This window comes from Oncorhynchus tshawytscha, linkage group LG11 (genome assembly GCF_018296145.1).
Source record: "Oncorhynchus tshawytscha isolate Ot180627B linkage group LG11, Otsh_v2.0, whole genome shotgun sequence".
NCBI lineage: Eukaryota > Metazoa > Chordata > Actinopteri > Salmoniformes > Salmonidae > Oncorhynchus > Oncorhynchus tshawytscha.
The window spans coordinates 23,663,280-23,807,458 of NC_056439.1; the positions used below are offsets into that span (position 1 = coordinate 23,663,280).

General features: G+C 42.8%; 7 protein-coding genes and 2 pseudogenes across 10 annotated transcripts; 3 read left to right on the forward strand and 6 right to left on the reverse strand.

The window, feature by feature from the left end:
- Positions 1-866: 866 nt before the first annotated feature.
- On the reverse strand, positions 867-18,048 carry traf3 (TNF receptor-associated factor 3). Of its 2 annotated transcripts, XM_024412834.2 has the most exons (12): positions 17,881-18,048; positions 17,658-17,703; positions 14,732-15,006; positions 14,424-14,475; positions 13,682-13,786; positions 13,258-13,422; positions 9,651-9,731; positions 9,383-9,457; positions 9,043-9,135; positions 8,601-8,741; positions 2,369-2,543; positions 867-2,059 (listed from the first exon to the last, which is right to left on the reverse strand). In XM_024412834.2, the coding sequence occupies exons 3-12, from the start codon at positions 15,001-15,003 to the stop codon at positions 1,497-1,499; spliced, it is 1,722 nt and encodes a 573-aa protein (XP_024268602.1). In that variant the 5' UTR covers positions 15,004-15,006; positions 17,658-17,703; positions 17,881-18,048; the 3' UTR covers positions 867-1,496. The 2 variants fall into 2 exon arrangements, with proteins under 2 accessions (XP_024268602.1, XP_024268600.1); XM_024412832.2 differs by having other exon boundaries at positions 17,658-18,048.
- Positions 18,049-18,753: 705 nt separating this feature from the next.
- rcor1 (REST corepressor 1) lies at positions 18,754-29,433 on the reverse strand. Its single transcript, XM_024412890.2, has 12 exons — positions 28,574-29,433; positions 28,413-28,472; positions 27,611-27,691; positions 24,266-24,480; positions 23,948-24,066; positions 23,685-23,763; positions 23,550-23,603; positions 23,221-23,427; positions 22,945-23,022; positions 21,904-21,961; positions 21,463-21,710; positions 18,754-20,875 (listed from the first exon to the last, which is right to left on the reverse strand). The coding sequence occupies exons 1-12, from the start codon at positions 28,719-28,721 to the stop codon at positions 20,834-20,836; spliced, it is 1,389 nt and encodes a 462-aa protein (XP_024268658.1). The 5' UTR covers positions 28,722-29,433; the 3' UTR covers positions 18,754-20,833.
- Positions 29,434-33,527: 4,094 nt separating this feature from the next.
- On the forward strand, positions 33,528-35,060 carry ankrd9 (ankyrin repeat domain 9). Its single transcript, XM_024412837.1, has one exon. It carries the CDS (start codon positions 33,904-33,906, stop codon positions 34,774-34,776), a length of 873 nt encoding a protein of 290 aa, XP_024268605.1. The 5' UTR covers positions 33,528-33,903; the 3' UTR covers positions 34,777-35,060.
- A 474-nt stretch (positions 35,061-35,534) lies between these two features.
- On the reverse strand, positions 35,535-69,261 carry tecpr2 (tectonin beta-propeller repeat containing 2). Of its 2 annotated transcripts, none has more exons than XM_024412836.2 (20): positions 69,016-69,261; positions 65,760-66,005; positions 65,462-65,590; positions 65,033-65,164; positions 64,726-64,883; positions 64,176-64,482; positions 63,529-63,661; positions 62,845-63,321; positions 61,856-62,592; positions 61,427-61,610; positions 61,007-61,180; positions 58,280-58,460; positions 57,773-57,914; positions 54,040-54,280; positions 52,833-52,922; positions 52,396-52,629; positions 41,336-41,484; positions 38,489-38,630; positions 38,107-38,256; positions 35,535-37,586 (listed from the first exon to the last, which is right to left on the reverse strand). In XM_024412836.2, the coding sequence occupies exons 2-20, from the start codon at positions 65,979-65,981 to the stop codon at positions 37,435-37,437; spliced, it is 4,134 nt and encodes a 1,377-aa protein (XP_024268604.1). In that variant the 5' UTR covers positions 65,982-66,005; positions 69,016-69,261; the 3' UTR covers positions 35,535-37,434. The 2 variants fall into 2 exon arrangements, with proteins under 2 accessions (XP_024268604.1, XP_024268603.1); XM_024412835.2 differs by lacking the exon at positions 69,016-69,261 and adding an exon at positions 67,144-67,322.
- A 6,416-nt stretch (positions 69,262-75,677) lies between these two features.
- LOC112244919 lies at positions 75,678-81,126 on the forward strand. 2 transcript variants are annotated; one of them, XM_024412806.2, is made up of 8 exons: positions 75,678-76,803; positions 76,982-77,911; positions 78,193-78,435; positions 78,646-78,738; positions 78,927-79,076; positions 79,317-79,427; positions 79,579-79,672; positions 79,790-81,126. In XM_024412806.2, the coding sequence occupies exons 1-8, from the start codon at positions 75,964-75,966 to the stop codon at positions 80,671-80,673; spliced, it is 3,345 nt and encodes a 1,114-aa protein (XP_024268574.1). In that variant the 5' UTR covers positions 75,678-75,963; the 3' UTR covers positions 80,674-81,126. The 2 variants fall into 2 exon arrangements, with proteins under 2 accessions (XP_024268574.1, XP_024268573.1); XM_024412805.2 differs by having other exon boundaries at positions 75,679-76,803; positions 76,979-77,911.
- A 177-nt stretch (positions 81,127-81,303) lies between these two features.
- Positions 81,304-82,630, reverse strand: LOC112244935 (annotated as a pseudogene).
- A 7,322-nt stretch (positions 82,631-89,952) lies between these two features.
- Positions 89,953-94,907, reverse strand: LOC112244934 (annotated as a pseudogene).
- A 12,977-nt stretch (positions 94,908-107,884) lies between these two features.
- LOC112244975 (zinc finger MYM-type protein 4) lies at positions 107,885-124,989 on the forward strand. The gene is made up of 26 exons (XM_024412889.2): positions 107,885-108,186; positions 109,601-110,087; positions 110,396-110,479; positions 110,631-110,680; positions 110,865-111,029; positions 111,176-111,543; positions 111,716-111,893; positions 112,026-112,238; positions 112,523-112,670; positions 112,983-113,098; positions 115,020-115,382; positions 115,554-115,704; positions 115,840-116,000; positions 116,293-116,455; positions 116,599-116,715; positions 116,835-117,026; positions 117,369-117,514; positions 117,793-117,922; positions 118,181-118,357; positions 119,313-119,407; positions 119,652-119,808; positions 120,125-120,276; positions 120,566-120,680; positions 122,151-122,384; positions 122,550-122,682; positions 122,864-124,989. The coding sequence occupies exons 1-26, from the start codon at positions 108,151-108,153 to the stop codon at positions 123,093-123,095; spliced, it is 4,563 nt and encodes a 1,520-aa protein (XP_024268657.1). The 5' UTR covers positions 107,885-108,150; the 3' UTR covers positions 123,096-124,989.
- A 10,803-nt stretch (positions 124,990-135,792) lies between these two features.
- Positions 135,793-138,690, reverse strand: LOC112244966 (gap junction beta-4 protein). The gene is given in 3 exon segments (XM_024412872.2): positions 135,793-136,560; positions 136,562-137,203; positions 138,535-138,690. Coding segments are annotated over 2 exon segments (810 nt in total). The 5' UTR covers positions 137,195-137,203; positions 138,535-138,690; the 3' UTR covers positions 135,793-136,383.
- Between the last annotated feature and the right edge of the window lie 5,489 nt (positions 138,691-144,179).

Here is a 144,179-nt window from a genome sequence, read left to right on the forward strand (position 1 = left end):
ACTTGAATAAACGCTTGGAAGTAAGGATGACAGCAGTGATGCTTACTGATGTAAATCACACTGCTTCACTCTCTCATTTTGCTATTTGCGACTTACGGATTGTGGATGGCTGTTCACAAATATAAATGGGTATTTCACCCCAATAATAGTAGAATTCAATAAGTTTAAGCTGCATATCAATCATTGCTTTTGAAACCAGTGGACAGCCAGTGAAAACAGCTGCTTAGTGCGGATCCCAGCCTATGGAATAAAAGTGGGGCTTTTATTGCTCAATCTAATTCATGCTGATAAAAAAATATCCATTGCTTCTTGAGGAATTGAACTTATAAATGCCTCATAAATGTAAACATACACTGTATAGCCTCATAACATGGTTAAAACAATTTTCATATCATGGATGGTCAGTCCTTGCATCCATAGCGGTGTCTTAATCTGAGAGTGGTTACATTTCACCAGGCCCACCCCTCAGCTTTTTACCAAAAACAGAGGCGGGTTGGCCATTTTGTTATCGTTTCATCTGTGGATTTGCCCTTTAAACAGCTGCATATTATCGAGATATTAAAGTGTCACCAACAAAAAGGTGAAAACAATTGGCCTACAGCAAATGGCATTCATTTTTCACATGTAAATAGCACTTTTCAGTAGTGCTCAAAGCAATCCATTCCATGAGTGCAGCATTTATTTTTTAACTTGAATCAATGAGCCCAATAACAAAAATCAAACAACAGAGTAGGGCTGGCTAATAAGTCCTTAGTTTTGGGGTTGTGCTCAGGTAAAACAATTTGGCGAATCTATACTTCCATATTTCCACATCCTATTCTTGAAGATCAAGGGGTATAACATTTATTGGAATGACTGCAAATCTGACAGAGTTAGGTTTTTAATGTAAAGATATAATTTAAATCGTATTATTGTATGTAGTAGAAAGCGATGGGTTGGAAGAAGCCTACATAACCAACCCATAATGTAAAATGTAGCATCCATATAAGGCCAGCTATGTAAACTAACATTGATTTATCCTGCAATAGATGTAGTTCAATTGGTAACATACATTTCTGTCTTCTTCTAATGCCTCTTAAGGGGAAAATAATCTAAAAGTAACAAAGCGCTTGGGTAATCCAAAAGTTACGTTATTGATTACAATTTTGGAAAGGCAACTAGTAACTGTAACGGATGATATTTAGAAAGTAACCTACCCAACCCTGCTTGTGACATATCTCCCTTGTTGAAAAATAATCCTCTCACCTCTCTGGTGAGCAACAAAGGGACCAAAGGCTACTGCTCGGAGGTCCACTCAGCTCTTTCTACAGGCTTAGGCTACACACTGAGATCTGCAAAGAAACCTTATTCTGCTAACTTTTTTGTTCTGTTCTTTTCTCCTTCTGCTTCCTTTTTTTACTCCATTTCATCTTGCAATCTCTCTCACATAAGGGCACCTCTCCCTCTGACAGATAAAACTGATCCGGATACATCTGCTGTTCTCTACAGACCATAGGTCAGGGGTCAGGGAGGTCAGACGTATCTACTGTGACCTTAATGAAGATGGTATCGTCCTTGATGTAAGTACCGTTCTCCAGCACAGTCTGGGCCACGAACAGCGGGCAGCCTGAGGCTATGTTCATCTCTGCTGTGGGCCGTCTGAAGCTGCTGCTATTGGGGTCTGGTTTAAAGGCATCCCCTAAGTGCTTTCTGGCTGGGCCCTGATCCATCAGCATCAAGGTCACCTTCTGCTTAAAGGGCCAGAGCAGAAGGGCATCGTACTCGCCACGCATCACCACGAAGAACAGCGACAAGTGGGTTCCTTTCCCCATGCCGTCTCCGTTCAGGTAGACCCGGGCACACATCTTGTAGCCAAAGTAGCCAGTGTAGAAAGGCTGGCTGTAGAGAGACAGGGTCTTTGACGCCACGGCTTCTTGTTTCCGCCGCTTGTAGTCACGGATCTTCCAGATGAGCATCCCATTGAAGGAGGCCGTCTCTAGGACCTGGAAGCGCAGGTCCATGTCTGCTAGTCGGATCTCATGGACGCTCAGCATGTCGTCGTGACGGGAGAGCTGTGTCTCTAAAGAACATGCAGAGAAACAAAAGCAAGCCAATGGAATAAGAGCCCTGTATTGTCTGCACCACTCTCGACTGCTCTCTACTCTTGACTAAAAAGCTATTTCAGTTTTTTAAATTTAAATATTCAATCATTTCTTTGCTCATAATGTCGTTTCAGACTTTGAGCATAACAGATTGGACCAATGTCACATTAAACTTTGAGAAACTCCTAAAAGCGAGTTACACATGATTACAGGTTTTAGTGGCAGTGAAGTGCTAAAGAGCATTCACAAGACAAGTGTTGAGAACGAGAGAATTCAAGGCAACTCACCTAGTGTGTGTGTGGCTGGGTTGGCCCCGCCCCGCCCTCCTTCTAGAGTGGCGACTCTGGAGCGGATGCTCTCCACGGTTCCTCGGAGGGTCTCCACCTCCTCTCGGACAGACCTCAGAGACCTCAGCTCCAGCTCCATCTCCAGAAGCTTCTCAGAGTGGGAACTCATCAACTCCTACATGGAGGAACAATCACACACACAGTTACACACACTTCCATATAGGGCTGCTCGATCAAGCAAATTTTAAATCAAAATTGCGATATTGACGTGCAATATCGCATGAGGCTTCGATATTTAGAAAGCGCCACATAGCCATCCGTAAAGACAATTTTTTAAACAGATTTCTCTCGCAGCCTCTCCTCTTTTGTCCGCTTCCCAATCACACGCCAAGCCCCACCCCCTGTCACTCAAGCAGGCAGAGTTCCTCACACTCGAGATGCACTCTGCTAGAGATATTAGAAAAGGAGATAAGAATCACTGCGGGAAATGAATGGAGAAACGTATAACGCGCCACCCAGCAGACTGTTGACCAATAACGTTCACGTTGCCATGCTGTGTCTCGTAGTTGCTAAACTAATCTTCACGCAATCCCTTAAAAGTCAGGGTAAATTATGTAATGTCACGATTTCAAGACCTGTTCTAACACTGCCATAAATCTACAGAGTAAGGATAATAGAGATGTAGACGTGGCTCTGATTGGGCAATTATGACCCTGTAATAACCAATTAGATCAACTTAAGGATATATTTCAACCTAGGTCCACAACGTCTTGACCCTCCAACAATGAATTCTATACTAAAAATGTATACAGCAATACATTATTTCAGAGAATAAAGGAGCTTGAACTCTTGCTAGAACAAGAGAGAGGGAAGAGGAGGCTAATTAAGTTTCTAATGAGGAAGAGGATAAACACGATGGAAGACAAATATGTCGCTTAATATACACTGTGTAAAAAACATTAGGAACACCTTCCTAATATTAAGTTACACCCTCTGAACAGCATGGACTCTACAAGGTGTCAAAAGCGTTCCACGGGGATTCTGGCCCATGTTGACTCCAATGCTTCCCACAGTTGTGTCAAGTTGACTGGATGTCCTTTGGGTGGTGGACCATTCTTGATACACACGGGAAACTGTTGAGCGTGAAAAACCCAGCAGGGTTGCAGTTCTTGACACAAACCGTTACGCCTGGCACCTACTACCATACTCCGTTCAAAACACACTTCAAATATTTTGCCTTGCCCGTTCACCCTCTGAACGGCACACATACACAACCCATGTGTCAATTGTCTCAAGGCTTCAAAAAATCCCCTCCCCTTCATCTACACTGACTGAAGTGTATTTAACAAGTGATGTCAATAAGGGATCATAGCTTTCACCTGGTCAGTTGGTCATGGAAAGAGCAGGTGTCCTTAATGTTTTGTACGCTCAGTACTATTAGGCGTAGCCTATAGCCCTACTTTCAGAAACTGAACTGAGTGATATATTATTTGATATATTACTTCTTTGAAGGATGCAGAAGTTGAAGGAGTCTATTAAAGAGGCAGAAATGCAGGACTCCTTCGAACAGTTGAGCCCTGAGGCAAAGGCGTTCTGCAGGACTCAAGTGAAACATGCATTGCTCAAAAACAAGAGGGAGAAGATTCACAAAAGAGATTAAAGGAGTTTTCCCTCCAAATCCCTACACCACAGCCCAAAGTGCTACAAAGAGCTGAGGAAGACATTCGCCCTAGCAACCTTGTGTTTGTGTCCTCAGCCAAATGAAGAGGAGCACAGCGCATGACCACTGAAGAAAGAAGCTGCATACTTGTCCTTGATGAGATAACAGTTAAAGATCATCTTGATTACAACAAGAGTTGATGGTGTCTGTTAAGACAACAACAAACAAGCCTGCCAGACAGGATCTATGAACACTAGCCTAACGGAAAGATGGAAACAGGTAGGACTATATCATGTCTTCTTTACTTACCCATCATCAAGACAACAACAAAAGAGGACAACCACCTAAACTAACCAAAGGGACAACCACTTATACTAATGCACTCCTACTTTTACAGCCAATAGGTTATTTAGTTTCCAAATCTACCATGCCCAGTGACCGTATGTATAGTCTCCCTATAGGAGGGTGCAGTTCATCTCCTTGATGATGTTGGACTGAGTGGAAGGAACACTCTCTCTATAGCCTAGAGCTCTTGCTTGACCCGCTGTTTTTGACACCTGCTAATCACAAATGACTAATTATACTAATCGCTTATTGGAGGTTCAATAGGTTCATCACTATGCTTCTGTCCAGATAGGAGTCTGGTCATCAGTTTTTGTGGCGGCACATCAAAATGTTTTACAACATTGATAAAACAAACAGCTTGAAGCTTTGCTCCTGAGCTAACAGACCGACACATCCACCTGCCAACATGAGGGTTCGGGCTGGCAACTCAAATCTTCAGCCATTCTGTTACTGCAGGTAGGCCTTCACATATCTCACTTATCAAACAATGCCAATGCACACTGTCAATGTAATGCATAATGTTGCTGACTGGATCAACTGCATTACCTACCAATCTACACTGAACTAAAAATAGAAATGCAACAATTTCAAACATTTTACTGAGTTTCAGTCACATATATCATTAAGCCTTAATCTATGGATTTCATATGACTGGGAATACGGATATGGATCTATTGGTCTCATAACTTTAAAAAAAGGGGGCGTGGATCAGAAAACCAGTCAGTATCTGGTGTGACCACCATTTGCATCATGCAGCGCGACACATCTCCTTCACAGACTTGATCAGGCTGTTTGATTGTGGCCTGTGGAATGTTGTCCCACTCCTCTTCAATGGCTGTGTGAAGTTGCTGGATTTTATTTGGGGGGGGACTGGAACACGCTGTTGTACACGTCGATCCAGAGCATCCCAAAACGTGCTCAATGGGTGACATGTCTGGTAAGTATGCAGGCCATGGAAGAACTGGGACATTTTCAGCTTCCATGAATTATGTACAGACCCTTGTGACATGGGGCTGTGGATTATCATGCTGAAACATGAGGTGATGACGGCGAATGAATAACATGACAATGGGCATCAGGATCACGTCATCTCTGTGCATTCAAATGGCCATCGATAAAATGCAATTGTGTTGGTTGTCTATAGCTTATGCTTTCCCATATCATAACCCCACCGCGACCATGGGGCACTCCGTTCACATCAGCAAAACACTCTCCCACACGATGACATACACGTTGTCTGCCATCTGCCCGGATCAGTTGAAACCGGGATTAATCCATGAAGAGCACACTTCTCCAGCGTGCTAGTTGCCATTGAAGGTGAGCATTTGCCCAATGAAGTCGGTTACGATGCCGATCTGCAGTCAGGTCAAGACCCTGGTGAGGACGAGCATGCAGATGAGCTTCACAGACAGTTTGTGCAGAAATTCTTCGGTTGTGCAAATCCACAGATTCCTCAGCTGCCCGGGTGGCTGGTCTCAGATAATCTCGCAAGTGAAGAAGCCGGACGTGGAGGTCCTGGGCTGGCGTGGTTACACGTGGTCTGCGGTTGTGAGGCCGGTTGGACGTACTGCCAAATTCTCTAAAACAACATTGGAAAGGGGGATACCTACTCAGTTGTACAACTGAATGCATTCAACTGTAATGTGTCTTCCGCATTTAACCCAACCCCTCTGAACGAGAGAGGAGCGGGGAGCTGCCTTAAATCGACAGGAGGCGGCTTATGGTAGTGAAATTAAAGTGATATTCTCTGGCAACAGCTCTGGTGGACATTCTTGCAGTCAGCATGCCAATTCCACACTCCCTCAAAACTTGAGACATCTGTGACCTACATCCCATACGGTCTCCCATCGACACCACTTGAACAGGTGTGTAAGAGTAGTTTATAGTGCAGGAGATACACAATTAATTTCACTCTGTGAAATTTAGTGACATAATTGATAACGAGAAACACAATGATTGACCAAATTTTGGTGTGTAGCGTTGTACTCATATGACTACAAATAATTCTATATGAATAACTACATAAATCTAAGTCCAATTGTAAAAAAGTTATTAATTTAGAGAATATGATCCATTATCCCAACAATATACCAAAGCAATTGAGAAAAAGGAATGTTACTAATATGGTTGATGTCACTCCTCTAAAAGGAAGAGATCAGTGACAGCGTCGAGGCAGAGGTGCAAGCGTATGTGGCTGGTTGGGTGGCCCGGAAGCTGTCCCTGGATGGAGACCTAGGGAATTGGGACAGGCGTGGTGACCTAGTCGACCAGAGGAGAGGACCACTCCTATGCAGCCCAGCAAGGAGCACATTCATACAGCACAAAAGATTCACAGACACAGCAAATCTAAATCAGGCCTTCAGATGTGTTAATGGGCACTAGAGAAAAATAGAAAATCCAATCACACATATTTGGCAGAGAAAAACATAAAATAATAAAAAGCACACTTACAAAATCACAAAGACATATTCACTGCACAACACACAGACCAGCCAAAGCATGCCACCCTGCTTTCAGAGCAGTAGTACGCCATGTGTCGAATCAGTGCAGAGCTGCGCAGACAGCGCAAAACAATTCCTAGGACAAGAGGCAGCCAAGAAAAACTCAAACTGAAATGTTGAACAGTGTAGCTTAAAAACTAGAAAAATTGATGAACCTCCGAACCTTGCTGCCTAGTACGGATCTGGATTTAGACAGGGACATCGTACCATATCAGCTGCATCGCTCATATTGTATTACACTTATATTGTATGTTCTCTTGATAAGCATTGTTATTACATAGACTATCCTTTATATTTTGGTGGTGATGTATTTCTCGTGCTCCTGCCTTGTTTGTTGTAGCTAGAATCACGGGTTCCTCGTCATGCACGGTACTTTGTATCAGCAGCAGCACTATTGCTGATGTCATTGGTCTCAAAAAGACGTCGGTCTCAACATATTACAGGTTACATATTATAAGAACAACGTAATGTCTCCTCACCCACTCCCACCTACCACCCGGTCTCCTATCATAGTATCAGAGTTCTGCAGTTCTCTTTAAAATTGCAGTACCACATTGGTACTTACTATGTTTAGATCGTTGTGTCCACTGAGAAAGTATGTGATGATTTTGCTGGCTACTGCTAAGCAGGTGCGGTTCCTTAATCCTTCCACTACCTCATCCTTCTAATATTACCCAACCATGTTGGCTTTGCTAGACCAAGAACAATGACACCTGAATATCAAAAAAATAATGTTACATGATCTTCCTCAGGTCTGTTTTATTTACATTTCCAGCTAGCTAACTCATTTCGATACGAACACACAACTAACACAATTGACTGCTTTTGCAAAATAGCAGATGTCATTTAATTTGATAAAAAAGGAGAGTTGTTGAAGTTTGACGACTCAGAAACTCATCAATGTTCAATTTAACAACATATTTCTACAATTTGATTGCTATGTTTCTGTTGATCAGATGGTCTCTATGTCAGTCACCACTCAACCGAAAAACAAATCTTTGCGATTGCGCGAATATAGCACTGATGACTGGTCGTGAGCCTGCTGGGCGGAGCGTTATACATTTCTCTTCATTTTCCACTGGGATTCTTATCTCCTCCTTTCTCTAAAATCTCTGGCTAAATCCACTGACAGGGCAAACATTGCTAGCAAACTTTGGCTAATATACAGGCCGGTACCAGTGGTGGAGTATATCAGCATTGTTTGTGCAATAGCTTGTTCTTAAAATCAGAGAAGAAAATGCAAAGAATATTCTAAAATCTTTGTCTGAATGTACCCATCTATTTTAATCGAATTAGGGTCCCCTGGGAAACACTGACCAACACTTTGGTTCCTACTCTGTCACAACTATCTCCTCCCTTACTTCCGTTGTCATACCAAACAAAACTGCATTCCATGTTCCCACTGTATTCCAACCATAGCAATAGAATGATCATTCTAATTTTACATTTCTAACAGTTCACCCAAGTCTTTTGATCTATAATCGCAAGTAAAATCGCAATTGCAATAATTGGTACAAAAATCGCAATTAATGTTTTGCATATATCGTGCAGCCCCACTTCCATACATGACAGGACTTTACCTGCAACTGAGAAATAAGTAAATGGGACTGAAGGACAGTGCATTATGTCATGATGCATGTCAAAGACAAGTATTATTATGTATGCCAAAGACGAGTATTACGTCTTTATTACAAGGTTAGATAATGACACAGAATTGGATCTTTACCTGCATGGCATTGAGCTTCTGGTCCAGCTGTCTATTCTTCTCCCTCATCTCCTCGTAGTGAGATAATGTTTCAGACAGACGGCTGCTCAGGCCCGGCAGAACCTTGTACCGCTCTAGAAGCTCTCCTTTAACATCCTCCACCTAGACGATAAACAATATCTGTTGTTGTTATTACTGCTTCGTTGCCCTGAACTACAGTAACTATTCAGCCCTAGGGTTAGTTGTTGTTAGGAAGTTAGCTGTGTGGTTCATTAAGTTTCAATTCTCCCAATTGATTTATTTCGGGTACTTCCCAAAATATATTTTGTTGTTAGTGTGTTACATATAAATGCACATACAAAAACGTGCGAATCAACAATTTCATTATGCTGATTCTATAAAATGTTTCCTCTAATTGTACACAAGGCAAATTGTTGTAAAAAATTCAAGGTAATTGCAGTACCTTGGCCTCCAGTGTAGTGTTTCTGGTTGCCATCAACCGCAGGTGTTCAGAGGCAAAGCTAGATTCATGGTCCCTCATGTCTTGGTTGAGACCCTACAGCGGAGCAACAGGGAACATCAGATCAGTAACATACCAGCTTAAAACTACTGTATGATCTCCTAAATGTGGCCGAGTTGGTATTCAGTGGGACAGTAGCACCACTTTCTTATGATCACAATAGCAAGACAAAGGAGTAGGAGAGCCATCACTGGGAGTTCATAGTGGCCATGTTATTAGAACTTCTATTAAGCATGTTATTATTAATAACATTTCTAACAGTCATAGTAACATGAAGGCTGACCTTGAAATTGCATCCAAAGCGGATAAAGGAGCAGGTGACATGAGCCTTGGGACACTCATGTTGATGACTCGTCAGCTGAGAGTAGAAACACACATTCAGGTTCAATCATTTCCTTCTGTGTCAAGCATTTTTCAGTACACCGTGGTCTCAATGAAATGAGCAACACAAAAACTAAAACGATGTTTATCCATCTGATAAGTGGAAAGATGACCCTTCTTGTTTTGCATGAATACAATTTATATTACGAAAATTTAAATAAACTCCTTACTTTGCTCCGTAAGATGGAGGGGAAAGTACAATGATTGGGGCAGGCCACCGGAAATGAAGGACAAACGGTGTCTTTGTGTTTCTGAAAAAGTTATCAAGTAAAGAGAAATTGGCACTATAGAAAGAAAATACACCTAGTGAATATTCACACAAAAAATATTGAACACAAATACTGAACTGGCTCTACAACATCAATCAATGATATTGTTTAGGGAAGTAACAGTGTTGTTATAGTCCGTGATTAAGGTGGACTTAAATACATGCCAGTACCAGACAGACAGTGAGAAGGTCAATTCTGGTGACTTTTTAAAAATACATTCTACTCCAAAATTCATGAAAATGTAATGATGTTAACATCTGAAATATAACTGATGTGCGCCACTGCACTGTAGGGAGATGATGAGGAGCAAGTAGTGGCTGTGCGCTCATGGCTCTCATTCACACCACTGTTTCCTTCAAATATACCTTGTAACGTGTCACTGATCTTAAAGGGATAGTGCAACATTTGGCAATTAAGCCCCTTTTCTACTTACCCAGAGTCAGATGAACTCATGGATACCATGTGTATGTCTCTGCGTGCAGTTTGAACGGAGCTAGTTTCACTAGCATGCTAGCTGTTCCCATAGACTTCCAGTCATTGCGCTAATACTAGTTAGTAATTGTGCAAACGCTAGTCAGCAACTTCTTTCAAACTGCAGTCATATTTTTGGGATGCCTCTGCTAAATGAATGTATGGGAAACGCTGCAGTACTTATTTTGGGTGCCGGTCCTCTTTATATCCTTTTATACAGTATGTTGTTGTCTTAGGTCTCTCTTGGCGTGATGTGTGTTTTGTCCTATATTTATATGTTATTTATCTTTTAATCCCAGCCCCCGTCCCGCCAGGAGGTCTTTTGCCTTTTGGTAGGCCGTCATTGTAAATAAGAATTTGTTCTTAACTGACTTGGTGCCAGTACTAATTCTATTTAAAGAGTGAAAGAAAAATATTGATTTATGCAGTACTGCCACTCAGGTAAAAAAATAAATAAAAAAGAATCATGTTCATGTTGTAAATGACAATGCGTTGTAAATGTTCATATGTGCGCAGTGCTCAGCTGTTGGCTACAAATTTATGCTGGTGCTGTTATGTGCATCCCATCCTGCTGGGGTCTGTCCTCATCCTTCAGCCTTAGTCGATACGTACAGTGCCTTGCGAAAGTATTCGGCCCCCTTGAACTTTGCGACCTTTTGCCACATTTCAGGCTTCAAACATAAAGATATAAAACTGTATTTTTTTGTGAAGAATCAACAACAAGTGGGACACAATCATGAAGTGGAACGACATTTATTGGATATTTCAAACTTTTTTAACAAATCAAAAACTGAAAAATTGGGCGTGCAAAATTATTCAGCCCCCTTAAGTTAATACTTTGTAGCGCCACCTTTTGCTGCAATTAAAGCTGTAAGTCGCTTGGGGTATGTCTCTATCAGTTTTGCACATCGAGAGACTGACATTTTTTCCCATTCCTCCTTGCAAAACAGCTCGAGCTCAGTGATGGAGAGCATTTGTGAACAGCAGTTTTCAGTTCTTTCCACAGATTCTCGATTGGATTCAGGTCTGGACTTTGACTTGGCCATTCTAACACCTGGATATGTTTATTTTTGAACCATTCCATTGTAGATTTTGCTTTATGTTTTGGATCATTGTCTTGTTGGAAGACAAATCTCCGTCCCAGTCTCAGGTCTTTTGCAGACTCCATCAGGTTTTCTTCCAGAATGGTCCTGTATTTGGCTCCATCCATCTTCCCATCAATTTTAACCATCTTCCCTGTCCCTGCTGAAGAAAAGCAGGCCCAAACCATGATGCTGCCACCACCATGTTTGACAGTGGGGATGGTGTGTTCAGGGTGATGAGCTGTGTTGCTTTTACGCCAAACATAACGTTTTGCATTGTTGCCAAAAAGTTCAATTTTGGTTTCATCTGACCAGAGCACCTTCTTCCACATGTTTGGTGTGTCTCCCAGGTGGCTTGTGGCAAACTTTAAACGACACTTTTTATGGATATCTTTAAGAAATGGCTTTCTTCTTGCCACTCTTCCATAAAGGCCAGATTTGTGCAATATACGACTGATTGTTGTCCTATGGACAGAGTCTCCCACCTCAGCTGTAGATCTCTGCAGTTCATCCAGAGTGGTCATGGGCCTCTTGGCTGCATCTCTGATCAGTCTTCTCCTTGTATGAGCTGAAAGTTTAGAGGGACGGCCAGGTCTTGGTAGATTTGCAGTGGTCTGATACTCCTTCCATGTCAATATTATCGCTTGCACAGTGCTCCTTGGGATGTTTAAAGCTTGGGAAATGTTTTTGTATCCAAATCCGTCTTTAAACTTCTTCACAACAGTATCTCGGACCTGCCTGGTGTGTTCCTTGTTCTTCACGATGCTCTCTGCGCTTTTAACGGACCTCTGAGACTATCACAGTGCAGGTGCATTTATACAGAGACTTGATTACACACAGGTGGATTGTATTTATCATCATTAGTCATTTAGGTCAACATTGGATCATTCAGAGATCCTCACTGAACTTCTGGAGAGGGCTGAATAATTTTGCACGCCCAATTTTTTAGTTTTTGAAATGTTAAAAAAGTTTGAAATATCCAATAAATGTCGTTCCACTTCATGATTGTGTCCCACTTGTTGATTCTTCACAAAAAAATACAGTTTTATATCTTTATGTTTGAAGCCTGAAATGTGGCAAAAGGTCGCAAAGTTCAAGGGGGCCGAATACTTTCGCAAGGCACTGTAACATAGAATATGCTTATCCAGAGCGACTTAGGCCAACAATAGGTAAGACAACCACATATCAGTCGCATATTGCTGAAATTATTTTCAATACTTCCTAAACAAACACAATAGCCTATATTTCTGTGCACAAAAATTTGCACGGACTGGACAGTGATTTTTATTGGGAAGGGACAAGAAAGTTCCCGGGGTGATATAACTGTTGCGAGATCAGGACAATTCAGGGAAAAAAATGACAGGACAAGGGACATGAATTAATTTTCACTCCGGTGTCAACCTCTAGTCTGTGGTAAACACAGGCTTAGGAGATCTTATATGTTTTCTTCTATGAGATAAACTTCAGCAAACAACACTTTTTGTGAATTTTGAATAATTTATGTAATCACATAAAGGCTTCATAATTGATAAAGGTCATGTTAACGGACTGCTATTATCTCACATAACAAAACGTATAAGATCTCCAAAGCCTGTGTTGACCTCATTTTCAGCGATTATTCAAAAACCCTATTCTTTCGCCATTCATATTTCCCATAGGGATGGCTGAACAAACCAGAGGGAACTCATTTCCGGGTTTTAGGACTACAATCTGATGAGCTCTATTATAATCAGATCACATTATGACGTCATGATGTGGACCAAAAGTTCCATACCACCTGAACTGGCTTAAATTCCAGGTATTTTTTTTCTTTTTTTACACAGAAAGGGTATAGACCTCGTTTTTTTTTTTAAGCAGGAAACTCACGTTTAAACTTCCCCCTTAAAATCAAAATATTCTATAGGAGGTGCAGGTTTGGTGAGCACCGGCCTAACTCCAGTAGTGGTTCTAGTTACCTGTAACTCAGTCATGGCCATCTTCTGCATGCAGAATTCACAGGTGGTCTCCCTGTGTTTACATTTCCAACTCAAATGTTCAGGAATGTCTTTGCGCATCATCTTCTCTTTGCACTTTCCCAAAGGGCATGGCACCTCAAAATACGGACACACATTTAAATGATCCTGGTAAAAAAAAAAAAAAACATTTAAGGAAAAGGAATCATGAGTGTAAAGAAAATGTTACGTATTATTATAGTAATTCATAACAGTTGATGGGAAAAGTCCAACCAATGTGACGAGCATCAAGGAGAATTGTAGATAAACATTTTTCTAATACGGTCATTCAAAAATGGGTGGATCTTTTTGCAGTTCAGAGTTTGAATACCGACAGCGTGCACTGTGCAACAATGGGACGTTTTATTTCCCCCAGTCAGACACTTACCATGACCTGCTGTAAACTGATCTGCTCCTTACAGCCGTTCTTTTCACTCCTGCAGTACACTCTCAGAGCCATGATCTCTCTATGGCAGCATACGTCACGGAAGACCTGACAAAACACACACACACACAACACGATTGTCACTGATTATGTTCAAGGCCATTTAGAATGGGTATACAGCAGGGATGGGCAACTTTGATGGGAATGGGGGCCACCAAAAATCTGAACTCATCATGAGGGGCCTCAGTGGCTCGTGGGTCTGCGTACCCACATCCATACCCATACACGCAGTCAGATGACGTTTTAAATGTTATTTAGTGCAATTCTACACCTTCTGCCATGGGGCGTAGAGAAAATGTTGCTGTTTTTAAAGCAACTTTACCATGGGTGTAGAGAAGATCTTGCCACTTTTATAACTAATTTCCTGCAATTCTACTCATTTTGCCATAGGGTGGAGAGAAATGGTTGCAGATTTGAATTGATATCTGAATGAATAACTAATAAACTGAATGGGTTTAGATCGCTCGCTAAACTAACTTATCAATTTAAAAAACGGTAGCTGATATGGGCTAATTGAGTGCACAACCAAATTTCGAAATGTACCTTGTGTATTCTACTATTTTAACTCTCAACAGTTAGTCGAGACCCTGACTGAGTTAAAAATTAAAAATAACTTTCATTTTTTCCCCCCTTGTGGCTGGTATATAGGGGTGATGATAGTGATGCAAATCATTTTCAGTCTTACCTTGTCTTTGAACAGAGGTTCCTTATCTTCTGGACATACTGGATTCGGTTTGCTGTAAAGTAGATTTAACTAATAATTTATGTCCAATCAAGCATCCTATTAACAACTAGTGGCCAATGACTTCATTATTCCTCCATCATCATCACATGATCATTGAATGACAAACCAATCTTACCAGAAAGACAGCTGACATATCAAACACACTGACAAGAAGACATTTCTGTAATTTCTCAACTGTAATTTCCTAAAATATAAACATACCCATTCATTCTCACACTCAGCATGAATATCAAATCTCTTCTCCTCACCTTAGCTGATCAGAGATACAGGTTTCACAGAACCTGTGTCCGCATTCTGTCTGCCTGGGGTTGCAGAGCACCAGCTTGCAGGACTCACAGCAGTACTTGGGTTCCGGGGTGGCTACGAAGTGGTCCCTGAAGCCCCCGTGCTGGGGTAGGAAGCCTGCCACGTGGTCGCTGGGCCAGGGGCGCTGGGCCAGGGAGAGAGCGGCCAGGGAGAGAGCGCATTGCTGGAGGGGGATCTGCAGCTCCCGCCCGTCCGCATTCCGCCCTGCTGACATGACCTGGGGAGGGCACACACGTACACACACACAGACAGACATGAGCTGAGAGATGTTTCATAAAATGTACAGTTGCAACATACAGGACAAACACAACATGGTGTTTCAGCTGAGGCTGTGTGTGTTAATGCTGAGCATTCATTGCCACATCAACAGCTCACGACTGTCAGGCCAAGCCTTGGGAAACCCCTTTATAACAGGCATAGCTAACTGGGTCTAATTTTATCCCCGCTCTGACTCGGAGCAGAGTGGAGTGCACAAGCAGGAAGGCCTGGGACTGGAATAAAACATACCCAAAATTAGATAGAGAGGACAGAACTTAATCTAGACTGAACCAAGCCTTTATTATTGACTTGCCAAAACATTATTCACTTTAGGAGTGCAAGCAGTCTAGGCTAGAACATCCTTCAATTGACTCAAATCCCATGTAAATACAGCATACACCATCACCCCCCCCCCCAAAAAAAACTTCTACTAGTAGGTTCTAGTTAAAATGGAGAACTGAGAAAGGTTCCCGAGAAGCTAGAAATCAACTCTGAACTAATGACTGAACCATCAGGTCTACATCCTGTTACACGTTGTTCAAATGACTCATTCATATAGTACAACTGAACCCATTCAGACTGACACTGGTTAGGATATCAAGACTGGCCACTTCTACAACTCTGCCCTCAACGTTGAAAGTCCATCCAACCATCATCACTGGATGAGCAAATGGACTAGGCCTAGACTATTCACTGACCAGTTCATGTGGTTCGCAAGGGACTTCCTGGGATATTCAAGGGGCTTTTCCACATGCCTGTCCCTGTCCATCACCACTGACTGACTACACACACACACACACACACACACGTGTAAGCCTACACAAACTCCAGACACAGCTAGATAAAAGCTGTCAGCAAAAGTTTGAAATTTAGATTGGTTAGGCTAGATAGATAGATATCTTCGTTATCTCCTACCTAGAGTAACGCATATAGTACATTTGAGATTGTTTCGGGTACATTTGGTCCAGGGACGAGATTAGTCAGGTCTATCTTCCTTGACAGGAAATCTGTTTCTGATGAAACGCTGAGCATTATGTAAAATTGGGTATTTCCCCTGTTAATTACACTCACTGATAGGTTTACATGGAGAATGTCCGACATCTTTTGAGAAACAGGCTCATTATTCTACCGTATTTAAACCTGGTCATAATGCTTGATGCTGAAAGGACGCATTGTGTCTAACAGTGAGTGGAGGAAGAAAAAAGACGAGGGAAATCAGTTACATGTCATAGTTTCTCAGGCGAGATCCTCTCATATGGCCATGAAATGCACGAGCTATCTATTCTACTCAGACAATATCGGTACAGAGGGCAGTCTCTCCACTCCCATTATACAGATGTAGCCAAGTCTTGTTATGCTGGTTGAGTAACATGACATCACAAAACAAAAACGAAACAAGTAGGGGAATTCTCTGAGTGACCTTTCATTGCACTTAGGTTTGGCACAATTACCATAACCATGTAACTACTGGTATGGATAAAGATCATCATGACCATATATATATATATATATATATATATATTCATTTTTTTAATTGTGTGGAATGAACAGCTAACTGAAGACGGGATGGCCGGGCATTCAGGCAGTTGAGTCGGTTTCTGCTGTAACATGGACTATGCAACATGATTAAACATTGTTGCTCTTTGCTGAAACAAGCAAAATGTTGTAGCAAATGAGTCTTCAGTTGTCTAAGCAATACCCCCCTACCAGCAGAAACACATGCAGTCAGGAGAGAAAATGTGCGTCTGTTATAACAGTAACCGCGATCATTTGGCCGACCAATTACCGTCATCCAAAATTCCTATGACCGTCACAGCCCTAATTGCTCTAAATCAGATCAGAGTGTGTTGGTCGCATAGACAGATTTGCAGATGTTATCGCAGGTGCAGCGAAATGCTCGTGTTTCTAGCTACATGGAACACTATAACCTGAAAGCAAGAGAACTTGGAAACAGGTGACTCTTCCCAGAACAGATGAATGTTTTTCTGATCAGTGATCTTAGACCTGGCCAATCAAAAATGTGATTCTGTTAAAGAATGTTTTCAATGTTTCATATGCATATAGGCATACCGTTTGGCATGTCTCAAAGGCAATATTGACATATGATAAGCATATATTTCAATACAAATGTATTTTTGCACCCAATATTTACTATTACCAGACTGTTCACCGTGTCTGATAATAGAAACCACCCTCCAAGATAGAAAATCATGCAAATGACTTGAGGTACATTTTTGGACAACCAATTTGTCATAACTGCAATTAATGTATTGCACATGCATTGGTGTAAAATTGAAGATCTTATAATATGTCATGTCAACGTAAAATGACATGACAAGGTGATCATGTGGAATAATACATATTTAGAATATGCCATTATTGGTAAATCTTCACCATGGTTTAGATGGCTGAGTGTAGGCAATTCAGTGCACCACAATGGATGTTTTAAATTACATCATACCCCAATTTGAAGCCTCCCTAGCTCCACACACGTTTTGGCTCACAACTGCATGGCTACTCAACATGTTGCAATCTACAGACAGACATAGCTACATAAAAGTCAAATTCACTATAATATCATTAGCTTTCCCGTCTAGCAACAATACTTACATGAATCAGATATAACGTGGGCCAACGCAACGCCGTTTTCCAGGAGCTACAATGTTACAAATGGAGCTTCGATGAATGGCACGTTCATGAACACCACAATGTAACCGCTTACAATGAAAACGACCAAACACTGCCGGTTTTAAAACAGGCAGCTAGAGGCTTTTGATCGGTAGCTGACATTTTAAAAACAGAATGTTAAAAGGAAATGTACTAAAATCCATACGGGAATATAGCAGAAAAAGCAGCCGCTGCTGACTTGCTCTTGTCTTGATGTCTAGTGGTTGGAAAGCCCCCTTTGCTTTGGTCTTACTTCCTCAGGAAATCCCCGTCAAGAAAAAAATGGTAGTCAGCCAGTGGTAGAGGCCATGATGTGTTGTATGGTATTTCCGCTAGATGGCAGTGTCATCATCAAGTGTACTACGGGAATTGCTGTCAGATATACAAACGTGGGACATTTTACTGTTTGTAATGGTCTGTACCCATCACTTATAGCACATGAGTCATTTCCTTCTATTCAGTAAAACATTTATTTTCTCCTCCTGTCCTGAAACAATACTTGATCCTTCTTCAGCAAAGGCATTTATTTAAAAATAACCTTTATTTAACCAAGTCAGTTAAGCACAAATTCTTATTTACGATGACGGCCTACACCGGCCAAACCCTAACGATGCTGGGCCAATTGTGTGCCGCCCTATGGGACTCCCAATCACAGCCTGTTGTGATACAGCCTGGAATCGAACCAGGGTCTGTAGTTACACCTCTAACACAGTTGCAGTGCCTTACACCGCTGCACCACTGGGGAGCCCCATTCCTTGAACTGTTCATCACAAAATCAACAAGGTTTTCACTGTTGGTCTTTTATAGTATGGTGCATAACCCCACATCAGGCACAATATTGAAACAGCTTAAAACACACAATTGAAATATTTATGACAAAATGTGTGCTGAAAGACAGAACAAGAGTGCCTGTCTGTTTGTGCTATTATGCCAAACTTAATGTTGGACTTGACAATGAGCAATAGAGTTGGCAAAAGCACAAAACAGTTCTGGGAACAGGCTAAATACAAATAGTAGGAAAAGACAAATGAGCATCCAGTGAATGTCCCTATAAATCCTTCAAATTTATTGTCTAGTTAATTGATGCGCAAATTGAATACACAATGGTAAATGACAGCAATACACACAACCTCATTAAAACCCCACCTCAGGCATTCACAATTTCTTCATAAATATATAAAAAGATTTCAAAACAGTATGCTAAATCATGGTACCAGTACAGTAAAAACGGTAGAATAGCATAGGCCAGTTGTTGTGAAAGGGACAGGGTTTGAAATGACAAATAAAAACACTTCAGAACTCAAAAAAGGTTTAAATTAAAATGTAAAAATTGTTCCCCAAGATGAAAATCGGAGGGGACTGTGGATCTCTCTCGGTCTGTCCGTTAGTCACACGCAATATCTCGGACAGCACTGGTCCGATTTTGACGAAACTTGGGCGAACGATGAGTCTTGCCATAGATACCCGGCATTTACAAAATTACACTGATCGGCCCAAGGCGGGTGCTATAGTAATTAACTGAAATATGTTAGTCACAGCAATCTCATTTGGCCCGGGGGAGACATGTTTACTGTAGCCTTGCTCCCTAATCATCAACTTAAGGAACTTCTCACTCAACTCTCCTTCCAACTGAAAAGCATTCTTTAACATGATTGTGTGTCCTGAGGTTACTAGTCAACTGAAAATGGACATCCCTCAAATGATGAACAGCTCCTATTTAAAGTTTTACATTATTTGTATGTCTCTTTAACCTGTCATCCAAACAATTAATGCATTATTTATAAATATGCACCAGAACATGTTAACTTTAGTTTAAATAGAGTAATATTGAACACTGAACACCAAAAGTGCACTACCGTTTAAAATTCAACACCTACTTTATTTCTTCAATGGAAGCGCCTGTTGGGATTCTAAGTTCTACACTTACTATATGTAATGTCAGTTTTCAATAAGTCTGTACAGTCTTTTCAGTACGGTGGGGGGGGGGGACAACATTCATCATGCCAAGGATATGGCAATTTCAAGATCCCAGAATCCTACTTGCATTATGCTGGAGGCACATCCATTCCGTAAGAGCAACCTTTTATGACAAACATTGCGTGTATATCAGTAGGGGAGGGCTGAGGTTCAGGTGTAAGTAACGTATAGAAGCAGAGGGAAGGGAGATTGTAGTGTTTACTTTGTACCAAATGGTGATTGGAGTTTGTAGAATACTGCAAGGCAATTTCTGCATTCCGATTTCCTATCTCACTCCCACACTGTGCACCCGTCTCGCTAACTCCCCCTCCTGGATTTAAAGCCTTCATACACCAGTCTGTTCCTTGTAAATCCATGGGGGGACAAGTACCCATTAGGGGGTAAAGTTAGTTAGGGGGTGAAGGAAACAGCTGCAGACAAGAGTTTTGGAAGGAAGAATATAAATAGATTTGGTTGTGTGGTATTAACTTGCATTGGGTCTCAGTATGAAATGGCCCTGTGGAAATGCCATCATCTTGTTCTGCACTGTGTGTATCAGGGGGCAAATCACCTGACTCACATTTTCTCCATCTCCAACACTGTAATGGTATTTCCTTGGGTTGTTTTTCTTTATGGCTGTCTGGTGTACAAAGACAGCTTCCTCACATTGGGCACAATACAAAATAATTGTAGTCGACAGGGTCAGTTCATACCGAGACCTACTGTGATTAAATACTACACAACAAAAACCAGTCTTTACAAAGTAAAGAGGGTTGCAGAAGGATAAGATGACAAAGGGATATTGTGGGCTGGATAACAGGGATCATCTGTAATGTTGAGTGACCGAGGCAGGGTAAAAGGCGCCAGATGCATAAACAAGTTACATTTGATACAGAAGATTTTTCTGGGATGAGATAAAGTGCAGTCAGATAATTCTGGTTACTTTGACTGTCAGTCCGGCTGAAGACTGGTGCTGTAAGTTAATTGGTGGGCAGCTGCAAAACATCCTTGAATCGGGGATGAGGTAACAGGAATGACCTTCTTGAACAGGCCCGCAAAGACAGGGAGTAACCTGTGCAGATTCATCATCGCCTCTTCAGAACAGACGTAAAATCTCAGAGGGAGGAGTTCTGCCAACAGAATTATCCAAAATGGCTGGCCACTCAGGATGCTAGAGGTTGTTGTGCTTCCACTAGTGAGGATTCCTGTAAAGAGACAAAATTGGGGAGTATTTGCACTTAATACATCTGCAAAAAAACTCAAGACTGGAATCCTTAATTGCTTATAGACATAATGATATAGAACCATTGATTCATAAAGATTATAAATTGGTGGTTCGAGCCCTGAAAGCTGATTGGCTGACAGCCGTGGCATATCAGGCCGTAAACCACAGGTATGACAAAACCTAAAACATTTTTACTGCTCTAATTACATTGGTAACCAGTTTATAATAGCAATAAGGCACCTTGGGGGTTTGTTGTATATGGCCAATATACTGTACCACAGCTAAGGGCTGTACCAGGCACTCCGCGTTGTGTTGCTAAGAACAGCCCTTAGCCGTGGTATATTGGCAATATATCACACCCCCTCAGGCCTAATTGCTTAAATATAACTTTTAAATGCCTCATGAGCTAATAAGTTCAACTGTCATACTCCATCAGGACCCACAATAGAAGATTGTTAGAAGATTGGGTTTCGAGTTATTAGAATACATCTGTAATTACACACTCTTTCTTCTTAATATGGGTCGTTGGAGGACAATTTGCAATACAAAGAGTGGACAGTCACATACCTCTTTTTGGTCCTCTGGCAGCACAGGGTTGGTGGCTCCATCCTCAGTGGGAGATGGTGATGTGTCCATTTTCTCCTCTCCTCCCTTGGCTGCTCCCTCCATCCCATGCTCGGCCTCCCACTCCTGCAGCACCTCATCCAAGTTGAAGCGTCGGCGGTAGTTTACAAAGAAGTTCTTCACCTGCACCACAGACTTGTTGCCAATCACATCCGAGATAGCCTGGAAGTCTCGCCCATATTTTCTGATGGCTGGAAGAGGTTACAAAGGAGGGAAAATACATTTTGAACAAATTGAGATTGTTATGTGCCAGGCCCCCCCAGTGAAACAGAATTCAAGATATTTTTTTATCATCTGACTTTTCACATGGGCCCCACTTCAGTTGGTTCCACTTTCTACCCTTTCTCGAATCCCAACCCATCTGTTGCACTTGCAATCTATTACCTTGTACAGCAAGCAGTTGCTCCTCTGTTGTCCAGCGAGTGTTAAACTTCTGGTTCACCTGAGACATAAAATGGTCAAATATACAAGCAACAAGACAGGTCAAAATGTATTACAAGACTAGTGATGTTACATTTACCGTAACAATGGATACCGGAGCAGGCATTGAAACCACAAAGCAGTTTGCTTCAAAGCAGTGTGCCGATACCCATATCACTTTATCCGAAGCATGTCATCAACGACATCCGTAACATTGTTTTGTCGCAAACCACCTGATTGGTTTGGCACTGGTTGAAGACAAAAAGGAAGCGAAACGCCTTTCATTTCGAGGGCTGGTTGCCGAAAGTTGTGTGTAGGTGGATTTTGAGAGCCGCTAGCGTCTATTGAAATGGGACCCAATTTCAAACATAATGAAGAATGTAGACGTAAAATACATAGTATTTGAAAACATTACAACTGCTAGACATCTCAGCGCTGTCTCTGCGCTACGGCATGTGTGACGTAATCTATAATCATTTGGCAGCTCTAAATTCTTTTGACCAGCAGACACCACTAGGGTGATCAACCTATTTTTCGACATTTGGCTGGAAAGCGTCCATGCTTCAGAAAGCTTTGTTTTCCCATCACTTTGCAAAACAATAGTAACATTTAAGCTGCAATATGTCCATTTTTGGGCGATCTGACCAAATGTATGTTATAGATCTGTCACTCATTGAAAGCAAGTCTAAGCAGTAGTAGATATATTCTATGCGCATGCACTATTCCTATGCTTCCCGTTATGTTTCGTTATTGCATCTTTTACCTTTTTTTTTGCACACCAGCTTCAAAAAAAGCTAAAAGCTAAAAAATACAATATTTTTGGTTCTGAAAAATATATTTCACAGCAGTTTAGATGGTACAATGGTTCTCCACAGTATACTTGCTTGTTTTGTCACAAACTGAAATTAGGCTAACTGTTACGAGCCATTTCCGCATAATCCACCTTTAATTCTACGGAGATAGTAAAATGAGATGGTCAGAACTTTAGGTCAGCAATAGCATTACCTCAGGTACTCTGAAGTTGTCTACTCCCACATCAAGCTTCTCTTTCAGGGCACTGTTATTCTGTTTGATGCTCTGGATCTAGAAGGGGATAAAACTCATTAAGGAAAAATGGTCGGGTTAACTCGTCACCCTAAAGACACTCTTAGGCTTAGTTCTTCATTTCCACACAAATCTCCCATTGACATGAATACATGATCAACACAAAATGGACTCATCAATGGACAGGAAAAGCGGTCACAGAAGATGAATGTATTAATGTTAAGACAGTGCACTAACCTGGCGTTTGATGCCAACCAGCTCCATGTCCATTTGCCGCAGCACACCGACTGCAGCGGGGGTGCTGGTGGACATTGCAGCTACGTCTCCCTGGCTCAGATGCATTCCTTTAGGAGGCTTCTTCTTAGCACGGTGCAGGTTCTTCCCTGGAGGACCCTGTGGTTCTTTTTTGACGTGGGTCAGTTTCTCTGCCACGCCAGTAGTCGGCTAGACGTGAAGGAATAGATTTAGGTTAAAAAGCCAAACCATCAAAAGTAGTGTCAATTTAATATGAATGTTGTAGGTTTCTATTGAAATGGTAATGAAAATATTTGCAATTCGAAAGCTACCTTCTGTACCACTGCTAGTGGTTTTGGCTCCTGTTTCTCAGGTGCTGCGCCCAGCTAAAACACAAAATTACCATGTTAGTTGGCTTCAATGAACAACATTTATTAAAACTGATAAGAGCCTCTGAACAGATCCACCTCTTTCTTCTCCTCCTTATTTGGGTCGTACTCTACATCGCTTGGAGCATTTCCATTGGTCTCCTCAGCCTCATCCTCACTGAAACATAAAGCAAAAACTTAACACATAGAAAACAAATTATGGTATTCTTGGCCTAACTTTCCAATACATTTTATTTGTCTAATTTGGAATGGTTGAAACCACCCAGGACTAGTTTTTCCAAAAGGGAGTGGAAGTTAAGAGAATGCGGTTCATGCTTTTTAAACAAAAGAATACTTCATACCTCTGCTCTCGTTCCCTCTTCTGCTTGCGTGCGTGGCGATCCATGACACTGGTTTTGCTCCGTGTCTTCTTCCATGAATAGTAGAATCTAACCAAGCTAGCAATGGACTTGTCTGGTAGCTAGCACATGAACAAGAAGAACTTTTAAATAACAAACGAAAGCACCGTTTTGTGCATTATTTGTGTTTTAGAGACTTCACACAATGAACACCCCAAATTAGAATTCAATGTCTCATGTCATCGTGTGTTCCATGTTAGCCAATGGAGTAGTCTGCTGTTAACCAACAAAAATGATACAATTCGGAGGCGTTAGTCTCACCATCTGCTGTATACGGTGGAACGTTTTTCCGTGGAAGCTGAAGCCCTGTTCAAACAGGACCTTGTCCTCCACTGTCCACTCATCTGGGAAAGGTGTGAAGTTGGGCAAATCTGCCAGGGACTTCTCAATGTTGTGCTTGTGCCAGAAGAGCATCCCCAGTGCCTGTTCCATGTTGTACCCATGCTTCTCTTTGGCAATTGCAATGTATTCATCCACTGTACAAAAAAAATATTTACACACACACACAGTGCATTCGAAAAGTATACAGACCAGTCGACTTTTTCCACATTTTGCTACAGCCTTATTCTAAAATGTATTAAATAAAATGTTTTTCATCAATCTACACACAATACCCCATAATGACAAAAGACAAATTTGGTGAAGACATTTGACAAATATATGAAAAATAAAAACAAATACCTTATTTTACATACAGTACCAGTCAAATGTGTGGACACACCTACTCATTCAATGGTTTTTCTTTATTTCTACATTGTAGAATAATAGGGAAGACATCAACACTATGAAATGACACATATGGAATCATGTAGTAACAAAAATGCATTTCAATGAACAGGTGTGCCTTGTTAAAGGTGAATGTGTAATTTCTTTCCTTCTTAATTCGTTTGAGTCAATCAGTTGTGTTGTGACAAGGTAGGGGTGGTATACAGAAGATAGCCCTATTTGGTAAAAGACCAAGTCTATATTATGGCAAGAACAGCTCAAATAAGCAAAGAGAAACGACAGTCCATCATTACTTTAAAACATGAAGGTCAGACAATACGGAACATTAAGAACTTTGAAAGTTTCTTCCAAGTGCAATCACAAAAACCATCAAGCGCTATGATGAAGCTGGCTCTCATGACCGCCACAGGAAAGACCCAGAGTTACTTCTGCTGCAGAGGATAAGTTCACTCGAGTTACCATCCCCAGAAATTGCAGCACAAATAAATGCATCACAGAGTTCAAGTAACAGACACATCAACTGTTCAGAGGAGACTGCGTGAATCAGGCCTTCATGGTCGAATTGCTGCAAAGAACCAACCACTAAAGGACACCAATAAGAAGAAGCCACTTGCTTGGGCCAAGAAACACGAGCAATGGATATTAGACTGGTGGAAATCTGTCCTTTGGTCGGATGAGTCCAAATTTGAGGTTTTTGGTTCCAACCGCCGTGTCTTTGTGAGTCACAGAGTATGTGAACGGATGATCTCTGCATGTGTGGTTCCCATGGTGAAGCATGGAGGTGCTGGTGTAATGGTGCTTTGCTGGTGACACCGTCTGATTTATTTAGAATTCAAGGTACACTTAACCAGCATGGCTACCACAGCATTCTGCAGCAATACGCCATCCCATCTGGTTTGCGCTTAGTGGGACAATCATATGCTTTTCAACAGGACAACATACACTTCCAGGCTGTGTAAGGGCTATTTGACCAAGGAGGGAAGGAGTGCTGCATCAGATGACCTGGCCTCGACAATCACCCGATCTCAACGCAATTGACATGGTTTGGGATGAGATGGACCGCAGAGTGAAGGAAAAGCAGCCAACAGCTCAACATATGTGGGAAGTCCTTCAAGACTGTTGGAAAAGCATTCCTAATGTAGCTGGTCGAGAGAATGCAAGGCTGTCAATCTATTTTAGAATAACGCGTTAACGTAACAATGTGGAAAAAGTCAAGGGGTCTGAATACTTTCAGAATGCATTGTATCTAAGTATACAGTACCAGTCTCAAGTTTGGACAAGGGTTTCTTTATTTTTACATTGTAGAATAATAGTTAAGACGTCAAATATGAAACACATATGAAATCAAGTAGTAACCAAAAGTGTAAATCAAAATATATTTTATATTTGAGAAATATATCCACCCTTTGCCAAGCGTGTGCAAAGCTGTCAAGGCATTCTCTCAACCAGCTTCACCTGGCATGCTTTTCCAACCGTCTTGAAGGAGTTCCCACATATGCTGAGCACTTGTTGGCTGCTTTTCCGTCACTCTGCGTTCCAACTCATCTCAATTGGGTTGAGGTGGGGGGATTGTGGAGGCCAGGTCATCTGATGCAGCACTCCATCACTCTCCTTCTTGGTCAAATAGCCCTTACACAGCCTGGAGGTGTGTTGGGTCATGGTCCTGTTCTAAAACAAATAATAGTCCCACTAAGCGCAAACCAGATCGGATGGCATATTGCTGCAGAATGCTGTGGTAGCCATGCTGGTTAAGTGTGCCTTGAACTCTAAATAAATCACTGACAGTGTCACCAGCAAAGCACCACCACACCTCCACGGTGGGAACCACACATGCAGAGATCATCCGTTCACCTTATCTGCGTCTCAAAGACACTGCGGTTGGAACCAAAAATCTCGAATTTGGACTCATCCAACCAAAGGACAGATTTCCACCAGTCTAATGCCATTACTCATGTTTCTTGGCCCAAGCAAGTATTTTCTTATTGTGTCCTTTAGTAGGGGTTTCTTTGTGCGAATCAGGTCGAATTCATGGTCAAATTGCTGAAGTCTCCTCTAAACAGTTGATGTTGAGATGTGTCTGTTACTTGAACTGAAGCATTTATTTGGGCTGCAATTTACGAGGCTGGTAACTCTTAATGAACTTACCTTCTGCAGAGGTATATCTGTGTCTTCCTTTCATGTGGCAGTCGTCATGAAATTTTCTGGATTGACTGACCTTCATGTCTTAATTAAAGTAATGATTGACTGTCGTTTCTCTTTGTTTATTTGAACTGTTCTTGCCATAATATGGACTTGTTATTTTCTGTATACCAACCCTACCTTGTCACAACACAACTGATAGGTTCAAACGCATTAGGAAGGAAAGAAATTCCACAAATGAACTTTTAACAAGACACACCTGTTAATTGAAATGCATTCCAGGTGACTACCTCATGAAGATGGTTGAGATAATGCCAAGAGTGTGCCAATCTGTAATCAAAGCAAAGGGTGGCTACTTTGATGAATCTCAATGTAAAATATATTTAGATTTGTTTAACACTTTTTTGGCTACTACATGATTCCATATGAGCCATTTCATAGTTTTGATGTCTTCACTATTATTTTACAATGTAGAAAATAGTAAAAATAAAGAAAAACCCTTGAATGAGTAGGTGTGTCCAAACTTTTGACTGGTTCTCTGTGTGTGTGTAAATATATAGATCCGAAAGACTATGGCATAACACTCACTTGCACAACACTCAGCTACCCATTTCTGTTATTGCATAGCTATTACAATAACTAAATATTTTGCTTCAGATAAACATAAGATTTGTGAAAGTAAAATGGGCAAGTAGTTTATATTTGGTACATAATGAGGAAAATGGCTTGAATGGCTCTCACATTTAGCTTCAGCCAGGTTCGGGCTGGGGAGCCACACCAGCATGCCCAGGTTGTCCCTCTCCTCGGCCGCCTTGGCAATTTCTGTCAGGGGGGGATAAAGGATCGAATGAGGACCAGTGACTTAATTACTCAAAACTACTCATTGCCTTCATCCTAAATGCTTTTATGTTGAAAGTGAAACTCTGGTGAAAGTGAAACCAATTTCCAACAATACAAGTTTAGCGAGAATGAAATGTTATGTTCCATTGGAAAATACAAGATGTATTATTAGCAGCACAAGCCTATCAATTCTCGCATGGAGACCAAATTGAAAAGGAAAATAATATGGACCATTAGAAGTCAGGGCTTAATCAAATAGGCTAGTGAAAGCAACTACAATTTATTCAGTTCATGTTACAAATAATACATTTCATAATGATTAATTGCTTAAAGGGAAGCAATCAACACCATTCTCACTCCAGATAGTTTAATTAAACGTTTATAACCATGGTCGTTCGACCAACAATTAGGGCCTAGCTATAACAGATGTAAATCTGTTACAAACTTTTTAATTAGCTCATCTCAGATTTGTTATATGCTGAAATATATTGGATACATTGACAATAGTTCCGCAGTTAAATCGGTTCAAACATGAAACAATGTAGCCGTGGACAGGAGTCGGAATGTCAAAATAATAAAGATGTAGTTAGCAGTAGCCCGCTTAGTCAAGGCTCGTGGAATAGACGACCAAGAATTGTTCGAGGCTATCATGTCTGGTAACCTGTTCCATCTTCTTGACTGTCTGAACAGTAAAATGACTCACCTGGATCATAGTCTGGCACGAGTGCTTGATACTGAGTCCCAACTCTCATACCACCACTACCTAAACATATAACAAAACACAGGATTAACATTTTTAAATCACTGTACAAGTGTATGAACTAGTTTAGAGTGACCGAGGCTACCACCGTCGTGTTGACCTACCATGCTCATCATCACTGGAGGAGCCCGAACTTCCTTCCTCCCATGAATTGTTGCTATTTCCATTCGTAGCTAAACTTTTGTTAGGATTATTAACTGTATTCCTACCCCTTCTTTTCCCTGACATTTCCGAACCACTCTTTTCCATCATTGCGGGGATTTTTTAACGGAGAAAGAGCAACAAAAGTACTCGGATTTTGGCTAGCTAGCTACTGTAACGTTACTGTCTGTCTCTAGTCAGCAGCACCTTGCTAGATGCCTGGCGCTAGTTTGCTAGCTAGCGAACAAAGTAACGTTAGCAGGTTGGCTAGCAAAGCTATTGTGGCTAGCTAGACGAAGCGATGACCAACTGATTAAACTGTTCAACTAGCCAGCAATCTCAATTAAGACGGCTATGTTATAAAAGTTGTTAAGATAGCTGGCTCCAAAAATATAACGGGTGGCCAAATAACTGTGTTGTATGGGTCTTTCAATATTAACCAGCCACCCCAGTTAGCGAGCAAAAATACCCCAAGTTCGCGAGGATGCTTGACTGCTAGCTCGCTGCTACTTGGATAAAAGTTGCGGTAGCAACTAGCTAGCTAGCTTGATTTATGAAATCAATTAGCATAGCTAGAGCTACGTGGCTTTAACACACGCATTTGTCGACGATATTCTACAGATTTTTGACTAGTTAGCTGGCTACTTTTGTCCATTACAATCGTTACTAGCTAGGTGTCGAGAATCTTGCCAGGTGGGTCGGTTGCTAGTTGACACTCCACGGGGTCTTGATAAAGTGCCTGGCTGCATCAGATGGAACTGAATTTTTCAAGGCTTGCCCTGAAGAGGCCTCCCTCAAGCTAATAATGATGAGTGGACCAACTCTCTTCTTGCCTGGAAACTAGAGGCTACAATTAATTAATTAATTTGGTAGATAGGAACTTATGCAATTAAACAAAATAAGTTTTCCTACGTTCTACAGCCAATTCATGGAATTAATTTACATTCAAAAAGGTGAATTAAAATAATCTAATTCAACAATGGACACATTCCTCAAATCATATGGACTGCATTTAATTTATATTTTCTTTATATGTCAGGGACCATGTACAAATTATACATAGGCCTATCAGAATATCCCAAATATGTGCCCCCATGGCCTAACCTCAGGGTCGTGTTCTCCAACCTTAGAAGCCCCCAACCTTAGAAGCCGTATAAGGGAGCAGTGCCTTGCATTCGCACTGTCACAATCAAGCTACTTCTGGGCTCCTTGAAAATGAGGAGGCTAGAGGCTATATAAACTCCTCCCTGTATTTATTTGGAGTGAAGCTAAAACATTTGAATTTGTCTCCACTGCAGCAGTTAGATTTTGAAATGTTTCATATGAGACGACAGTACAGAATGTCCCCTTTTATTTGAATGTATTTTCATACATACCTGTTTTAGAACTAAAGGAACTTTATGTATCTAGTCCCCAGTGGTGTAAAGTACTTAAGTAAAACTACTTTAAAGTTCTACTTAAGTAGTTTTTTTTGGGTATCTGTACTTTACTTTACTATTTATATTTTTGGCAACTTTTACTTTACTACATTTCTAAAGAAAATAATGTACTTTTTACTCCATACATTTTCCCTGACACCCAAAAGTACTCATTACATGTTGACAGGAAAATGGTTCAATTCACACACTTATCAAGAGAACATCCCTCATCAAGAGAACATCTGACAGACTCACTAAACACAAATGCTTTGTTTGTAAATTATGTCTGTGTTGGAGTGTGCCCCTGGCTATCCATCAATAAAAAAGAAAAAAAGAAAATTGTGCCATCTTTATTTTTTATTTTATTTTACCTTTATTTAACCAGGTAGGCAAGTTGAGAACAAGTTCTCATTTACAATTGCGACCTGGCCAAGATAAAGCAAAGCAGTTCGACAGATACAACGACACAGAGTTACACATGGAGTAAAACAAACATACAGTCAATAATACAGTATAAACAAGTCTATATACAATGTGAGCAAATGAGGTGAGAAGGGAGGTAAAGGCAAAAAAGGCCATGGTGGCAAAGTAAATACAATATAGCAAGTAAAACACTGGAATGGTAAAACACTGGTTTGCTTAATATAATGAACTTGAAATTATTTATACTTCTAATTTTTAATACTTAAGTACATTTTAGCAATTCCATTTACTTTTGACACTTAAGTATATTTAAAACCAAATACTTTTAGACTTACTCAAGTAGTATTTTACTGGGTGACTTTCACTTTTATTTAAGTCATTTTCTATTAAGGTATCTTTACTTTTACTCAAGTATGACGATTGAATACTTTTTCCACCACTGCTAGTCCCCCCTATTTGGACAAATTCACTTATAAATCAAAACCAATTTTATCAGTCAAATACACATGGTTAGCAGATGTTATTGCGGGTGTAGCGAAATGCTTGTGCTACTAGTTCTGACAGTGCAGTAATATCAACAAGTAATCTAACAATTCCACAACAACTACCTAATACAGACAAATCTAAGTAAAGGGATGGAATAAGAATATGTACATATAAATATATGGAAGAGCAATGACTGAGCGGCATAGGCAAGAGATGGTATAAAAGCAGTATTTACATATGGGATGAGTAATGCAAGATATGTAAACATCATCATTAAAGTGGCATTAATAAAGTGACTAGTGATCCAGTTGTTAAAGTGGCCAAAGATTTCATGTCTGTATGTATGCAGCAGCCTCTCTGTGTTAGTGATGGCAAACTGTCTGATGGCCTTGAGATAGGAGCTGTTTTTCAGTCTCTCGGTCCCAGCTTCGATCCACCTGTACTGACCTCGCCTTCTGGATGGTAGCGGGGTGAACAGGCAGCAGCTCCTGGTTGTTGTCCTTGATGGTCTTTTTGGCCTTCCTGTAACATCTGGTTCTGTAGGTGTCCTGGGGGGCAGTTAGTTTGCCCCCGGTAGACTACCCTGCAGTTGTCAGCGGTGCAGTTGCCATACCAGGTGGTGATACAGCCTGACAAGATGCTCTCAATTGTGCATCTGTAAAAGTTTGAGGGTTTCAGGTGACAAGCCACATTTATTCAGCCTCCTGAGGTTGTATTAAAGTAGTCAAAAGTATATTATTTGGTTCCATATGCCTAGCACACAATGATTAAATCAAGCTTGTGACTCTACAAACTTTCTGGATGCATTTGCAGTTTGTTTTGGTTGTGTTTCGGTTTGTTTTGGCCAATATGAACTGAATGGTGAACAATGTATTGTGTCTTTTGAGGTACTTTTATTGTAAATAGGAATAGAAGATGTTTCTGAACACCTCTACATTAAATGTGGATGCTACCATGATTAAGGATAATCATGAATGAATGAATAACGATGAGTGCGAAGCTTACAGAGGCTCAAAGATCATACCTCCAAAAAATTGCACTTGAGCTAGACTCATTTCTTGCTAAATCGGGGGGGTCCCCCCATAGGCATTGGGAATACTTTCTATAGGCTACTATTGCCTGATGTTAATGTATCTGGTCTTTTTACTACACTGGCAAAATACATCTGGAAGGCACCGTATCTGTGCAGATACATGAATAAGATACAAGACTATTATTCCTTTTTCCAATGTCGTTCCCACAGAGATGTGGTTGTTACAGATTGTGATGGATTTCATTCTTCACTTAACATTCATTTAATCAAAAAGACTCATCCATCATGCTTCTTTTGAACTGTAAAGTGGCCTATTTTATACAGTATAGTCCCATCCTACCTATCTAGCTGCAGCAGGCATGCTCACGTCATGTTGATATACACTAAATCTAAATATTATCTTTTGTGATCATCTATTTCTCATGACATAGGCTACACAGATTACCCAGGCCATAACGCAGGGTTAGGGTTGGGGTTTATGACTGTGAAACATCACCGTGTCTGTTTGCATCATAGTCACTGGGACATGAGAGTGCCACCTGCAGCTGGATCATGCTTCTCTCAATTGCTATTACTCACAACCATGCTCAATGAGGATATGAATAAGTCCATGCAACTCCATGCCAGGATGTCACTTTCCCCAAAGTGTTTTATTGATACCAGTCTGTCTTTCCTAACTAGACATTTTTAATTAGCAGATTCCTAACCATTTTACATTGAATTCCCACTTCTATACCCATTTCACATTGCATTTCCACTTCATGGCTCATAAGAAATAATTTCAATACATCAGATTTGATCATGATGTGGGGACATACTGTTTGCTGTACATTTGAAAATGAGTGGTGAAGATAGGCTACTTTGTCAATTCAAGGTTATGCATGACATGTAATGACACGTATTCACCAAACAGATGGCGTGGTCGACTATCTAAAAGCCGATTATGGTCTGTCCTATACTGAAGCTACTAAAACCAATAGCCTAGATTTGACTTTGCATGAACTCACAAACTGTTTCATAATTTGAGGTTACATTTTAATGTTAAAGTTAGTGTTTTTGCAATGCATATGTCACCGCTTTTCAAATGCCTATAGTTGCTTGACCATTGTAATGTGGTGTAAATATACGTTTTTATTCTATCCTTAAAATAGATTTTACACTTGATAGGTTTAGCCTAATCCTGATGAGACATTACAACCCAAACGAGAAACAGTTATAACGCGTAAAACAGACATGTCTGTCAGAATTTAGCAATGGGGGGTGTTGGTAGCAGCACGTTGCACCAGACGCGCAATTATATAACTTGCACTGGCGACCCACAACCCAACATGCATCCTCTACACCGGACTGTTCTGAATGTACTGTATGCAGTGGGGACACTCGATAGGGGGGCGATAGCGCGTCTCCCAAACAAATCACTCACATGACACACAACAAATATGGAAAAATTAGGGACACTTGAACTGACGTCACATTTAATCTCACTTCGAAGTCGTCATCAGCCAATGGGGATATTTGTTGACGCAGTCAGCGGCCAACGAGGGCAGTCGTGAAGGGAGTTCCACTACGGTTCGCCACCAGCAAGGATATATAAACTGCCGATGGAGTTCGAAAAGGGGTTTGAAGCAAATCAAGAATAGCGGTGCTGAACAGACTCAGGCAGGGTCCTTGCTACTGAACACAGACTCAGAGAGCAGCGAGACCGAAGAGCTCTAAACGATTTGCTATCGGCTTTTATTTCTTATTTTGAAAACACATTTTCCAGTGTGTCATGCAACTTTTCTAAATTCAGCTATTGATTATTTTTGTCTTCTAAAAAAATCACTTCTGTTGACATCCTGTCTTGATGTAAACAAACCTGGCACAGAGGTGCTTATACCTTGCAAAAAAAGGTATATTCCGAAATTAAACGTATCTGCAGAACAAAGTGACCATGCCTTACGATCTAGCGGGTGTGTTTGACAACCGGGCGGATTATAAATCCGAGAAACAGTGCCAAAGAACCTCCTTTGCCTTCTACCAAGCAGTGCGGGACCTGCTACCAGTATGGGTACTCGAGGACATGCGGACAATGGAGGTGTTTCACTGGGAAGATGACGGGCGGGCGTGCACTTTTACTCCATCCGAGGCTTTTCTGTATGCACTTGTGCACGATCATCAACAATACGCCAGATACCTGCTCAACAGATACTCTGTCGGCGCACTGGAGATGCCCAGTCGAAGCTTCTGCTGCTGCCAAGCATCTACAACACCACATCTCACAGTAGCTGTCCGCTATAACCGTATTACTATCCTGAAAATGATTCTGGACTCTCTGAAAGACTTCTCCAATAGCGAGCGCGTGAGCTACATTAACAGTCGTGGATGTTTTCACGTGGAGGGAGGCAAAGGCGCATTGCATCTCGCGTGCGAACTGGTTCGCCCTGAGTGTTTGATTCTGTTACTAGGACACGGTGCATGTCCTTATGTCACAGATCGAGATGGGAACACCCCTTTGGACTGCCTCTTAAATCAGATACGCCGGGGTGAGCCTGACATGCGCCGGAAGCACGTCTGCCTTGGTTATCTCATTCTCTTCATGCCAAAATTCCATTTTCAAATGAAGGGAAAGTTGGAGAAGAATCCAGGGCTGTGGCAGGGTCTTATTGGAGAGCAGGCGTTCCAGTGGCTATCAGGACTATCTCCCCCATCTCTCTTTGTTCAGGCTATGCAGAAGTTGACCCAGTCCATACCTGTTGAACAGCTGGACCCTCTGCCAGACTTTCTGAAACCACTGGACTTCAGACTACACCAGTATGCCAGTTAAACATTCTCTCAGACCTCTCAGATTAAACTACTGTACTGACTTCTGGAATCAAATAGTTATTTTTGGCTATGGTGTGAACACTTTGACAACAGTGTCAATAAAAGTGAATTAAATGCAGCATGTGGCTTTGTAAATAGCAACTCAAAATGTTCTTTACATTTTGATGTTTAAAAACAATGCACTTTAGAATAAATGTTGAGTTGTCATATTTGACACTCAAGAGTGAATTTAATGGTGTTAATGTTGCAATGTGTAAATAAAATACTATTATTGTCTATAAAATATATGAACCTGTTGTTTTCTTTTATCTATAATGTGCTTCACCTATAGGGCCATTATCTGGAGGTTGTGGGCTGAAGGGGTGCAGAGAACATGTTAATACAATGTTACTACTACAGTAATTACACAGTTAGTACACAGGCAATGGAACAACAATGTAGTTACAGAATTACAGAATAAACTATAGAATAGGTCCAAAACTATATGGCAGCATGAACATATGTTTTACATCATGGTATCACCCACCCATAAAATGGCACAATGGTTTGAATGAGCTCTTTACACACATTCATGGTTTTGTTTTGTCTGACAAATGCTTGGCTCGTGGTCAGAAGGAGAACATTCTCAACTCCAGCTCCCACATTTTTGTTCCAGCTCAGCACTGTGTTAGTGCTGGGCTAGAGCAAAAAATGTGCAGTCCTATAGAGTTGAGAAACGCTGCTTTATGGTCGTCATACAGTATCATCACGTAGAGTCAATAACTGTAAACACCTTTATTAAGGAAGTCATATTGAGGAGAGGCATGGATTCATACAGTGGACTTACAGTACTGTGCATCCCATGAAAGACGCACAGAGGGGCTACAGTACTTCAACTTGTCCAGTATATTCCAAAACATTGGTCATTTGATGACCCATCAGATTTTCTTTACATCTCAAATGACACCCTATTCCCCTACAAAGTGCACTACTTCTGACCAGGGTGCGGGCTCTGGTCAAAAGTATTTACTACTTTTTTATTAAGGATCCCCCACTGTTGAAACAATAGAGTAGTGCACTACATAGGGAATAATAGGTTGCCATTTGGGATGCACTCTTTGTCAAAGTGAATTGAACTGGCAAGCCCCTAATGACTAAGTAGCACTGATGTAGAGTACAGTATTCAGAAGCAGCATTATGATACCATGTAGTATGCCTAATGTCAATGTGTAACCCTGGTTTCTATATGTTAATATTATAGCTAGATAATTCAGCATTGTAATACAGTACTAGTTAAGCCACACTTATAGCTTTTCACAAACACAACCAACTTATTCACAAAGCTATGAGATGTACTAGTCAGTGATTGAGTTATATTTCCAAAGCTGTTTAGCTGTTGTTAATATGTTTGATTAAAGTATCTGTCAACCATTAAATGCATGATTCCCATATTTATACAGTAGCTGTATAAGACTGGATAAATTAATTGGTTAGTTTCCCTTTCTGGTAGTGATACAAAATACATGTTAGAAATCTCCCAGCTCAAAATCCTGCAAAGTAATATCCCTTCTTTAGTGAGCACACACCATTCCACAGTAAAAAAGGAAGCAATCAATCAATCTGTGCACAGTAAGCACCTACAGAGATGAAATTAAGGTACCCTTGCAAGGTGACTAACGTAATCAATTTCTCCATTCAAGTACTTACATTCACATGTTACAACTGTGTTATTATATACAGTAAAAATAACAATAAATAACGGATCTCCTTCCTACTACAGTCGTAGTTCCCTTTAAAACAATATACAAACATCATTTCACAGACCATGGCCCTATCTAACTCCTGTGGCATTGAGTTGGGTGACAATGGTTAAACTGGACTAAAGGTCTAACAGTTTGAAGTCTTTAATCGAAGGTACCCTATTGGAAGGCTCTTGAGTGTGCTGTGGTAAATACAGTATTCAACGGAATTGATCAATGTGTAAAAAATAACACCAGAGCTACAGTAAGTTCCTTTGGGAGAGGGTGTTTCCTAAGAAAACAAAAATAAACTGTCTCAGGGCAGTAAGTCTAGACTAGTGCTGTGTACTTGAGTGGGGTTACCTTCTCACTTACAACTAAAGTGCAGACTAACTAAAATGAATAAATATAACAAAATCGCCTTCCTACAATGTCATCAGATAAAAATAACTAATAAAATAACTAATATATCAATACATTAATTAATTCAAATTCAATAGGGATTAGTTGGGTTAGGTTAAACGTAAACACTGGTCGGACACTTAATAATGCTTGAAAACAGCATAAGGAGGGCTGGGCGACACACCCCATTCCCTTGGTAACACAAAATCATCCCGTCCTGTCTGTCTACAGAGCCATTGTGCACTCAGTTCTGATTCATAACCATATAGCAGTTGCCATAAAATCTTAGATATTACGTACATAGGAGGTTAACATAAAAAATACACAGTAAGTAAAGTACAGACTAATAAATGAAATGCAGCCCATTTCAGTAGTGAAAGAGAATAATACTAGTGGTTGTTTCAGTTGGGAAGAGACATGGCAAATGGCACCCTATTCCCTACATTGTGCACTACTTTTGACAAGAGCCCTATGCACCCTGTGGTTCCTAGTCAAAAGTAGTACACTGTATAGGGAATATAATGCAAATTCTGTCTTCTTTAGATGACCTCCCACTCCTCCTCCAGGTCCTCTCCGCTCAGGGAGCCTGTGTTGACGTGGCACTTGACAACGGTGTGCACCATGGTCTTGGTGAGCCGGTGACTCAGACCTCCAGACAAACTCACAGCCCACAGTTCGTCCATGGGTGTCACTGTGGGACAATCAGCGGGTTGGAGGGATCAGATTGAGCAAAGCAAGGAGCAGAATCGCTAATCTTGATCACTTAATGAGGACTTATTTGGGACGCAAGGTGATTTGTAGATCAGTGATTCTGGCTGTGGAGTCGATCTCAAACATGCACAAAGGAACAGCAAGCCAAACATTTACAATGCCTGAGAGTGTATTAACTCTAAGCTACAGTAAGCCCCTGACCTGTGTACAAAACATGCTTGAATTGTGGACCAAGATATGTAGGAATGAGCGGAAGCCAACACTTTGTTGTTGCTACTGTACTAGAACACAGTTGTGTTCTTACTGTATCATGTTATTCTTATTTTTTATTTGTATATCTTGTTCTACCTTGTTATTGATTATTGTATTGTTGGGGTTAGAGCTAGCAAGAAAGGCATTTCACTGTACTTGTGCATTTTACATTAAAACTTGAAATGTGTTGTTCCACAACTGGAACACTCTCTCTCTCTCTCTGTCTCTCTCTTTGTCTCATCACTCACCTGTTAGCCAGTTGAGCAGGCCTGGTATCTTCTTCCAGTAGTCCCCTGCTGGGTTCTTGTCAGTGATACCGTAGCGCCTCGCCACCTCCCCGTTGGGGCAACGCACCCAAACTGTCTTCACACTCAGCACCAGCTGACTGGCCTGAAGGCCTGGGAACACATTGGATATAGAACACTGAAGTTGATTGTCTCGTCTTTGGACGAAGGTTTTATGAATGGGTGTCTGATCTTCCGCTTATGGAAAGGTGGTTGTCTAACTTAAACAAAGAGACAATGACGCACTGGGTAAAAATCGAAAATGGATGACAGGTGTAGGGATAGGGAACAAAAGGTGTGATATCATTGGGTGTCTGATTGACGGTCAAATCCTCAGGTCATTTACCTGGAATGTGTTCCCAGTCTGTGCCGACAGGCATCTCGTCTGTGATTCCTGTGCGGACATGTACGTTCCCTCTGTTGTCCATGGCCCACAGCATGCGGTCGTTGGGACTGGTGTGGATCCTTATCAAGTGCACTCCTACTGGCTGATGGGAGCAGGAAACCATGACGATGTGAACAACACAGCACAACTCGAAATATAATGGGCTGAACAAGGGCCCCAGGACCAGCGGAGGCAAAATAGCCCCATAACTGAGATCCACCACCATATTGTACAGTAGGTATGTTTTTTTCCCCCTCGTACATTCTCATTTTGATGCCAAACGCACCACTGGTGTGCGTGGCCAAAGAGCTTTATTTTATGTCATCCAACAAATGTGAACATCTGGAGTTTGCTAAACGGCATTGGCACTTGGATTCGAACCAGTGCTATGGTCAGATGACATATTAATAGAGCTGTTTAGTCACACACACCAGTTGTGTGTTTGGCGTCGAAATGAGAATACATAAGCAGAAAAGAGCCCCATGCCTACTGTAAAATATGGGGGTGGATCTTTGATGTTATGGGGCTATATTGCTTCCACTGGTCCTGGGGCCCTAGTTATGGTCAACGGCATCATGAACTTTACCCAGTACCAGGACATTTTAGCCAAAAACCTGTTTGCCTCTGCGAGGAGGCTAAAACTTGGCTGCAAGTGGATCTTCCAGCAAGACAATAACCCCAAGCACACATCAAAATCCACAATGAAATGGTTAAATGGCCACAAAACCAACATTTTACAATGTCCATCTCAGTCGCCGGAAATTAAACCCATTGAAAACCTGTGGATTGAATTGAAGAGGGCAGTCCATAAGTGCAGACGAAGGATATCAAGGATCTGAAAATATTCTGTATGGAGGAATGGTCTAAGATCCCTCCCAAAGTGTTCTCCAACTCATAAAACCTTTTAGAAAAGGTTCAGTGCCGTTATCCTCGCAAGGTGAGGTATTGAAAACAGGGGTGTCCAATAATTATAACCCCTACCGTTGAGAAAAAAAGTATTACTTGTCAAAAATATATACACTGCTCAAAAAAATAAAGGGAACACTAAAATAACACATCCTAGATCTGAATGAATGAAATATTCTTATTAAATACTTTTTTCTTTACATAGTTGAATGTGCTGACAACAAAATCACACAAGAATTATCAATGGAAATCAAATTTATCAACCCATGGAGGTCTGGATTTGGAGTCACACTCAAAATTAAAGTGGAAAACCACACTACAGGCTGATCCAACTTTGATGTAATGTCCTTAAAACAAGTCAAAATGAGGCTCAGTAGTGTGTGTGGCCTCCACGTGCCTGTATGACCTCCCTACAACGCCTGGGCATGCTCCTGGTGAGGTGGCGGATGGTCTCAAGAGGGATCTCCTCACAGACCTGGATTAAAGCACCCGCCAACTCCTGGACAGTCTGTGGTGCAACATGGCGTTGGTGGATGGAGCGAGACATGATGTCCCAGATGTGCTCAATTGGATTCAGGTCTGGGGAACGGGCGGGCCAGTCCATAGCATCAATGCCTTCCTCTTGCAGGAACTGCTGACTCACTCCAGCCACATGAGGTCTAGCATTGTCTTGCATTAGGAGGAACCCAGGGCCAACCGCACCAGCATATGGTCTCACAAGGGGTCTGAGGATCTCATCTCGGTACCTAATGGCAGTCAGGCTACCTCTGGTGAGCACATGGAGGGCTGTGCGGCCCCCCAAAGAAATGGCACCCCACACCATAACTGACCCTCCGCCAAACCGGTCATGCTGGAGGATGTTGCAGGCAGCAGAACGTTCTCCACGGCATCTCCAGACTGTCACGTCTGTCACGTGCTCAGTGTGAACCTGCTTTCATCTGTGAAGAGCACAGGGCGCCAGTGGCGAATTTGCCAATCTTGGTGTTCTCTGGCAAATGAAAAACGTCCTGCACGGTGTTGGGCTGTAAGCACAACCCCCACCTGTGGACGTCGGGCCCTCATTCCACCCTCATGGAGTCTGTTTCTGACCGTTTGAGCAGACACATTTGCACATTTGTAGCCTGCTGGAGGTCATTTTGCAGGGCTCTGGCACAAAGGCGGAGGTAGCGGTCCTGCTGCTGGGTTGTTGCCCTCCTACGGCCTCCTCCACGTCTCCTGATGTACTGGCCTGTCTCCTGGTAGCGCCTCCATGCTCTGGACACTACGCTGACAGACACAGCAAACCTTCTTGCCACAGCTCGCATTGATGTGCCATCCTGGATGAGCTGCACTACCTGAGCCACTTGTGTGTTGTAGACTCCGTCTCATGCTACCACTAGAGTGAAAGCACCGCCAGCATTCAAAAGTGACCAAAACATCAGCCAGGAAGCATAGGAACTGAGAAGTGGTCTGTGGTCACCACCTGCAGAACCACTCCTTTATTGGGGGTGTCTTGCTAATTGCCTATAATTTCCACCTGTTGTCTATTCCATTTGCACAACAGCATGTGAAATCTATTGTCAATCAGTGTTGCTTCCTAAGTGGACAGTTTGATTTCACAGAAGTGTGATTGACTTGGAGTTACATTGTGTTGTTTAAGTGTTCCCTTTATTTTTTTGAGCAGTGTATATATATATATATATATAGCTTTCTCTTAGCAATTGTATTTGTATAAAATAATATAATTTCCCAATTTTTTGGAGCATACAATATAGCTCAGTATTTTAATTCCTTATTTTATACAGCCATTTTGCGCATCTTTATCAAGGGTGTCAATAATTTCGGACTCCACCGTATAAGCAACTATCACTGTATCAATCAAATGGTATTCATAATCTAAGCAGATGCAGTGTGTGGATTTACCTGCTCTGGTGGTTCAATGCAGATCCAGGCAGGAAGCATCATGCTGGGGTTGAGGGGTTGCGTGCCCACGCGGAAATAGACCATCCCATAGCCATCACACGCCCACACATTCTGACTGCCACATGATATGCTGATCAGCCTTACCTGACCTGCAAGACAAAGCAAACCAAACCAATGTCAGTTCTTCAGCGTCTGTGAAGTCTTTCTTCATGACACTGAAGAAACGATTGTGCAGGAACATTGGTTCAGACATATAGGCCTAATAATAACAGAGATCTTTTACATAATATTGTAACAGACTATGATAATAGGCACATTTTAACTGGGAGTATATGTATGTACGACTTTCTCTTACTATTGTTCAGTAAGAAAAACAGAAACCACAGCCATTGATATTGCTTTGTGCGGCACAATATAACACAGCACACTAGAGGCCCATGTGACAAAACACTATTACGTCACAGTAATCTCACACATTATATAATCTGACTATTGGGCTGGCTGACCTCTAAACAAACAATGACCTCCAAATAGTGCAATCCCATTCGCCTGCAATATTCTTGACTTTATGTTAATGACTTTGTATTATTTGTATATCTGTCATCGGTTTCTTGTGCTGTTGTGTTTATTATCTAATCCAAATGACACAATAGCAAGTTCGCTCAGGGAAAAATGAAGTCAATCTATTCTATTCTAATAAAGACTGCATACATATACGTCCACTTGAAAATGTTCAGTGAGTGACGTATGCATGGTCTCGTGCGTGCGTAAAAAACTGACACTGTAGAAGCTTGGTATGTTATACCTTTCCCAAACTAAACCATAGGGCATGTGATATCAGGACAGAGAATACGGATGGACAACGACCACCGGGAGAGGATAAGTTTAAATGCCTGGATGTCCTCACAGACACATCGGGGCAAGGTGTTGATAAAGTGAATTGGTTTGTCCTGCTAACCTTGACGCTCCTCTATCCCATGATTGCATTGATGTGATGACAGTCCCTTTAATCTAAGCCAGATAAGGAAAAGCACATCGCCCAGAACAGGAGATGGCATGTTTAAATAAAAGGTTAAATGAAAATAAAATAAAAATGTTGATGATGCAAAGAGTTCTCTGAGCTTCTGTTTAACAAATGAATGAAGGCCGAGGGGTTGTAAGCCAATAAGGCAAAAAAGACAAGTTATTATTTCATGTGAAACATTACAACACTTACTGTGTTTTCAAAGGCTTCATCACTTAAAAACAAATACTTATTTCAGTCTTTAGAAGAGGTTTTCCGACTGAATGACGTGAATACTTTTATGAAATATGAGGACCGACACACCAAAACATAGCGTATTACTTAGTATTTTCTTGTCAAAGGGTTAAAGATGCAGTCTGGGATCTTAAGTACTTACAATTTCGTAACAGATTGTACAAATTGGATGTTTTTTTTGTTGCAGGGTGTAACATATTATACGAAATAGATGGCGTAGTACACAATTGTGCAACATTTTCAAGGAACTGTTTTTTGCTTGTGAGCAATACTTTTAAAACTACTGGCTGAAATGCTTGGGAGCATCCCTTTAATGGTCAACCCTTCCAAAATCATTGTTCTCTGCATTCATCACATTATCACTATTAGATTAAGCTATTGACATTCTGTAACAAACTTTGTGTGGGGAGAGACAGGGTCAGGGACAGTGAAACCACCCTACTGTTGATAAGGTGGCTGTCATTGTAGCCTGGCGGGTAGGAGCACTGGGCCAGTCACCAAAAGGTTGCTGGATTGAATTTCCAAGCTGACAAGGTAAAAATCTGGAACATATCGACTTGATGAGTTCCACCTATCCCTAAAAAATGAAAACCCAGACCTCTATATAAATAACCTATAATCTATAGGGATCGCTTAAGGGATCGGTTGCAATTCAGGATTACTCCTGGAGTTTCTGGGCAAGATACATTCTTAGAAAAGATTAGCCTAGTCCTAAATGTTGCCTGAGACTTGGGTGTGGAGCCCATAGACGCCATAGGGGTCTACAGTCATGTCTAGCCTAAACAAGTATTTGTATTTATTTTTCTGAATAGTGTATATGGTACTAGAGCCAACATGCTTTGGTGTTCAGAGACATTGGATATACTGTTTTAACCCTTTGACATCCCCCTTTCACCTCTGAACTCACTGGGAAATCCTCTGGTGGTAAAAGTAGCCACCCTTTGCCTAGAAGACAGCTTTCCACACTCTAGGCATTCGCTCAACCAGCTTCATGAGGAATGCTTTCCCAACAGTCTTGAAGGACTTCCCACATATGCTGAGCTCTTGTTGGCTGCTTTTCCTTCACTCTGCGGTCCAACTCATCCCAAACCATCTCAATTGGGTTGAGGTCGGGTGATTGCCGAGGCCAGGTCATCTGATGCAGCACCTTCTTGGTCAATTGTCCTGTTGAAAAACAAATAATAGTCCCACTAAGCACAAACAGAATGCTGTGGTAGCCATGCTGGTTAATTGTGCCTTGAATTCTAAATAAATCACAGACAGTGTCACCAGCAAAGCACCCCCCACACCATCACACCTCCTCCTTCATGGTGGTAATCACACATGTAGAGATCATCCATTCGCCTACTCTGCATCTCACAAAGACACAGCGGTTGGAACAAAAAAAAACAAATTTGGACTCATCAGACCAAAGGATAGATTTACACTGGTCTAATGTCCATTGCTCGTGTTTCAAGCAAGTCTCTTCTTCTTATTGGTATCCTTTAGTAGTGGTTTCTTTGCAGCAATTTGACCATGAAGGCCTGATTCACACAGTCTCCTCTGAACAGTTGATATGTGTCTGCATTTATTCGAGCTGCAATTTCTGAGGCTGGTAACTCTAATGAACTTATCCTCTGCAGCAGAGGTAACTCTGGGTCTTCCTTTCTTGTGGTGGTCCTCATGAGAGCCAGTTTCATCATAACGCTTGATGTTTTTTGTGACTGCACTTGAAGAAAAGTTCAAAGTTTTTGAAATGTTCTGGATTGTCTGACCTTCATGTTTTAAAGTAATGATGGACTGTCGTTTCTCTTTGTTTATTTGAGCTGTTCTTGCCATAATATGGACTTGGTCTTTCACCAAATAGGCCTATCTTCTGTATACCACCCCGACCTTGTCACAACACAACTGATTGGCTCAAACGTATTAAGAAGGAAAGAAATTCCACAACTTTCAACAAGGCACACCTGCTAATTGAAATGCATTCCAGCTGACTAGAATATGGTTGAGAGAATACCAAGAGTGTGCAAAGCTGTCATCAAGTCAAAGGGTGGCTACTAAATCTAAAATATTTAGATTTATTTAACACATTTTTGGTTACGACATGATTCCATATGTGTTATCTCATAGTTTTGATGTCTTCACTATTATTTTATGATGTAGAAAATAGTGAAAGGAAAGAAAAACCCTTAAATGAGTAGGTATGTCCAAACTTTTGACTGGTACTGTATATCAGGTGATCTATGAGCCAAACAATTTTCCTGGCAAGGTCACCAGGTCAGGACGAATACACTAAAAGCCCTATTTAGGCCTACTCTAGGACCAAATATGGTCACAGGGCAAGCAGTAAGACACAAGCACACATTACTAGTGTACTATGCCTTCAAGCAGCAACTGATGCTAACATGAAAGTGGAGAAAATATGTGTTCATACAGACAATTGACATTGGCTTACATAATCACATCAAATACTTATCATCAAAACAGAAGGCCTACCTTACTTTTAATACTCACCTCACTGTGATGATCAATTTGAAGAAAGAACTTCCAACAGCAGGTTGAAACAGTGTAGTTAGTCTTTGTTTCAAAGACTAACACAACGAAATGGACATTGCTTTCTAAGGTGATGATTAATTCAAAACTCCCATAAGCATATTAAAGCTTATGCATATGCATAAGCTTATGAGCCCAAGCCCGTAAAAAAAAAACTGAATTAAAATTATGATTGTGCCGTAATACAATACATAGCCTAAGGCATATCACGCATGGTAGAAAAACATAAAATAAAACTGATATGTCTTTGGTACATAATTGGTCTAGCCTATACTCCAAAATTAAACAAATGTGAGTAATGGCCATGAGTCTGGGAGAGAACGTATAGCCCTAGCTGATGCTGTTGGTTCATTGATTGTGCAGGGTGGCTTACAGTTAGCTTACAATCAGTGCATTTGTATTTTAATAGCCTAGTAATAGGGATTGTTTTATATTTTCACAATTAATTGGGTTACACATTACATTTAGCTATACAGAATATCTCACCACCATGCGTTTCCATCTCCTGCTCTCAACAGTTTAGTGAAATATGATTTGTTTTGCGAAAACATGTCACTATCGATGTTCCGGAACAGATTTCAAAAAAAGTTTCCCAAATTAAGCACTGGGTAGCTGGGACAGGCCATGGCATACAGAGTTTGGGCGGAATATTACCTACAGGGCAGCAAGAGCTTGCTCATCAAGCAGTGGTTGATGCTTGGAGTGAAATAAGTGTTCTTAGATTTATTTCTCAGCTGCTCATATTAAGCACATGCTCCGATATAAACCCGAAGTAGCCTACAAAACGGACACGTGGAAAAGCGTGAGGCCTCCATTCGCTATTTGAGTGCATACAGATGACATGTCTTTTCCCCCCCTGTTCCTGCCTATTCTCATATTAGTTAAGACAAGATTAAATTGAATATAGTGTGATGGGTGAAAATATGATCACTTGATGAGAGAACAACTGTGCAGCCTGAGGCAAGGAACAGAGCGCAAGCTTTTTTTGTTGCTACTTTCTCAAATCATCAATAGCCTATAGTTGCACCATGCAGCCCATATACTGTATGTCTTGATTTCTAAGACATTCTAAGGTTTGTATCATTCACAACTAAAGTTCCCAAATAACTCCAAATCTAGTGTATAGGACCTGTTTCAAAATGTTCACTTTTACACTCAACATAGCTGAGTAAAATAGAAAGGATATGAAGTGGCTAAGTCCAATTATATTATTTTTACTATAAGATCATATAAAATAATACCACAGGACTATATGGTATTATTTTGTCAGCTAAATAAACAAGCCTACAGCCTATAGCATGGCGCATAGCCAGATAACATTTGCCTACAGTAGGCCAATTCATATTCTGTTCTTCTGAAATACATTTTCTTCATATAATAATGTTTCTTTAGACCTGACTAAAAATAAATAATGGGTTTATTCTGAAGGTGTACATTAAATTGATTTATTATACTTTTTTAAATGTCGATGTTCCAAAGTGGCGCATCAGCGACTTGTATGTGTGGAGGCCTGGAGATGCTAAACATATTTATGTTAATTAGCGTTCAATTACTGTGAGCCTGGAAGTCTTGTGCATGACAACAACTGGCTGACAACATTTCATGACCGCCACAGCCCTAAGCTTACTAGTAGTTTTATCAGGGACAAGATGCCAATTGAGAAACAAATGATAAAACATTGTTAAATGTTTCTTTATGTCAAACATGGAGAACCCACACAAGGCAGACCAATGCTTTGTGATTTATTTCCCCAGTCTTGATTATTTCCCTTCCAAAAATATAATTTTATTATATAGTAAATCAATCTTTTATAACAAATTACCTAAATAATCGACACCCAATGAACGTCTTACAATGAAATAAGTTTCACTGAAAAATGTCTTTTCATTATGCGATAACTTTCAAAACTTCCTTCATGAACTATAATGAACTGTGAAAGGTGTCAAACACTCTTGTCCCTGTCCTGATTCCTGTGCAGTGTTCTAGCACGGAGACTTAGTGTCCATGACCACATGATCTAACAGAACACGGCTAAAAATGTGTGTACTCTCAGCTCCCTCCCCTCTCATGTTACATTGTGATGCACACATAGCCCAATACGGCCTGGCTACAGCTGTCTGCTGTCGTCACACGGCTGTCTATTTGCATCCAGCCACTTTCAGGCAGCAGAACATATACAACCTGAACCTCTTCAATAAACAAACACTGAAGCTTCTACCAAGACCCTGGTGCATCTATCGAAGGGTTGAAATCTATCTGCTGTTAGATAACTTACTTTCCATGAATTTTAAATGACACCAACCTCTTGGAATGGAGGGTAGGGACTCATTGCCAAATGACGGTAATACATAGGCCTAATATCTCTTTAGAATCATGTGTTTTCTACAGGCATGTCAGCTTACTGCTTGAGACGTGGTACAGTCCAAAAAAGTCTAGAAGGCAATGTAAACAGTTCACTCCAAAAAAATATAAGGATTTCTTTGGAGAACTTATCGGACACTCCTTCATGGAGTATTGAAAGGTCTTGACTTGGAGTATTGAAAGGTCTTGACTTGGAGTATTGAAAGGTCTTGACTTGTAGTAGGAGGAACTGCTCTGATAATTTCCCTGCCTGGCATGAACTTTGACACCTTGCTCAAGGAGGACCTTATTACAAAAAAAGTCTTATGTAAGTACCACCTGCCTATACATAAGTTTAAAAAACTCCCTAGTAAAACTGAGGAAGCGAGTGACGTCTGCCTGCTGAATCTGTGTCAGCAGCCAACTCAAGACAATGCCTCTAGATCCAGATCCTCTGTTTCAGGAGTGCTAGTTTATTGCTCTCCCTGTATTCCTGAGGGGCGTAACTAGGACTAGAAAGACAACCTCACATGAACTAGGTCAAAGTCAGACTTCAGTTTGGAGGTGCGAGTACCATTGCCGACCACTGGGACATGAAACGTAAGCTGGTGGGGACACTACGATGGGCGTGCGAAAGTATGCAGCTACATGGAACTGACACCAAAAGACAGGCTGACATTTGACAGACTAGACATACAGCATGTGCTAGATAAGTATGTCACACTGGGAATAAATGTTCAGCTCTAATCAGTTATGAAATGGCCATTTAATTTTTAAGAATGCTTATTGCCTATATATAAAATGTTCCTTTAACATCTGCAAACAAAATGGCTTAGTTACTACAGTATAATGAAATGTGGAAAACATTTACACTGAACAAAAATATATGCATAATGTAACAATTACATACAGTTACAGTTCATATAAGGAAATAAGTCAAAATAAGTAACTTAATTTGGCCCTAATCTATGGAGTTCACATGAATGGAATACAGATTTGCATCTGTTGGTCACCACAGATACCTTTAAAAAAAAAAAAACGGTCAAAAAAACAAGTCAGTATCTGGTGTGACCACCATTTGCATCATGCAGCGCGACACATCTCCTTTGCATAGAGTTGATCAGGCTGTTGATTGTGGCCTCTGGAATGTTGTCCCTCTCCTCTTCAATGGCTGTGTGAAGTTGATGGATATTGGTGGGAAGTGGAAAACGCTGTCATAAACGTTGATCTAGAGCATCCCAAACATGCTCAATGGGCGTGTCTGGTGTGTATACAGGCCATGCAAGAGCTGGGACATTTTTAGGCTTCCAGGAATTGTGTACAGATCCTTTGCAACGAGCGGGACGGTACATTATCATGCTGAAACATGAGGTGATGGCGGTGGATGAATGGCATGACAATAGCCACTTGATCTCTGTGCATTAACATTGCCATCGATAAAATGCAATTGTGTTGGTTGTCTGTAGCTTATGTCTGCCCATACCATAACCCCACCATGGGGCACTCTGTTCACAACGCTGACATCAGCAAACCGCGAGCCCACAAGACACCATACACAAGACACGTATTCACCGTGAATACCAAACTTTTCCAGCATGCTAGTGGCCATTGAAAGTTAACATTAACCCACTGATGTCGGTTACGATGCCGAACTGCAATCAGGTCAAGACCCTAGTGAGGACAACGAGCATGCAGATGAGCTTCTCTGCGACGGTTTCTGACGGTTTGTACAGAAATTCTTTGGTTGTGCAAACCCACAGTTTCATCACCTGTACGGGTGGCTGGTCTCAGATGATCTCGCAGGGGAAGAAGCAGGGTGTGGAGGTCCTGGCTGGCGTGGTTACACGTGATCTGCGGTTGTGAGGCCAGTTGGACATACTGCCAAATTCTCTAAAACTACGTTTGAGGTGGCTTATAGTAGACTAATTAAATCAAATCAAATTCTATTTGTCACATGCGCAGAATGTGTAAACCTTACAGTGAAATGCTTACTTACAAGCCCTAACAAAATGCAGTTAAGAAAATACCCCCCCAAAAAGTAAGAGATAAGATTAACAAATTATTAAAGAGCAGCAGTGAATAACAATAGTGGGGCTATATACAGGGGGTACCAGTACAGAGTCAATGTGCAGGGGGGACAATGCAAATAGTTTGGGTAGCCATTTGATTAGCAGTTCAGGAGTCTTATGGCTTGGGGGTAGAAGCTATTTAGGAGCCTCTTGGACCTGCGCTCCGGTACCACTTGCCATGCAGTAGCAGAGAGAACAGTCTATGACTAGGACGGCTGGAGTCCTTGACAATTTTTAGGGCCTTCCTCTGAAACCGCCTGGTATAGGGGTCCTGGATGGCAGGAAGCTTGGCCCCGGAGATGTACTTGGCCGGTACACACTACCCTCTGTAGTACCTTGCGGTTGGAGGCCGAGCAGTTGCCATACCAGGCAGTGATGCCACCTGTCAGGATACTCTCAATGGTGCAGCTGTAAAACATTTTGAGGATCTGCCATGGCAAATCTTTTCAATCTCCTGAGGGGGAATAGGTTTTGTCGTGCCCTCTTCATGACTGTCTTGGTGTGCTTGGACCATGTTAGTTTGTTGGTGATGTGGACGCCAAGGAACTTGAAGCTCTCAAACTGCTCTACTACAGTCCCATCAATGAGAATGGGGGCGTGCCCGGTCCTCCTTTTCCTGTAGTCCACAATCATCTCCTTAGTTGAGGGAGAGGTTGTTGTCCTTGCACCACACGGTCAGGTCTCTGACCTCCTCCCTATAGGCTGTCTCATCGTTGTTGGTGATCAGGCCTACCATTGTTCTGTCATCAGCAAACTTAATGATGGTGTTGGTGTCGTGCCTGGCCGTGCAGTCATGAGTGAACAGGGAGTACTGGAGGGGACTGAGCACGCACCCCTGAGGGGCCCCCGTGTTGAAGATAAGCATGGCGGATGTGTTGTTACCTACCTTACTACCTGGGGGCGGCCCTTCAGGAAGTCCAGGATCCAGTTGCAGATGGAGGTGTTTAGTCCCAGGGGCCTTAGCTTAGTGATGAGCTTTGAGGGCACTATGGTGTTGAACGCTGAGCTGTAGTCAATTAATAGCATTCTCACAAAGGTGTTCCTTTTGTCCAGGTGTGAAAGGGCAGTGTGGAGTACAATAGAGATGGAATCATCTGTGGATCTGTTCCATGTATGCAAATTGGAGTGGGTCTAGGGTTTCTGGGATAATGGTGTTGATGTGAGCCATGAAAAGCCTTTCAAAGCATTTCATGGCGACAGACGTGAGTGCAATGAGTCGGTAGTCATTTAGGCAGGTTACCTTAGTGTTCTTGGGCACAGGGACTATGGTGGTCTGCTTGAAACATGTTGGTATTACAGACTCAGACAGGGAGAGGTTGAAAATGTCAGTGAAGATACTTGCCAGCTGGTCAGCGCATGCTCGGAGTACACGTCCTGGTAATCCATCTGGGCCTGTGGCCTTGTGAATATTGACCTGTTTAAAGGTCTTACATCGGCTGCGGAGAGTGTGATCACACAGTCTTCCGGAACAGCAGATGCTCTCATGCATGTTTCAGTGTTACTTGCCTCGAAGCGAGCATAGACGTTATTTAGCACATCTGGTAGGCTTGTGTCACTGGGCAGCTCTCGGCTGCGCTTCCCTTTGTAGTCTATAATAGTTTGCAGGACATACCACATCTGACGAGCGCCGGAGCCGGTGTAGTATGATTTGATCTTAGTCCTGTATTGACGCTTTGCCCGTTTGATGGTGTGTCGGAGGGAATAGTGGGATTTCTTATAAGCTTCTGGGTTAGAGTCCCACTCCTTGAAAGTGGCAGCTCTATCCTATAGCTCAGTGCAAATATTGCCTGTAATTCATGGCTTCTGGTTGGGGTATGTATGTACAGTCACTGTGGGGACGACGTCCTCGATGCACTTATTGATAGTGACTGATGTGGTGTACTCCTCAATGCCGTCGGAAGAATCCCTGAACATAGTCCAGTCTGTGCTAGCAAAACAGTCCTGTAGGTTAGCATCTGCTTAATCTGACCACTTTTTTTATAGACCCAGGTCACTGGTGCTTCCTGCTTAAATGTTTGCTTGTAAGCAGGAATCAGGAGGGTAGAATTATGGTCAGATTTGCCAAATGGGGGGCGAGGGAGAGCTTTGTACGCGTCTCGGTGTGTGGAGTAAAGGTGGTCTCAAATTTTTCCCCCTCTGGTTGCACACATTTAACATGCTGATAGAAATTAGTTAAAACTGATTTAAGTTTCCCTGCATTAAAGTCCCCGTTCACTAGGAGCGCCACCTCTGTATGAACATTCAAATCTCTGGCAAGAGCTCTGGTGGACAGCCCTGCAGTCAGCATGCCAATTGCATGCTCCCTCAAAACTTGAGACATCTGTGGCATTGTGTTGTGTGACAAAATTGCTCATTTTAGAGTGGCCTTTTATTGTCCACAGCACAAGGTGCACCTGTGTAATGATCATGCCATTTAATCAGCTTCTTGATATGCCACACCTGTGGACGGATGGATGGATGGATGGATTATGGATGGATGGATGGATGGATTATCTTGGCAAAGGAGAAATGCTCACGAACAGGGATGTAAACAAATTTGTGCACAACATTTGAGAGAAATATGCTTTTTGTGCATATGGAAAATTTCAGGGATCTTTTATTTCAGCTCATGAAACATGGGACCAAGACTTTATACGTTGCGTTTATATTTTTGTTCAGTATAGTTTTCCTACAAAACAGAGAGGAAATACCACAAAACTACTGCAATCAATCTCCCAGTGAGGCCACTAAATCACCAATTTAGCAAACAAAATCACAGTTATTTTTGCATTTAGCATCTAGCCTAAACTTAGCTACCTAGCTTGTGATCTGTCTGATGAGGCAACCAATGTTATTTCTATGTGTGAACAGTATGGTCTCACCGAGCTGGCTGAGGTCCAGCAGATTCCAGTGCATGCCAGTGGGGCAGCTGGTGGAGAGGGTGCGGATGTGGACACGGCCGTGGTGGTCCAGTCCCCACAGGGCATCGCGGCAGGCAGTGAGCTGCACCATCTCTATGTCCTGGGGCAGCTGGACCGTGGTGGGGTGCATCTGACCATCCTGGTCCCAAACACAGAACAGGTCTTTCCTGCTCTGGCCCAGCCACAGGAAGCTCCCTGCAGAGACAGAGAGATACAAACATAGTCACATGTTGGTGATGTAATACACAGAGAGACACAGATAACATGTAATGTAAATGTAATGTCAAAGGAGTGGTCTTCTTTATTTCTGTACATTTATTTGAAATGGGTTGTTGCCATAAGGTGGAGGGATGATAGTAATAATGTTATGTGTTCACAAAGAGTGGTTATCAATCTACCTTCTTTACTGAGTAAAGCCGAGGAGTAGACGAAGGCCCACTTCGTGGCAGAGACGGTTCCCCTGGGTACGACACCCTGCCAGAAAGTGCCTGTGGTGTCACAAAACATCACTGTCACACTAAACACCCTGCAGTATTATCACAAAAGTCACTGTCCATCTCACTGCCTTAACACACGTTGACCTTTGAGAAGGTGTCAGTAAAGAAATGCAAATAGTTTTTGCCTTAAAGCCCGTTCAGACAGAACAGCCGACATAAGGACAGAAAAGATGACATTTGTGTTGTATAACAGCTGACCAAAGACGGGGAATTCAGATCAAAAATATAGGACGCACGGTTGAGACCGTATCTACGGTAAAGGTGGCTCTTTACAAGGATGTGATGAAACTTTGAGAAAAAGTTGCCGCTTGTTGTAGCAAATGAATTTGTTCTTAACTGACTTGCCTAGTTAAATAAAGGTTAAATATAAATTATATTTAAAAAACCGTGTTGAAAAAAATAGTGCTGTAGAAAACGAGTATTATGAAATATATGCACCAGAAACCAGGCACACTTTGCAACTTGTCAGAGAAATATCAGCAAGCTAGGGTATCTAACTGCAGCAAAATAGCTAGTTAGCCTGCTTGGCTAAACACAGAACATCAGCTCACTGTACATATATTTATTTTAATATTATTCATTCCTTTACACTTGTGTGTATAAGGTAGTTGTTGTGAAATTGTTCGATTACTTGTTAGATATTACTGCACAGTCGGAACTTGAAGCACAAGCATTTCGGTACACTCGCATTAACATCTGCTAACCATGTGCATGTGACCAATAAAATTTGCTTTGAATTCTTATTTAAACGGACCCGTCTCGTTTCAAGTATTTTGCTAAGATTTGACATGTTGAATATTGAAAACTCCAGCAGCTGACATGACACATTCTAAAACTACACCACTCAGAGTTCTAAAACTGCTTAAAACCATCTAGTCTCGTCTTGACTGGCTGTTGTACCTGAACTGGGCTGAAGGCTTAGCTGATGAAGTTCTGTGTTTCTATGGAATGTGGTTATGTCATCAAGGGCTCTCCATAAATGGCATTTTAATGCAGAAAACAACAATTAAAATGGCTCCTGACTGAACATCTGTGTTAACCCACCAAGCTTAAGCCTAGGCATTAGCTTGGTGAGTTAACAAAAAAGTATTGAGGTCTAATTACAAACCGCTGAGGCTGCCTTTGGCGACATGGAAGTCGTTCCTGCCAGATGCAATCCAGACGCCAGTGGTGTTGGAAGAGACCAGGCTGGGCTGGCACTGGGACTGCTGGGAGAGGAAGGCCACGCGGAGGCATTCTGCCACCCGCTCCACCGGGGCCTTGGTGGCCGTGGCCACGTTTTGAGTGGCCTGGATCAGCGTCTGGAACAGACTGCCCTGGTCAAACACCACATAGTCTGTGATGCTCACCTGAGGGAGGGAACAAAAGGCCAGAAATACATAAGCATTAGAAGGTGTGCCAGTCATCTCGGGGTGAAGTCTATAATGCAACCACTTTGACTTAAAATAAGTAAATAGACATTCTTAAAAAACGATCGAAGTGCAAAATAGAGGACTGATGGAAATTATGGGTGTGAGTAGGGCTGTTGCGGTGACTGTATTACCGCCACACCGGCGGTCACGAGTCATGAAGGCAGTCAAATTCCACATGACCATTTAGTCGCGGTAATTAGGCTTCTCCAAGCTCTGATGCTGCTGCTGGTCATTAGTAGCCTACCAAACTTGCTAACTGCCTGGTACTCAGCACTTTATTGTTCCTCTAATCACTCTGACATCAATGCAAATGCATTTGATAATCTAACCAAACACACTTCATGAGAGCCCATGAGCTCATTTCAATAGGTTATGCAACAGTGCAAGAAAAAAGGGTGATGGCCTCTACTAAAAATAGCAGAATCAGCTTTCTATAGGCTAGGCCTCCTATATTTATTTCTCAACTCTATAAAGCACATTGCTTATATTTACAACAGGTGTATAGCCTACCTGGCTGGCATGAAAATAAACCACGGGGAAAAGCATCCTCCATTCGCTATTTAAGTACATACATTTTTTTCCCGATGCCCCTGTTTCGAGACATGTACATGATAATGGTCCATTCCAAATCAAAACAAATGTCACACATACATTTGAAGTCGGATGTTTATATACACGTTGGCCAAATACATTTAAACTCAGTTTTTCACAATTTCTGACATTTAATCCTAGTAAACATTCCCTGTTTTAGGTCAGTTACGATCACCACTTTATTTTAAGAATGTGAAATGTCAGAATAATTAGTAGAGAGAATGAATTATTTCAGCTTTTATTTCTTTCATCACATTCCCAGTGGGTCAGAAGTTTACATACAACTCAATTAGTATTTGGTAGCATTGCCTTTAAATAGTTTAACTTGGGTAAAACGTTTTGGGTAGCCTTCCACAACCTTCCCACAATAAGTTGGGTGAATTTTGTCCCATTCCTCATGACAGAGCTGGTGTAACTGAGGCAGGTTTGTTAGCCTCCTTGCTAGAACACACTTTTTCAGTTCTGCCCACAAAGTTTCTATAGGATTGAGGTCAGGGCTTTGTGATGGCCACTCCAATACCTTGACTTTGTTGTCCTTAAGCCATTTTGACGCAACTTTGGAAGTATGCTTGGGGTCATTGTCCATTTGGAAGACCCATTTGCAACAAAGCTTTAACTTCCTGACTGATGTCTTCAGATGTTGCTTCAATATATCCACATAATTTTCTTTCCCCATGATGACATCTATTTTGTGAAGTGCACCAGTCCCTCCTGCAGCAAAGCACCCCCACAACATGATGCTGCCACCCCCGTGCTTCACGGTTGGGATGGTGTTCTTCAGCTTGGAAGCCTCCCCCTTTTCCCTCCAAACTTAACGACGGTCATTAAGGCCAAACTGTTCTATTTTCGTTTCATCAGACCAGAGGACATTTCTCCAAAAAGTATGATCTTTGTCCCCATGTGCAGTTGCAAACCGTAGTCTGGCTTTTTAATGTCAGTTTTGGAGCAGTGGCTTCTTCCTTGCTGAGTGGCCTTTCAGGTTATGTCGATATAGGACTCGTTTTACTGGATATAGACACTTTTGTACCCATTTCCTCCATCATCTTCACAAGGTCCTTTGCTGTTGTTCTGGGATTGATTTGCACTTTTCACACCAAAGTACGTTCATCTCTAGGAGACAGAACGCGTCTCCTTCCTGTGCAGTATGATGGCTGTCTGGTCCCATGGTGTTTATACTTGCTTATATTTGTTTGTACAGATTAAAGTGGTACCTTCAGGTGTTTAGAAATTGCTCCCAAGGATGAACCAGACATGGAGGTCTACAATTTTTTTTCTGAGGTCTTGGCTGATTTCTTTTGATTTTCCCATGATGTCAAGCAAAGGGGCACTGAGTTTGAAGGTAGGCCTTGAAATACATCCACAGGTACACCTCCAATTGACTCGAATGATGTCAATTAGCTTATCAGAAGCTTCTAAAGCCATGATATCATTTTCTGGAACTTTCCAAGCTGGCACAGTCAACTTAGTGTATATAAACGTCTGATACACTGGAATTGTGATACAGTCAATTATAAGTGAAATAATCTGTCTGTAAACAATTGTTGGAAACATTTCTTGTGTCATGCACAAAGTAGATGTCCTAACCGACTTGCCAAAACTATAGTTTGTTTACAAGAAATTTGTGGAGTGGTTGAAAAACGAGTTTTAATGACTCCAACCTAAGTGTATGTAAACTTCCAACTTCAACTGTATATTATTTAGTGTATGTAAAGACAAGATTAAACCAATAATAGTCTGATGGGTGACAATATTAGCCTACCACTTGTGAATGATATATTATCACTTGTGAATGACGCCCAGCATCATGCCTATAGAAACAAAGCTTTTTTTTGCGACTTGTTTGAAACATAGTAGCACACCTCATGTAGCCTAGCCCAAAGGCCTAGATGTTTTAAAAGGTTTGTATCACAACTAAAGTGGCCAATTAAGCACATTCATCCGCTTCACATGGGGTGTAGAACCTAACTGGCATATATAAGCAGCGTGTGAGTTTCAAGATTGGGGAAGATTATTTTCACCATAAAAATGCAGCTTTATAATAAAAGCATTATAGCCTACTACCTTGTGGGCATTGCTGCGCTTATAATGTGAAGAAATAGCCTAACATGCGTTGCAAAATAAATGTACAAATACATGTCATTCAATTATTGCGCACACACACTGCTCGCGAGTGTCTGTGTAGCCAAGCGCTAAAATAGAACTTGGATGCGTACAGCCTGTGCAAAAAACAAAGCAGAGCTCATGCCTTTCAAGCAACTCAATTCATCATTAGAGTCTCGTCACACAGCCATACAATGTATTAAAAATCAAAACATATAGCCCAACATTTGTAGATCAACTAAAGTTACATGAATAACTCTAAAGTAAGCATATTTCCGCTCAATACAGAATATCCCTCAAATCGTTTGGGGAAAATATTTATATTTGTTCAATTGAATTCTTCATACTATAAAATAATGCCACGGAATTATAAGTAAATCTTGTCTGCTACAGCCATTTGACATAGCCACATCAGTACCTAACATAAGGACAACTCAGAGTATGCTATTCTGTTCTTCTGAAATAGACTACATGTTCTTCATATCATGTTTCTATAGACCTGTCTAGAATAAATAATGGATTTATTGTGAAGCTGTAGGCTTTATGACATTAATTTATTAGACTTTAAAAAAAAATCCTTGTATGCTATGTGTGGAAGCCAGGAGATGCTAAATGTGTTTATGTTAATTAACAGTCAATTACCGTGAGACCGACAGTTATTTGCTTGACAATCACTGGCTGACAAAGTTTCGTGACCGCCACAGCCCTAGCACTGTGTGGGTAACATTGGATACCAACCTGCCACCAGTGGTCATCGTCCCCCTGGGGCTTTTTGGCAGTGACTCCAGTCCTGAACCACAGACTTCCACCGGTGTCCAGAGCCCAGGCCGTGTTGTTCTCTCCCAGGGCTATACAGATGGGCTCCAGACCTTGACTCTCACTTTGAAAGGAGGAAAAACACACACACAAATACGTGATGATTAGCAAAGAAAGCATAGCCAACATTACCTGAGTCCTGAAGACGTGCATTAGCTCCCTTTAACTCAGCAGGCTAACGCAGTCTTCTGGTGTGCAGGAGAGCTGGATTTTAACCCAGGTTGGTCATACTAACTCAACTTTCACTGTTACTAGGCCTGTATGACACACATCTTCCTTCCTCTTTTCAAAAGAGGTGAAAGAGTCATTGTTGGATTACAATTCAATAGAACAAACACATGACAACCCGTATGAGTTTCACGAGAAGCAAGCATAGCTAACTCAACTATCACTGTTACTGGGGTCTATGACACACAGAAAAGGTTCTACCTGATTTTGTCGTACTTCCACATTTCCCCCTCAGAGCAGTAGCTGCTGAGGCCTTCTCTGTAGAAGACGGCCCTGTGTTCACTGAGGGCCCATACCACCCCGCCCCGTGCTGCGATCTGGGTCATTGGGCACGGGCAGTCCACCTTCACAGCCCGCGCACATGGACGGTCCACACTCAACCCTGCAGGATAGGACCACGACCACAGTAAGGGATTAGTCTGTGAGTTAGTACATTTAGTTAGTACATACACAAAAATAAATATATATAAATATAGGACAAAACACACATAACGACAACACAACACTACATAAAGAGAGACCTAACACAACAACATATCAAGGCAGCAACACATGACAACACAGGATAGTAGCAACACAACATGGTAGCAGCACAAAACATGGTACAAACTGTATTGGGCACAGACAACATCACAAAGGGCAAGAAGGTAGAGACAACAATACATCAGTATTACTGTCAGTAAGAGTGTCCATGATTGAGTCTTTGAATGAAGAGATTGAGATAAAACTGTCCAGTTTGACTGATTGTTGCAGCTCATTCCAATCGCTAGATGCAGCAAACTGAAAAGATGAGCGACCCAGGGATGTGTGTTCTTTGGGGCCCTTTAACAGAATGTGACTGGCAAAACAGGTGTTGTATGTAGAGGATGAGGGCTGCAGTAGATCTCAGATGGGGGGGAGTGAGGCCTAAGAGGGTTTTATAAATAAGCATCAACCAGTTGGTCTTGCAACAGGTATACAGAGATGACCAGTTTACAGAGGAGTATAGAGTGCAGTGATGTGTCCTATAAGGAGCATTGGTGGCAAATCTGATGACCGAATAGTAAAGAACATAGCCATATTACCAGTATAGCAGTCTCCCATTAGTTTCTTAGTTTACCATATCTAATTGAAATTAAATGTGCCACTAGAAATTACAAGCCTGCAGCAACACTATGCCCACCAATCACTAATCTTCAATTTCTTTGATGTCGGTCTCCAAAGTGTATATTTATCTCGTTGCCACCACCCAATTTCTGTGACAAATCCTGCCCATTTCAGAGGGTTTCTCTGAGGCTAGACAGAGGCAAATCAAATCATCAAATCAAATCAAATTTTATTTGTCACATACACATGGTTAGCAGATGTTAATGCGAGTGTAGCGAAATGCTTGTGCTTCTAGTTCCGACAATGCAGTAATAACCAACAAGTAATCTAACTAACAATTCCAAAACTACTGTCTTATACACAGTGTAAGGGGATAAAGAATATGTACATAAGGATATATGAATGAGTGATGGTACAGAGCAGCATAGGCAAGATACAGTAGCTGATATCGAGTACAGTATATACATATGAGATGAGTATGTAAACAAAGTGGCATAGTTAAAGTGGCTAGTGATACATGTATTACATAAGGATGCAGTCGATGATATAGAGTACAGTATGTACGTATGCATATGAGATGAATAATGTAGGGTAAGTAACATTATATAAGGTAGCATTGTTTATATATTTACATCATTTCCCATCAATTCCCATTATTAAAGTGGCTGGAGTTGAGTCAGTGTCATTGTCAGTGTGTTGGCAGCAGCCACTCAATGTTAGTGGTGGCTGTTTAACAGTCTGATGGCCTTGAGATAGAAGCTGTTTTTCAGTCTCTCGGTCCCAGCTTTGAGTCTCTCGGAGCTGGGACCGAGAGACTGAAAAACAGCTTCTATCTCAGGCAGACATACACAGCATGTAATTTAATGAACAGGCCTCTGTGTCTGTTGGCTCTGGATGTGTCAGAACAGCTGCTAGAGTCATGCTTCATGTACTACTGACATCCTTACACAACCAGGGAAATAATATTACTCGTCTTGACCAGCAGGGTTAGCGGTGTTGTTCACAAGCCATCATAATACAAGGGACAGATATTATTTTGTAATGTTTGGGATTTATTCGTCTTCATTATTCTCATCCTAAATATGGCATCTATACAGCACTATGATTACCTCTAAACTAATTTAGCCAGTGACTGATGATACTATTTATTATGGAGCCTAAACAGCTCCATCTAATGGCAAATTGGTTAATTGCAGGAACTTATTTGCCGGCTTGAGACTGCCAATGAACAGGGTCATGATGTAATTCTTTATGCCCTGAGGCCACCTGCTGCTGAAACCCTGAAGTCTAGTTTCAAATGTAGGAAGGTGAATTGAATAGTCCATGAACAAATCTTACATTTAAAATAAAGTAAAATGGTTTGTAACAAAAACCATCTTATAGAAACTTCCTGTGAGCACCTTTTCTATGCAGCAATGAATTTGCTAAATGTAGTGGCAGATTTCTTCATCTTTACTCCATAGCGGAATGAGCAAGGGGGTGTCAGGTAGCCCAGCGGTTAGAGAGGCAAGACAGCAAGCGGAGGGTCGAATCCCGGTTTCGATTGGAAAAGTCTGTCGAGAGTTGAGCTGGCAACTGAAGGGTTTCTGGTTTCAAACCCTAGATGTCATTGCCTGCCGTTGTAACCCCCCTGGCGCCCAGCGTGGTAGCTCCCCGCACCTCTCCAAAAACATGTATGTGTGTCTTTCGGGGGGGTTGGGTTAAAAGAGGAGGTCAAATTTCAGATGAAGCCTGTAATGTGGTTTGACCAATAAAGTGATCTTATTCTTAAAGCAGATAGTAAAGAAGAACAAGACTCATGAGTATAATCACAAACTCCTTCCCTGTGGTTAACTATCTCACCTGTCTGCAGGTAGAGGTCTCCGCTGGTATGGATGATCCAGGCTGTGTCTTCACTAAGCGCCACAAAGGCAGAATCCTCCAGGGCTTTGTACCAGTGCCTCTTGCCTTTGATGGTGACTTTACCACATGCATACGCTGTCATGGTCTTCTGTTCCACCTTCCATAATAGGGACCCTGAAATGAAATCAGACTTCAATGTAACAGCCATGACAAACCACTAGTATTTACATCCAAAGGAGAAATCTTGGGTAATGAACTTACCAACTCCCAAAAGTACCAACACATTGAATGCTCATCTTAAATAGAGGCAACAACAATGTAGACCAGGTACCACAGTACCTTCTATCTATAATGCATAATACAGAGATACTGTGAATAAAAGTGTCTGGCGCTAAATTATCATATTTTAGACATCCTCACCTGAAGGTGACAGTGCCACCTGCTGCACGTTCTCCTCAAACTTCTGCCAGCTCAGCCCCCCATCTGGGAGAGCACTGCAATACAGGCCTCCTTTAAAGTCCAGGCACCAGATGTATCGGTCAGTCACCACCAGGTTCAGAATGCCACAGCCTGGCCCTGTGTAGCCCATCCAGCTCTCTGCTAACTACAGAGGAGACGAGAGGAGAGGGTTCAACCAGGGGCAGAACTGTTGGTATTGGTGATGAACAACATTCTATGGTGAAAACTATCCAACCGTTTAACAACAATCAAATGAGTCAATGCTTCTATTTTGATGTGACACTACTAGTCATATAGTGTCAGAATGAAACTGAATGCAATGTACTGTAGCAGCACACACACTGAGGAAGGAAGCAGAAACATCACACAACATGTTGTGTGTTATATTACTGTCTTGTCTTGGTCCTGCTGTCCGATGTTGGAGCCCTGGAGGTTGAGGGCGTTGAGGCCGTCTCCAAGGCTGACACTGGAGGCTGAGTACGGGACTCCCTGGGCAGCATAGATGTCCTCCTCGTCACTGGAGGGGCACTGCTCAGGCTCCCGGGAATAACACATCTGATCAACACAGCTAGGAGGCTCCAGATGGTGCGGGTCGTCCTGGTCCTCAGAGTCATCCGGTCCAATGAGGGGGCTCAGGAAGTCATCCTCCTGCTCCTCAGTGGGGTCCTGGTCCTCTGAGGTCTGCATGTAGGCAAAGGTGCACTCCAGTAGAAGGTCTACATCTGGGGTAGGGGCCTCTCCCTGTTTGTTCGTGGCCGAGGGGCCGTGGCCGTTCTCTGGGTAGGACTGACACTCCATGTCCTGGAAAGGCAGGGACGCGGGGCAGGAAGGAGGCCGAGTCCCAGGGGGTTGAGTCTGAGTGTCCTGTCCCTTGCCACCACCCTGGCTCTGAGCTCCAGAGTTATTTAGTTCTGGGGAACCTCCACTGATGGATCCCTCCTGGTCTGGGGATCCGCTGCTCCTGCTCTGTAGGTCCAGACTGCTGCACATGAGACTGGTGTGGTCGGAGGCGGATGGGGGCTCACTCATAGGGGTGCTGGCCCCCCCGTCGCTGCCCCCTCCTCCATCCTGACTGCAAATGCTCTCGGACCAGCTGTTGTGCTGCTCACAGATGCGGTTTCCACTTTCTGTAGAGAGAAAAAGAGAGAGAGAACATAGCCGAAATTAAGTTTCAACATTAATGTATTGAATCCAGACTCATATGGAAAAGGTCAATTCTAAGACAAGCAATTAACTTTTTTAAAGCTATCAAAATGCTACTTAGAGCCATTTTGGAACATTTTGTGATCAACCAGAGCAAAGAACACTAGACCTCAAAGTTTTCTTGGCCCTTTGTTGAAAATCAGAGCCTTACCAAATTGGTTACTACTGCCACTCACCTTGTCTCCTCCTCTTTGCCTTTTTCTTGACTTTAATGGCCTTGACCACCAGCTCCTGCTGGAAGTCCTCCTGGTTGATGGCACTGTAGCGGCTGGAGGAGAGGTCCGACTGCTCCGTGGTGGTTGGGGTGGAGAGCATCATGCCCTGAACGCTATCCCAGGATGTTATGGAGCTGCTGCGGCTACGAGACTCACTGGTGCACCCTACACTGGCCCCTCTCTGGTGGCTCAGTCGCTCCCCCACCTCAGGCCTCTCCACCAGGGCTACGGCCTCCCCCGCCTCGGGGTTGTCACTCAGCTGGTCCTGCTCTAGAACTTCCTCTACCTCTTCCACCTCCTCATCCACCAGCCTCTCCCCGTGCTCTGTGATGATGGCCATGGTCCTGATAGGCTGGGCTGTCTCCACGGAGCCGGTGGGCGGGAGCAGGATGGTGGGAGTGGTCAGGGGAGAGGTCAAACGGAGGGACAACTCAGAAACTGGACGGGAAGAAGGTTAAGAGGGAATGACTTTTCAGGGAATGATTATAGAGATAGAAGAAATTAAAGGACTAAAGAAATTAAAGGACTAAAGAAAGTTATCTGTAGATCGTGACTGTCTCTCTTTCCACCGTCTGGTTGGTTTGAACTGTAGTCCAAAGTGGTTTCAATGTATTCAAGCAAACAAAATACAATATGACATCTTACTGTTGGAAGCTAGGCCCTCGGGAGTATTGGAGATGCGAACGATGTCTCGATCTCCTTTCAAGATGAAGATCTCATTTTCAGTGCATGACACAGAGACAATGTCCCCGCAGCTTTCCAGTGCACCGATGATCACCTTGAAAGTCAAAGACAAAATAACATTGACAGATCGACTTCCCGTAAGGGCTCGAACACACCAATAGCGTTTGCCTGCCGAGAGTACTTGCGAACCGAGTGAAAAATGATTTTAAATGTAGAATCGCACGAAAATGTCAGCAGTCAGACGTCAACGGGAGATCCACATTCAATGCGATGTGTCCGACCTTTAGAAAGAAGAAACACTCTGACAGGTCACAAAGATGGCTTCAATTACAGGTACCTGTATTCTCTAAGCTGATTCACTTACCCGACTATCTTTCATTATTCTCCATCAATATATAACTTGTAACACATGCAATTCACACTTGATTACCTTGTGGTTGAGGCAATCCAATTTAAGATGGCTTAAATTACTACATTCTTTGCAGCCTCAACTGATCCACTTCTAACCACCTCTCGCCATTACTCTCTAACAAAACATTGTAACAAGCGCTAAATAAAATACATGTATTATTAGTTTAGTATCCATTCCTGCCTGAGGACATCTTTACCTGGTTGAGGCAGTCCAACACGTAGACACTGTATTCGTTCCAGCTGAGGACCCAGCCCTCTCTGAGGAAGCAGCTCACCAGGCCCAGCTGCCTCTCCTGGGGCCGATAACCCCCTGTGGGGGCTGGCCTGGGGAACAGCTCAAACTGGGGCACCTGCTGGTTGAACAGAGGCTTCAGGACCCGCGTGTCCTCCACCAGTCCTCGCACGTCCGTCCTCCACAACCTAAGACCAGGCCTCGCTGCATAGACCAGCAGGCCACTCTGCTTACACAGGCCTGGCTGGAAGCACGCACCAAACTTCCCATTGCTTCGAGGAAAAGAATAACGCAAGAGACATATATAAGATATACACATAGCTTCAGAGCTTAGATTGTTGCACCGTCTATTCCTCTCTTGTTTAATACATCAGAAAAATATGAAGAAGCTCAGCTGAGAAAATGTAAATGTCTCAATAAATTGTCTGAAGGGGACATACTTCATTTGTTGCTGAAAAGTCACTGATGTAGAAGTTGTGGTACTTTTTAATGAATAAGTACAAAATCTAGGTTACCTCTTCCTGGGCTTGGTGCCCAGCTGCTGCAGGGCCTGCTCCTGAGTGTAGAAGAGCAAGGATCTCTGATGGGAGGAGATGAGCAGGACTTTCTGACTGTACTCCAGCTGGACTATGGCTGAGGGCTCCTCAAACAGCAGCACTGGGTTACACACACCCTAAGGATATGAGCATACAACACAGGTCAAAGCTCCAACCACAATACTGGGTTACATACACCCTGAGCGTATAAGGGTACAACAAATATGTGAGAGAAGATGGTTAGAAAACAAACAGCACATAACTGAAAGAATGAAAGCTGCTATACCTGATCCAGGTCCACAGCAGAGTACACAACCTTTCCTTTGTCATCACCAGAGAAAAGCTTCATTCCATTGGCACTCCAAGCCAAAGCAGTGACTGTGCTTTTATGCAAACCGACCACATCGAATCGCCTTAGCTACAGAAAAGAGAGAGGCCTCAGTGTTTCACTACACAAAGGGATACATTTACTTAGCACATAATATGATAAGATGTACTTTAATCCATATGAGATGGACATTTGTCTTGTGCTTTTGCCCCCTCTCGAACCCCTCCGATATACACACAGACACACACACTAAAGGCTTGAGCAGTGCATGTGCTAAGCTTGCACCTTTCCATTTTAAAAGGGAATAAAATACAACAACAACAAAAAAGCTCAAAACATGACACTATATTTACTCGTATCAACAGATCAGTTGATTGGTTGGCATACCTGTTTATTCCTGCCTGGAAGTTGAGACACCAGTTGAAAGAGAGCAACCCGACCAGATGCTGTGCCCACTGCCACCAAGTCATCAAAACAACTGAGCAGCTTCACTGTTGTGATAGCTTCGGATTTTCCCTGGGAAGATACAGTAACATGTTAACAGTTAAACATAATGACAAACTTACTTATTGGGGGGGTTCATAGAATCACTAATAATTGGATGTTTGTTATCAAATTTGGTTTCGGGTAAAAGTGCAAAATAATTTAATAAAATAAGCAATGCATGAAACAGTGGCATACTCACCTCTATGTTGTACTTGTTCATCTGGCAGACCCGCCTGCAGTACAGATAGAGCATCCCAATACTGCTCCCCACAGCAATGTAATCACTGTTGGTGTCCAGAGCAGTCAGGTAGACCACTACAGAGCGGAAGCCTTTCTGAACCTTGGCAGGTATTGCATTGAGCAGGTAGTACAGGGGACAGAACTCCCTTAAGGCGCTCTGTGGAGGGGTTTGGGCTGCCATGGTGGACAGGCAATGTTCTGCTCTCTGTGGAATAGGAAAAGAAGGCATGGCAATCATAAACATGGGAACACATGAATGATAGACATTACTTTTTTTCACCTTTATTTAACTAAGCAAGTCAGTGAAGAACAAATTCAAATTTTCAATGATGGCCTAGGAACAGTGGGTTAACTGCCGTGTTCAGGGGCAGAACGACAGATGTTTACCTTGTCAGCTCGGGTATTCGATCTTGCAACCTTTCGGTTACAAGTCCAACGCTCTAACCCTAGCTATCTGAGCATCTTACCAATCCCTGCAGCTGTACATACCCATCTGTAAATAGCCTATCCAACAACCTACCTCATCCACATATCGTTTTGATTTACTTTTTTGCACACCAGTATTTCTACTTGCACATCATCATCTGCACATCTATCAGTTCAGTGTTAATTTGCTAAATTGTAATTACTTCACTACTATGGCCTATTTATTGCCATACCTCCTTACTCCATTTGCACACACCTTACATAGATTTTTCTATTGTGTTATTGACTGTACTTTTGTTTATCTCATGTGTAACTATGTGTTGTTGTTTTTTGGCGCACTGCTTTGCTTCATCTTGGCCAGGTCCCAGTTGTAAATGAGAACCTGTTCTCAACTGGCCTACCTGGTTAAATAAAGGTGAAATAAATCAAATTTGAAAAAACTAGGCTACCTGCCGACATGTATGGCATACAATGATTATAGAATATTTGGCTACGGTAAATACAGTGTGGGACCAGGCAAAGTAGATACCTAGCTAGTTGCTACTGTGGGGTTATCCTCAATGGTTATCCTCCAATTTTCACACCTTGCTTCTACTTCTAACTAGCACAAACACAGTTAGCGCTAACTCCACATCAACTGAAACTAACCTTACCAAATATCTCTCCATAGTGGCCCTAACTAGCTAACTAACCATAATAAATAGATAGTGACATCACTTGGAGATGCAAGATGAAATCGTATGAAACCGAAAATACTGGGTAGCTAAAGATCTTGGACTAAGGCACAACCAGTCCAACAGCAGTTTAAGTAATGTTGACGTTTCAGACATGCCAAGCTAGCTAGCTAACGATAGCTAGCCTAGCTAACGTTAGCTAGCTACAAAAACAAAATACAAGACTTGTTTACACAGACTTACATTCGATTGTGTCCCTATATCCTATTATCATATAGAAGACAAATACGTTACGCTAAAAGCATGTATAAAAGAGAGAGCTGACGACATTGCTGTCGCACACTTCTATGAATTATTATTCGAGAACATCTCTTATCATGCAGATGTTTCCGTCTCGAGCTATGGAGTATGAACGTCAACAAACCCCACCACACCACTTCCTTGTCTCGCGGGAAAACACAATCATGCATGACTGCTGCCTGCTGTGCCAGATGAGACGTTTATTGACAGGTTTATCAATATTGTTTATTTTCTCTGTTGTTGTGTCAAAGGCACCTTTATTATTACCAATATTTGTATATTTATGGACACAGTCTGTGAACAGCATCCATATGTGTATGTGCAAGGGGAAATTGTTGAATTTCAATAGAATACGTGAAGCAAAGATATGTTGGGTCCATAGACTTAACGTTAGATACACATCGCCTTGTACATTTACATGCACGCTAATAATTCGATATTAAACTGATTATGGCAGTAGTCATGGAAACACCTTACTCCGTTATTTTAATCGGCGTAAGATAAAAATCGAAGTAAGCAAATGCTTACTTTCGAATTTTTCGAATTATTAGGATTTGTACAGTTATAGCGGTGTATCTACGCATGTTCTAGCACAAGCAGCGCGAGCTTCTTTCTTTTACGCGAGTGAAGTGAGTTCCGAAAAACTGAACGTATGTGTTTGAAGTTGAAAAAACACATACCAGCGTTATATGTCCGAACTCAGAATGTTGGAAACTTTATTTTGGTTTACGATTTTCAGCATTTATCAAAGTCCCATCAGGTAGCCTGATTTCAGACGTGTCCATGTAAACAGGGTTATTAGGGAAATATTTTTTCTTGCAAAGCATGTCAACGTTTAAATCTAACCATTATATTAATCTGACTATTCACAATGATCATATTATTTGTAGCTTTCCCATTATGGCGTCCGTGAGAGCATGTGCAGCGCCATTGTGGCCCATATCCATTTTTACGTGAGATTCCATAAAAACACACCACTTCTATACAGTTATGACTTTTTCGCAACAGGTTAGGAGAATTCGGTTACGGTTAATGAAAATTGTCTCCTATCATGCAACGAAAAGGCACTTGTATTGAAGTGACGTGTTTTTAAGGATTCCCATTTTGAAGTAGTCAATTTTCTTCTTCTACTACTTCTATGAGTTGGCAAAATAACTTTAAGGGTGCACACTGCCTGTTTGTACAGGTATAAAGCCAGTGTTTGCGATTTACAGCCACTTGCAGTTGTGGAATGTATCCTCACGAGTATAATTCATTTGGTGATCCGTCCTTGTGACCAGGATGAAATTATGTGACACTTCCTTAAACCATGTCCCACCCAGTTGACTACTTCAAAATGGTGAAAATCCTCAATGACGCTGCCCATGCTAAAACTGGCGTTTGAGCACAAGCTTTCTATCTAGCTCTATGGTTGGAGTCAATTCCTCTGGTTGCCCAGGTTTTTAGCTGTCAACTCATAATAAGTTGTTATTGAAATCTACGCCTACAGTACACCTCTAGCATTGCTGAGCATATTTCAATGCATGAAATGCACTTATGAGTAGATTTTTGCAAACAAATACACAGAAATATCGAACGCCGTTTGGGTCTTTTCGTGTCAAAAAGATACACATCAAATAACACTATTTGACGCGTCAAATAAGCTTGTTGACCAATCGGGACCTGAATATGACTACACGTCACATAATAATTTAACATGTTCATACATTTTTACGTAGTTATTACAGATTGATTACACTGTCACTCGTATTTCACATGTCACCACGATTCACCGATACTTATGCCATGATGCTGGTCAAGTTTTGTTTACCGCACCTGCCGCTGCCAGACGACCGCAGGAACACTCCCCGAGCTCTGGGCAGCTGGTCATGAACAAGCTAGCTAGCTGATGGATGCAAACAATGTTCTTCCCCAAAAGCACAGCAAAACGATATAATCCGTTTCAGTAGCTATAGTTAGCTAGCTAACGATCTAGCTGGGTGTCATCATGTAAAATATCCCTAATTTATAAAACAGTTCTTATTTGATAAATGGTGGTCGGACCTACCTATGCGAAGCTAGCCACAATAAGGATTAGCTACATTAGTGGAATTTGCGGTTCGCCTTTAAAATAAAAGTCTAACAGAAAGTGATGCAAATGAATACAAAAAGTTGAATCATGCCATAATCGAATAGATCATGCTAAACGAGTTTGGAATGTTCTTATATAAATCCAACAAAAGACAATAATTAATTAAATCTGTTGAAATCCCACTGGATGTATTAGACTTTAGAATTGCATTGGGGGCATACTTATTTCACTGTACTGCCTAATGGAATGTGGATCAATGACATTGGGTATCAGTCTACTCAGTGACACCCAGAGAAGATTAGCTTCGTAGCTCTTATTGCAGGACTCTGAAACCACTATGAATTGAGACACATTCATTGTACCAGTCGACCTACTATGTATATTGAACACTATTCCTGAGGAAAATCAATATAATGTGGATGTTTTGGAGCCTGATAACTCTTGAGGAGGACTTTGGGGGAAAAGCACTTGGGTACTGAGTAGGCTGATACCCCATTGCATTGATAGCCAATCCTTAGGTCAGGCTGTACAGTGCAATATGAATGTCAATACACACAATAGGATGACTGAGGTGGTGATTTCCCACTGTCAGAGTCCCACAATAAGAGCTATGATGCTAATATTTGCATAAACTCTTCACAATTGTGTTCTGTGGGTTTCACCGAGTAGAATGATACCCCAGTTCATGGCTCCAAATTCCAACACTCCAACCTTGTTTAACATTATTCTAGTCTAAATATGGCATGATTCCACCAATGAACCTTCTGCGTCACTTTCAAAGATGGACTTTTCTTTTGAAGGCGAAACGCAAATTCCACTATTGTGGCTAATCCTTATTGTGGTTAGCTTCACAACACATAACGGTCCGGTGAAGCCTTACTAGCCAGATGACACTAGCTGGCTGCTTATAACGGTAGTTTTGGGCAACACGGTGAAGTGGTTGGCTAGATAGTTATTGCAATAGGGGAACAACAAGTGGATACCTAGCAAATACTACCTAAATCATTGTTAAGAATATTGAAAATGACAGTATCTACTGGTCATTGTTTTCAGACTGGTTGCATTGGTGCTAGCTAGGTAACGTTACCAAGCTAGAGAGGTACCTAGCTACCCCAGAAGTTGCTAATTACATCTGTATCAAAGATATTTGCAAACATTTTTGATCCTGTTCTTTTTATCCTGATCTAATTTCAAATGCTCACATAGACCTTTTACTATTTGGTCGAACAAATAATGCCTTATTACCAACTGTTATTAATGTTACAGCTTTGACAATGATCGTAATGGCTTGCACGTGCAAATTCAGCACACACAACATTCTATATTTTTTGTTGTTGATTTTTTTTAACCTTTATTTAACAAGGCAAGTCAGCTAAGAACACATTCTTACTTACAATGACGGCCTACCAAAATGCCTCCTACGAGGTTGGGGGCTAGGATTAAAAATGAAATATAATATAGGACTAAACACACATCATGACGAGACAACACAACATTACATAAATAGAGACCTAAGACAACAACATAGCAAGGCAGTAACACATGACAACACAGCATTCTAGCAACACAACATGACAAAAACATGGTAGCAACACAAAACATGGTACAAACTTTATTGGGCACAGACAACAGCACAAAGGGCAAGAAGGTAGAGACAACAATACATCACGCAAAGCAGCCACAACTATCAGTAATAGTGTCCGTGATTAAGTCTTTGAATGAAGAGATTGAGATGAAACTGTCCAGTTTGAGTGTTTTGTTACAGCTCGTTCCAGTCGTTAGCTGTAGCGAACTGAAAAGACGAGCAACCCAGGGATGTGTGTTCTTTGGGGCCCTTTAACAGAATGTGACTGGCAGAACAGGTGTTGTATGTGGAGGATGAGGGCTGCAGTAGATATCTCAGATAGGGGGGAGTGAGGCCTAAGAGGGTTTTATAAATAAGCATCAACCAGTGGGTCTTGCGACGGGTATACAGAGATGACAAGTTTACAGAGGAGTATAGAGTGCAATGATGTGTCCTATAAGGAGCATTGGTGGCAAATATGATTGCCGAATAGTAAAGATCATCTAGCCGGTCGAGAGCACCCTTACCTGACGCTCTATAAATTATGTCTCCGTAATCTTGCATGGGTAGGGTGGTAATCTGAATCAGGGTTAGTTTGGCAGCTCAGGTGAAAGAGGAGTTATTACGATAGAGGAAACCAAGTCTAGATTTAACTTTAGCCTGCAGCTTTGATATGTGCTGAGAGAAGAACAGTGTTCCATTTAGCCATATTCTCAAGTACTTGTATGAGGTGACTACCTCAAGCTCTAACGCCTCAGAGGTAGTAATCACACCTGTGGGGAGAGCGGCATTCTTCTTATCAAATCACATTACCTTTGTTTTATAGTTGTTCAGAACGAGGTTAAGGGTAGAGAAAGCTAGTTGGACCCTAAGAAAGCTTTGTTGTAGAGCATTTAACACAATATGGGGAGAGGCCAGCTGTATAAGACTGTATCATCTGCATATAAATGGATGAGAGAGCTTCCTACTGCCTGAGCTATGTTGTTGATGTAAATTGAGAAGAGGGTGGGGGCCTAGGATTGAGCCTTGGGGTACTTCCTTGGTGACAGGCAGTGGCTGAGACAGCAGATTTTCTGACTTTATACACTGCACTCTTTGAGAGAGGTAGTTAGCAAACCAGGCCAAAGACCCCTCAGAGACACCAATACTCCTTAGCCGGCCCACAAGAATGGAATGGTCTACCGTATCAAAAGCTTTGGCCAAGTCAATATAAATAGCAGCACAACATTGCTTAGAATCAAAGGCAATGGTGACGTCATTGAGGACCTTTTAAGGTTGCAGTGACACATCCATAACCAGAGCGGAAACCAGATTGCATACCATAAAGAATACTATAGACATCAAGAAAGCCAGTCAGTTGATTATTGACAAGTTTTTCCAACACTTTTGATAAACAGGCCAAATAGTACTAGGCCTATAACAATTAGGATCAGCTTGATCTCCCCCTTTTAATAAAGGACTAACCGTGGCTGCCTTCCAAGCAATGGGAAACTCCCCAGAAAGGAGAGCCAGGTTAAAAAGGTTGGAGATAGGCTTGGCGATGATAGTGGCAGCAACCTTAAAGAAGAAAGGGTCTAAATTATCTGATCCAGATGGTTTTTTGAGGTCTAGTTTCAGGAGCTCCTTTAGCACCTCGGACTCAGTGACTACCTGCAGGGAGAAATTTGATTTCGGGCAGGGGAAAAAGAGGAAGAAGCATCGGGGATAGTAGCATTAGAAGGGGAGGAATTAGGAAATGTTGGACGGGCAAGAAGGCATGGCTGAGTCAAATAGGAATCCTGACTTAATGAAGTGGTGATTAAAGAGGTCAGCCATATGCTTCTTGTCAGTAACAACCACATCATCAACTTTAAGGGACATGGGCAGCTGTGAGGAGGAGGGTTTATTCTCCAGGTCTTTAACCATTTTCCAGAACTTCTTGGGGTTAGACCCACAGAGAGAGAACTGCTCCTTAAAGTAACAAACTTTGGCCTTCCGGATAGCCTGAGTGCACTTATTTCTAATTTGCCTGAATGAGAGCCAGTCAACCTGAGTATGCATGTGCCGAGCCTTTCGCCAAATGCAATTCTTGAGATGGAGTAACTCTGAAAGATAGCGGTCGAACCAGGGGCTGAACCTATTTTTAATTCAAATGTTATTTTCTATAATAGAATTATGTTATTTGACGTGTCAAATTAAAAGCTTATTTAACCTGTCAAATAGTATTATTTGACGTGTATCTTTTTTGACACGCAAAGACCCAAACGGCGCTCCATACAGAAAAACCAAAGACAGTACAAGTATGAAGATGGGCTAAAACTGCTTCTCCAGATAACGCTTGTAGACAATGTCATGGCGACATTGGCTAGCTAAGTGCATGTGCAGAATCACTTCATCTGGTCTCACACACTCCTTCGATATAAAGTTGTTCTTGACAAAAATTCCAACATGTCCGTTTGTCACTTTTATGAGGTTAGAGTAATAGCATTGCCTCGATTCTAGTTTGTGCATTTAGATTTAGAGAAAATTAACAACTAAGGAAGAATTTTTCACTTCTCTCATTGACTTTTCAAAACCCCAAACCCCAGCCTGATCTGCTTGGTCTGTTTCACATGCGTTCCCAGAAAATCTCACGATGTTAAGCCTCTTGAGTTTATAAACTTTGTGGAACGACCATAGATGGTCTAATAAAGTGACCGGATGTAGTTATTTGCTCTGACTCATGTGCAGTGTTGATGAGTCTGCAGTCTTTAACTCACGTAGCAGACAAGACCTGCTGTATGATGTACTACAAACCCATGGCAGGGTTAGACAGATGGGTATTCAGACAAGATTTACTTGGGTCCTAGTCCATGTGGGGGTAGAGGGGGAACTAGGCAGCTGATGTACTGGCTAAACAAGCACTTAGTAGTGGGGATGTGGATGTTGTAGTTTCAATGAGCAAGGCAAATGCAAAAAGCCTGATATGGACAGTGATGGTGCAGACCACTCAATTTGCATATCGCCCCAACAGATCTACAGATGATGCAATCTCTATTGCACTCCACACTGCCCTTTCCCACCTGGACAAAAGGAACACCTATGTGAGAATGATATTCATTGACTACAGCTCAGCGTTCAACACCATAGTGCCTTCAAAGCTCATCACTAAGCTAAGGACTCTGGGACTAAACATCTCGCTCTGCAACTGGATCCTGGACTTCCTGATGGGCGGCCCCCAGGTGAAACGGGTAGGTAACAACACATCCGCCACGCTGATCCTCAACACGGGGGCCCCTCAGGGAGTATGTGCTCAGTCCCCTCCCTGTACTCCCCGTTCACTCATGACTGCACGACCAGGCACGACTCCAACACCATCATTAATAAAGGTTAAATTTTAAAAATTAAAATAAAAAGATTGCTGATGACACAACGATGAGACAGCTTATAGGGAGGAGGTCAGAGACCTGACCATGTGGTGCAAGGACAACAACCACTCCCTCAACGCTATCAAGACACAGGAGATGATTGTGGACTATAGGAAAAGGAGGACCGAGCACGCCCCCATTCTCATTGACGGGGCTGTAGTGGAGCAGGTTGAGAGCTTCAAGTTCCTTTGTGTCTACATCACCAACAAACTAACATGGTCCAAGCTCACCAAGACAGTCGTGAAGAGGGCACAACAAAAACTATTCCCCCTCAAGAGACTGAAAATATTTGGCATGGGACCTCAGATCCTCAAAAGGTTTAACAGCTGCACCATTGAGAGTATCTTAACGGGTTGCATCACTGCCTGGTATGGCAACTGCTCGGCCTCCGACCGCAAGACACTACAGAGGGTAGTGCGTACGGCGCAGTACATCACCAGGGCCAAGCTTCTTGCCATCCAGGACCTCTATACCAGGCGGTGTCAGAGGAAGACCCGAAAAATTGTCAAAGACTCCAGCCACCCTAGTCATAGACTGTTCTCTCTGCTACCGCACGGCGAGCGGTACCGGAGCACCAAGGTCCAAGAGGCTTCTAAACAGCTTCTACGCCCAAGCCATAAGACTGCTGAACATCTAATCAAATGGATACCCAGACTATTTGCATTGACCCACCTCTTCTATGCTGCTGCTACTCTCTGTTATTATCTATGCATAGTCACTTGAATAACTCTAACATGTACATTGACTCTGTACCGGTACCACCTGTATATAGCCCCGCTATTGTTATTTACTGCTGCTCTTTAATTATTATTATTTTAAAATTAATTATCATACTTTTTTAACGTATTTTTCTTAAAACTGCATTGTTGGTTAAGGGCTTGTAAATAAGCATTTCACTGTAAGGTCTACACCTGTTTTTTTCACCTGATTTGATTTGATATGGCAGCAGCAGTGGAATAGAGACACTAAAGTCAGGCATCTATTCCAAGTACATAGGAAAGTCGGGGAGAGGAGGACGGCAGGAAGAGACAGAAGAGAGGCTATTTTTACACGACTGGGTCACAGACGGTGGGTCACAGAGTGGGTCACAGACGGTTGAATAATACTTTAAATGTGATAGGAAATCATCAGACAGGAAAGTGTGATTTTTGCCAGGAAACAGAAACAGTTGAGCATGTACTGATACTGTGTGGGCAGTATGAGAGGGAAAGAGAGAGGCTGAGATCCAGTATGAGGGAGAAGGGGATACAGGAAATGAATTTCAAAGAATACTGAGTAGAACGTCATTAGATACAGCCTCAAATATTTTGTTATCTTTTTTTAAGAGAAACGGGGTTGGCTTTAGTTTGTCAGTCTCTAGCCCACACTCAATTACAGTAGGTGGCGGTAATGCACCACAACGTTGGATGCCAACTGCCGATAAACCCCACCGAAGAAGAAAATGACCGGCTACGGAAATGACACACGCTGGAGAAAAAAAAATCTAGCCAGCAGCCACTCTGCTCACGTCTGTCTTTGCCGTTAGCTACCTTCTGTAGCGTTTAATGATTGCATCGTTTCACAGTATCCTCAACATATATATATATATTTTACAATTGCAGTAACCTCTGTGTCGTTTTTATTACTAACTCATAGGGTTGTAAAAAAATATCGAAATTCAAGTTACCTAATCTATCGATTGTTTCGGGTATTGCACATGAATATCTAGCTAGCTAGCTAGCCTGCTAGCTACAACAGTCAAAATGGCGGACAACGAGGATGAGAGCGATGTGTCAAGTACAACAACAGGGGCAGATCATGGTACAATATATCAAGTTCAATGTGTTTCTGGATTGCCAGAAAATGAAACCTCTACAGAATTGGAAAACCAGAACCAAGTCGGCGATAAATGTATTGAAGCGCAGGGCTTGACAGATTTCCTGCAAAGCTGCACAAAAGAGGAGACATTCGTTGCAAAGGACTCCCAAGTGGTTGTCGGCCAAACTGATGGAAATGAACAACAACCTGAACAAAACATAACGTCTATTGTTGGGACTTCAGGTATTGCAAATGGTGCAGAGTATTCTACAGTCAGTGCTGACTTTGTAAACGCTCTCGCACCTGGAACCACCATTATTTATGTGCAACCAGACGGTAGTTTTGTTGAGGGATCAGGTCTGACTGCAGAGGAGCAGCAACAGCTAGTGGAGCAGTTGGCCAAACAGCAGCTTGTTACAGTGACAGAGAGTGAGGCTGTTCGCCTGTTTGAACAAAATCAAGTAATCAAAACACTCCCTACTACTTCATCACAGACACAGTATACGATTCCAAGTACAGCACTGGCTCCCAATGAGCTGCAACAAGTGCTAGAGCAAGTGATCAAATCTCAGCAATCCATGGCCCAGACACCCAAGGAATCGGAGCAGGTTGTGACCACTCTGGACCCCACAACTGGCTTGTTCACGACTGTTGCAGCTTCAGAGATTACAGTAGGAAGCCCACATCCACTGGTCACTATGCAGAATGCATCACAGCAGCTGAAGAAGGTCGCGAAACAAGTGGCACTTCAGTCCCACAATGGTACGCGCCTGGTCCCGAAAAAGGTAACTACTTTTTGGATTCGTTTTTTCTATTAAATTATTGCACATATGACTTTCACTGATATTTAATATGCTCAATTGTCTAATTCTGTGTTTGAAAAGATAACATTTGATCATAGCACTTTAATCCGATGCTATGAAATCGACTATCCAGATGTTATTGTTTATATTTTACCAGCAGGAAACCATCCGAATCCAAGTCCAGATGCCCTCTGGAAAGCAGGAGGTGAAAGGACCTACGCAGGCTACCATTTCAATCCCCCAACAGAAGAACTTGGCTTTGACGAGTCAAGGCCAGCAGGTCAAAGTGTCTACAAATGGCAGTGTGAGCAGCAGCCCCCAGATCATCCACATCACACCCATGGTTGGACAGCAACAGTACTTCCTACAGCAGAACCCTGGAGACCCTCCCATTCAGCTGCTTCTGCAGAGTTCAACCCCTGTGGTTGGCAGCCTGGTTCCCATTGTGCACAAACTGCCCATACCTGTTCAGACCCCAGTCCAGCAGCCTTCTGGTAAGGCCCCGGTCAACGGCACAGCAGTTAAACCTGCCACCGCTGCTGCCACCACGACTGTCTCTGTCCCAGCCTCCACAGTGGAAAAAGTTAAAAGGGTCAAAGCCAGAGTGAAGAAGGCACCGAATATCAAAACCCGTTCCGGGAGGGTGTCCAGACCGCCCAAGTACAAGGTGAAGGACTATAAGTTCATCAAGACAGAGGATTTGGCCGAGGGCCATCAGTCAGATTCTGATGATTACTCTGAGATCAGTGTGGAGGAAGATGAGGATGGCGGGGATAGTAAAAAGGGAGCAGCATCTATGAGTTACAGTCACAAGAGGAAGGCCTTTCAATGTGAAACGTGCGATAAAGCTTACATAGGCCACGGAGGTCTGTCCAGACACTACAGGCTGAATCCCTCTCACGGTGAACTGAAATCCCCTCCTGAAGGGACCCCAAAAACGGACAGCCCTGGTAAGAGAGCAGGCACTGGGGCTGAACATAAGAAGCCAACTGAAGAGAGTAATGCCTACAGTGTTAAAAATACATCAGGTCCTGAGAAAAGTGATGCCACAGAGACAACGGCTGCTGCAACTTCAACCACTCAACAAAAAGTAAGTCGCTAGAAAGTTACCTTGTGTATAATCAAATGTTGACAAACGAATACCATTGGAATGTTGACAACCTGCAGCTAATTTAGCCGAAAGCTAATATTATGGTGATGTCTGTCTGTTATAGTGTTGGTTTTCCGGACACAGATTAAACCTGGTCCAAGACAACAAAAAAATCAAGCACAGTGGAGAATCTCCATTGAACTAGCTTTTAGCCCGTGACTAGGCTTAATCTGTGTCTGGGAAACCAGTCCATAATGTTTTTACGGATTGTACCTTCACAGGTGGATACCACGGCAGCCCAAGGAGTAGCAGCTTCTACCAGACAGGCAGTGGGCCAGGTAGTAGTCCAGGCTCGGGGACCAGGGAGGCCCAGAGGACGGGGCAGACCACCTACCAAAGGCCTGCCGACGGTGGCAGCACACCCAGCAGTGAGACGGGGGCGACGGGGCCGACCCCCAAAGCTAGGAGGGGGAGTAGCCAGTGTGGAGCAGCAGGCCCAGAGAAGGAAAGCACGGCTGAAAGAGGTACATCAAATTAGGAGTCAGAACACTTTCAACAAACGGTTGCTGCTAGGAATGTTTCTACATGATGTTAAAAACAAGTGTTAAATATACAAACAAAATATAGTTGTTATAATGCAAAACACATGAGTATTTAGCAATGTTGTGAGTATAACATGAATCTCTGAACACCATAAGTTGTTTGACTGTTTATGTCACTTGTTCCCTTGCTAGGTGACACACGAGTGTGATAATGAAGAACTGATGGAGACTGTGCTCCCTCGCCTGGCTAAGGTCATGACTGTCTGGGAGTTCCTCTTGATGAAGGTAAGGTCACCACGCTAACCACCTGAACAAACAGTTGCGCGCCAATAAAACAATTTACACAATACATTGTTTTTGCTACACAATGTTTGAATGCAATTTATCATACATTTTTAGCAACAGGCAAATATCGAATAAGACACAGTTGTAGTTTTTGGTTTACTGAATAATTGTATTCCATGAACCGTCAGGTGGAGAAGGGGCGGCAACCCAAAGCCCAGTTTTCGGATGTCTACCGGGAGTTTGAGCAGCTCCACAGCCAGGTGAAGAAGATGGCCCGGGACTATATCAGTAACCCTCAGCAAGGTGTCCACACGGCCTTGGAGGTCCACAATGTAGATGTAAGAAGTACAGCTATATCATTCAATTCAATAAAACTATACATTTGGGGGGAATTAATAAGGTCATAGCCAGATTGCAAATAAAGAACTTCCATGCATAAAATACTATACAGACATCTCATTATTAGTATCACTACACTGGGAGTTGAAATGTATTCAAATGCATTGAGCAAATTGATTCTGTCTCGGAAACAAAATGTACAGAGTAAAATTTTCATTAATGCAAATCCTGTTGCTTAGGTTGCCAAATCTCTTGGCATCGTCGATGAGGTGAACAGGTTGAAAGTCCTCAACCCTCCAACGCAGCAGAATGTCACCAACATGGCAACCAAGAATGTCCGCTACATGGAGGTAAGCACCATTGAATTTAGACTGCACACTAACTCTACTCTTGCTGTTATGGAATTATATATATTTTTCATAGTAATTAATTGTTATGAGATGCAAAAATGTAAAGGTAATTCTTAGGTTGATGAAAGTCTTTTTTTTTCTTTTTACCCAGAATTCTAAAATGTTACCTCCAACGAAGAGATTTAAAATGGAAAACCGGGTTGGTGTTCAAATTCATCAGAACGGCGTTGAGACTTCCAAAATAGGTATGTTGTATATTTTACCTACTAACAACCTGTGGATAGATATTTGATATATGTCCTAACCAAAATATGGAAGATCACATGTTTTTTTTCTGCTTTCATTTCCCTGTATACTCTCAGAATCCAGTGAGGCCAAAGTAGAGAACACCGCATCAACAAGCATGAAGAACAATTCACCACAAACTCAGGCCCCCACCAAGAGCCCCGCGGACCCTCAAGCCACTCCGACTGCTATCGTCAAACCACAGGTTGTCTCATCTAACCCAGAGACAAATGTAACACCCATGGAACTGATCCAGGATCACTTATCCAACAGCATGACAGAGTCAATTGACTCAGCGGGAGGAGAGGAGACCATGGAGACAGGTCAGGATGCGTCTGGTACGGAACCAACCGAGGTCCTGAGCACCAGTGACATGGGCCCTCAAGCCACTCAGACTGCTATCGTCAAACCACAGGTTGTCTCATCTAACCCAGAGACTAACGTAACACCCATGGAACTGATCCAGGATCACTTATCCAACAGCATGACAGAGACCGTTGACTCAGCGGGAGGAGAGGCCATGGAGACTTGTCAGGGTGTGTCTGGTACAGAACCAACTGAGGTCCTGAGCACCACTGACATAGCAGATCAGATGAAAGAGTTAGAGAAGGCCTTGGCCACCGACCCAGTCCCAGTAGATCAGCAGCCCAGGAGTAGTAGCACTCAGCCGCATCAGCCCAACTGTACCCTGGTCCAGGAGAGTGGCCTGACCCAGGCTGTCTCCAGCGGAGGCCAGGTAGTGGTTCAGGAGACCCAGGAAGGCCAGGAGATCTACATCCAGACCGAGGGGCTCACCATGCACCTAGCAGAGGGCCTGGAGGGCGACATGGCCTCTGAGCGCATCGTCATCGTCAACGGGCCTGACGGCACCACCATGCACATCCGCGCCCCTGAAGGAGTCCCTCTGGAAGCAGTCCATGCCCTGCTTGGTATTGAGGCTGAGGGGAAAACACAGCAGTGATTTGTTGTTTCTCCATATTCAACCCCCTCAACTTCACCCATATTGATTTCTTACTTCTGGTGGATTTTATTGTATTCCAAGTGTTCTTTATGAATTTGTAAACATTATTTTCGATGTGGTGTTTTCATATTTAGACAAATTAATAGCCCTTCCTTAAAAGTGTTTAGTTGTTTGTGATATGTTTATATGTAGATAAATATCAAAAGCAGTTTAAAAAAAGTTGCACTATTTTATTACTTTTTATATATTTGGGTGTAACATTTTCCAAACATAAAATAGGTTTGTAATACCATGGGACATTTATTCAATGGAGGGGAAACTTTAAAAGAAATTGTAAAAGTTGTGGTTTTATTCATTTCCATGTTTCATTTGTGATTCATTGTTGCAGTACAACCATTTCATATACTGTACAGTTTAGCTCATTTTCCTCTTAATAAAGAATGTGAGAACAAATCATTATTTTATTTAACGGAAAGTTGAAACCAGCAGCATTGCTGTGCTTCATTCAGTGCATGTGAGTTCCTTTGTAACATCTATACAGTAGTTGTATGGCTACTGTACTTACAAGTCCATACACAGAATATAATCCCAATATGAAAAAAATGTTCCAATTTATGTTTGTTAGATTTGTCAATGCGCTGTCTCTAAAAGAAGACCCTCTAACAGTAGCCTTGCACTGTTGTCTATGTACGGCTGATACAGCCTGCAGGAGAGGTGCACCATTGAGAGGTTGTTGTGTGAGCTAGTTCCTGAAGAATGGCCCGCTTCAGAGTCCGGTCACACTTGTAGGCTTCGTAGCGCTTGGAGGGGACCTCAGCTGAAATAAACATGGTGACATTTCACAAAACCTACTTGTCATGGAACATACAGTGCCTTCAGAATGTATTCATACCCCTTGACTTATTCCACATTTTGTTGTGTTACAGCCTGAATTCAAAATAGATTAAAGTCAAGGGGTATGAATACTTTCTGAAGGCACTAGATGATTCTAATAAAAACACCTCAAGGATCGGTTTCCCAGAAAAAACATAAGCCTACACCTGAACTAAAAAGCAATTCATAACATTTTTTAGTCCAGAATTATGTGTATTCTGGATCCTACATGTATTTTCAAAGCACAAGGCATCTTAAACTGATGGAAAGTCTCATCGATCTGTGATGTAGGCCAGGTCTGAAACAAAGGAGTTTGTCTTCCTGTCCCATATTGGAATTTCTCCAGGTCGATGATCCCCTTCTCAGATTAAACTAATTTATCAATTTTTTTTATTCAATATGTGTCTAATGGAAAGAGAAAATGGTCAGTAATGACACTGACAGCACAATTGTATACTGGTCTCAGATCTGTTTTTGTTGTTGTGATAATTAACATTAAGTTGGCAAAATAGTACGAACAGATCTGGAATCAGGCTACAATTGTTAGTGTTGCCAGAGAGAAAGGTGGAACAATCCTTAATCAACATTTGGCTGATTGTTCCACAGTCTTTGATACTGTTCAATCATGGCACAAATTATGTATTCACCATTTTGTCCATGACACTTAGCAACTCTTGTAGTTCACTACTGTTTCCAAATGCATTCTCTGAATTAGATGTGTCCTGATCCTCCATCATGACCTCCATCTCTTTATGTAAACAGATTTTTTTTAAAGTGATGAGGAAGATTGCCTTTTAACATTAGCATGACTTTCCTCCCAATTCCATTTATTGTCAAGCAAGACATCGCAAAACATTGTCAACCCTAGATTGACCATTTTATTTGCAATGGTGGATCCTTCATCATTCAGTCGGTCCCATTTCAGAATCAGATTGTGCCAGTCAGCTACATTGTCTTAAACTTTTCTTGCACTTCCAGTCACTGTAGACTGAGACTTTCTGCCAAGAGTGGTCATCTCAGATCCTTGTACTGGGGAAAATAAATGTTTATGTTTGGCCAAAGAGTGAGCCTGCCTAGTATGCATCTGATGTGGCCAAATATATGGGTAGTGGTAGTTTATTAACAACCGGATAATGGATAGTAGATTAGTATTTTTTATTAAGATAGATAAAAGATACAACAAAACATAGCAAATTATTCACCAGCTGACATAGGAAGGCTTTTTACTAGCTATCATTTTGGTTCTATTGATGTATAGGCAGAGCCATATAAAATAGAAATATATGGCTCTGGATGTAGCTAGCTACCTCTGGGTCAATGATGTCATTTGAAGCTGGACCAGAGCTAGTAGCTAGTTTGCTAGCTCATCAGTAGCCTCATTGAGAACCAGGCTTTCCTAAACGGGAAGTCCATGGCACAAAATCTGCTAAAAAGGGGTAAGAACCCGGTGTAAATCAGTGACGACTCGCAACACGTCAAATCAATCAAATGCCTTGCTTGGGCGGACTCACTAGATTAGTGTTGTAGGTGCAACAGTGCGTGAGGATGGCCGTGAAACCGCTGACTAAAACCCATCAAAATATGTTGATGTATGCCGTGTTTGTGGTAAACCGTACGACTAACAGGGACAAAACATAACCTTCTACAAGGTAAATCGTCTTCATTGCGACTGGACTGCACACGGGCTTTAGAAGAAATAACGGGACCTGTCACGCTGAGGGATGGGTTTTCAATATAAAAGAAGTGCCAATGACGTGGAAAGAATTGTATGTTTTGTGAGGGAAAGAGCAAATTCCAGAGTTAGAACGGAAAGATGTGCCAAAAGAGTGTCTGTTCAGGAAAGCACAGAGTCTGGCGAGACGAGGCCTATTCAGGGAGCCATCCCCAGCGACAGATGACCAGCCGCCAGATATAGGAATTCAACTGCTACAAGCACCGGGTTATCGTGCATTTCTGGTGCTCGCTATCGCGTGGCGATGCTGCCTGAGCCGGGGAGAGGGTTTCCCCAGCATCGCCACATGTTGCTGATCAGACCCTATTCCTCACCGCCACCAGATCAACACCAGCTAGAGCTACTTGACGAGCTGTCGCCAGTGACCCTGCGTGCCTCTGACTCCCTGCCTGTCCCTGCACTAGGGGGCCCTCCAGCAGCACCGGACCTGTCTGCTGCTACCTATAATGACCGGTCCAGCCCTGACATGGGCCCATGAATCCCTGGAAACTTCAAACTGTCTCACTCGTACAGGACATTTCTGATCCCCAGCTATATGGCCACCCCCCACAAATGAAACTGAAACTACACACTCCTTTGTCCCATGCCCTCTTCTCACATGTTGGAATCTCCCTCCTACATACTGGTGCAAATGACCATAAATTTGCCACCTGAAACTTGGCCCACAACTGCGTGGCCACACATGACTCCAACACCCTCATTAGGTTTGCTGACGACACGATGTGGGAGGCCTGATCACAGACGACGATGAGACAGCCTATAGGTATGAGGTCAATGACCTGGCAGTGTGGTGCCATGACAACAACCTTTCCCTCAATGTCAGCAATACAAAGGAGCTGATCCTGGACTACAGGAAACGAAGGGCCGAGCACGCCCCCACCCACATCGACGTGGATGTAGCGGAGTGGGTCGAGAGCTTCAAGGTCCTCGGTGTCCACATCACTAAGGAATTAACATGGTCCACACACATCAGCACAGTCGTAAAGAAGGCACGACAACGCCTCTTCCACCTCAAGAGGCTGAAAATATTTGCATTGGCCCTCAGATCCTCAAAAGGTTCTACAGCTGCAGAGCATCTTGTTTGGCTGCATCACCACTTGGTATGGCAACTGCTTGGCATCCGACTGCAAGGCACTTAACCCTAATTTGCTCCAGTGGCGCCATACTACTATGGCTAACCCTGTCAATCATAGTTTAGCTAAGTGGTATAGTTGTTCGGGTGCGTTTGTAAATTCTCTCTGGCTATCTACTCCGATTTCAGAGCACTTGTCTGACTGTGCCAGAGGCAGAGCGCAGAATAAGGGTTGGATTTACTAACGCTCAACAGCCGTTGAATGTGGCCAGTGTCAGTAAACGTCAGCAGAAAAGCGTAATTCAATTGTTGACAGCAGCACAGTTACAGTCACCAACACTCTAGATAACATGAAAACTGCCTAACCAGCTCTGCTAGGGCGAGTAAAATGGTCAGAGTGAGGTGTTCTCTCATTTGTGACTGGAAGTAGCTAGCAAGTTAGCTTAGGTGCTTGACTACAGTTGGGAGGTCAGAACGCGTGGATCAACCCTACTCCTTAGCCAGAGCATCCAGTGTGCGCTCTGAACGCTTGAGAGAGAAACGCACTTTGGCATTCCAGATTGAATTTAGCAACACACCCAAAGTCTTGGTATTAATTTGTTATGCTAACAAGTTAGCAAGAGGTTGCATTACAACAGCATCAACTTCCGGCAGACAGGCGAAGCTCTAGTACGCTCAACTGATACCGTTTGTTTACTAAAATGAACTAACAGTATATAGTGTGGGTATTCGAACACAGCTCAGGTCAAAATAAATTTAGAAATCTATGTTATTCAATTATTGCACCCACACTGCTCACGCGTGTAAAATAGAAATCAGTTCTATTCTGGCGCAGATCGCGGTGCAAGTCCTGTCTCTCCCATCTCCTTATTAGTTTATAGAAGCAGGTACCTACGTGCCATCTCCTCAATGGTTTTACCCACGTCGGTGACTGAAAGACGAACAAGGTCAGTGGCTGTAATGCACCTAATTTATGAAAGTTGCCAATCGCAATATAAAGTCAAGAGAAGAAAAGGCCTGGAAGGAAGAGAGATGACTAGAAACAATTCGGTTGACCGTTTTATATGTGGATTAATTGGCGGAGTAGAGGACCTTGTGCATTTCAGGTAAAATAACAACTCAATGTTTATATCCCAGGACAAATTAGCTAGCAACAGCAAGCTAGCTACAGTGCCTTGCGAAAGTATTCGGCCCCCTTGAACTTTGCGACCTTTTGCCACATTTCAGGCTTCAAACATAAAGATATAAAACTGTATTTTTTGTGAAGAATCAACGACAAGTGGGACACAATCATGAAGTGGAATGACATTTACTGGATATTTCAAACTTTTTTAACAAATCAAAAACTGAAAAATTGGGCGTGCAAAATTATTCAGCCCCCTTAAGTTAATACTTTGTAGCGCCACCTTTTGCTGAGATTACAGCTGTAAGTCGCTTGGGGTATGTCTCTATCAGTTTTGCACATCGAGAGACTGACATTTTTCCCATTCCTCCTTGCAAAACAGCTTGAGCTCAGTGAGGTTGGATGGAGAGCATTTGTGAACAGCAGTTTTCAGTTCTTTCCACAGATTCTCGATTGGATTCAGGTCTGGACTTGGCCATTCTAACACCTGGATATGTTTATTTTTGAACCATTCCGTTGTAGATTTTGCTTTATGTTTTGGATCATTGTCTTGTTGGAAGACAAATCTCCGTTCCAGTCTCAGGTCTTTTGCAGACTCCATCAGGTTTTCTTCCAGAATGGTCCTGTATTTGGCTCCATCTATCTTCCCATCAATTTTAACCATCTTCCCTGTCCCTGCTGAAGAAAAGCAGGCCCAAACCATGATGCTGCCACCACCATGTTTGACAGTGGGGATGGTGTGTTCAGGGTGATGAGCTGTGTTGCTTTTACGCCAAACATAACGTTTTGCATTGTTGCCAAAAAGTTCAATTTTGGTTTCATCTGACCAGAGCACCTTCTTCCACATGTTTGGTGTGTCTCCCAGGTGGCTTGTGGCAAACTTTAAACGACACTTTATGGATATCTTTAAGAAATGGCTTTCTTCTTGCCACTCTTCCATAAAGGCCAGATTTGTGCAATATACGACTGATTGTTGTCCTATGGACAGAGTCTCCCACCTCAGCTGTAGATCTCTGCAGTTCATCCAGAGTGATCATGGGCCTCTTGGCTGCATCTCTGATCAGTCTTCTCCTTGTATGAGCTGAAAGTTTAGAGGGACGGCCAGGTCTTGGTAGATTTGCAGTGGTCTGATACTCCTTCCATTTCAATATTATCGCTTGCACAGTGCTCCTTGGGATGTTTAAAGCTTGGGAAATCTTTTTGTATCCAAATCTGGCTTTAAACGTCTTCACAACAGTATCTCGGACCTGCCTGGTGTGTTCCCTGTTCTTCATGATGCTCTCTGCGCTTTTAACGGACCTCTGAGACTATCACAGTGCAGGTGCATTTATACGGAGACTTGATTACACACAGGTGGATTGTATTTATCATCATTAGTCATTTAGGTCAACATTGGATCATTCAGAGATCCTCACACATCCTCGAACTTCTGGAGAGAGTTTGCTGCACTGAAAGTAAAGGGGCTGAATAATTTTGCACGCCCAATTTTTCAGTTTTTGATTTGTTAAAAAAGTTTGAAATATCCAATAAATGTCGTTCCACTTCATGATTGTGTCCCACTTGTTGTTGATTCTTCACAAAAAAATACAGTTTTATATCTTTATGTTTGAAGCCTGAAATGTGGCAAACGGTCGCAAAGTTCAAGGGGGCCGAATACTTTCGCAAGGCACTGTAAATAGGACAAATTAGCTAGCAAGTGCAAGCTAACTAGCTAAATTGCCATAAATGTATAATGCTTTTCGATCTGTCCCCAAATTAATATAATTGGTTCAGAGTTGGTTTGATATTTTAACCTGCCTGTCGTGATCGCGTTTGGTGTGAAGGACAAAATAGATTTATGCACGGTGGCGCACGCGCGCAGAAGGTTTGGGTTCCGTGTTACACGATTTCTAAATGTATTTTGCAACGCTCGCGCACGCGACACAAGCGGTGTGGTCAGCCTGTAAGAGTTCAATTCTGATTTACGGGCCCTTCCCAACAATGCAGAGAGAAAAAATTGAATAATCGAAAAATAACACAAGGAATAAATAATACACTTGGAAATATACAGGGTACTAGCCAAAAATGTTACTCCCACTGAGCCAGAATCATCCCTGGCATGTTCGTGATCATTGCGTTCGAGAGTCGGAAGCCTTCACCTCACTTGTCCGCGCAGGTTCTTCCTGTTCTGTCACATTCAATTTCTGAAAGTTCGACTGCTGAGGATTGTCAGAAGAGGAACATCTAATTATCTCTCCTGTACTTTAACTCAAAGAAAGTACTCGGCTTGTATTTCGCAGATGTTGGTTTACATTGTCAGTAACAAACACACAAATACATCATACAATTTTTTACTTTACTTTTTTTTTTAAATTCAATTATTTTCTCTATCAAAAAGAAGACATATAGTAACTCATGTTAAATTCAGAAATTAGGTTTTTCGTGACAGACTAAGGTACGCTAACCCCATTCCGTACAAATGTGCGCAACCGCGACATTCAAACGAGGCTGCAAAGAAAACAAATGGGATTGTAGCGACACTGTTGACATCAAAATCTGGTGTGTGAACTACGTTTCTATTCCAGCGTTGATTGACATAGTAATGGCTCTATAGTGTTGGAGAAGCTGTACGTTACATCGTGACGTGTCATGGCGTAACGTACAGTGCGCATAAATCAACTAATTCTGTCTTACTGCCTCTCTCCACCAGGTGTAGCACTGCTCTCACCGTTTAAAAACAAGAAAGGTACAGGGTAAGGGGGATACCTAGTCATTTTTTGCATCATCACTGCAAGATTTCATGACTCTCAAAAGCTGCTGTTTACTTCTGAAGATCACTTTAGCACCGCCCTAAAAACCTGATTCAAATTCGACACAAACCTTCAAATAGGTATGTAATGACACATTATATAAACTCTATAGTGTTTTATTTACATTTTAGAGGCGATAAGCTGATAAGTTGGACAGATGGAGTGAAAAAAGCTGTTTCCCCACACAACATCTCTCCTTCTCACTATCACGCAATAGGTTTAGCTTCCCCACCCGTCATTTAAAAAAAGACCCGACGGAGCTCATTGTCTTCTTGAATCATGCAGAGATGGGCATCATGAAGGTCTCGTCATTGATTTTGTTGGAAAGGGGAGAAATTGTGCTTTACATTGGTATTGATATTAAAGTTGATCTGGAAGTATTGTGTTTTTTGGGCACTAAAATAATGTCAATTGTACAGACCAGGGAGATGTACAAAAGTGAGTGAGTTTACGTTAATTGTTCAACAGATGGCAAAAGGAGGACCACAGAATAAGAGGATGTATGAAATAGCTATCTGTAACGTCGACGATGGGAGTCGAGAAACAGGTGGTAAATTTAATATAACAAATAACGATACAACACAGGAGTAGCATCTAGACATGAACAACAGAAACCAAGCTGCCTGGGGAAGGAACTTAAGGGAGTGCCAGATAAGGGGAGGTAATGGAGGCCAGTAGTGCTTAATGATGAAGCGCAGGTGCGCGTAATGATGAAAGCCAGGTGCCGTAATGATGGTTCCCTGGACAGGTGATTAGTAAACCGACAACGTCGAATGCCGGAGGGGAGGAGCGGAAGTAGACGTGACACTATCAATGTACCCTTGATAAAGATGAGCAAAAAAGACAGTATAAAATGAACCTGAAACAAATACTGAGCTATATTGCATGCAAAAAAATGAAATGATATGTCTTTATACTAATACAATTACTCAGAGAAAGATTTTGTTTAACAAGTTTTTTTTTAAATCCCTCAAAAAGATAGGGCTCGAAATTATTAGCACACCTGTTTTCCCCTTCTGAGGACAACGACACAGCCCTTCTAGATTTTTTATGAGATTGGAGAACATATTGGGAGGGACTGTAGACCATTCCTCCATATAGAATCTTTCCAGAACCTTGAAATCCTAGGTATGCATCCTTCCTTCGATTATAAACCCACCACTGGTGCAAGGCCAAAGAGCTCTATTTTCATGTCACCTGACCATGGCACTGGTTTCAATCCAAGTGACATTGCCATTTAGAAAACTCCAAGCATTTACATTTGTTAGATGACATGAAAATAAAGCTCTTTGGCCAGGCACACCAGTGGTAGGTTTGGTGTGGAACGAAGGATGCATATACAGAAAAGAACCCCCATACCTACTGTAAAATATGGTGGTGGATCTTATGGGGATATTTAACTTCCACTGGTCCTGGGCCCCTTGTTAAGGTCAACCCGGTACCAGGAAATTTAAGCCAAAAGCCTGGTTGCCTCTGCAAGGAAGCTGAAACTTGGCCACTAGTGGATCTTCCAGAAATACAACAACCCCAAGTACACATCAAAATCCACAAAGAAATGGTTAATTGACCATTTTGCAATGGCCATCAAAGTCTCCAGACTTGAACCACATTAAAAACCTGTGGTTTCAATTGAAGAGGGCTTTTTTGCTAATAATTTATCTAGGGTGCTAATATTTTCAGTCATGACTGTATGTTTATCTCGGTCAAAGTCCCTTTGCGTAAGTAGGGGGCTGTGTGCTGCTGTGTTTGGCAGACTGTCGGTCCCAGAGTCTCCTTCAGTCGGTGCCTAGTGGTACAGAGTTTGTAGGTACTAAGTATTCATATCAGCATCCTCTGCCCCTTCACAGCACCTCTGCTAGATTTGGGGATAGTATAAATTCCATAACGTGACCCTGCAATGGCCCCTGGCATGCAGGCGATAGTGTCTGTGCCTCTCCCCCAAGGCCAGATTGTCCTCTCCAGGCCAATGTAGCGATTGGGCAGACCATCCTGGGGCTCCAGGCAGTGCAGCACACAGAACATGGCAGTGGGGACAGAGTGTAGGGCTGCAATGCTATTGCCTGAGTTCAAACACAGAAAGAAGCCGATCTTTAGAGTTAACAAAAATCTTAGAGGGTGTCACACCCTGACCATAGAGAGCCTTTTATTCTCCATTTTAGTTAGGTCAGGGTGTGACTAGGGTGGGTAATCTAGTGTGTATTTCTTTGTTGGCCTGGTATGGTTCCCAATCAGACGCAGCTGTTTAGTGTTGTCTCTGATTGGGGGTCATATTTAGGCAGCCATTTCCCCACTGGGTTTTGTGGGATCTTGTTTCTGTGTAGTTGCCTGTGAGCACTGTTTGAGCTTCACGTATAGTTGATTCTTTATTGTTTTTTGTGCGTTTGACTATCAATAAAATATGTCGAACCGATTCCACGCTGCGATTTGGTCTGAGTGTATTTACGACGATTGTGACAGAGGGATAATGGCACCACTGAATATTGTCACGCCCTGATCTGTTTCACCTGTCCTTGTGCTTGTCTCCACCCCCCTCCAGGTGTCGTTCATCTTCCCCATTACACTTATACCTGTGTTTTCTGTTTGTCTGTTGCCAGTTCGTCTTGTTTGTCAAATCAACCAGTGGTTTGTCTCAGCTCCTGCTTTTCCCTAGTCGCTCTTTCCCACCCTCCTGGTCTTGACCCTTGCCTGTCCTGACTCTGAGCCCGCCTGCCTGACCACTCTGCCGGACGTCCTGTACCTTTGCCCCTGCTCTGGATTACCTACCTCTGCCTGATCTAACCCTGAGCCTGCCTGCCATTTTGTACCTTTGCCCCACTACTCTGGATTATCGACCCCTGCCTGCCTTGACCTGTCATTCCCCTGCCCCTGTTGCTGTAATAAACATTGTTACTTCAACACAGTCTGCATTTGGGTCTTACCTGAAACGTGATAAATATAGTATGTATTTACTCCATGAGTCAATACTGACCTAGATCAGATATGACCTCCTCAATACTGACGCTATTCCTTTCCATCACGTCCTTGACTCTGTGCAGACGATAACAGAATGGGAACTCTGGCTCGTTGAGACTGGACGCAAAACAGAAAAGAAAGATGTTTGTTAGAACAAGAGGAAAGAAAAGTTGAGAACCAAAAACTCTCCACCATGCATCAGTTATTTCTTCAAGCACCCTCAAAAAGGCATCCCCTTATGTTTGAAGTTCTCATTCTCTAACTGCACATTAGTACTACATGTCAAATTCTCAGCCTCTAAACTAAAATTGTATGCTGAAGCCAAATCCCAATGATGTACTATCTGTGTAAGTATCATTGACGGCCAACTGTCGTACACGGTGAGGCGCCTCCTGAAGGTTCGACCTCAGGGCAGGGGATTCCAGTACCGGGGGTAGCCACGGGGCTATCTGGCTTGATATTCTTGGATCCTTGTTGGTAGGAGAGGGAGACGTTAAACCAGGTGAAAAGCAGATCCCACCTAGCTTGCCTGAAATTGAGACGCTTGGCGGTGCAGAGATACTCCAGGTTCTTGTGGTCTGTCCACACAATAAACGGATGTTCCGCACCAGTGTCTCCACTCCTCCAACGCCATCTTCACCGTGAGAAGCTCACGATTCCCCACATCGTAGTTCCTCTCCGTGGCATTGAGGTGATGGGAGAAGAACGCACAGGGATGTAACTTGAGGTCCAGGGCAGAACGCTTGGACAGGACATCCCCCACTCTGACATTCCGAAGCATCAGCCTCCACTACAAACTGACTGAACGGGTCAGGATGAACCAATATGGGAGCAGTGGTGAAACAGTGCTTGAGGTCTCGGAACGCCCGATCAGCAGCTGGGGACCATGTGAATGGAATCTTGGGAGAGGTGAGTGCAGACAGGGGGGAAGCCAGGGTGCTGTAACCCCACATAAAGCGGTGATAGAAGTTGGCAAATCCCAAGAAACATTGCAGCTGCACTCTGGATGTAGGCTGGGGTCAATCCACCACCGCTCTCACCTTCCTGGGATCCATCTGTATATTCCTGCAGCGATGATGTAACTAAGGAAGGGGATGGTGGAGCGATGGAATTAGCATTTCTCTCCGCTTTCACAAAAAGCTGGTGTTCCAGTAGGCGATTGAGGACCTGTCGGATGTGGAGCATGTGTTCTTGGGCTGAGTGGGAGAAAACGAGGATGTCATCGAGGTAGACGAAAATGAACCAGTTCAACATGTCGCGAAGAATGTTTCTAACCAGGGCCTGGAACACAGCAGGGGCATTGGTGAATCCAAATGGCATGACCAGGTATTCGTAGTGGCTGCATTGAAGGCAGTCTTCCACTCGTCCCCTTCCCGTATCCGCACCAGATGGTAGGCGTTCTACAGATCCAACTTGGAAAAAACGGTGGCCCCCTGGAGCGGCTCGAAGGCCGAGGCAATGAGTAGTAGTGGATAGCGGTTCTTCACCGTGAAGTCATTGAGCTCCCGGTAGTCAATGCATGGGCGTAGGGTTTTGTCCTTCTTCTCCACAAAGAAGAACACTGCCCCAGTGTGGGAGGCAGAAGGACGGATACACCCGGCAGCTAGGGAGTCCTCGATGTAGGTCTCCATGGCCTTGGTCTCCGGACCCAACAGAGAGTACAGTCGTCCCCGGGGTGGTGTGGTTCCTGGGAGAAGGTTGATCACGAAATCATAGTGTCGGTGCGGAGGAAGTGAAGTGACCTGGGCCTTACTGAAAACCTCCCGGAGGTCCTGGTACTCTGCGGGAATGGCAGAGAGGTCCGGGGCAACTTCTGAGCCCACAGGAAGACGTCCCTGGGCAGGCTGCGCTGACTTCAGACAATGGGCGGGGCTCCTGGTCAGGGCAGGCAGAATGGTCAGAACCGGGGAAACTAGGAAACAGAACTTGAGAAAGCAGGGAGATGGGAAAACACGCTGGTAAGACCTGACAAGACGAACTGGAAACAGACAAACAGAGAACACAGGTATAAATACACTGGGGATAACGAGGAAGATGGCCCGACCTCTGGAGGAGGGTGGAGACAAGCACAAAGACAGGTGATACAGATCAGGGTGTGACAGAAAGTAATTACACTCTGGCGTCACTGTGAGCAGCATCTTCTCCTTCCACCTCCTCCATCTATAAAATTAGTTTGTTAATAAACTTATGTGGCAGTTCCAAAGCCCCTGTAAGCGCAGGTGGACCGTGAGGGCCTGGAGTACTGCTCCATTGTAACACAGAGAACAAGAGTGGGTCAGCGTCGCACCAAGCCTGGAGTACTGGGAGCAGAAAGAGAGGGAGAGAAAGAGAAAGAGAGAGAGGATATACAGAAGTACAGCTGTACTTATTGAGCCGCTAACCTCATTGCACCACCATTCCCAAATGATCCACGACCACTGAACTGAGCCAGTCCTGGCTGGAAGATCATTCAAGTATGGAGATTCAAGCTTCCTCAACACCTGGATTACACCTGCCCTGTACCCCTGCCCAGCAGAATGGCTGTATTACTTTGCAAACCTGCAGAGAAAAGCAATATTGTTTTTAAATATAATTTATAGATGCTTAATAGGTGCGTATGAACAGTACTGAAACTGTAATGCAGACAGACCTCTGTCTACTTTACCTGCTTGCCATGTCTTGCTCGTCAAAACCTGCCCAGTCGAACCCTGCCCTGGTCAAAAGAGACTGGACCAAACAGCGTGTCATGGCAGTGTCATCACGTAATGTAAAATACCTGAGGGGAAACCACAACGACGATATGATGACGACATGAGAATATGTGGTGATGGGTGTGTGATATTGGGCTTAGGGGCACATTCACAGAAGACAGCTATAAACGTGTAGCCTTTTTCTATTCAATAAATTGCTTAATGTTGCTCTGAGCAATGCACATATTCGATAGGGCTTAGGGGAGGTAGATGCATGGTGATAAATGTGAGTATTTGTACTGTAGACCTACACATTAGGGGGCTTTCACACCGAATTGGTTTGGAGCGTTTGTTTTACAAACTCTGCTGCGTTTTCTCCCTTTGTTCGATGAGTTTGGGCTGGTGTGATCACTGTCCGCACTAGGGAGCGCACAGTGGTTCGCTCAAAAAGGGTCGTCTCGGTCAGATTCAATTTGTACCATGGTGCGGTTCCCTGCATATGAGAATGCAGTCCGGACCAGACACAGGAAAATAACCCGCTGGGCCAATAACCGAAAGGCTGCTGATTCGAAAACGCTACCCGACAATGTGAAAAATCGGTCGATAGGCCCTTTGCAAGGCACTTAACCCTAATTTACTCCAGGGCACTGTACTACTATGCCTGACAATGTAAAACAACACATTTTACCGCACCTATCTGGTGTGTAACAATACAACATAATATAGGCTACTGAATATAGCCTATTCACGTCGCAGGAAGAGAGGTTATTGCGCTGTTTCCTCGTGCTTGTTGTTGGAAGCGAAAGTAATATGAAGATTGGGACACACAGTGATGCTTTGTGATAATCGTAGATTTAACGTGAGCATTTTTTTTTCAATAAACAAATGACTTGCATGGACACATGGCACATTGAAATTATCCGCCAACGCAGTCTCCCAGCACCACAGCAACCAGTGCACCGCTAAACCAGGACAAAGAGGCTGGTCCTCCAGCTCCCACTGACCGCACCTCCATGACCGCCATGTTGTGCAGAGCTTTTCAGACAACCAGCGGAGCGTAATATCGCCAAGTAGCCTTCCACACTGAGTACACAACGCCCCTCTATTCAAAGCGGCTAGTGCCTCAACATTCTAAGATCTAATTTAACAGCGCAATATTAATATGTATACACTACATGTCAAAAGTTTTAGACACCTACTCATTCAAGGGTTTTTCTTTATTTGTACTATTATCTACATTGTAGAATAATAGTGAAGGCATCAAAACTATGAAATAACACATATGGAATCATGTAGTAACCAAAAAAGAGTTAAACAAATCCAAATATATTTTATGTTTGAGATTCTTCCAATAGCCACTCCTTGCCTTCATGACAGCTTTACACACTCTTGGCATTCTCAAATGATTGCCTCGCCTGGTTCACCAACTACTTCTCTGATAGAGTTCAGTGTCAAATCGGAGGGTCTGCTGTCCGGACCTCGGGCAGTCTCTATGGGGGTGCCACAGGGTTCAATTCTTGGACCGACTCTCTTCTCTGTATACATCAATGAGGTTGCTCTTGCTGCTGGTGAGTCTCTGATCCACCTCTACGCAGACGACACCATTCTGTATACTTCTGGCCCTTCTTTGGACACTGTGTTAACAACCCTCCAGGCAAGCTTCAATGCCATACAACTCTCCTTCCGTGGCCTCCAATTGCTCTTAAATACAAGTAAAACTAAATGCATGCTCTTCAACCGATCGCTACCTGCACCTGCCCGCCTGTCCAACATCACTACTCTGGACGGCTCTGACTTAGAATACGTGGACAACTACAAATACTTAGGTGTCTGGGTAGACTGTAAACTCTCCTTCCAGACCCATATCAAACATCTCCAATCCAAAGTTAAATCTAGAATTGGCTTCCTATTTCGCAACAAAGCATCCTTCACTCATGCTGCCAAACATACCCTTGTAAAACTGACCATCCTACCAATCCTCGACTTTGGCGATGTCATTTACAAAATAGCCTCCAATACCCTACTCAACAAATTGGATGCAGTCTATCACAGTGCAATCTGTTTTGTCACCAAAGCCCCATATACTACCCACCATTGCGACCTGTACGCTCTCGTTGGCTGGCCCTCGCTTCATACTCGTCACCAAACCCGCTGGCTCCATGTCATCTACAAGACCCTGCTAGGTAAAGTCCCCCCTTATCTCAGCTCGCTGGTCACCATAGCATCTCCCACCTGTAACACACGCTCCAGCAGGTATATCTCTCTAGTCACCCCCAAAACCAATTCTTTCTTTGGCCGCCTCTCCTTCCAGTTCTCTGCTGCCAATGACTGGAACGAACTTCAAAAATCTCTGAAACTGGAAACACTTATCTCCCTCACTAGCTTTAAGCACCAACTGTCAGAGCAGCTCACAGATTACTGCACCTGTACATAGCCCACCTATAATTTAGCCCAAACAACTACCTCTTTCCCTACTGTATTTTATTTATTTATTTATTTTGCTCCTTTGCACCCCATTATTTTTATTTCTACTTTGCACATTCTTCAAGGTCGCAATTGTAAATGAGAACTTGATCTCAACTTGCCTACCTGGTTAAATAAAGGTGAAATAAAATAAAGAAAGAAAATAAAATTCTCTCAACCAGCTCCATAAGGTAAGTCACCTGGAATGTATTTCAACTAACAGGTGTGTAACGACCGCCGCTGGAGATGAGAAGCAGGTAACAGGACAGGAACAGCGTCAGAACACGGGTAAACAAAGACAAACAACAATTAATGCAGCAAATATAGGGAGGTAATAAACAGGTGATTGATTTCAGGTGAGTCCAATAATACGCTGATGCGCGTGAATGAGAAAGGCAGGTGTGCGTACTTATGGTGGCAGGAGAGTGTAATGCTGGGGAGCCTGGTGCCTTTGAGTGCAAGCAGGCGTGATGGCTGCTGCATTCTGTAACGACCGACACTGGAGATGAGAAGCAGATACGGGGAGTTGAACATTTATCGCGGAACAGACAGGTAACAAGACAGGAACAGCGTGCTAAACAAAGACAAATTACAATTAATGCAGCAGCGGGGAACAGAGATGGGGAACTGACAAATATAAGGGAGGTAAACTGGTGATTGAGTCCAATAATACGCTGATGAGCGTGACGGGGAAAGGCAGGTGTGCGTACTGATGGAGAGGAGACGTGACAAGATGTGCCTTCTTAATTTGTGGAATTTCTTGCCTTCTTAATGCATTTGAGCCAGTCAGTTGTGACAAGGTATACAGGGGGTATACAGAAGATAGCCCTATTTGGTAAAATACCAAGTCCATATTATGGCAAGAACAGCTCAAATGAGCAAAGAGAAACGACAGTCCATTACCGTAAGACATGAAGGTCAGTCAATACAGAACATTTCAAGAACTTTAAAAGTTTCTTCAAGTGCAGTCGCAAAACCCATCAAGCGCTACAATGAAACTGGCTCTCATGAGGACTGTAACGTCTGCTTCCAACTTACACTCTCAAACACAGATCCCCTGACTGCAACTCACTCTCCAGATTCCAATCACCTGAATTCTGATCACCTGTTCACACACCTGTATGTCATTATTACCCCCTATTTAGTTCAGTTATTTGCACCCCATCATTGTGAGATATTGTTTGTTTTGTGACACACTTCTATTCGGAGTGCTGGTGGTCCTGTAATTTAATCCACCCGTGTATGATAATTTATGCCTGCCTCACTAATGATGCATTTTGCCTATTCCCTGCCTGTACTTTAGCCTATCGGATTTCTTGTTATCTACCTATTGCCTGATCTCCCGGATGACCTTACTAGTTTTTCCCTGCCTGTACTGTTGCCTTTTTGGACCCCCTGTGTATGACCTTGTGCCTGCCCCTGGACCCAGCTACCTGCCTCCTTCTGTGGTCCTTTACAGTTAAACACCTGCTGTGCCCTGCTCTTGAAACCAGCTCTCTGTCTCCCCTCGTGTTCATTACAGCCACAGGAACGGAAGACCCAGAGTTACCTCTGCTGCAGAGGATAAGTTAGAGATACCAGCCTCAGAAATTGCAGGCCCCAAAAAATATTCACAGAGGTCAAGTAACTACTACTGTGACATTAAAATGTTTAAGGGTATTTTTCATCAGTTGTTTTATATGAAATGTAATTTCCACCACACTGCCACAACGCTAAGTTATTACCATCATGGTACATATTTTTAAGGCAGAGGTGTATTAATATTACAATTGATATTGATGATTTTTCCCAAATCTGAACCTTATATACTGGTTCTTAAGATAATTTCTAAAGTAATGTAAAATATTAAGATTTTGATTTGGTAAATACATGTTTCTGAGTATCATCAAGGCATATATGGACATTTAAACATGACAACGATGAATACATATAATTAAAACTTCAAAATAGTTTCTTTTTTTTAAATCATGGAAAAAATACAATTAATGTGAAATGTTATATAAAATACCATAGGCACAATTTCTGTAATTTCCTTTTCAACTAAAATAGCACATTTTATGATGTGGTGATAATGACAGTTCCCCTCGGGTATTTGGGGATCTTGTTTCCAGACAGAGTGAAGAAAATGTTCAGATAGATAAAACGCAGTCTCAGGAGGTTTCATTTTTCAAAATATTTAACAACCATGTCCATATTTGCAAAATCAACCATGAATAGTATGTAAATAGTATTTTTGTTGTCTCTTGGTGTCTTTCCTATATATAACTTTTTATTTTTATTTTACCGTTCTGTACTTTGTCATGTATACTGAACAAAAATATAAATGCATCATGTTTAGTGTTGGTCCCATGTTTCATGAGCTTAAATAAAAGATCCCATAAATTTTCTACATATGCACAGAAAGCTTATTTATCTCAAATATTGTGCACAAATTTGTTTACATCCCTATTAGTGAGTATTTCTACCTTGCCAAGATAATTCCTTCACCTGGCAGGTGTGGCATATCGATAAGCTGATTAAACAGCATGATCATTACACAGGTGCATCATTACAAGGGCATTCACTTAAATCCACACACAATCAAATGGATTGTGAACTACCTGACCAATAGACCACAGTTCGTAAGACTGAACCAGGCAGTATCAGATCTTTTCTGCTTACACAAATGACTTCACACACAAGAATGAACTGAGCCACTTACAGTAATTCTCTGACTCTGCTATAGTAAGCTGTGTCATGAGAGGAGACAATGCTCATCACAGGGATATGACAGAGTCCTTTGTTTTTCCTACCACTAGCTCCTTGATCTTCAGTACATTCAGGTCCAAGTAATTGGCCTCACACCATTTCACAAAGATGTTATTAATCCCATTTCTATTAATTGTGAAGAGATTGGCCCTGTTGACTCTTATAAGATAAGTACTTGTGTTTCACAGCTCGAACACAGGGGAACCCAAGAGTGGACTCAGATACGGAAGCAGGGATGAATGAACCAAAATGTTTATTGTACACAGAGAGATGTGGAGTGCAGAACCGGGGTAGCTCAGATAAATTGCAGAAAACCCAGAAGTGTAGAGTGAGGTTGGAGTTGACTGAGTTGAACAGGGTAAACAGGTCCGGAGGGGAATCCAAGGCAGTGGTGGTGTCCAGAGCAAGGTGGTTGGGTGGTGAGATGTGGTACAGGAGCCAGCAACAGAGCGGTAATGAGCAGAGATTACAATCTGGCAGAGTGGAAGTGGCAGGAATGAGTATTTGTAGAGGTCTTGATTATGGAACAGGTTGTAGCTGGTAGCAATCTGCTCTGACTCCAGCACAACTGTCTCCAACCACACAATCACACCAAGAGCGAGAGAGAGAGAGTGTACAGGGAGAACTGCAGGTTAAGACGACACCGGATGAACACAAGAGGGCATAGTGGGAGCGGATGTGACAACTTGGGTGTAATAGTGGACAACAAACTGAACTGAAAGGATACTTCTCTACAAAAAAATCTCAATCCAGACTGTACTTTTTAAGGAAGCTTAGATATTTTAGTGTATGTGACAAAATGCTTCGTATGTTCTATAGCAGTGTAGTGGCGAGTGTAGTGACCTATGCCATTGTGTGCTGAAAAGGAAATTTAGCTAAGGAAGACAAACAAGCTTGACAAAATAATTAACAAAGCCAGTGCTACAATTGGCTGCAGCCTGGAATCAACAATACAGGACATGTTCATAAAAAGGCTGCAAGTAAAAACACACACAATCATGGACAGTGACACACACACACACACACACACACACACACACACACACACACACACACACACACACACACACACACACACACACACACTCCACAGCTCTCTAATGCAACACAGGAGCAGCTTCAGCAGCAGGTTCATCCTGCCCAGATGTTCCACAGAGAGGTTTAGACGGTCATTTTTACCCACAGCCATGAGGCTTTTTAATGAGTGTAATTAATTAACTGTGTTATAAGGTCATTCTATTGGAAAATGTTGTTGCCTATTTTCCCCAGAGAAGGATAGAAAACAGCAATTGAATAAGACTATTATTTTATGGATACTATGGTTAGTGCGTGTGCCTTTGTCTTAATGTGTTATTTTATTTATTAATTTTTCTTATTTTTATCATGTGTTGGTCATTGTTGCATGTTCTGTCATTGTAAGACATTGATGTTGCATGCTGTGATAAAACAATTCCCAAACTGGGATTAATAAAGTAATACTCTACTCTCACCTTGTGCTGGGGACAATAAAAGGCCAATAAAATGTGCAGTTTTGTCACACAACACAATGCCACAGATGTCTAAAGTTTTGAGGGAGCGTGCAATTGGCATGTTCTTCATCGACCTTGCCAAGGCTTTCGACTCTGTCAATCACCATATTCTTATCAGCAGACTCAGTAGCCTCGGTTTTTCTGATGACTGCCTTGCCTGGTTCACCAACTACTTTGCAGACAGAGTTCAGTGTGTCAAATCGGAGGGCATGCTGTCCGGTCCTCTGGCTGTCTCTATGGGGGTGCCACAGGGTTCAATTCTCGGGCCGACTCTTTTCTCTGTATATATCAATGATGTTGCTCTTGCTGCGGGCGATTCCCTGATCCACCTCTACGCAGACGACACCATTCTATAGACTTCTGGCCCGTCCTTGGACACTGTGCTATCTAACCTCCAAACGAGCTTCAATGCCATACAACACTCCTTCCGTGGCCTCCAACTGCTCTTAAACCATAGTAAAACCAAATGCATGCTTTTCAACCGTTCGCTGCCTGCACCCGCACGCCTGACTAGCATCACCACCCTGGATGGTTCCGACCTTGAATATGTGGACATCTATAAGTACCTAGGTGTCTGGCTAGACTGTAAACTCTCCTTCCAGACTCATATCAAACATCTCCAATCGAAAATCGAATCTAGAGTCGTCTTTCTATTCCGCAACAAAGCCTCCTTCACTCACGCCGCCAAACTTACCCTAGTAAAACTGACTATCCTACCAATCCTCGACTTCGGCGATGTCATCTACAAAATTGCTTCCAACACTCTACTCAGCAAACTGGATGCAGTTTATCACAGTGCCATCCGTCTTGTCACTAAAGCACCTTATACCACCCACCACTGCGACCTGTATGCTCTAGTCGGCTGGCCCTCGCTACATATTCGTCGCCAGACCCACTGGCTCCAGGTCATCTACAAGTCCATGCTAGGTAAAGCTCCGCCTTATCTCAGTTCACTAGTCACGATGGCAACACCCACCCGTAGCACGCGCTCCAGCAGGTGTATCTCACTGATCATCCCTAAAGCCAACACCTCATTTGGCCGCCTTTCGTTCCAGTTCTCTGCTGCCTGTGACTGGAACGAATTGCAAAAATCGCTGAAGTTGGAGACTTTTATCTCCCTCACCAACTTCAAACATCTGCTATCTGAGCAGCTAACCGATCGCTGCAGCTGTACATAGTCTATCGGTAAATAGCCCACCCATTTTTACCTACCTCATCCCCATTCTGTTTTTTTTATTTACTTTTCTGCTCTTTTGCACACCAATATCTCTACCTGTACATGACCATCTGATCATTTATCACTCCAGTGTTAATCTGCAAAATTGTAATTATTCGCCTACCTCCTCATGCCTTTTGCACACAATGTATATAGACTCCCTTTTTTCTACTGTGGTATTGACTTGTTAATTGTTTACTCCATGTGTAACTCTGTGTTGTCTGTTCACACTGCTATGCTTTATCTTGGCCAGGTCGCAGTTGCAAATGAGAACTTGTTCTCAACTAGCCTACCAAGGTTGAATAAAGGTGAAATAAAAAATAAATAAAAAATGTTGACTGCAGGAATGTCCATCAAAGCTGTTGCTAGATGTTTGTTTCTCTACCATAAGCCGCCTCTAATGTCGTTTTAGAGATTTTGGTAGTACGTCCAACCGGCCACACAGCCGCAGACCGTGTGTAACCACGCCAGCCCAGGACCTCCACTTCCGGATTCTTCACCTGTGGGATTGTCTGAGACCAGCCACCCGGATAGCTAATGAAACTGAGGAGTATTTCGGTCTGTAATAAAGCTCTTTTGTGGGTAAAAAGTCATTCTTATTGGCTGGTCCTGGCTCCCCAGTGGGTGGGCCTGGCTCCCCTATGAGTGGATATATATGCCCTCTCAGGCCCACCCATGGCTTCACCCATGCCCAGTCATGTGAATTCCATAGATCAGGCCCTAATGAATTTATTTCAGTTGAATGATTTCCTTCTATGAATTGTAACTCAGTAAAATCGTTGAAATGGTTACATGTTGTGTTTAGATTTTTGTTCAGTATATTTGTATGTTTTATGTGGACCCCAGGAAGAGTAGCTGCTGCATGTGCAGTAGCTAAGAACTCGCCAGCTTGTAGTCATAAAACCAGGAAAAAAATGATCTCTGGTTCGTTCAGCCGTCCCTATGGGAAAAATGAATGGGGAAAGAATACAGTTTTGGAATAAACGCAGAAAATAAGATCTGATCATTTCACAGGCTTAGATCTTATACGGTTTCTTCTGTGAGATAATAGCTTTCAGTTAACATGACTTTATGAAATATGAAGCCTTTATTTGATTTGTTTCTTGTTATTACATATATTTTTCAAAATTCACAAAAAGTTAAGTTTGCTGATGAAGATTATCTCATAAAACAAAATGTATAAGCTCTCCTAAGCCTGTGTTTACCACAGACCTCATTGTCGAAGTTTATCCAAAACCCCTACAAAAACGACCTACATTTTCCTCATAGGGTTTGTCCAACGAACAATGGAGTAGTTAGTGCCTACAAAAAGACACCATCACTATTTCTCTTTCCACAGATAGAACAATGAGACCGATATTTCACCTGATGTATAAATGTGAAGCATCCACTTGGCATTTCCATTCACTACCAAATAAGCCAAGTGTCCGGCAGTGTGAGAAGATGGAACGAGATGGATTTTGGCCAACATTCTGCTATTTTCTCATCGATGAAACATTTAATATTAATACAGTTTTCTGTTCCCAAAACTATGTTACGAACAGTGAACTAAGTTTTGTAGACTTTATCCTTGACTAAAGTTTTTAAAAAGTGCATTGTGCAGGAGTGCAAAGGCAAATTGAGTTATTGCACATGCGCACTTCACAGAGTAGGCACTTCACAGAGTAGGCGTTCCCTAACGGAAATATTCAAATGTATGCTACAATGCGCGAACAGGATCTCGCTAACTCATGCTTGGCTCTGTCCTCCTTCTTGCTTGTTCTGCCACTATGACTTCATTTGTTCCCATTTGAAACGACGGGCTGTGGTCTACCTTGGTTTAGTTATAAAAATCTTTGGTACCACAGTATGAATAATACCCATAAAACCCACCCCCAAAGCCAATTCTTCCTTTGGCCTCCTCCTTCCAGTTCTCTACTGCCATTGACTGGAACGAACTGCAAAAATCACTAAAGCTAGAGACTCTTACCTCACTCACTAGCTTTAAACACCAGCTGTCAGAGCAGCTCACAGATTACTGCACCTGTACATAGCTCATCTGTAAAAATCCCATCCAATCTACTTCATCCCCATACTGTATTTATTTATTTATCTTGCTCCTTTGCACCCCAGTATCTCTACTTGCACATTCATCTTCTGCACATTCTACCATTCCAGTGTTTAATTCCAATATTGTAATTACTTCGCAACCATGGCCAATTTATTGCCTTTACCTCTCTTATCCTACCTCATTTGCACATGCTGTATATAGATTTTTCTACTGTACTATTGATTGTATGTTTGTTTATTCCATGTGTAGCTCTGTGTTGTTGTATGTGTCGAACTGCTTTGCTTTATCTTGGCCAGGTCGCAGTTGCAAATTAGAACTTTTTCTCAACTAGCTTACCTGGTTAAATAAAGGTGAAATAAATTTAAAAATGTAAAAATATATTAATATTGTTATGAACGTTCTCAAGCCGCCCTCTACCGGAGGCGCCATACTAGTGGTGATAAACCCAGTCATTCTGGTCAGAAGCTAACTACTTTTTCGCCTAAATTACACTATAGTGCCTGGAAATACGATGACATTGCTAAAGTAGTCAAATATTTAGTACGAAACAACTTTGCCAGCGTTATCATGTCGTCAAAGTTGCTTTAGACAGATGGCAATGTTGTCATTAGCTAGAATGTTCATCAAAAATAGCTAGAAATGCTAACGTTATCTAGCTAAAGTCCGGTGGCCTCCCCTCAATTTTAGCTAGGTAGCGTATACTGCATCTAAAGTCAATCTGGCAACATCAAAATGATGACAAAAGATCTTCCTACTAATTATTTGCCTCCTTTTGAATATCATTGTATTTCCAAGCCACTTTAAAACACAAATGTCGCTCTACAAATAACACTATCCATAATTTAAACATTGATGGTGTTATTAAAGATGACCAAAAATGAATCACTAACTACTGTAGCAATTTTTATAGGAAATTGTATAGATCTACCTTCTCTTAGGAATCGACAGATATGTTTTTTGACTCACTGAATAATGTTCACTATATCAGTGATATAGAATCTAAACAGTGTGATGAACCCATCATAGTTGAAGAGATTATCGAGTCTATCAAACATCTAAAAAAAAAAATCACCAGGTGTCTAGTTAAATAAAGGTTAAAAAATTAAAAGTATTGATGGAATTACGGCAGAACTGTACAAGTTATTTTCTTAAAAAGTAGCACCCTTCCTACTTGAAGTATTTTTAGAGAGTATTAAAAACAATGTTCTTCCTCTTACAATGAGTCGGGGTTAATAACATTGATACCCAAACCTAAAGAAGAGGTGCTGCTCATCAATAACTGGCGTCCAACGCGTCTTCTTAATAATGACTATAAGATATTAGCCTTACTACTTGCAAAAATAATTAAAGAAGTCCTGGACGCAATCATTGATGAAACCCAGTCTGGCTTTATGAGGAACATACATATTTCTAACAATATCCGACTAGTATTAGACATACTTGACTACTCAGACCTAATAACCATGGATAGCTTCATATTATTTTTAGATTTTTATAAAGCATTTGACACAGTGGAACATCAGTTCCTCTTCCACTCCTTTGATAAATTTGGCTTTGGGGATTTTTCTGTAAGGCTATTAAGACTATTTGAATAGTAACAGCTCTATCAAACTCAAACATGGCACCTCACCTAGATTTGAGTTGAAGAGAGGAATTAGGCAAGGCTGTCCTATCTCACCGTATCTATTTTTATTAATCACCTAATTTCTTACAAATAATTTAAATAATAGTCCTGTACAAGGTATTTCCATAGCTAGTAAAGAAAGTATTATAAGCCAGCTGGCTGACGATACTACACTTTTCTGAAAGACGCTAGTCAGATTCCCATATCGATCAATGTAATAGAATCCTTTTCCAAAGCATCTGGTCAATGTCTTAACATTAATAAATGTGAACTCATGGCTGTCAACGATTGTGTGACACCCTCATATTATGATTTTCCAGTGAAAGAAGAACTTACATATTTATGCATAACCATACTAAATGTTAACCCTCATATTAAAAAAAACCCAGAAGAAGTTAAATCAATGGCTACGAGGGACTTATCTTTATAAGGAAGAATCCTAATAACCAAGGCTGAAGGTATCTCTAGACTAACATATGCCACTCTATCTTTATATCTTGACGGTAAAATAAGCAAAGAGATAGACCAAGTGCTTTTCAACTTTCTGTGGAGAAACCGTACCCATTACATTAGGACAACTGTTGTAATGAACACTTATGAGTATGGTGGGCTGAATTTTCTGGACTTTGCTACCTTAAATAATACTTTTAAGATCAATTGGATAAAACAATTGCTAAGAAGACACACTTCTATGTGGAACTTTATTCCTCATCATGTCTTCTATACTTTTGGTGGCCTTAATTTCATGTTGGTTTGCAATTATATTATTGCTAATTGTGAGGCTTATTTGATCTAATATATATTTCGTAACGGTTAGGTTGTTACAAATGTACTGATATAAGGGGACACGTGGAATTTCGTCAACTTTACAAAAAACGACTTTATATCGAAGTTGTGCCTGTTGTGATAGAGATAGACAGAGTACTCATCATGGATATACCCTGTTTTAGCATGGAAAGGGAGGGAATACCTAGTCAGTTGTCCAACTGAATGTATTCAACTGAAATGTGTCTTCCGCATTTAACCCTTAACCCAACACCTCTGACTCAGAGGTGCGGAGACTGCCTTAATCGACATCCATGTCTTCAGCGCCCGGAGAACAGTGGGTTAACTGCCTTGATCAGGGGCAGAACAACAGATTTGTACCTTGTCAGCTCCGGGATTCAATACAACCCCAATCCAACGTTCTTATAGACGTGGTCATTGGGGGCTTCCCCATTTTAAAGTAGTCACTGGGTGGGGCAATCAGCTGATGAAGAAGGAGAAAATGTACTACTTTAAAATGGAGATAGCCACAATGACACTGCCTATGCTGCCACAGATGGTATAATGCACAGATACAAAGTTGAGTCCTCTATATATCTCTATGGCCTGTTGGTCACGCCCCTATCTGCCATCTCATTGGCTAGAATGGTCCCACCTGATCTTTCCTCCTCCCTCCTGCTTTCCATATTTGATGACACGTTTTTCCATTGTTAGAGCAGTAACTCAAATATATTGTCAATATAATAGACAATCTTTGACAATGTTGAGTCTCCTTTCCGGATTCTTCTTGACTATTTGATCCTTGTCATTTGACCTGTATGAAACGTTGAACGATGCAGCTAGAAATAAACGACATAGTACAACTGACACGCATAAACCCCGGCCCTATTGCGAACGAACGGCTCTTTTTGAACGGATATTTTTGGTGAACATCGGGAACCGAATCGCATCGGCGAAAAAGCAGCTCATTTGTCTCCCTGATTTGCATAGTGCTTCTACGGCTTTTTGAGTTTAAACGTTTTTCTGCAAATAAATTACAAAATCATTCTCTAAAGAGGGCGAATCCTCACTGCAGAAAGTATAAACATTGAGGAGAGCACGTCAATCTGGTCAACAATTATTCCATAATCTGACAATGGCAGCCTCTATTTTGGGTTTTACACTAGATATTAGAAAAATGTTCATGGTTTTATGTCGATTTTTAAGCATTTTGAACGAAGAGCGATTTGGGAGTAAAATGAGCCGTCTCTATTACGTCAACGGAGCCAAATGAGCCGGCTCACCAAAAACACTCGGAATGTTTATCACTACCCAGACCCACTGGGTTTGCCAATCTACTGTACATTTCTTATATGCAACGTTCAAACTAGAAGGGTCCGAACTAATCGAAATATGGGCGAGAGATTAGAATTGATTTTAACTGGGAAAACGTAATGAGGTGTCAACATTGGCTATCTACCTATAGAAAAGATAACTAATTCACATATGTACAATGTGTATATACTGCTTTGTTACATCTAATGTGTTGCGTTACTGAATCAAATTACCCACGAACACAGACAGAGAATGCGCCTATCTATGGAACTTTACGGTACAGCCATACAAGCAGAAAGGGATAGTTCGATGTGCATGCATTTCCCATTGAAAAGCTTGCAGCTACTTAAATCACAAATGAGAATGCCCCGTCAATGACAATTATTTCATACACATTCTGCAAATCATATATTTTCATGCACATCGTGAAGTCGCTTTTGCACTGTCTTTAACAATAGCATTGTGTGCAGTGCATCCTAGCTAGTTGTCTAGCTAGCTAACGTTAGTTGCAAAATAAACCCACCCCCCCTTCCGAGAAGAACAGCGCGCGACCAAAACATGGCGGAGTCAGAGGAGGCTAAACAAAAATCTCAGGTGAAAATATGTTTGCAAATAATGAAGGCATTATTATCTTATTAACTAGCGACCCATATGTTTCTGCTCAGCCTTCTTGCAGCTAGCTTCCTGGCTATCTTGCTAGATTTTCCTCAAGTGCATGACTATGTAGCTTAACGTTACAGTAGTTAGAGCTAGCTAGCCATGTAGCTAGGTTAGCTATTTTAAGCTAGCTAGATAGTAGTGCTCGTAGAATAATCAACCCTCATATCAATAAGGGGTTGCAGTGAAGATGATATATCACAGTTCTGTCAAAAGTATTATGAGTTTGCATCCCTGTGTGAGTGTAACGGCTTATGTCATGAGGTCCGAAACGGTATGGCAGGCCAGGGTCGCTGGTTCAACCAAGGCCCATTGCGGCCGTTTGTGTAGCTACTACAGCACTGTCCAGAGGCCAGTGCAGGAGTGTGCTTACTCTGTATGAAATATGGTTTCTGGTTCAAATCCCAACCAGACGATTCCCCCTCTATTGCTGCCCTAGTACGAATAATGTCATAGCTTTCTACGCTTTCTATACCAGACCGTATACCACAGGTATGACAAAACATTTCTGTTTAGTGTTATAATTACGTTGGTAACCAATGTATAATAGCAATAAGGAACCTCGAGGGGTTGTGGTAGATGGCCAATATATCACGGCTAAGGGCTGAATCCAGGCGCTCTGCGTTCAGTCGTGCATAAAGACCAGCCATTAGCTGTAGTATATTGGCCATATACCACACCCCCTTGGGCCATATTGCATGAATATATGGTATTTAGCAGAAGCTTTTATCCAAAGTGACTGCCATGCATGCATATTTTTTTCCCTTATGGGTGGTCCCAGGAATCGAACATGCTATCCTGGCGTTGCAAGCGCCATGCTCTACCAACTGGGCTAGAGAAGACCACAATTTTTTTATTACTATTATTATTTTTTATACCCTATTTTCTCCCCAATTTCATGGTATCCAATTGGTAGTTAGTCTTGTCCCATCGCTGCAACTCCTGTACGGACTCAGGAGAGGCGAAGGTTGAGAGCCGTGCGTCCCCCGAAACACAACCCAGCCAAGCTGCACTGCTTCTTGACACAACGCCCCTTAACCCGGAAGCCGGCCGCACCAATGTGTCGGAGGAAACACAGTACACCTGGCGAGTGTGCATTGCGCCTGGCCCGCCACTGGAGTCGCTATTGTGTGATGGGACAAGAACATCCCTGCCGGCCAAACCCTCCCCTAACACCGGGCGACGCTGGGCCAATTGTGCGCCGCCCCATGGGTCTCCTGGTCGCGGCCGGCTACGACAGAGCCTGGACTCGAACCAGGATCTCTAGTGGCACAGCTAGCGCTGCCTTAGACCACTGCGCCTCTCGGAGGCCCCAAGACCACACTTTTTAACCAGTTGTCTCCTCCCACAGCATGAACTCCGGCTGTCCAAGGCTTTTGATGAGGCGGTGAAGCTCTCAGCCCCCACGGCTGGTGAGTCCCAGCGACAACACACTCCCCTGTCAACAAGATCTCTTTGGAGCAGCATCTCAACCGGACCAGTCTTTGGAGCACCAGAACCAGTCGGACGGCCTGACGTCGACCATGATTTTAGCAGTGACGATGAAGGGAATGTATTCCCTCACATCTCTCATCCTACCAGTACCACCTTCTCCCTAGCTGGTCTGGGGGTGGGCCAGCCAGAGGATGAGCTGGATGGGGTCCCTGTGTTTGGGGCAGATGAGGAGGAGGAGTGGGACATAGCCCTGCCCAAGGTGGCACTGGGTGATGTGGAGTCTGACAGAGAGTCAGGCGGACGGCCGGCTGGATCGCCTGACACACGACGTGCAGAGACTCAGGATGATAAAAATTCCACTGACAGATTCCTTGATGCAGTCTCACTTTCCAATATTAGAACAGGTTAGAATGAAAACATGATGCCTAGTCTGACTTGGCCTGTGACGTTACTCCTCATGCATTTCTTACTTCTCATCACCAATATAACTTTTCTTACTTACATTTCTTACTACTTAAAGGACAATTCCACTCAAAAACATGGTATTTGTTTCATTAGTCCTCTGTTGATACATTCCCAAAATGTTTTATGCAAACTGTATCAACAGTGGACCAATGAAACAAATTACAAAAATAGTTTTTTTGTGTGGCATTTTCCTTGATCTTAGGACTACTTCTTGTGCATTGCTTAACAACAGTCATTCTTTTGGCAGCTTCTGAGGTGGCTAGTCAAATGCAAGGAGAAAGCCATCTTTCAACTAACCTATCTCAGTCCCCTTCACCAGATAACAGCTTGGGTAAGACTGCAAGCAAACTTGCCCTGCTAGTTATAACTATAGTTTCAATAAAGAACATGATTTAGGACATTTCCACACTCCATGCACATGGTATGCACATTATTAGAGCTGTGATGATTATATTAAATGGTATTTTCTCCATTTCTGTCAGATGGAGTAAGACAGAATCGGTCTATTGCTGGGGGATCCAGCCGTCAAGAGGTCTGTATAGTGTATGACCTTAGTATACCGGTAGTGTAAGTGGTGAGGGGCAGCAAGAAAGAACTGGCGGAGAGCGCGAGAGATTTCAGCATAATTCCCTTTTGCGGAATGCTGTTATGAACATTTTTTTTTGTTTTTGTGTCACCTTTATTCATCTATTTCGTCCCTTTGCCCTGACCTCCAGAGGTCAGAGAGTGTGTTCCAGAACCCAGTGGTAGGGGACAGAGAACGGCCACCCATCTCTCCCCCCATGAACATCAAGGATGAGCCCATAGATGAAGGATATGACTGTGCCCTTCTACCCTCAACACGGGGTATCAAGGAGGAGCTGGACAACACAGCTCCTGAGGTCAGCAAAGGCTCCCATGCCCTGCCTTAATGTCCCCTTTTACAACATATGGATATGATGATTCTGTTATGCTATATTATTGCTGCTGTATTATTATTATCATCAATTCTTTGTTCTTATTTGTTCTTATTTGTTGTATGTTACAGGAGGTGCTGAGGATCAGTTCTGTCTTTTCTGTTAGTGGAGGAAATGCGTATGGCTCGCCCACTGCTGCTCCCCAGACCCCCACCTCCATATTTGCACCAGGAAGAAGTCTAGTTCAACAGGGGCCAACGATGACCCTCAGGAGCCTGGCTCCAGTGCCCCAGCCACCCCCTCCCCAGCCCCAGCCCCCTAGTGGCTCCAACCCAGCCAACGCAGTGCGTGTGTCCTGCTCGGGCTGCTCTAAGATCCTGCTGCGCGGTCAGACTGCCTTCCAACGGAAAGGATCCACCCAGCTCTTCTGCTCCACTGTCTGCCTCACTGGGTTCACCCTGCCTCCCATCAAACTGAGAACCTGCTACCAGTGCCTAAAGTGAGTCACTCGGCTACTGACTCACTTCAACTTTCAATCGTTCTGCTATCATCTGATTCCCGGAGTTACTGTGGGGGTGCACCAAATAACTTCCCCCTTTGCTCATAGCTGTATTGATGTTTATAACTCTTTAATCTGTCTATAACTCGTTTATAACTTTTAATTTCTTCAGGGAGATCGAGGACCCCAAGGATGTAATCAGTGTGATTACAGACAATAACCTGAAGGATTTCTGTAGTCAGTTCTGCCTCTCTGTGTTCAACCGCAAGAGGAAACCAGGGACTATTTCCATGCCTTCTTTCCAAGAGCCCACCGCCCCGACGTGCAGTATGTGCAAGAAGAGCGACATGGTAAGGGACAAAACAGACAACCACTGGTTTGACTAGTTCACTCTCATTTCTAAGTCAACCTCAGGTGAGGTTACATGAGGAAATGTTTGATTTGACCATCCTGCCTGATTTGATAACCCCCCCCCATCTCAGATTCAGCACGAAGTGACTCACCAGGGCTCCTTGCACAAATTGTGTAGCGATGAGTGTTTCATGCGCTTTCGCTCCTCCCACAACCTGGTCATAAATGTGTGTGAGAGCTGTGGCGAGTACTGCGCCAGTACTGACAGGAACTGCCGGTCGCTCCGAGTAGAGGGTGTCACCATGAAGTTCTGCAGTCGAACCTGCATTAGCACTTTTAAACGAGTAAGTACGCCCAGTCAGGTAGTACACACAGACAGTCCTCCATAGAAACCGGAGTCCACTTTAAAAAAATGTCTGGCCTTGATGGTCATATGTACTCTTAACTTCTATAAGGTATATTCAGTGGAGGATGGGCCTCCCCTCCGAGTCTGGTTTCTCTCAATGAGTCTCTATGAATACATTATTGATATTATACACTTTTGTCTCACTGAGTTCCCCTGTCCCACCTCCGCCATCATCAAATGTCTTCTTCTTATCAACTCTTTCCCATTGTTCCTGTATGGCAGACGACCACCAAGGTAATGCCGTGCGGTCACTGTCGTGATCTGAGACTCATGTCTGACATGGTGGAGAGCACTGATACGGATGGCAAGGTGGACCTCTTCTGCAATTCCGTCTGTGTCAATAACAGCCGGCCGCAGAACGACCTGTCAGGTAGCATTGACTTTACCATTGTATAAGCGGAAGTCTATAAATGTGTTTTCATTCATCAATATTGTAGGCCATATGTTGTCTGAAATAGTCTGAAATATGTTTTTGACTGGTATAATTTTTTCTAGGATGCATCTGCATGTCGATTTAGTCCAATAATTATTACTCAGAGAGTGGAAAAAACCCTGCAGTGGATTCGGTCGGGATTTATTTTCCACTAGCCAGCAAACAATTTCGTGTTTCAACCAATATTTTGCCATGAAATTGTTTTTACATTTTATTTGCAGTGGTATTAAAAAAAGTTGTCTCACACAGGAACGGCATTCCCTTGTACCTACTGCAAAGTGAAGGCCGTCTCTCAGTACCACCTGGCCATGGTAGACGGCAGCATCCGCAACTTCTGCTCTTACACCTGCGTCAAGACTTTCCGGGTATTCGTTGATTAATTGTCTAAATGGATCAAACAGACTATGTTACATATGATCTGTGCTTTCTGTGTGTGCATATTAGAGACGGTTCAGTCTCAGTCAGGTAGATTTGAGAGGGATTTTATGTGTTTTTCAGCATGCATTTAGGTTCAGGTTTATTTGACAATTGTACCAAACATAAATAACGCAGTGCATACAATACAGGTCAAATTGAAAAGATACCAATCAGCCTACATACAGTGGGGCAAAAAAGTATTTAGTCAGCCACCAATTGTGCAAGTTCTCCCACTTAAAAAGATGAGAGGCCTGTAATTTTCATCGTAGGTACACTTCAACTATGACAGACAAAATTAGGGGAAAAAAATCCAGAAAATCACATTGTAGGATTTTTAATGAATTTATTTGCAAATTATGGTGGAAAATAAGTATTTGGTCACCTAAAAACAAGCAAGATGTCTGGCTCTCACAGACCTGTAACTTCTTCTTTAAGAGGCTCCTCTGTCCTCCACTCGTTACCTGTATTAATGGCACCTGTTTGAACTTGTTATCAGTATAAAAGACACCTGTCCACAACCTCAAAACAGTCACACTCCAAACTCTACTATGGCCAAGACCAAAGAGCTGTCAAAGGACACCAGAAACAAAATTGTATACATGCACCAGGCTGGGAAGACTGAATCTGCAATAGGTAAGCAGCTTGGTTTGAAGAAATCAACTGTGCGAGCAATTATTAGGAATAGAAGGCATACAAGACCACTGATAATCTCCCTCGATCTGAGGCTCCACGCAAGATCTCACCCCGTGGGGTCAAAATGATCACAAGGACGGTGAGCAAAAATCCCAGAACCACACGGGGGGACCTAGTGAATGACCTGCAGAGAGCTGGGACCAAAGTAACAAAGTCTACCATCAGTAACACACTACGCCGCCAGGGACTCAAATCCTGCAGTGCCAGACGTGTCCCCCTGCTTAAGCCAGTACATGTCCAGGCCCGTCTGAAGTTTGCTAGAGAGCATTTGGATGATCCAGAAGAAGATTGGGAGAATGTCATATGGTCAGATGAAACCAAAATATAACTTTTTGGTAAAAACTCAACTCGTCGTGTTTGGAGGACAAAGAATGCTGAGTTGCATCCAAAGAACACCATACCTATTGCATCCAAAGAACACCATACCTAAGCATGGGGGTGGAAACATCATGCTTTGGGGCTGTTTTTCTGCAAAGGGACCAGGACGACTGATCCGTGTAAAGGAAAGAATGAATGGGGCCATGTATCGTGAGATTTTGAGTGAAAACCTCCTTCCATCAGCAAGGGCATTGAAGATGAAACGTGGCTGGGTCTTTCAGCATGACAATGATCCCAAACACACCGCCCGGGCAACGAAGGAGTGGCTTTGTAAGAAGCATTTCAAGGTCCTGGAGTGGCCTAGCCAGTCTCCAGATCTCAACCCCATAGAACATCTTTGGAGGGAGTTGAAAGTCCGTGTTGCCCAGCAACAGCCCCAAAACATCACTGCTCTAGAGGAGATCTGCATGGAGGAATGGGCCAAAATACCAGCAACAGTGTGTGAAAACCTTGTGAAGACTTACAGAAAACGTTTGACCTCTGTCATTGCCAACAAAGGGTATATAACAAAGTATTGAGGTAAGTATTTGGTCAATAACAAAAGTTTATTTTCCACCATAATTTGCAAATAAATTCATTAAAGATCCTACAATGTGATTTTCTGGATTTTTTTTCTTCTCATTTTGTCTGTCATTGTTGAAGTGTACCTATGATTGAAATTACAGGCCTCTCATCTTTTTAAGTGGGAGAACTTGCACAATTGGTGGCTGACTAAATACTTTTTTGCCCCATTGTATAATGGATTGTACAGAATACATCATGTTTTTGAATGTGTTCTCCTTTGATGTAATGTGGTAGGAGGCCGAAGGCAGCCAGCTTCCCCCCCAACTGGGCCAGATGAACGGCTCCTCATCCACTGCTCCTCCCATGGCGTCTCCGTACCTCCAGACCCCTCCAGCACCACCCCAGGGCTACTCCCATCCTTACCCCCCATCCTGGGTCCCCACCACTGGCCGCCCGTACGCCCCAACCCAGAACTCTGCTCCACCTCTACCCTATCGAGCCGCCACAGGCTTGGCTTGGGCCTACGGGGTGGGGCAGCATCAACCAGGGCCGCCCATGGCCCCCACCTTTACCTCCGCCCCCAGTGGACCTGTGAAACTCTCCTGCCATCAGTGTCCTCAGCAGTTCCGCTGGAAACCTGAGCTCTATGAGTACAATGTAAGTACCTCTCTCTTGATCCTGTACCTTGTTTATTACATTTGAAGTGTTATGGGAATGGTCATTTTGTGATAGGTATTGTAGTGTTGTCTAATAATGCTTTTGCGATTGGGGTTGTAGTTTTATCTCTAATGCTCTTTGTCCTCCTGGGCTTGTGTTGTGTTCCTTCAGGGTCGCACCATGCAGTTCTGTTGCAAACTGTGCTGTGTTGAGTTTAAGAAACGGAGTAATATCAAAGTGAGGTGTGAATACTGCAAACTGGAGAAGGTGGTCAAAGAAGTCATCAGATATGACCTCATCGACCGGCCCTTCTGCAGTGAGAGTGAGTACCAAAGACCCTTTCTCTCTTTCTCCTAGTCCTTTTTTGACAATTTATGCCATAAATATAACAATGATGTAATCATTTGTTTTGAGTATAATATTGTACATTAACCTGTCTGTGTGGGTGTTGTAACAGGCTGTAAGCTGCTCTTCAAGCACGACATGAAGGGGCCATGGCGGACGTGTGCCTATTGTGCCGACATCAGCCCCAAGATGATCCACAACCACTTTGGTGGAAGGATGCAAGAGTTCTGCAGGGACGCGTGCATGTCCAACTACACTGTTCTCTTCTATGAGGTCAGAGCCAGAATAATTTTTATGCATGTTGACCTCTGTATGTAGCAAGCATCTCAGAGTAGGACTGCTGATTTGGGATCAGTTTTGCCTTAAGACGACAATGAATAAGACTGCAGGGACCTGATTACAGATTAGGACTCCTACTCTGAGTCGCTTTATGAATACATGCCCTGATCTCTCACTCTTTTGATTTGATTACCTTACAACCACTTCCCGGAACATATCTATGTAGTCCACAAATGGCTGAAGCCCTTTGAATTGCTGAACTGTTTGTTGTCCTTCCCCTATCCAGATGGCTAAGTGTGAGTGCTGCAGACGTCAAGGGAAGATGAGAGAGCAACTGAAGTGTTTTGGGGCAATTAGGCACTTCTGTAACCTGGAGTGTGTTATTCAGTACTGCTATCAGACCTTCCAGCTGCACCCTCGGACTAGCAACGGCACCACTACTACACAGGGTACTACTAAATTATATACACGTTTCTCTTGAAAACGACTACCTGGTTGGATGACCTATCGCTGCATCTCAGTTTAATGACTGCCTTAGGCCTACTACTCAACATGTCTCCCCTCTTTCCTTCCCTTCTTTCTCCCCCTGTAGGTCCGTCCCAACCTCTGTTCTCCCTCTCCAAGCCAGCTCCTGTCATTGCTGATGTTGTCTCGTTGGCCACCTCTCCTGCTGGCCAGCCCCATGCTACGGCTGCCACTGCCCTGACTGGTAGCTAGTACACTCATTGAGAACACTGGCTAACACCGAACATGGTTAAGACATTTGTGAAGAAGTGGTCGATTAATATAAGCTTTTGTAGTTCAGACTGTTTTTTCTTTTGCTTGTAGGAGCTCTTCCGACGTCGAACTCTCACGGCAAGAGCCTTGGCGATGCCAGCACCCAGACGGACGCCATGAGGATCTCAGCCCGCCGTCGGATCATGAAGAACAAGGCCATCATCTGTAAACCCCTCATGCTGGACCAGGAAACCAGCTGCCCGATTCCGATGCAAACCGCAGAGAAACCAATGGCACCCATGGGTAAAACAACAGACCGACATCCAAAACATCAGAAATGCTAACCTAGTCTGCGATTTTTATATCTTGATTCTTTAAATTATTTTAATATTTTTGGAACAAACTAGCTACTTTTTAAGATGTCTCATCCATAAAGGTATTAATAAAATCTTCATTATATTTCTATGGCCCCACCCTTCCACTGAATTTGTAAATCAGACCTTCCACTACATGTTCATAGTACGACCACTTGGTTTAAAGCGTTAGTAAGGATCTCTGATTGTAGGCCATCATTGTAAATAAGAATTTGTTTTTAACTGACTTTATTTAAAAGTTAAATAATAGCCTCTCTCGTTGTTGTTGTAGGGTTCACAGAGACTGGGTTCACGTACACAGAGAACGGGGAGAAAGTGCGGGTGGTTGTGATGCCCGTTCCTGTGCCAGTCTTCATCCCAGTGCCCATGAACCTGTACACCCAGTACACTCCTGTGCCCATGGGTATCCCCGTGCCTGTACGTTTGCTCTGCGTCCTCTTCTCATGCCTACATCCACTTTCCCTTTATATGCCTTTTAATAGATACTTTATTTTCCACTTTTCAAAGGGAATTACCAGGAAGTACCCATCCCTGGTGGCCTGAACACTCACATGCCCCCCCACACCCCCGTGTCTTGGATTGTTATTCTTCTGAGGACCCTACTAATACCCCACCATGGTTCATTGTGTGTTCTTTTAATGATTGGTTAACTTGGCTGGTTAAACCATGTTCTGTTCTCTGTGCCCTCTGTCCAGGTGCCAGTGCCCATGGTAATACCCCCCTCATTAAGCCGTTCAGAGCTCAAGGACAAGAAAGAAGGTGTCGCATCTCAAACCATGGCCGAGCAGGAGGACGAGGAGAAAGACAAACCTGTCTCCCATGGAGGTGAAGAGAAAAGTTTGTACTCTGAGCTGCGGCTGTGTGTGTATGGGAACGTTACTGTCTAACTTTGTTGCTTGGCACATCAGCCGACTGCTGCTTTCTTGAACGGGTCTCTCTTGCATTTATCTCAATATTTAGACTAACCTGTATTAATAGATAAACACTGTTAGAAAAGCAACCTTTTAAATGAAAATCACTGGTGGAGGATCTTACTGAAGGGTTAGATAACATGGTGTCTGTCTGTGTGGTGTTTATCCACAGACCAAGGCAGCGCCTACAGTGGAGACCTGGAGTCTGAGGCTGTGTCCACCCCCCACAGCTGGGGTGGAGAGGATGAGTCTACATCCAACCCCCAGAGAGGGGCAGAGGGTCCTGTCGAACCCCCCAGCACAACATCCTCCCCCAGCATGTTGGACCTGGAGGCTGACTACCCCCCTGGTAAGAAAGGCTCTGAGAATAACAACATAGCTACATTTATGTTCCAAAGTTTTTTATTAGGTGAAAAATATTTATTCAACCTTTATTTATCCAGTTAAGAATCACTTATATTTGCACTAGCTAGGTTTCCATCCAATTTGCGAATATTCTAGAAACTGCGCATAGGAAATATGTAAATTTTCCCACCAGTTGTATGTTTCTACAAAGTTGACTTGTTGTGGAAACAATTAGTGCATGATGACGTAGTGCACACAAAATGTATTTTTCTCTTAAGTTTTCATGTACTGAATAAAAATCAAAAGTTTTTCTCATCCCATTTTCAACTCTACCGATAGTTTTGTCACAAATTGTTGAGTTAAATAGCAAATGTGTCTACTCTGGTCTTGGCACCTGCTCTCTAGCCAACATCTCTCAGATACAGTGCGGGTTGTCTAGTCTACATGAGATTATTATGGATAAACTGCAGTCAACCATCGATCATCATGTCACCAGAATAAAACCCTCAATATTTATTGGAAAGTGGCGTCAAGCTCCTCACCGTGTACGTTCACCACCCTGTGAAGTTCATCATAACTTATTTCATCTGTAGCCTACCTGCATGGTTTCCCGAGTCGTAGTGGGAGGACCCCACACCATATCATGGCGTGACTCCAAGTTTACTTCGATATGATGGTTATTATATCAATATTTGTGCATAATGGAGTTTCTACCAACATTCCCCGCCAATTAATTTAACAGATGCAAAAAGATCCCACCATGTCAAACGAACAAATTATCTGTCAGCATTTGTAAAATTACACCGGCACTTCCTGTTTCCGTCACAGCTGTCGTGATTTATTTTTATACGATACTCGCATAGAAACTGTAGATGGGAACGTGGTTAATGATGAACTTGCCAATTCCCACAGATCACATTTGTATCCCCTATGTAACTGTGTATTCAATGCTGTTTCAGAGTCATTTGATCGTGCTGCAGTGAAGGGACAGAGGCTGACTGTACAGGCCACAAGACAGAAGAGACCCAAAGATGGCTTCCCTCCCAGAAAACGGGTATGTCTATACTGTAGTCTGCGTCCCAAACGCTACCCTATTTATTTTATAGTGGGGTTACTGGTCTAACGCTATAGGTAACATAACTAGTTAGGTCACATCAGCACCATTATTACTATTGACTGCAATAGGGTTTCATTATTAGATAATGATTTCAGAGATATTATACAGTAAAAGCAAGTTGTTTCTCCTTCCACTACGTTGTTGGTCCAAAACTTTTTCCCTTTCCCTTTCTGTATTGCAGAGTCGTAAGCAAAGTGGGACTATCGACATGGTGGAGCAAACTGTTTCACTCCCTCCTGCCAGATCAAAACTCCACCACGAGTATGGGGTGAAAGCCTGGAAGAATTGGGTCCTGCAGAGGAACAAGCGGTTTGACTGTGAATTTGCCAAAGATCCCTGTGAGTCAGATTGATTGATTTGAATTGATTTGTTAATTAAAGTGCCTTGCAACATCTCAGATGCCATGCCCAGATGAGTTTAAAATATGCTAGCAGTATTCATGTACAGTACCTCTGTGGTGTTCAGTGGCCATCTTTCTCGCTATGGCAGCTAAATCCATGGTTCTCTAATCTGGTTTTCTGTGCCCTTGTCTCTCCTATGGCAGCTCCATCCATGGTTCTCTAATCTGGTTTTCTGTGCCCTTGTCTCTCCTACGGCAGTTAAATCCATGGTTCTCTAATCTGGTTTTCTGTGCCCTTGTCTCTCCTACGGCAGCTAAGTCCATGGTTTTGAAGGAGGACGTGTTGCAGTGTAACTCCTCTGAACTTAGTTATGGCCTCTGTCGCTTCATCAGTGAGGTCCGTCGCCCCAACGGTCAGGCCTACCCTGCTGACAGCATCTTCTACCTCTGTCTGGGCATACAGCAGGTATTGAACCTCCATGTTTATCTTATTCCGTACTATGTTATTCACTGTGGTACCACCTTTTCTGTCTGTCAGTGGCCGTACTTAAAATACGGTTCAGTCTAAAGCCCCAGTTATATTGATGTGATGGTAGCTAACACTGTTTGCAGACTATTACAATCAATATTATCTGGACTTTTCCTATAGCAACTTCCCCAGGGGCAACAACATCAATTGTACTTGCCCCTCTGCCAAATATGATATACAGTGCCTAATGCCTTTCTCCCTCACCATCTATCATTTGGCTCACCAGTATCTATTTGAGAATGGAAGGATAGAGAATATCTTCACTGACGTGCTCTACCACAAGTTCACCATGGAAATTACTATGATGCTACATTTCTGGAGACCTACCCTGCTGCCCAGCGGTAAGAATATTTCTAGTCTTCTATAAGTTTCTTCTTCTACGCCTGTCGTATCCCTTTAAAATTTAGGAATAAGCGCCCCATCAACGGGGCAGTTGTAAATCATGCAGCGCCATGTGTCACGATCAAAGATTTTTAGAGAAACAACAAATGTCGGTACATATAAGTGTCTTATATCGGCTGAAAGCTTAAACTCTTGTTAATATAACTGCATTGTCCAATTTACAGTAGCTATTACTGCGAAAAAATGCCATGCTATTGTTTGAGGAGAGCTCCTAACAACTAAACACTTTTTTCACCACGATAGGTTTGATAAATTCACCTCTGAAGGTGAAATGTGTACTTACATTCTGAAATCTTGCTCTGATTTATCATCCAAAGGGTCCCAGAGATAACATGAGGTTTTGTTAGATAAAATTATTTTTCCTATCCTAAAAAGGTCAATATATCATGCACGATCGATTTTGTATTTCCACTCGTTCAATTTGCAAAGAAAGGAATCTGTGAAAATCTAAACCTAAACGTTGTTTCAACCAGTCAAATCACGTTGGTATTTATTCCTCAGAGATCCTAGAACGTAACCAGACTTTACTATATCATTAGGAGTGTAGTATATCCTATAGGACACCAGATTTGGTCAGAAACCGACGCCTTCATGGCGCGCCGATGACGTGGGCGGTCTTCACTTGATTGACTGTAACTTTGTCAAATAAGTACCAATCGGAGTCAAACAAAGCTAGCTAGATAGCCAATGAGCTGTGCTTTATGGAAACCCCGTATGTCGCAAAATGTTGCTGCTAACCTTGTGCAACAGCAAGCCTTTTCCTTTTGTACAAAAATTACAAGAATATGGAGTGTTATGAAAACTGGGTGTTTTGCAAATGTTGAACTTGTAATATGGCTACTAATACTAGAAAAGCTACATCAAAGTCCAAGATTTGACAATATTCTTGCAGAAAAATGTAATGTAAATGTCTCTTGTCACGATTTGCCCAAATGTACCTGGGTAACTTCACACTAAATGTCATGTAGTTTGCTCATACTTCAAGTTATCCGTCTGAAACTTTGCACATACACTGCTGTTATCTTGTGGATACCAACCAGAGTGATGGCTAGATTTGGGACCTTTCTGTTGCATTTCAAAGATGGTGGTTTTTGATTGTTTTTTTTTTGTATTTTCTTCTACCAGATCTATTATGTTATGTTCTCCTACATTCAATTCACATTTCCACAAACTTCAAAGTTTTTCCTTTCAAATGGTACCAATAATATGCATATCCTTGCTTCGGGGCCTGAGCTACAGGCAGTTAGATTTGGGTATGTCATTTTAGGCGAAAATTGAAAAGAAAAAGGGGCCATCCCTACGTTTCTTCTTATATGCCTGTTGTATCCCTTTAATATCGCTGGGACATTTGAAATGCATAAAAAATGATGACCCATACCTCTGACCCTTCCTCCACTGTCGGTCTCTAGGCTACCTGCATTCCCGTGTGGAGGAGGAATACCTGTGGGACTGTAAGCAGCTGGGGGCCCACTCCCCCTTCGTGCTGCTCAACACCTTGCTCTTCTTTGGAACCAAGCTCTTCCAGTTCAAGACCCAGAGCCAACACAGACGTTTGTCCTTCGCCAACTTCACCCACTGTACCAGGGTCACGAAGAACGGCAAGAGCGCCTTCCTGAGGTTTAGGCCTTGTCAGGACACCGCCGGTGAGTTCCGACCTCAATGGTGTTGGAAGGCTATCACATTTTATTCTACTTTATTTATCCCATTAGTAGCAATTAAGAAATGCATTGCCATATCCCAAGCAATAACATCCTCAACAAGCTCCATAATGCGCTAGGTTGTAGGTTGATTTGTGTCACTTTGTGTAGTGTATCCAGAGCTGCTAGCTTTGCCTGCCAAGAGGAAGCTGGATGAACAGGATGGTGACATGGAGATGTCTGAGAACACTGAGAACCCACTACGCTGCCCTGTCAGACTCTACGAGTTCTACATCTCCAAATGGTGAGATTACATAAACATGTTTATTCCTGCTATATTTCACTCTGTTACTGTACATATGACTTGTTTTAGATATTGACAACATGTTAATGCCTCAATGTTTTGCAGTCTGAAAAAGAGAAACGGATAACATTTCTGTAATGGCTGCCTATCGATTCATTATATAATCCTCTTTTTCCTCCAGCTCAGAGTCTGTGAAGAATAGGCCAGGCCTGTTCTACTTGCAGCCAGAGCTTTCATGCCTCTCCAACAGCTCGCTGTGGTACTCTGGCCAGCAACTAGAAGGCGCTGCACTGGAGAGCATGCTAACACGCATCCTGGCTGTACGGGAGGTCCATCTGGATGAGCCTCCACTGCATCATCACTCTACTGAAGCTTCATCAGCCTCCACAGACGACAACGATGATAGCTCGTAGTGGATATAACAGACTCATGGAATGGCACCCTATTCCCTATATAGTGCAGTGCACTACTTTTGAACAGGGCCCATAGGGATATGGTCAAAAGTAGTGCACTATATAGGGGATAGGGTGCCATTTCAGACCAACAATGGACATATTGCAAAAACATCCACAATCATGTAAAGACACTACGATAAGATACTTTTTTGACACTTCATTTAGTCTTTCATAATGTCTTTGTTTCTAGATTCTAGTTTTAGAGGATGAATGGAATCATTGTTGACAAAACATAAAAATACTGTTAATGTTACATTAGTGTCCGTTTGTTTTTCTAAGTTGTTACTATAGCTGAACATTTTATTGTTACTTTCTACTAATCTGCCTTTTATTCTAAGGGCCCACACAACTAATTCCATAGTCTCGATCATCCACTCTACTAACTAAACCAAGGTGGTCACGTAATATTGTACATAGATGTTTTTTTTGTATGGATCCCTCTGTTATGGACTTGAATAAGCAACATGATTATGCAAAGGACATTTCTGTCTGCTCTGCTGTTTGTTCTCTGAAGGGATTAAAAGAAAACCTCTGACTCTGAGAATAAAACTCAGATAACCGATTGAAAATGTTCCTTCACTGTGAAAGTCATCAGCATTTAGATTTGAATAATGATATGTTAAATTGCACCTGGTCCTGTATGCAAATCTGAGTGGAGCTGAAGAGTCGCTTTCATCTGCCTCAGTGTATGATTTACTGACTGATGGTTCAAGGTGGGGTTATGAATCTGTGTTGTGATGCTCCTGCTTTAGCAGTGCAGAGTCATGTTGTAGTACAGTACATGATATATTGATGGACAAATAGAAAAGATAGTCAGACCACGTTCTCGTTGCATGTGCGAAAGGGCATGAGTGGGAGGAAAGGGGACTGTACTGAGAGAAGTGGTACTGAGGGATTGAGTGTGTTGCGCGAAGAAGAGTTTGTGTGGGAGAGAGGAGGCAGATGGATAAAAGATCAAACTGCAGGCTGAATTTTTATCCTCCTGCATCTCTCAGCCAAGCACATTGAAACTGGTTGTATAACAACGCGTTTTGTTTTCTATACCATTTTCTGATTTGTTTCAAGTGATGAAATTTGAAGGATATCATTCTGTCAGTGTCACATAAGATGGAGATCGCAAAGCTGTGACTGTCCTTTTCACCTCTTTAGAAACGTCTGTTTTTCCCCTGCTGATTTCTGTCTGGAGAGGAAATCAAAGCCCATGGCGGTCAAACCTAAATGGAGAGAATAGGGGACGGAGAGAAAGAAAGAAGAAGCAAAGTTAGTCTTTAACAGCTCCAAACCTCTTAAGCCCTGAAGCAGCCTTAGAAACATGGGGGAGGGGAATCTGTAATTGGGTGTGTGTGTGAGAGATGGAGAGCGTGAGAGAGAGGAGGGGGGCGGTTTGCGTTGGTGTTGAAATATTTGTCAAATAATCAGTGCCTGTGAGCAGACAAGGATGATTTACATGGTTTCCTAAACCTGAATATCTTCATTTCAGAAATGCTTTATTTTGGAGCGAAAGCAAGAAAGGGGATGTATTGATCAGCTGCTATGGCGATAACAAGTGTTTGACAACTGACTTCATTATTGATGGGCACAATGGAAGTTGATGACAGCAGAGACAAGTATGAGGAGAAACCAATGCAGAGATAGACGATGAGAAATGCTTTGGGGGTTCTGAATGGACCAGCACAGAGAGAGCAGTGAGTTACCCGGCATCATGATGTTGAAGTCGTGTTATTTTTTGAAGCTGCAACTATTAAATTCCTCTGTTTTTGTGTTGTTGGCTGCAGTCAGAGGAAGCGAGCAAAATTGTTCTTTAATATTCCTGTATGTATGACTAAAAATAAATTCCCAAGCTCTACTGTTATTATTGAGAGGAGACTATGTTGACAGATTTTACAGATGGCACTCCTCAATCTGAATATTTCTTATTTACAGTTGACTATTGCATGATCAAAAGGAATGAGCTGATGTGCATCTTAGACATTTTTAAGTTGTCTCCCTGCAACTCGTGTATCTAGTATATTTTAATTACGATCTCTTTTTGGACTATTAAGAAAAGAAGAAAAAAAACACTTATTTTGCTGGTAGTGGAAAAAACACTATGGGGAAGCCTCTTAGTCGACCGGGTTGCTGCAGGCAGAGCTCCTGCTGCCTGGAGAAGAGTGTAGACGGAGATGGCTATAATGAGGACGGTTACATCCCCCAGCGCTCCATCTACGACACAATGTGTATCAATGAACATATTGACCATGGCTCTGCTCAGAACACAATAACCTCCAGGGGAGGCCAGGACAACAACTTCTCCAGCAATGGCAACCTAGGGGTGGGAACAGGTGCCTGCGTGGACATGATCACATTCGAGACACGATCACGATCCACGACTCCCATACCTTCCGTAGGTAGAAGGCTGGATGAAAGGGTGATATTTGACCAGCTAAAGCTGGTTGAAGCTGGCCAGAGCAGCCGGTCCCCAGGGGGGTTTGGGGGCAGGTCAGTGTCCCCCAGTGTCTCCTTGATGTCAGCCCCTGAGGGAACTTCCTCTTCCAGTGGCAAGAGACATCAACACCAGCATGATAGCGGCAAGAGAGGGGACAACTGCCGGCAGTCCTGGAAAGTCCTGACACCCCCCAAGAATCTTGAGCATCTAGAACTATCATCTGGTGATGTAATGGAGAAGAATTTCTTAAATCCTCTCTACCTACAACACAGCATGACCTCCCCTCTCATCTCACCCTTCTCTGGGTCACCCCTTTCCTCAGGCTGTCACACCCCTGTGTTCTTATCCCCAGCCAAACCCCTGCCGTTTCAGCAGCATAGCTTCATCTTCGAAGAATCACCCCCCTCTCAGCCTCGTCACCCGCCTCCCAAACCCCCACTCTCCCAGCTCTCTGTGACGGCCCTCCAATGTGTTCAAGAGGATCTCAGAAGGATAGGAGAAAGAGATCGAGAAAGAGAAAGAAAGAAAGAGAATGGCGTAGAGATTGAGAAAAAAAGGGAGGTATCCCACTCAGTGGGCTCAATGTCTCAAGAGGAGAATGTTGGGGTTTTTGGGTTTACGCCTAGGACCAAGGCACTGGACTCAGCCATTGACAATGATTCTCCCTTCTCCCCAGAGCCAACCCGTGACACTACCCCCCTCATGCTCGATCAGATTTCCCCAGGACCTGCTCCTGCTCGTGCTGTGAGCCCCCAGCCTATGGAATCCACCTGGCCTCGCAGGCTGATTGTAAGGAAGAGAACTGTTAGACAAGGCGGTGCACTCCATAACCTCCCTATTCTTCCCCCTCTGCCCTCCCTGGTGGTTCTTAGTGCCATAGAGAGAAAGAATCTTCCTCGCCTCACCCCTTTTTCTGAGCACCAGGGTAAATTGGTAGGTAGGGTGGGTTACTCCTTGAAGGAGCAAAACCTGGAAAATTGGAGGGTCTACTCTGCAAAAAAACCTCTCCAGAAACAAGAGAAGGAAGGGGAAGAAGGAGAGGAGCCAGAATGTAAAAGCAGTGATGGTGCTGAGTCAAGTGTGAAGGAGGGAGATCCAGAAAGCAAGGAGGAGGAGGGTGGAGCAGGATGTGGTGGTGCAGAGGGGGAGGTGGTGGAGGAGTGGGACATAGTGCTCGGTATGGTGAACACACTGTGGGATGAAGGCTGGGGGGACACAGAGTCTTACACTGGCTCTCTGAGGCACTGGCCTCTGCTCAAACCCCCTTCTGGGTTTGGAGGATCTCACCCACCCTCTAGTGCTGCTTCTGAACTCTCCCTCCTGGAGCTGGAGAGAAGGGCCAAGGAAGTAGAGAGTGAACTTGTGGCACAACAATGTCTGACAGATTCTCTGAGAAAGAAAGCTTCACAGCTCACAGCAGAGCAATCTGTTGTTTCTGTAAGGGTCTCTGAACCTAAGCAGATCAGTACCCAACCCAGCCTGGAACTCCTTGCCATGGGGTGTTCAACAGGGACGACAAAAAATCTCAAGGAAGATGGTTCGCCTGATTCCAACCTGACCTTGGAGTCAGACTCAAGTGGAGTCTTCATGTCGAACCCCAGTCAGACCAGCCAGGAGGACAATGCCTCAGATGGTAGTGACAGACCCTTGACTGAGTCAGACTTGGGGAGCAACACATCTTTGGACCAGGATAAAGACGAGGTGGCATTTAAAGACTGGGGGAGGGAGGAGAGCATAGAGCTCCAGTGGTGCTACCCATCACTCTTAAAGAGCTCCTCTCACTGTGAGGGGCATGGGTTTGAGGAAGAATCACCTTTGATGAAAGAAGCCGAAATGGGTGAGTTGCAGTCCACCAGCAATGAAGGGCCTGACCAGGCAGAATTGAAACCGAGGAACAAGAGTGTTCAAATCATTTCTGGCATTGACTCCCCACTCCCCTTATCCCCCTCCAGACATGAGATACCACAGAATAAATCAGGCCTGGACAGCAGTGACCTGGATCCGTTCGTTACTACAGATAGTTTTGTATACCTGGCTGTGTCTGTGCCCCCTGCTGTCTCATCAGCACAGAAGGAGCACCCCTCTCTCCCTTCTCTGACTGAGTCTATACCCCCAACCTCCCTCTCCAAACACCTCTGCCCCAACATTGAGGAAAGTGACTTCCTCTCAACAGATAGCTTTGTTTACCTAGCAGGTCCTGAGTGTCACCGGCTCGCAACAGAAGGCCACTCTTCTTTCCTTGGTAGTTCCAAGGAGTCTGACTCCTCTGATGACAGCGGGTCCGGAGTGGACTTTGTACTCGGCTCCATGGTTGGAGACAGTGACTGGGATTCTGATGAGTCCGAGTCTGGTCCTAAGGCTAAATCTAAACCAATCAAACAACCAACATGGGATTTGTGGAAGGAGCTAGAGCAGGAGGTGTTGTCTTATCTATTCTGTGAGGAAGTGAAGCCAGTGACCGAGCCAGTGACGGAGGAAGTTCCAGTCCCTGTAACCGAGCAACCGAGGAAGGTTACCTGGCAGTTCAGGGCCGCTGAAGGTTCAACTCGTCAGACGAGTAAAAAAGACACGTTATCCTCTTCATCTTCCTCTTCATCCTCTTCACACTCCTCAACCCACACAGAGGTGTGAGAGGAGAGACACTGTCTGCATCTCAAATGGCGCCCTATTCCCCATTTTGGGATACAACCAGAGGGAGTCTGCCTCATAGTTGTTGATCTCACATTGATTATGACAGCCTTTGTTTTGATTAAATTACAAATGAGTTTTTAGGTTAACACAATTACCAATTTCTGTCATATACTATGGTATCCATGCTTAATTTCAGTAAAGATAGTCCCAGTAAATGCTACCTTAATAACAACTTAATTCATCGATTTGTATTACCAAATGAGCAAAATGTAAGAATTCTCCTTCTACAGTTTTTATTTAATGTATTTTTTTGTTGCATCAAATAAGTTACATATATATATATGCTTTGTCAAGTTGATTGATATGGACATTATGTTGGATTTTCATCTACAGTATTTGTTTGTTCTGATTGTTTGAATGAAAGGTTCTGAATTTAAGCGACACATTTGTTTATATATTTAATTCATGAAAAGTGTTGATTGGTTGTTGTATGAAAATGATGAGTGAATGTGGTATATTTGATCATTGCCAAATATATAGTAACGTGCTCTGAACTTAATTTAGCATTGTAAACCTATGAAATCCTGAAGATGTCTTGATGAAATTAACTATTGATCTACAGTAGCCTACCTTGCTTAGTTTTTGATGGTGAATAATACTAAGTGATGCGTAGGGAGGGATCTATTGTAAAGCTTTTGTGTGCAATTATGAGGACTTGTTGAAATGCATAAATGTGAAAATAAATATTTTAACTTGGTGATTCTGTGTCACCTGCATTTTGTCTATTGGGAAAAGTAAGCCCCACAATATATATTTTTCAAACATTTTTATTTCACTACTGTAACGGTTGGCCATCATCCCCTTACAGTAGATTTTCAGCATTTTGTCTGTTTCAATTTTTACTTGTGCTCTTCATCTGTCTCATATTTTTTTTTTCCTATGAAATAGAAACTGTGACTTCTGTGTATTACATCGTAGGTACATCCAAGGCTGAACTGTTTTTGCAGAAATGTAGGGCTCAGTCTATTTCTGTCCAAATTAATTAGATCATTGTGAACAAGGCCAGAGAGGTGGCAGTAGGTGTGTGTGTGGTGGGGGGCTGTCGTAATTGATAGCTAAATTGTCATCTATATTTCACATGAGAATCAATACACACATTATCTGAGGAGGCTGACAGACGAACTGTTGTGTTTGTGTCTGAGCATGATAGCACAAACAGACTAGTACCCAGGTTAGTAGTACATCAGTGGTCTTTCATCATCACCACAGTGTGTCTGGGTGACTAATCTCCCAAAACCATTGCTGTGTCACTCACTATATGCGCCACAGTTTTTTTTTGTTGCAGAAAGAAACATTTTAGCTGCTTACCCTAACCCAAGTAAGTGTCACAGTTGATATTGAGCTCTGGAGCATTGAATGACACAGATGACATCTACCTTTTGTTTTAGCAGCTGGTTCATGCTATGACGATCTCTCAGAGGCATGCAGATTGTTTCTTCGGGGTACTTCAGACACACCAGACGAGGTTATTGCATAATTTATTGATTCCGCTGAAGATTATTATTGTGAATATTAATTATATATTAGCCTGTTCCCAGATCTGTTTGTGCTCTTGCCAACTCCATTGCCCCCACAAGGGTGCGCACTCAGCCCTATTCTGTACTCCCTGTTCACCCATGACTACATGGCCACGCACATCTCCAACTCAATCATCAAGTTTGCCCGCCCTCCAGGACATCTACAGAGCCCGGTGTCACAGGAAGGCCAAGACGATCATCAAGGACCTCAGCCACCCGAGCAATGGTCTGTTCACCCGCTACCATCTAGAAGATCATCAAGGACCTCAGCCACGTCCTGTTCACCCCGCTACCATCTAGAAGATCATCAAGGACCTCAGCCACCCGAGCCATGGTCTGTTCACCCCACTACCATCTAGAAGGCGGAAACCGTACAGGTGCATCAAAGCCTGGATAGAGAGACCGATAAACAGCTTCTATCGCCAGGCCATCAGACTGTGAAACAGTCACCACTAGCTGGCTTTCGCCCAGTACCCTGCCCTGAACTTAGTCACTGTTACTACCACCCGGTACTCTACCCTGCTGCCCTATGTACGTAGTCATTGAACACTTTGATATGTTTACATTCTGTTTTACCCACTTCATATGTATACAGTGCATTCGGAAAGTATTCAGACCCCTTGACTTTTTCCACATGTTGTTACGTTACAGCCTTATTCTAAAATAGATTAAATTGTTGACAAAGCAAAAACAGGTTTTTTTGAAATGTATTAAAAATACAAAATAAAGTATTCAGACCCTTTACTTAATATTAATACTTTGTTGAAGCACCTTTGGCAGCGGTTACAGCCTCGAGTCTTCTTGGGTATGACGCTACAAATTTGGCACACCTGTATTTGGTAAGTCTCTCACATTCTTCTCTGCAGATCTTCTCACGCTCTGTCAGGTTGGACGGGGAGAGTTGCTGCACAGCTATTTTCAGGTCTCTCCAGAGATGTTAGATCGGGTTCAAGTCCGGGCTCCGGCTGGGCCACTCAAGGACATCCAGAGACTTGTCCCGAAGCCACTCCTGTGTTGTCTTGGCTGTGTGCTTAGCGTCATCTTGTTGGAAGGTGAACCTAAGCCCCAGTCTGAGGTCCTGAGCACACTGGAGCAGGAGCAGGTTTTTTTCAAGGATCTCTCTGTATTTTCTCCATTCATCTTTCCCTCGATCCTGATTAGTCTCCCAGTCCCTGCCGCTGAAAAAGATTCCCTCAGCATGATGCTGCCACCAACATGCTTCACTGTAGGGATGGTGCCAGGTTTCCTCCAGACGTGACGCTTGGCATTCAGGCCAAAGAGTTCAATCTTGGTTTCATTAGACAAGATAATCTTGTTTCTCATGGTCTGAGAGTCTTTAAGTGTCTTTTGGGAAACTCCAATCGGGCTGTCCTTTTACTGAGGAGTGGCTTTCGTCTGGTCACGCTACTTTAAATGCCTGATTGGTGGAGTGCTGCAGATATGGTTGTCCTTCTGGAAGGTTCTCCCATCTCCAAAGAGGAACTCTAGAGTTCTGTCAGAATGAACATCGGGTTTTTGGTCACCTCCCTGACCAAGGCCCTTCTCCCCCGATTGCTCAGTTTGGCCAGACGGCCAGCTCAAGGAAGAGTCTCGGTGGTTCCAAACTTCTTTCAATTAAGATTGATGGAGGCCACTGTGTTATTAGGGACCTTCAATGCTGCAGACATTTTTTGGTACCCTTCCCCAGATCTGTGCCTTGACACAATCCTGTCTTGGAGCTCTACGGACAATTCCTTCGACCTCATGGCTTGGTTTTTGCTCTGATAAGCACTGTCAACTGTGGGACCTTATATAGACAGGTGTGTGTCTTTCCAAATGTCCAATCAATTGAATTCTCCACAGGTGGACTGCGATCAAGTTGTGGAAACATCTCAAGGATGATCATCAGAAACAGGATGCACCTGAGCTCAATTTTGAGTCTCATAACAAAGAGTCTGAATACTTATGTAAATAAGGTATTTCTGTTCTGTTTTTGCTTCGTCATTGTGTGGTATTGTGTGTAGATTGCTGAGGAAAAAAATACATGTTATCCATTTTAGAATAAGAATATGTGGAAAACGTCAAGCGGTCTGTATGCTGTATTCCAGTCAAGGCTCATCCTATATAACTTCTGCTGTACACATTTTTCCTACTCATATACTAGCCATACTGTCTATACACACGATTATATACATATACAGTATATTTATATTCTGAACATTGACATTGCTCGTTCTGATATTTCAAAGTTTCTTTCTTTAAATGTTTTGGGGGATTTGTGTGTATTGTTTTGTATTGTTAGGTACAATACTAGATGGCCAGAAGTATCCTCATTCCAAATTCATGGGCATTAATATCAAGTTGGTCGCCCCTTTGCTGCTAAAACAGCCTCCACTCTTCTGGGAAGGCTTTCCACTAGATGTTGGAACATTGCTGTGGGGACTTGCTTCCATTCAGCCACAAGAGCATAAGTGAGGTCAGGCACTGATGTTGGGCGATTAGCCCTGGCCCGCAGTCGGCGTTCCAATTCATCCCAAAGGTGTTCGATGGGGTTGAGGTCAGGGCTCTGTGCAGGCCAGTCAAGTTCTTCCACACCGATCTTGACAAGCCATTTCTGTATGGACCTCACGGCGGCATTGTCATGCTGAAACAAGAAAGGGCCTTCCCCAAACTGTTGCCACAAAGTTGGAAGCAGAGAATCATCTAGAATGTAATTGTATGCTGCAGTGTTAAGATTTCCCTTCACTGGAACTAAAGGGCCAAGCCCGAACCAAGAAAAACAGCCGTTTCCACTTCACAATAACAGCACTTACAGTTGACCGGGGCAACTCTAGCAGAGCAGAAATTTGACAAACGGACTTGTTGGATAGGTGATATCCTATGACTGTGTCTTGTTGAAAGTCACTGAGCTCTTCAGTAAGGCCATTCTGATGCCAATGTTTGTCTATGGAGATTGCATGGCTGTGTGCTCGATTGTATGCAACTGTCAGCAACGGGTGTGGCTGAAACAGCCGAATCATCTAACTTGAAGGGGCGTCCACATACTTTCGTATATACAGTTGAAGTCGGAAGTTTACATACACCTTAGCCAAATACATTTAAACTCAGTTTTTCACAATTCCTGACATTTCATCCAAGTAAAAATGTCCTGTCTTAGGTCAGTTAGGATCACCACTTTATTTTAAGAATGTGAAATGTCAGAATAATAGTAGAGAGAATGATTTAATTCAGCTTTTATTTCTTTCATCACATTCCCAATGGGTCAGAAATGTACATACACTCAATTAGTATTTGGTAGCCTTGCCTTTAAATTGTTTAACTTGGGTCAAACGTTTTGGGTAGCCTTCCACAAGCTTCCCACAATAAGTTGGGTTTATTTTGGCCCATTCCTCATGACAGAGCTGGTGTAACTGAGGCAGGTTTGTAGGCCTCCTTGCTCGCACATGCTTTTTCAGTTCTGCCCATACATTTTCTATAGGCTTGAGGTCAGGGCTTTGTGATGGCCACTCCAATACCTTGACTTTGTTGTCCTTAAGCCATTTTGCCACAACTTTGGAAGTAGGCTTGGGGTCATTGTCCATTTGGAAGACCCATTTTCGACCAAGCTTTAACCTCCTGACTGATGTCTTGAGATGTTTCTTCAATATATCCACATAATTTTCCCACCTCATGATGCCATCTATTTTGTGAAGTGCACCAGTCCCTCCTGCAGCAAAACACCCCCACAACATGATGATGCCAACTCCATGGTTCACGGTTGGGATGGTGTTCTTTGGCTTTCTCCAAACATAACAAATTTTTGTTTCAGCAGACCAGAAGACATTTCTCCAAAAAGTGCAAACTTTGTCCCCATGTGCATTTGCAAACCGTAGTCTGGCTTTTTTATGGCGGTTTTGGAGCAGTGGCTTCTTCCTTGCTGAGTGCCCTTTCAGGTTATGTCGATATAGGACTTGTTTTACTGTGGATATAGATACTATTGTACCTGTTTCCTCCAGCATCTTCACAAGGTCCTTTGCTGTTGTTCTGGGATCGATTTGCACTTGTCGCACCAAAGTACTTTCATCTCTAGGAGACAGAACTCATCTCCTTCCTGAGCGGTATGATGGCTGCGTGGTCCCATGGTGTTTATACTTGCGTACTATTGTTTGTACAGATGAACGTGGTACCTTCAGGCATTTGGAAATTGCTCCCAAGGATGAACCAGACTTGTGGAGGTCTACAATACACTAAGTTGACTTGTGGAGGTCTTGGCTGATTTCTTTTGATTTTCCCATGATGTCAAGCAAAGAGGCAGTGAGTTTGAAGGTAGGCCTTGAAATACATCCACAGGTACACCTCCAATTGACTCAAATGATGTCAATTAACCTATCAGAAGCTTCTAAAGCCATTCAATAATTTTCGGGAATTTTCTAAGCTGTTTAAAGGCACAGTCAACTTAGTGTATGTAAACTTCTGACCCACTGGAATTGTAATAGTGTTATTAGTGAAATAATCTATCTGTAACAATTGTTGTAAAAATAAGAAACCTACTTGCCAAAACTATAGTTCGTTAACAAGAAATTTGTGGAGTGGTAGAAAAATGAGTTTTAATGACTCCAACCTACGTGTATGTAAACTTCTGACTTCAACTGTATAGTGTATACTGCACTGTTGGAGCTACAAACATAAGCATTTCACTGCACCTGCGATTACATCTGTAAAATATGTGTACACGACCAATACAATTTGATTTGCTGTTACTGTCAAGCCAGACATGTTTGGCATGACAGGGAGTCGGCATTTTAGCACAAACAAACTGACACTCACCACATCGATGTATCATCATCGGCATTATCATTGGAGAATACAGATGTGAACATATTTCAGACTAAACATATTTATCTTTTCTGTAGATTTTGCTCAAATAAAATATGTGGTCCTGCATTGTTTGAGAGGGGAGTGTGTGGGAGTGCATGCTGTCTGTGTTCTTGATTGTACTGTATGTATGTGTGAAATGTAGCCAGCTAGGACGCTGCATGCGTGGGTGTAGCTGAGTGGGTGAATCATGCAGCAGAATATCTGCCATTCCTAGCTGGTCAGATTGACTGAGAAGAAAAGCAAAAAACACTGATATTATGCCACATCTGACATCCTCGCTCTTACTTATCAGCTGATGTCAATTGATGTTTGAATAATAGGAAGATTCCGCCATAAATGAATGACGGACAATAAGCTGTGTAAGTCATGGCAACGAGAAAGCACAAGAGGAAAGTGTTATTGTGGTTAGATGACAAAGGGAAGAATGGAACTCGAGAGTGAGGGAGAGGGGCTGAGGATAATGGATAGATAGAATGGTAGGAGGGAAGTACAAGTAAAAGTTCAAGAGGTGCCGCTTATGTATAACGTTATGTAAATGCTAATGTTCTGGGCAGGCGGGCACTATGCTGTGCTGCGGATGGAGTGTGCTATTTTAAAAGGTGCTTTAGCTGAGCGAGAAAGCGAGAGAGACAGAAGCAGTGTGGAATGTGGCTTCAGAACACAGACGGGGGGATAGAACCTGCAAGAGAGAAAGAGAGAGAGAGTAAAAAGACGGGTTCAGAAAAAGTAGAGCTTTTGAATTTATATTTCTAACGATTGTTGTTGCAACCTTTGAATGTGTATAAATTGTGGTAGCTTTGTGAATTGTATAAAGGTTGTTGTCTTTGAATCATGTTCGCGTGCAGTAAGAAAATTAGTCGTGAGTTGTTTGTGGTGGCAATGCAAATACTGTTTGGTTGAAGAGTTAGAAGTGATTTAAATAGTGTTCTGACTGAGTGAGGTGAGCGTTGCACATTTCAGAATAACAGAGTAGGAGTCGTGGCTTTTGTTATGGCCATCGGACTCTGAGTCATGAGCATAATAAATATTCAATTGAATATTAATATTCTGATATTCTATACTGTGATTTTCATTGGGGACTAGACCTGACCTAGCCTACTACTAATGCCTGGTCCCAAATCAAATCCTAGCACTCTACATAAAGGTTCTGGACAGTGCCTTAAAATGTATATGTTCAATCTTTAAAAATACAATAATTTATTTCACGTATACAGACTTTTACTTGCCGAAATACAAGATCGATAAGTGATCTGTAAAGAATTTAAAGAAAATACAAAAATTCACACGGTTCTTGAATATTAAACATTTATAAAACATTACTGTGCAAAAAGTCTGTATTTGATTTTGCCATTTTACTATAAACCCTTAAATCTCTGGATGTTAAATATTGGGAAAGCTATTTAACATGTACGTTGATGTTCTGTAATATAATTCTATCTTCACTAGGTTGGGGATTTGAAATACTCTTCAAGTCAAGGAAGTGGCTAAAACAAAAAATATGAATAAGACATAATATCATGTAAGTACTAAATAATTAGTGCTACAGTGCTGAAACATAAAAAATAGATGAACAATTGTAAGCTATGTAAACAAACGGCAACAGAAGTAAACAAACAAAAGTAAACAAAAAACACAATGAACCACAAGCAGACACACACCACAGTTATCTGTACATGTAGGAGTCCATTTATAAAGCTTCTTATTCCTGTGTAAGGTCCTTCTGTTCTTCATGATTCTTGCACAGTCCCAATATGCACCAAAATCATACAGATCAGGACTACAGGCCTGTGGCAGCAGCCTCCTCTGCCTTCTTCTGTCTGTTGATGTTCTGCTGGCTCCCAATAGTTGGATCTACCCTGATGTACGATGACCTCGGCAGAGCAATGTTCGTGACCTTATGGCGCTCAGCAAAGAGCAGTCTCTCGTTGGCCTGCCATACTTTGAGCATCTTCTGTTAAGCGCATGCCCACCAGATAGAACATCTCGAGTATGCACATGAAGACGCAGAGTACTGAGGAGACCACCATAAAGATGGTGAAGATCTTCTTCTCCATGGGCCTGGAGATGTAGCAGTCCACTGTGTTGGGGCAAGGCTCCAGGGCACACTTGGAGAGACGTGGCATGTCATACCCGTGGTAGATATAGTAGAGAATGTAGAGGAAGGCTACATCAAACCCAGCCTTGAAGATCAGGCTGACCAGGTAGGTCCACCACAGGCCTCCACGTTTCTTCCCTGGGTTGGCGTACAGGTGAGAGCCCTGGTGTTGGGCAGTATACTTTGAATCCTTCCCCTCGCGGTACTTGACGTGCACCACCACCATGAGAGAGGGACAGGTGACGAAAATGAGCTGTAGGGCCCACAGGCGGATGTGTGAGATGGGGAAGATGCTGTCGTAGCAGACGTTGGTGCAGCCGGGCTGCCTGGTATTGCACACAAAGTCCTTGTTCTCGTCTCCCCACACGGGCTGGGCGGCCACCACGAACACCATGACACGAAACACAAATACCATGGACAGCCACACACGGCCGAACACTGTGGAGTACTTGTTGACCCTGCTAAGGAGGCTCTCTAGTGCTGACCAGTTCATCCCTGCGGACTGTCAACACAGGCACCATGAACACAGAGAGAGTCAGAAGTCAGTCACAAGGTCAAACACAGGGTTACAATCCGTCTGTCATCAATTAGATAAATAGACTTAACCTGGCCAGAAAGACACTGACACAGCCAATCGTCCATCCTTTTCAGTGCTGTAAAATAGACTATGATGGCATTGGTGATGACATTAGCTCTTGTTTGCTACTTTGTGACTCTACCACAAAGCAGTCTAGGAAACAAGGTTACTAAATGAAGAAACCACACCCCATTTACAATACAGGAAATATATTTAATCTAAAACTCTTGATGAAAAGAAATGAGTGAATTGTATTCTTGACACATCATTTCATCCATCATGAATTGGAAGCCTAAATAAAACTAGATCTAAATGGGATATGGTATGTGTATCAGTTTTTGTGTTACATCATATATAATTAGTCCATGGAGATTAAACTAATCTACTTTCTGATAGGATTTATCAGCTCTAGATGCTTTTAGCGCTCCGAAGCACAGCAATCAATTTTGAAACTATAGGCCTTAGAGAAATGTAAAATGGAAAGCCTACTTTTCCATAATGTCAGTAATGATGTACAACTATTCCACTGTATTGTATGCCTCCAACATCCACTCAGACTATTAACTGTTAGAGACTATTTGACAAGTATTCAGTATTCCAGATCATGATTATATTTGATTGAATGATTTATTATTACTGAAGTCTTTGCAACAACAGTACTTGCCAGTAAATTGTCATTTAAATGTGTACAGAGGTATTGCTATGTTTGTAGAAAGCAAAAGTATGTTCTCTCTACATTCAAAACACATCACCGGGCTCGAATCAACATTAGTCTAAACAAGCAACATTCACTGAACAGACGGTGTAAAGATGTTTAAAAATAAATGTATGACAATCCAGAGTTCATCTCATTGAAAAAAGCCAATTGAGATGTACACATTTGATAGGAGTAACAATAGAACAAATGTCAATTTTTTTTACAAAGTGTTCAAGTTAACGTCCAGACCTTAGTTATTGTAGCATCTTTACTCTTGTAAGACATGTATTAGTCAGTGTAAGTGTTAACGAGTGTTAAACCGTATTACTTTAAATTACACTATTGATTGATGTATTTGATTTTATGTACTGCTAAAGGATGGTATCCTCGAGTGTCCTGAAAGGCATCTGTCAAATAAAATGTATTATTATTGTTAAAGACATGTTAAGCACCTTGAGTATAGAACACCTAATGTGTAGAGATTATAAACATACTTGGGTGACAGGTATGGAAACAGGAGTGGTTATATTGTACAGAGCGTATACTGTGGTAGGCCTACCTCCAGTTTTCAGAGTTTTAAAGTTTAGGCATGTGTTCCTTAGATTCCAAGAACACAGAATGAGATGTTACTATCCTTTGTGCAAGCACTTCCAAGAGTTAATGAACAGTGAGCGTGGTGAAATTTGGGGAGCGCATCGTCAGTAGTGTACCTTTGGTTCCTAGGGTGTTTCGGCCTTTCACACTATACACCCTCCCCAAAGGCGGCCAGCGACAGGGTGATCAATCCTATGCTTGCGTCCCATTCCCAATTAGTCAAAGGAGTTGCCTTGTTGTTGATAGCCAACATCCCATGGGACTATGCATGGCAGGGGCGTCCTCCTCCCTGAGTCAAGCATTGTTGACCGCATACCTCTTGGCCCTCTCACTTCGGGGCCCAGCTGGGGTCTTTCCTCTTCATCCAGAGCCACTGAATGCTGCCTTCTGCCGCCTCCGATACAGCTTTGATTGCCGAACGCTGGCTCTGGCCCTTAATTCCCAGGTCTCTAAGCAGTCTGGTTGTAGATGTTGCCACAAAACCTCTGCAGCCCACCTCCACTGGTCGGACTTCTGTGTTCCAGCCATGATGCCGTGCTTCGGCAGCTAGATCAGCATAGCGCAGATGTTTTCGCTCATAAGCCTCATCTACTGAGTCCTCCCAGGGTACTGTGAGCTCAATGATGAAGACCTTATTGAGCGAACGGGACCAGAGCACCATGTCAGGTCTTAGGGTGGTGGTTGCAATCTCCGGAGGAAACACAAGTTGCCGGCCAATGTCAGCTAGCATTTTCCAGTCGCGGGCCAAGCGCAGCTGGTCTCGCTCTAATGGTGTAGAGCCGCTCTTCAGTGGTTTAGCCCCTTCGCGGACAAAGTTTGTCCGTAAGGAGTGTGATGCTACTGTGGGTGGTAGGGAGTTGGTGGCAGCTCGCTTGTCCTCCAGGGCGGACGCAAGGTTTTTAAGGACTTGGTTGTGACGCCAAGTCTAGCGTCCTTGGGTGAGGCTTGTTTTACACCCTGTGAGAACGTGCCTGAGGTTGGCTGGCATGGAACAGAGGGCACAGTCCGGATCTTCACCATACCATTGGTGAAGATTAACTGGTGTTGGAAGGACGTCATATGTTGCTCTGATGGAAAAGCTCAACCGCCTCGCTTCCATGGCCCACAGATCCTTCTAGCTGATCTTCCTCTTCTCCACACTGTCCCATCGAGTCCACTGTCCCTGTTTGGCAAGAGAGACTGCCTTGGCCCACCTTGCAGCCTCCTCCTGATGGCGTACTTCCTGCACTACCATCTTCCGCCGCTCGGGTGCAGTGGCCTTACTCCAAGCAGCACGGCTAGTTAGCCCAAGGCCTCCTCTCCCTTGCTGAATATGACCCACAATGTCAGCATGTCTGAGGGCTGCTGTTGCCTCCTGGACTGCTTTTCCTGGCCTCCATTTTCACCCAGTTGCCAAGGTCGGCGCGTTGTTGCTCACCACTGGGTCTCGAGATTCATTCAGTGTCATCTGGAGCCTGGTTTTTGCACACTTGAATTCCTCTGTTAGACTGGTGAGGGGCAGCTTGAGGACACCATCTCCATAGAGGCCTATGGTGGTAAGGCATCATGGAACTCCGAGCCACTTCTTTAAGTAGCCTGTGACTCCTCTTTCCATCTTCTCCACTGTTGAGATTGGAACCTCATACAGTGCTAAGGGCCACAACACCCAGGGTAGGAGACCAAACTGCAGACACCAGGCCTTTAACTTTCCAGGTAGCTGGGTGTTGTCGATGGACTGTAGGCTACTACTGATGTCTTTGCGCAGCTGTTGCACCTGGTCTTTGTCCTTCAGGCTTGCATCATACCACCTTCCAAGGCTTTTTACTGGCTGCTCAGACACTGTTGGGATTTGGTCATCTCCGATTAAGAATTTCAGGTCAGAGAGTACTCCCTTCACAATCGAGATGCTGCGTGACTTGGATGGTTTAATCTTCATACGGGCCCAGCTGATGTTCTCCTTGAGTTTTCTGAGCAGTCTCCTAGTGCATGGGACAGTGGTGGTCAATGTTGTAATGTCGTCCATGTAGGCTCTGAGTGGAGGGAGGCGGAAACCAGAGTCGACTCGCTGTCCACCAGCAACCCATTTTGAGGATCTGATGATAACCTCCATTGCCTTTGTGAATGCCAACGGAGAAATGGTACATCCCGCCATTATACCTACATTCAGGCACTGCCATGAGGTGGTGAACTTTGAGGTGGTGAAGCAGAACTGCAGATCCTGGAAGTACGACTTCACCAGGTTTGTGATGGTGTCCGGTATGTGGAAAAATCTGAAGGCAGACCACAGGAGTTCATGGGGCACAGAGCCAAATGCATTGGCGAGGTCGAGGAAGACTACATGGAGGTCCCTTTTCTCCACCTTGGCCATTTGGATCTGGTGCCAGATCATGCTGGAATGTTCCAAGCAGCCAGAGAACCCTGATATTCCTGCCTTCTGTACAGATGTATCGACGTACGCATTCCTTTGCAGGTACTCGGCCATCCTCTGGGCAATGACCCTAAAGAAGATTTTACCCTCGCCATTCAGTAAGGAGATTGGGCGGAATTGGCTGATGTTCACTGCATCCTTCTCCTTAGGGATCAGGACCCCGCCTGCCCTACACCACACTTTGGGTATTATTTTCTTCTGCCAAGCTGTTCTCATAAGCCTCCAGAGGAACCTCAGGACGTCTGGTGCGTTCTTATACACTTTGTACGGGACTCCATTTGGCCCCGGGGCTGATGCTGTTCTTGCCCGTCGAACTGTGTTTTCCACCACCTTAAAGTAGACTCAAAATGACCTTACCTGGAATATGAATATGGAAATATTACAGCAGAACAAACACAGCAGGAAGCTTCTATCAAGTAGCTCCCTGCTCCACTTCAGAAATCCTGTCAAACCTGATCAAGGGCTTAGCCTGTTATCACCTGAAAAACTACAGAGTGCAAACAGCCTAGCCTACCTGCCCCAGGTGTGTGAAGAGTGAGTGATGAGGAGTGTATGCTATTGCCAGTGGTATAGTTTTTCTACCTGTTGATCAGAGGGTGTGGGTGTGTGTTTATCTATTCATGAGGAAACCACACAAGACTAGACATGTTGTTACAAGCCCATCCATCCTCAACGAGAGAGTATGGCTGTGGGCTGTAGGCTTACTGTAAGAAGTAAGAGTAATAGTAGGATTTCACACCTGTGGTATCCATGTTAATGAAACTGCAATTACTTTATGTAGGCCTAACATATAACACTGAATGAGGACTGAATAACCTCTATGGCAATTCATGTGTCTACTAGGTTTCTTGTCAAGGCAAAATGTTTTTTTTAAATGAGTGCCTGTCGTCAGAATTGGGCAAACATTCAATATCATGTTTCATCACCAATGTCCATCATTGAAATAACATGAAATAATAAAAAACTATGTATTTTCCCCCAAAATCAATGTTACTAAACTGTGGGTCAAGGACTCCCTCTGGTGTTGAGAATATGAAAGAAAATGCTCACAGTATTGTTTTTCCAGCGCAAACATTGACGTCACGTTAGTGACGTGGTATACACCAAGACCCTAGAAACTAAAACTGTTTAGCACCGCTGTCAAACGGAAACGTTGCTTTTGTCAACCTGTCTTTCACCGAATTATCATTGCAATACTTTATTCAACAGATTTTTGTAAGTAACTAGCTAGGTAACTACAAATATATTTACTAGCTAGATTTGCTGCGTTTCTAACGTGTTAGCTTGACTCCCAAATACTGTATGTCAAATGCTAGCTTATAGCTAGATAATTATGGTGGTTAAATGCAAGTACTTCTGCAATAGTTAGTCACGTATATCAATATTATTGCATGAACTGTATTGTACTATTATGTTATGTTTGTACAGACGGAGAGACAAAGAGTGGGTATAATTTGTGGAACGTTCCAACTGGAATCTGTTCCAAAAACTTCGTAAATAACAAGGTTGCCAACAAACGCATACAAAGTTGTATAGCGGCCGAATAAGATACCGGGTAGGAAGTGTGCTATTTCAAAGTGTTTCACTCACCACGTTTATTCCGAAAAATGTCTGTCCTCACTCTGGTAGCCTATGGACTGATATTAAGAACACGCTACGTGGTGAGTTGATGCCTTTTCTGCTAACGTTACTTGTATGCGTTTAGCAACGTTGTACTTTACTAAGTTCTTGGAACAGATTCCTGTTGGAACGTAACACAAATTATACCTACCCTAAAGTATTGGTTTTGTGAACCGTAATTAAAGGTCCCAGAAATATTCCATATGCACAGAAAGCTTTTTTTCTCATGTTTTGTGCACACATTAATTTTCATCCCTGTTAGTGAGTATTTATCTTTTGCCCAGATAAACAATCCACCAGGTGTGGCATGTCAAGAAACTGATTAAACCACATGATCATTACACAGGTGCGCCTTGTGCTGCGGACAATAAAGGGCCACTCTAAAATGTGCAGTTTGATCACACAACACAATGCCACAGATGTCCCAAGTTTTGACGGAGTGTGTAATTGACATGTTGACTGCAGGAATGTCCACCAGAGCTGTTGCCAGAGAATTGAATGTCCATAAGCCGCCTCCAATGTAATTTTAGAGAATTTGGGTAGTACGTCCAACCGGCCTAACAACCGCAGACCACGTGTAACCACGGCATCCGGCTTCTTCACCTGCAGGATCGTCTGAGACCAACCACCCGGACAGCTGATTTTTTATTTATTTTATTTCACCTTTATTTAACCAGGTAAGCTAGTTGAGAACAAGTTCTCATTTGCAACTGCGACCTGGCCAAGATAAAGCATAGCATTTCGACACATACAACAACACAGTGTTACACATGGCATGAACAAAACATACAGTCAATAATACAGTAGGAAAAAAAGTCTACATACAGTGAGTGCAAATAAGCTCATATAAGGGAGTTAAGGCAATAAATAGGCCATGGTGGCAATTAAACACTGGAATGGTAGATGTGCAAGTAGAGATACTGTGGTGCAAAAGGAGCAAAATAAATAAATACAGTATGGGAAGGAGGTAGATAGATGGGCTATGAACAGGTGCAGTGATCTGTGAGCTGCTCTGACAGCTGGTTCTTAAAGCTAGTGTGAGCGGACCAAGTAATTGGGCGTCACTTTAAAGCGGGAAGGTGGAATAAACGAGTCAGGAGTAGGTTTTCTTGATTGAACCCAGTTCTCTATTGAGGGCATTTGGTCAACACAAACACTCCAACATAATCAATGAAAATCTTCCAAGGAAAAACATACATCTTCTTCTCCAGATGAAACAGGAACACAATAGGATTATCTTTAAACTACAACAAAAAGTCACGGGATTGTCACCGTCTTAGTGGTTCTTCCGGGATAGCTCCTCTCTCTCGGTGGCCATCTTCCAGAGATAGTCCCCCCCCTCCCCCTCTGCTGGTTCCATTCTCTCTCTTATAGGGGAAGGAGAGTATGTCATTAGTACCGTCAGCTGTGCTTAATTGCCTCTGGTTACCTTGTTTCCCATGCCTTGTTGGGCTACTATCCATGAGCCCAGCCTGCCCTCTGGTGGTCCTTCCACATACCTTCCCCCCCAGGACCGAACCGGAGGGTCGGGCGCCAGACGCACCGTCTTGGTCGCGTCGGGACAGCGCGTCTGCATTCCCGTT

Excerpts from the sequence above, each read along its gene's own strand:
- ankrd9 (XM_024412837.1), top strand. The coding sequence starts at position 33,904 with ATGCCTTACGATCTAGCGGGTGTGTTTGACAACCGGGCGGATTATAAA.
- rcor1 (XM_024412890.2), bottom strand. The coding sequence starts at position 28,721 with ATGATGGAAAAGAGTGGTTCGGAAATGTCAGGGAAAAGAAGGGGTAGG. Across the intron at positions 23,764-23,947 it reads AAGAGGGAACGAGAGCAGAG|TGAGGATGAGGCTGAGGAGA; the intron begins GTATGAAGTATT and ends TTTATGTTTCAG. Across the intron at positions 23,604-23,684 it reads ATAAGGAGGAGAAGAAAGAG|CTGGGCGCAGCACCTGAGAA; the intron begins GTGGATCTGTTC and ends TTTGTGTTTTAG.
- tecpr2 (XM_024412836.2), bottom strand. The coding sequence starts at position 65,981 with ATGGCAGCCCAAACCCCTCCACAGAGCGCCTTAAGGGAGTTCTGTCCC. Across the intron at positions 62,593-62,844 it reads GGCAAAGAGGAGGAGACAAG|AAAGTGGAAACCGCATCTGT; the intron begins GTGAGTGGCAGT and ends TTCTCTCTACAG. Across the intron at positions 41,485-52,395 it reads GCTGGACCTCAGCCAGCTCG|GTCAGGTAAGGCTGATCAGC; the intron begins GTGAGACCATAC and ends TTTGTCTTGCAG.
- LOC112244919 (XM_024412805.2), top strand. The coding sequence starts at position 75,964 with ATGGCGGACAACGAGGATGAGAGCGATGTGTCAAGTACAACAACAGGG. Across the intron at positions 76,804-76,978 it reads CGCGCCTGGTCCCGAAAAAG|CAGGAAACCATCCGAATCCA; the intron begins GTAACTACTTTT and ends ATATTTTACCAG. Across the intron at positions 79,428-79,578 it reads AGAATGTCCGCTACATGGAG|AATTCTAAAATGTTACCTCC; the intron begins GTAAGCACCATT and ends CTTTTTACCCAG.
- LOC112244975 (XM_024412889.2), top strand. The coding sequence starts at position 108,151 with ATGGCGGAGTCAGAGGAGGCTAAACAAAAATCTCAG. Across the intron at positions 119,809-120,124 it reads TGAATTTGCCAAAGATCCCT|CTAAGTCCATGGTTTTGAAG; the intron begins GTGAGTCAGATT and ends CTCCTACGGCAG. Across the intron at positions 120,681-122,150 it reads ACCTACCCTGCTGCCCAGCG|GCTACCTGCATTCCCGTGTG; the intron begins GTAAGAATATTT and ends GTCGGTCTCTAG.
- traf3 (XM_024412834.2), bottom strand. The coding sequence starts at position 15,003 with ATGTCAGCAGGGCGGAATGCGGACGGGCGGGAGCTGCAGATCCCCCTC. Across the intron at positions 13,787-14,423 it reads AACCTCTGTTCAAAGACAAG|GTCTTCCGTGACGTATGCTG; the intron begins GTAAGACTGAAA and ends GTGTTTTGTCAG. Across the intron at positions 9,732-13,257 it reads TGGCCATGACTGAGTTACAG|AAACACAAAGACACCGTTTG; the intron begins GTAACTAGAACC and ends TAACTTTTTCAG.